This window comes from Anguilla rostrata, chromosome 14 (assembly GCF_018555375.3).
Source record: "Anguilla rostrata isolate EN2019 chromosome 14, ASM1855537v3, whole genome shotgun sequence".
Lineage (NCBI taxonomy): Eukaryota > Metazoa > Chordata > Actinopteri > Anguilliformes > Anguillidae > Anguilla > Anguilla rostrata.
Genome location: NC_057946.1, coordinates 11,796,147 through 11,925,635, shown reverse-complemented (window position 1 = coordinate 11,925,635; position 129,489 = coordinate 11,796,147). Strand labels below are relative to the sequence as shown.

The window sequence follows — 129,489 nt, the reverse complement described above, 5'->3', positions numbered from 1 at the left end:
CCCCCAGAGGCCTGACCATTTATCTCTGCGTTAATCTGATCCGAGAAGACCAGAAGCAGCTCTGACGATCGCCGCATGAGTTTTATGGGGGTCATGAGGAGCCAGAATCTACAGGAACCTTTTGTGTGTGTAACAGTGATGATGTCCTGAGCCCAAACCTGGCCCTTTAATTTCCTCTGTGATGAGTACAATGAGGATTCTTTTTAAAACAAGTACTTTAGGATGTGCCAGCTTTTCCTTCTGGAAGTTCCTTCGATATATTCATTCTACTTTTTTGCATCCTTATTACATTTGGAAATTAATACAAACTTATGTTTTGATGCACACACACACACATGCACACACACACACACACACACACACACACACACACACACACGTCAGCATGTGATCCATCAGCATAGTAAACTGTTCTTTCAAGGTCAACTCAGGGTAACTTGACCATAGTAGGTAGGGAGTCAGTTTGCTTAGCACTGCAGAGTGTTTTCCCTGACTGTATTAGTTCAGAGAGAAAGAGAGAGTCGCTTTATGCCATGAATCACAATACATTTTTAATGAATCATCTCAGCAACAGCGCCAAGTATATGAAGTTGCAAGTATACGAACTGCACAGTCTCAGGAGCAGTGGCTCCCCTTGCGTTCTGCAACTCACTCTGGGTCCTGCAGTCATATAACACAGCTGAGTGTTCAGTGTGGCTGTTTAGTCACAGTGCAGTGCACAGCAACACAACAATGTCTCACCAGTGATCCTCGGGTCATACACCCCATCTCCCCACTGTCTCCTCACATTGCTTTCCATTTCATTTCAGATTTAATTGGCTTACATTTAATAGTGAACTATGGGATATTATTTCATAAATAAAGGCAGCGGTTGGTTAAAAGAAGAGCATTTATTTGTGTGTTTTTATCTCGCTCATATCGTGCAGCCACCTCTGACTTTATTAGAAGAGATTAAGACATTTGTGCTTTAATTGGACCACCCGTAAAATGGAAATGCCTGTTTTTTTCTTTCTGAAATGGTTTAGCAGAGCTGGTGAAATGCCAGGATTTTGCCCGAGCACAAAGCTTTGTTTTCATGCATCAGCTAATTCTGGATTAAAGCAAGGGAGGAAGGATATGACTGAAAAAACACACCAACCACAGCGAAGAGTGCACGCAGACATTGCATGACATTTTCATGCCATTTGTTTCATTATGTCTGTTTTTTTTTTAATGATCAGATTATATCTTATAGCTGCAAGGAGAGCATTCTATGGTGGAAAACATCGAGTGCTGCCAGTTTTATGCATCTGAATAACAAAAGAGCTGATAATTAAAAGATACCTTTATGCCTATGTTTAACGTGGTGTTACTAACCCAAGCATCAAACAGAGCTCCTGAACTCGAGTGCAATGCCTAAGAGGATCCTACACCACATTTGGCTGAGAGATTGTTTGCATTTACTTCGTTCATTTGTTTTCCTACACATCCCAAATGCCCTGCAACCCTCCATGTTACCAAATTAAAAAAAAAAAAAACAGTTCTCAGTAAAATGTTACTTGTCAATTAAACAAAGCTGCATTTTTCATTTTTCTGTCGACCATTTTGGTGAGCAAATACATAGACTATATAACAGTAGTAAAAGGTGAAGGATGGGGTCATTTATCACACGGAAGGACAGCAAAAAGCTGTTGACAATAAAGATTAAAAAGGCTGCTTCCTCCCTCTCTGTTTCCATGTAAAAGAAACTACCCACAGTGGAATATATCCTGTCAGTTAATGGTGAACAATCTTTTTTCCACAGCAAAAACACCTGGGAGTGCAGGATGTTTGCTAGCTCCCAAACCTCAGATAAGAGACATTCATTTTCCATAATTCCACTGGACAGTGTGTCAGAAAGAGGAGTATGCCACATACCACTGAGCAGAATGTTCCATTTGACCTTGGCCAGTACCACTTATACCCCATGTTCCTTCAAAACAACTGAAAGGGATTTCAAGCAAATGTTGTTTATTTCTAGTCAAGTCTATAAGACAGTGTTTGAGCATTTAGGGTACATTTACTGAGAAAGTGTGTGTGCACGACTGCACACTGCAAGTTATTTCATAATATACTGTACAGTAGCTGGTCCTCTTTTTTGTCCTTTGTCAAGTCCCCTTTACTGAATTAGATCACTTTTATGAGCATACATTTATAGCATCACACCTAAATTTCACAATGCAACCAACCTCAATTAGCCTTTTAAAAAGACCTCAGAACCATTCACCTAAATGTGCAGTTCCACAATAACTAAAGAATAACTCTGAGAGGTTTAATATAATGTCGATATAATGTCAATAAATCAAACGGGTAAAATTTTAAGATTTTAAGATTAAGATTTGATGAACACATGGAAATGGCCGTGGTTCCATTAAAATTCCAAAATTCTGAAAGAAACTAAAGGATAAGTACCAATAGCTCAATTCAGCGATGTTCACATTACCAGCTGTCCCATAGGCAAGTTTCATTCAGAGCTCAAGCATCACTTAGTGCTCAGCTGCAAAAATATATGGCAAGAATATTGGACAAATACAATACTTCCAGTCCATCTGGTCCATGTCTTTGTAATATCCTAACATTTTCTTAGCGTACAGTTACCAATGGGATTCCGACAACACGCAACAGTGAACAAAAGCTTGCATTCAATATTGTACATTTTGCAGTGACATTATTTACCTCTGCATGATTAGGCCTACATTTTGCAGAATCGCTCAAGTATAGAGTTCACTGAGGACAATCACTTGACAAAGACACTTGTGGAAAATACCAAATAATCTGTGGTATAGTGATCTTACTCCATAATTATGCGCCCTTGCGTTTAATAAAAAGTGCAAGATTATTTTTCACTGCATGTAAAATACTTTGTAAACCTCTTAGACCAAGTCTCTTTCTTTTTTTTTTGCTTTGATCATTGCAATGTGCGGTTCTTTAGAAGTACCCTCCAGTCTGTATATATTTACATTCATAATCAAGCTAAGATATCATTTCCTAAAGAATGACAATAATTCTTAACAACAAAAAAAACACCACACAAATCCCCTACATATTTCATTCATAATGCACATCACTTTATATTATTAAGCTGTCTTAGCCCAATGCCTTCTGCTCAATTATCAGTCATGAGAGATGCTGATTCCATGTGTTAGCCTCAAGCCATAGCAAGAGAGAAAACCCAAAGGTAGAAAAACAAAACAAATGCAGTTTGAGTGTAAATTAATGTAGTGTTGAGCACTGAACCTGCGCCTGACAAATAGTTTAATTAATTAATGACAACGATGATTTATTAATTAGCCATTCCAAATTGGGGAGAAAAAGAGGGGGAATAAATCTTTTTAAAAGATTAGAATCAAAACAAATGTAGTTACCCATGAGCCTAATTTTGCATTTTAGAAATTCAGTTCTTGTCTGTATTTGGTCAGATCAAATTATGCTTGGTCCCCTATCCTTAATGTTTAATCGATATAAGTTTCTTTTAATTTGCACCTCTGTTCAGTATAACGACAACACTCTTAATCTAAAACTTTAAGAGATGCATTGAATCAAATGTTTTCTTTACCTCCACAATATCACACCTTCTGTACTCACTGAAATTAATGAGAATTATTGGGCAAGACCAGACAAAGACTTGCTTTAACATGATAAGGACAAAGCACATTGTGGCTAGATTGAACAGAGGCTACTCCTGACCAGCACTTCCACTGTCTTTGGGGTTAGGTACTAATTTCAGGAAAATGTCAAGGTGTCTTGCTTCACATTATGGGGTCACTAACATGTGCACATGTGCACGTATGTGACCGTATGTGTGCGTTAATGCATGCACGTGCACGTATGCCTGTGTACTTGTGCGTATGTGTTTGCAGAAGCAAAGTCTTTCTCTCTGCCCTCCTCTCTCTGTTCCCAGGATGCCTTCTGGCTGAGATTTGTGAGGAAATTAATCTCCCAGAGACTGGGGCAAGCCGCTGCTCTGACCCCACAGGAAATGGCCCACCAAGAACCCGAGCCCAGACCCAAAGACATGAGAGAAGAGCCAGGGGAAAGGGAAGTGCTGAGGAGAGTCACCAAAAGGCTGCCATCTCACTGTCAGTGCTAAGAAGGACCAGATGCTATTTTACTGAAGCTTAGATGCAGTGCATTTGCGTAAAGTCATTCGGTTCTTGAGAAGGCCAAGAACACAAGTTTTTATAAATGGCCACACTGATAATTGCCATAAAGCTAGTAAACTCAACAAAAAATGATTAAAATCAAGACTTAAAGGCAAGGAGGATATTTGCACAGTATGTATCCAGTGAACTATTCCATTGTCTAACAAAAGAAAATAACTTAGCTAATATAAAACTACAGAATTCTGAAAAATCTCATACACTACCATACAGAACTATGCGAGAAACCATAATACAGATTAAAGTTGACAACACAAGATCTCCCAAAAAGGTTCCTGAAACAAAAAAAAGAGCAGGGAATTCCAATACCAGTGCTTCTCACTAACCCTCCAACCACAATTAATACTATCAACAACTGAATAGACCAGCCCCAGTTCAGTTTAGTGACTATGTGTGTTTGCACTCAGAAGGTTTGTAATGATGGTGCACAAAGTACTTGGCAAAAAACTCTTTTATGAAGTATGCTACTGTCACAATATTTCACTTACTAAGACGATTCCACATTCTGATTACGGAATCCATATTAAGAATGTTCGCATATACTACTGCAGTCAGGGTTTTCTCAATCTGCATTGGGCAAGCACCAGCCTAAATTACACACTATTTATTTTTGGCAAAAACAAGGAGAATGCTCCCCCCCCCCCTTTTATTTTCTTGTCAAGCAGACTGCCAGCATTTTGTTTCCTATTATGTTCAGGGAAAATATCATATTTCTAAAGCTTGTGATGACACAGGTGCGAAAGGAAGCAGCATTCAGTTTGCTTTAAACAAGTGTAGCTGTCACTGACCAAAGAATAATGCCAAATGTACCAACCCATAGGAAAATAAAATGTGTGTGTGCGCGTGTGCGTGCATTTGTGGAAGAGAGAATGGAGAGAAACCGCTTAAATAAAAAATACTGAAAAAGTAAATAAGTTACTACAAGCTATAGCTTCACTTTTAAAAATGAGGACACTATTGAACTTTAACAATGATTCAATGGGAACAAAAATAACACTTTTCTCATATTATAAATGCATTTCCCTAAAAAATAAGTTGCAAGCATTCACACCCATTTTGTTAATTTTCGCACCCTCCTTTTGCAGGGATAACACCAGAGATTTGTCTTCTACAGTGTTTTATGAGATTGGTGAACATATTGGTGGAGATTTCTGACTCCACAAACATTCCTTCAGATCCCGCTGTCTGTGCTGGTGAACTGCCTACTTTGACTCAAACCAAGTCTAGAGACTGAGCTGGCCAATGCACAACAGTGATTTTGTGGTCAGTTAGCCATTTCATGGTTGAATTTTAGGTATGCCTGGGACCACTGTCTTGCAGAAAGATTTATTTACAACCATGTTTAAGCTTCTTGGCAAAGGGAACCAGGTTCTTGGAGAGAATTTCTTGCTGGTACTTGCTGGAGATTGTGATTTAATTAACTTTTCCCCTGGACCAGTAGAAGCAAAAAAAGGTGTGACATTCTTTTCAATATCTTTCTTTCAAACCCACCACTGGTCTACCTGGACAAAAAAAACAAAATTTTTGTTAAAAAAAAGGAGGAGTGCTATTCAGATAAAGGACTACATAAGATTGCAAAAGCCGCTACTGTGTCTTCTTCAGAGTCATATAAAAGTCATGAAGACGCAACAGCATCAAAACACCTCAGTTTTATTTTTGCACCATTAAAGGGCTTATTTTTCACATGTGTGCTTGAGACTTTCTCCTTTTGCGATCTCAGTTTTGGCCTCATTTGACCATAACTCAGTTCCAATTAAAGTTCCAATGCAATTTAGCATATATACATACACTCCCAAACACGCCCTATGCACACACACAAACACACGCGCGCACACATGCACACAACACCCTTGTTATCTATGGTTAGTCTTTTGGTTCAGTTTGCACTCAATTTTAAGTAGTAGACTTAGGAGCTGTTATTCTAATAGCAATTACAGAGAAGCTCTCCTGTGTGGTTTTCATGAATATTCCGACTGAAGAGAAGAGATCAGCTGTTACCACCTGTTCATTCAGTCATCAATTATGTACACATCTCATACTCCGTTAAAAAAATAAGCTTTGGGGCTACTGCCACTGCAGCTGCAAGATTGGCATGTTTGTGTGAGCGGTGCTTTTATAATAAAATTAAAACCCTGGAGCTGCCCGTCAACTTGAAACACAACACCTACTCTGCTTTTACAGGCTTCTGATGAATAATGGCAAAACCTCAGTTCCCACACCACACAAAAAAGCTTTTATTTGTCCAGCTGTGAAGCAAGCCACCGCTGCAGGAGAATATTAAAATAAGAAAACAAAACCATCTTGAGATGGGGAGGTTTTAAAAAAAAAATTTGAGTTACATATTTTTTTCCTGGCTTTGAGTTTCACAACATAAGTGGGTCAAGAGAGACTTGAATGAAAAGGTCAAGGTTCCCGAGCGCTATTTTAATGAACTGAAATCTTCAAAACTCGAGAGCCCTGCTCTTGCACAGAGAGCAGAAAAGAAAAAAGGACAGGGATAATTGTCGCAGCAATGAGATTAAGCATATCTTTAAGCCCTTTTTGAAATACTGCATCTGTCCTTTGGATTATTGAAGAATCCGTACGACAAGACAATTAATGAGTGGCATTCACATCCAACTCACTCTCAGCACAGTGCCTAGTAAATAATGAGCTTGTCCATGGCAAAGTGAGTGTTGGTGCCTCTGTCCCCTCCTACCTTTGTGTTCCACTGGCCATGATCGCAATCAAGAATACCTGTGGCTCAGCATGCTGCCTCAGTAACTGAATTATTACTAGATTATTATGCTCAAAAATAAACATTTAAGTGACCTCTTCATGAAGGCTATAGGAAACCAGACATTGTATATGTGTGTGTGTGTCTGTGCATGTGTGTCTTGTTTTCAATCATTTTCCTTGAGTAACAACACAGCGATTAAGTCACAAAATACTTGATGCCATCACATATAGCCAGTACTCAGTCAGGTTAGGTGAGAAATAAAATTATTTGTGGCAAAAGATGTGCAATATGCAGATTTTGTCATTTAAACAATGCTGAAGCGCAGGTTTTGTTAGCCCTTATTGCAAGCTGTGCTGAAAGCTAACGCAATAGCGAAGTGTATTTATTGAATAAAACTGACTTTTATAAATTTAATTTATTTAACCTCCCTAACATGACGTGAAGGAAGAAGTAAGCAAATTAATTTTGTCAAGTGAGCATGGTGCTCCCTTTATTTTAACTGGATCATCAGGCACCAATAGACCATCTCTGGGTCGAGGTCTCCTCACACACCAATAGTGACTGACTGTACACCCCCAATACCCTACTTTTTACTCTGACCCTCATTCATAACAATGAGCCATTTGGATATAGCAGTCCCAGAGAAGGAAAGTAAAACCACGCCGCTAAATTTAACCATCATGCCATCAATGATGCTACTTATAATGAAGAACCGCTTTGTAACCTGAAGGATGCTATCAGCTAGCTGCAACAATCCCTTCACACATTTAATGCTTTGTGTCAACAAGTATGATTAGAAGTCACTTTTCCTCGTCACTGATTTGGATTCAACATCCCCCCCTCCCCCAACAAAATCTGCAGCTAATTAATGAGGACATTTTGGCTTCTTGTGAAGATCAAATGGAGGTTAAAGCCGGAGCCCAGGCCTCTGCCGCTCTTTCCTGCTCATTTCTGCATTGAGATACCCTCTAGTGTCGGAATGATCTCTGTTGCTGGAGTGCTTTGTTCCCCTGTTTGGCTGCCTTTGTCTACCTCTCTGATGGCTGCAAATCACCTCGTGGCCGGCAAAGTTTACTGCAGGGGGGGAAAGAGGGCCCCTTTTCAAAGCCCCCTTTTGTGTGCTCCTTTCTTTCTCCTCCACGCCTAACCCACACCCCCCCCCCCCTCCCCCTCCCCCCTTTTTTTCTTCTGGCTTTCTCTGACACACAAATCACAAAAAATGGCAGCTTTAGGTCAGGTCATGTAAAACGAGCGTACATCAGATTCTGCTTTGTCCTGTTAGAGAATGCAGAAAGGCTGGGGTACAGCTGCATTTGTGAGATAATTACCCTTAAGATTGCCAGAGGGTGCCCATTTTAAAAAATAGTGACTGGTGCTGTCAACTGTATTTCTATGCAACCTTTTGAAGCTGGTAGAGAAATGAGTACATTCAACCTGCAGGCTGGGGCAGCCAAATGGGGGATGTTTATTTGGGTTTATTTTTGAACTTTTTCCTCCCTACAACACTCCCTCTCCACTATTGTACCTTAAATCCCTCTCTCTCTGTCTCTCTCCACACTACACTTTAGCCACAGGAACTGCACACTATGGGGTACATGTGGAAAAATGCCTGGAGTTGTGGATTTATGTATCCTTTCTCAGAATGTTGCATCTGGCTTGGCTTTTATTTTTAGTAATAGCTTGACCTTGCATGCGTCTATACCACTTTCTATGGGCCGATGGTACACAGCCAAAGAAAAGTGCGATTTGTTAATAAAGTCTTATGCATACACATTATTTATGTATTTATTTTTACCATTCAAAATATGCAATGTATTACACTATTTGTAATCATAGTGAGAACATGTTTTCAAAGCAATTTTATGGGAGCTCAATGGGACAGATCCATACAATAGTCATTCTCTGATATCCTGCTCTTCATTTAAGATTCCAAAACATATTTATTTGTTTAAATGCTAAATGCTTTGGTCCGGTTAAATGTGCTCCTAAATGTAACACATGGACACTGGGGATTTCTGAAAATAAACGCAACTGAATCTCTGAATGTAACGCATTGCTCTAAGGATACAGCCAATACCAAAATCTGTTCATGGGCTGACTTGGCTAGACTAACAAGTAAATGAAATGTTACACTTTTTCATTATGTCAAAATAAAGACAGACATTAATCCCAGGGCATGTCTGTACGAAGCAGTTGTTAAACTGGATTATTACAGCCATCTGAACTCCTGTTGAACAATGTCAGGATCAAAGATGGAGGTTATTCACAATCGCAACTCCAAACACCCCACCCTACCCCCACTCCGCAATCACAAACCCCCCAGTCTGCAATCTTAATTCTCACCCTCCAGACTGTGATGGCAATCAGTTTCACTAGTTGAATACAGTATGTGTGCAACACTATGGAGGCAAACCTAAAACACAAGCATAAGACTTTGACCTGGTTTGAGCTGTGAGATAACCAGCTTTTGTAAAGATTCTCTTAAACATGCCATTCAGAACAAGAACTGTTTTTTAGGAAAGAGAATCTCATTTCATTTTCATTTCAAAACACCTAAATAATGTTTTTAAAGTTCATTAAATGAACTTAAACTTAAAAACCCACCACATCAAGTTTTAAAATATCCTGCAGGCACCAGTTACTGAACAGAAGTGTGTTTTTAATGGGGGGCGGGAGGTGGGAGTAAGGGTGGGTTGTGGGGTGGTTGTGCACAAAAATGCAGTACCCCTCAATTAAAAAAAGATTCCAACAGTCAACCAATTAAGGGGGAACAAGTGCACAGGTGAGCGGCCTGGTGGCAGGGGATTAAAGGCCCCCGAGAGGAACAGAGCGAGGGAACAAAGGAACACAAGAAGCGCTCCCTTGATTGGTTTGCCGAGCGGAGCTTTCGGGACTGGCCAAATCTCCAGTAATTCCATTAACATGAACCTCGGCCGTGTCTCTGGCTGAATTAACAAAGTGGAGGGAGGGAAGGGGCTGCCAGGGGTGCAGAGAGCTCCGGGGGAGGGCCGACCAAGGAATTCACAGGCCTGTGGAGTGCCGCCTTCCCATGGGACTTAATAACCCCCCACCCCCACCCCCACCCAACCCCGGCCACAGCCAAAACACTCACTGAACAAAGTCACATAAAACGCCATTACTCAAAAGCACTTAGAAAAAGAAGGTTTGGTTACAATGATTTAGTAACGTATACCTTTCCCTTGGATTAATATACTATAGCTGTTTAAAATAAACCACACCATGAATTAAATATATACCTCTAACCTAAATTTCTTGATACAGGAGATATATAATCCACATAACTCATAAAACCACACACTACATGGCCATTTAATTTATTTTGAGTTATGCTATGCTAATTTTGGAGGCATTTACTTTATTCAAAAGATTTAAAGTTGCGCAAAATACAACACCTTTGAGTGATTAAATTGTTACTAATTCCTATGAATAAGAATTTAAGAAAATGAGAGATTTTTAAATATGTTTAGCGTTTTGTTAACAATGAATTATATGGCACTAACTTCCAAGCAAAGGCCAGTGGGTCAGACCCTGCCTGACAAGAGGATATTCTCTTTGATATGTGGAACACCACTGGTCCTGCTGTGCACGATCACAGAGACATATCAGACCTGGGGAAGCACCTCTCTACAGCAGTGTGTGGCTCTGTGAGCCCTCCCTTTGTCCCACTGCCACTGCTGCTGTTTTTGGTACGATGATAATGATGATGATAATTATTATTATTTTGATTGTTGGTGTTTTTATTGGTATGATGATGATTATGATGACGATGATGTTATTGTTGCTGTCGTTATGTCACTGCAGGGTTTACTGCAGGATTGAACAGCGTGTGCATCCTAACCTGGGGGCGTGAGGAGGAGCTGCTGACATGGATCGAGAGGGACAGGTGTTCCCTAAAGCTACCCAAACAATAATATTATTTATTTAAAGTGAAAACATCGTCCAGACACTGGCCCCAGTTCAAGGTGATTCAGAGGTTTGAGGACTAATGAAACCGGGGTTGCAGAGGTTCTGAAAGCAGGGCTTGGGTTTTCCTGGGAAATCGCACACAGGACTCAATGCAACACCCCATTACTTTTCGGTCTGATTTTCAAAAACACACTTTCTCAAGATATTCCTGCTTCCTCCCTAAAGGCCTGAGAAATTGTGTGTCCAGAGTTTACACTGCATGCCCCCCCTTTGGCCAAATATTTTAAATTTTGGCTCCACAACTCAGAACTGAGGTTAGAGAGATGGCCCGGGCACAAAGTTGGAATGAGAAGTGAACCACAGAAAGCCCATAATGGTGTTTTGTGGAGGTGAGCTACAGTCAAGAAGTGTTATAGCAGGGCGTTAAGGCTGTGTGAGAGACTGTTGAGCAAACAATGTGGAATAATATTGTGTAACTTCTGTCTCTCTCTCTCGGTTGCTCTGTCTGTCTCAGCACTTGGTGCAAACTTGCCTTATTCAACCTCCTTTGAGGAATTCCCCAGAGCTCAAGCAATACGCCTACAAAATCATCGTTTCCTGTTTCCCCTTCACTCCATCCATCAACACATTACCCCACGCGTCACGCCCTCTCATGCCCACAACATCTTTGGCCATGCATTTTCACCATGACAGAAAAGCGTAACAGACATGAGTAGGCGCAGGGAAGCTGGTCGACCGGGGAAAATAAACCAAACAACGACGGTCCTGTTCTGACGGCGAGACTACCAGCATGTGGGCTGAGTCTGCTCAGAGTGTGAGAAGTAGGAGGTTTGCGGTTACAGGGTATTCTGAGTGGGGGGGGGGGGGTGGGCGGAATGGGAAGACATCTTGTGTGTGGGGGGGAGGGGGTGGTGTTTGCAGGTTTACCCCGCCCTCCTCCCCCTCTCCCCTCCCTCCTCCCCCCATGGCACACCTAGGCCGTCTGGGCCTGCAAGACAGACGTCTCCCACACAACTGACTTTCCAGTTTAAAATTCCAAGGCACAAAAGAGGCTGCCCACAGGGTAGCGCAGACAAACAGCCGGCCTACAGTGTTTCGGTGGGACGAAGGCCCTTGGCAGACAGCCACCGACTGTTGAAAAAAAGAAATAGCTCCATTTTAGCTCTTCTTAAAAAAAGAGGCCGGCATCCACCCCCACCTCTTCAATGGAATGTGTTAATAATTCACTTCATGGAGATGAAAGGGCCTTTGATAAAAATTGCATAAACACATCTCTGCAGCTCAAAGGTCTCCCTCTCACAATGGAGACTACAGTCTCTCAAATATTAGCAGTTGGAGGAAACGGACAGCAGCTAGACTCACTTTTGTTTTACGCTGGTCTCTGAAGGGGCCTGGGTCACTCCACAGAGGATCCTAAAAGGTGGGTCCAGTCATGAGGCGGGTCAGTGGGAGACCTGGAACCAGGCAAACCCTCACACTGTAACCTGCAGAAGGGCATACCGATGCCCTCTTCACATACAATTACACCCAAAAAAAGGCCATTAGTACAACATACACAGCAAAATGTTCAGTGTTAAATCAACTCTTACAGAGTACATATGGTCCCTATTGAACTCGCATGTACTCTGTTAGAGTTGAATTAACACTGGACATTTTACTGTGTACTGCAGGTTAAAGTATAAAAATGCCAATACAACCATAAGGCATTGGACTGCATGGCAAGAGAAAAGGGGCAATGTTTTTCACACAGAGTACTGACAGTGTGAGAATGTTATACACTGGCTCCAGAGGCACTACTGGCAATTCATTTGGGCAGAAATCTGAATTAATCAGTTTTATATTCACCTCCATTTTAATAGGTATAGTACAGTAAAATTCCTACAAATATCTTATGTTTATAACACAACCAAAATAAGGATGAATTTGATCATATTGGGTAAATATCATAGTTCAGTAAACATAAATGCTAATTAATGTAGATTTAGATGTAGATCTAATCAAGTAGATTTACTGGTTATTGACATCAAAATGTAAAGTACATGTTTTGGTGAAGTTTTGTGAAGAAAATTACAACAGAAACATCACATTTGTAAGGACACAGTTGATAATGCAATTGTTTGGGTTCAACAATCGTAGTTAATGTTACCTTGGTATTACACCACAATAAAGCCAATTAAATCTATGTTAGCTTTAAATGTTAAATTCAACCTGAAACCCCATTACTCTGACAATGTTTATTGTAGTCAGTGACCTTTAGTTACACAGGGGCTAATGCTAACTATGACAAAATGATCAGTCCATTATAGCACAGTGGTACTCTAAAGACATGCTTTTCAGCTGGTGGAGGTCATGTACATACTGTATGTACGAGTGGGTGGAGGTTCTTTCTATTGCCAGAGTGAGGTAAATTACAGGCATGCTATTGCATATGTACATTCATGGTTCCAAAGATAAATGTGGGTTTAAATTAAGTTCTAATCTGCACTCCAGAGACTTCTGTAGCCTCTGTAACACATCTGATTTATTTGTTTTTGCATTTACATTTTGACATTTAGCAAACACATTTCCAGAGGAAAAAGCTTACATTTTTTAATACATACAAACCATGTGTACAGCTGGATATTAACTGGGGCAATTCAGGTTATGTTCCTTGCTCAAGGGTACAGTGGCAGGCCCCAAAAGGGAAGTGAATCCACAAATTTTGAGTTACATGCCCTGTTCCCCATCCATTGTAGTACACTGTCATCCAGTGCGTTCTATGTTTTATTTAGTACAAAAATCAGGTCTCACCCAGGACTGAAACCCCATTGGACCTGACTCCAGGGTGCAGTTATATGCAGGAGTTCATTAGTAGCAACACCATAGCACAGAACACAAGAAACTATTCACACTGGCACAGCTGCTGCCAGAACCGTTACTGCCACTCCACACTGCAGTTCCCATGCTTTCATGCTGGGTTATGTCATTCATTTCCCGAGAAAAAAAAGTGTATCTGCAGTGCTGGGGAGAGGGCATTTTAGGAGAGCACATTAAATATTTAGCAACCCCCCAAATCTGGCTGTTTCCAACAAAATGCTAAAAAAATGCAGCACAGCATAAAGAAAGCGCATTCCGTTTCACTGCCACTGACCGCTCAATCAGTCAATCAGTCAATCAGTCTTCCCAGTTCAAGGTTGTGTTAATTATTACTTCACAACCGTTGTGCCTTACGCCCCAGGCCTCATGAAATATTCAATGCAAACATAAATCATTTAGCCTTCTTTTTCTACTTCTGCAATAAATATAAATAAAATCATTGAGGTTCTGTGACCAAGGGAGTATAAATCAGGTTAGGAGAAACCACTAAAGCCAGAGGGCATTTCAGTCTATATTCAAATAGATTTGCACCTTTCAAATTCATTTCTATTCAGAACAACATAAAACATACATACAAAAACATATGAAAAAGCAAGGCAGTTGCACTATATTTACACAATATCATATATGTAGTATAGAAGCATTTATTACTCAAATAAATAATTTTCAAATCACCTCTACACAGGTGGTTTTCTTTTTTTAACAGTCTTTGAGCAGTCCTACACTGTCCACAGTAAGGTGCTGAAGAAGCATGCTCACATGCAGATCATTATGTACTCTTCACTGTGAACTTCCACAGTCCAATGAGAACACGACAGCCAGAGAGCGAGAGATGCATTGCTAATTATTCATAATTAGGAACACAATCCATTACTTATTTTTAACACAGTAACAATTCATTCGATACATTAATTAACAGAGTCAGTTACACAGCGGGTTGGATATAAGTTTTAAAGCTGAGGAGCTCAGCTGAGCAGCTTTATTTTCCACATAACTCTGGTCCTGCTGCACAGTATGCACACATGCGAGAGAGAGCCGTGGGGCTCTGTGTTTACACAAAGGGAAGCATGTTGGCGAATCCAAATGAATTTTAAATCCCACTCTGGCTTAAATTGCAAATAGTAAAATTATCTGCCCTCCGTCCGATTCTCGCGACCCTCCTTTCATCTCGGCCAGTGCCGGTTTTAACCTTCCCGCGTAAGTCACTGCTCCCTTCACGCACCGGCTTGTCTTTCCGCCATAAGCGCGGGATGAATATGGATCGCCGCGATGCAAACTCTCAGCTGTACACTGATTCAGATTCGACTGTGGGAGCAACGTCTGGGTCAGGCTGACGGGAAGCAGGACCCGGTTGACTTGAGCTCTCTGAGCTGCGCGGCGTATTTGTTTTGCCGCATATTCACACAGTTCCCGATGAACTGAACCCCCCAACCGCTGCTCCTTTATTACTGCCTGCCTTTTCATCTCAAAGCGTGGAAACCGCGCTCGGCGAAAGCCTCTCACCATTGGCCGTCGCACCACACAGCTGGACAAAGCAGGTTCTCACTTCACTTCACTGTGCAAGCAAACACCAAGCTCAGGTAGCAATATTTCTAATAAAAAAACATCTAAATGTGCTTGAGTAATCTGAATATTATTACAAAATACACTGTAGTGCCCGCTAGAGGACTCTGTTCTTGAATCCGAACATGCGCACACACTCAAAAAAAAACATCACCTGTAAGATCTTCCATCCCTAGTTGGCAAATCAATCAACACGTTGGCTGAAATTGTTTAGTGCGGTCAACAGCGCGCTTTATTGGTTTTATAAGAGGACCATCATTGCAACTGAGATTTTTAGCTTAGATTTCCATGCATAAGATGCGGCTGAAAACGAAGTGTAGGCTGCTCTACCTCTGGAACTGGACACTGACGACAGAGTCACTGTCAATACACGGACGACAGGACACCAACTCGGAGAAGAGAACTAAAGGAAGGCACGTGACTCCAGCTTCATGAGCAAACATTCTGGCCAGTCAGAGGCGATCCTTTGCAAATTATCACAAACGATTACTATCACATAAGGCTTTGCTTTAGCCCATGTGTAAGAAACGGGCGACCAGTGAACGTTTCCGTGCAGAAGAGTCAGTGAAACCCTGCAAAGGGAATTTTTTTTTTCATATATCCGGGTAAAACCTGAGTTATATTGGGGCAAACCCAGTCTGTTTATGTCAAAACATCTCTCAACCTAGATTTCCACGCTCTAGACGTCTAGATTCTGGGTATATACAACTTTGTAACTTTATCAAGGAGCATTCCAGACATTTCAGAAAAAAACTGAAACAAAATGGCATCTACAGAAGAAGCAAACTATTGTTAACGTGACAAAGAATAATGTGCAATCAAGGAGATAAACGTGGTCTTCAGCAGCTTGGAGTAGTTGGTTTAGAAAAAAGAGGCACAATGCTTTAAGGATGTGCACAGCTGATTCTTATTTTTTTAACTTTATATAGTAAGAATTTAAGAAGATTCATGCTGACAAAGTGCACCTCACTAAGTACTTCCACAGAAAACAATGACACATTTCCTGCTATCTTAAATCCAGCCATTATTTTAAACTTTATCCCACTCTAAGGCAGCAAATCCTCACTGTGACTAGTTTGGTGGTCTCCTTCTGTTTTGATATGTTCACTCATCCACAATGAGATATCCTGCCCAGGAACACACAAGATGTCTGTGAAAAGATAGGATTTTCCCATCACGGAAACAAAAAGACCTGACATGTGATAATTATGTCCCATACACATACACTTATTCAAACAAGAGGGAAGTTAAAATCACGTTGCATGTAAACACCCTGTTTTAGCTGATCATTATTGTCCTTAGCAGTGAGCAAGATCTCAATTTAAATACACTTAAGTGAGACTTTGGCTATATTATCTCTGCTTTTTGTTTTTATTTTGCTTCCCAGGTAGATTTTTTTTAAACTGGCAGAGGGGAAAGCAATGCAGTTGTATATTGTCCAAGGATTCCCTTTGTTTATGGGTGCAGTTGTTCTTGTCTGTTTGCCTGAGGCTTGTTTATCCCCCCATAATTACACACAAACCCTGTCTGTCTAGACATGCCAAATCTCCTCGCTTTGAGTTTGAGAATGCCAATGAGGCTGAAAGAGGGTATTCTGCAGTGGCTGAACAGAGGTGAACTGATGCTCGCAGTTCTGCTGTTTCTATGTTCTGCTACAGTGTATAGAGTCCTGAATATTAATCAATCAGTATGCCCCAACTAAGGGTGACTTTGTGCTATGCAAAAAAGTGCTTCAAAAGCCCTTTTTTTGGATAAACACTATATATGCATGTTACTGAACTGGGAAACACAGCTATAATTGTGCTTTTAAAAAAATGTACAAAACTCACGACATCACTATCAGTTACAAGATAGGCAAGGTTTTTGCCACACATTTGCGATATGTGACGTACCAGGGATCATTCATCATGAAATGACTGGAAATTCAAATGCATTTAATAAAGAATGATGGATTGCATCAGAATACAATATCATACAAAAAAATCTGAATAAATCGATCAGCAACAGGTTGAAAATTGGACATGTTAAAATCAATGGTTATATGAACACATGCGTCAAAGACTACCATAAAGAGAAGGCTACCCCAGCATAATCTCAGTGGGTTCAAAGCCTCAAGAACAGAAAGGCCAGGTTAAAGTTTGCTAAAAAAGTACAGTACAATAAAAAATACAAAGTTGGAACAAAGTCATAATAATAGATGAGACTAATATGTACCAAAATACATATACACATACATGTTCCAAAGCGATAGAAAACGGAAAGTGTGGAGAAAGAAAGGAGAGGAACTGCTCATACTGACATCTGAGTACTGGGTAGAGAGGACATATTATGTGACCCGTTCTAGCTATCCTAATCAGTCGGAAGTCTCTACGTCAATGTCAATTTCATATAAATCGATGTTTGCTAAAAATGTTCATTTTTGGCTGTTCTGTGGTTTCATCTTATTTCATCAGAACAATATCTTGGCTTTTAAAAATTTGATGACAGAGGGATCATCACTTGGAAGCTAACTAATTTTAGCCAGCTTATTGTCACTGATCACGTCGCTCTGGATAAGAGCGTCTGCTAAATGCCTGTAATGTAATGTAATGTAATCACATCAGCTGCTTTTGCAGCTGCTAGTAACTGGGTTTCATCTGATTTTACTTAACAATGTCTTGGCTTTCGTGATCTGTATGTCTTCAAGTCAAATTAAGTGCAAAATATAGTTTTAAAGGTTTTAAACGTGAGATGACAAGGTAGTACCGGAGTTTTGCGTCATTTGGAGGTCTAGATTTAGCACTAGCTATCTGCAGTAACGCTACCTCTGCTTCGCACGGTGAGTGGCTGATTTCAGAGCCTGGGGCAGTCAGAGAGGCCTTTTAATTTATCGATCGAAATGAGAAGGAAATTTTAACAAATATTAAAAGTGTTCTACAACAAACTGGCATACTGCACCTTTAGGATAATGTGAATTTGTCCAATTACTTTTGGTCCCCGAAAATGGGAAACTATGTACAAAAAGGGCTTCAATTCCTACACGGTTCACCCAATATGGATGTTAATTCCCACCATAGGCGTAGATTTCGGGGTGCAGGGGATACATCCCCCTCAATATTTAGAACATGTGCATTTGTCCCCCCCGAATAAAAACATGAAATATATTTTGAATTGTCACCTGGTGCCTGAATTTTGTGTTTTCCTTGACATAAAGACATTTTCACCATAAATTGATGCAGAAAAGGCACAAATTGGTTCCTAAAAATTCACCAGAATGCAGGAAATGAAGTGTTCGACTTTAAAAATTCCCCGGGGGACGACCCCCAGACCCTCCGCTTAATGTGTCCCCCTCAATGTTCAAACTAAACCTACGCCACTGATACCCACAAATTAAATCTGAGAGAGTGCACTTTAACCTCATTGTTTAATTTCAAATCCACTGTGCTGGAGTACAGACCCAAAGCACAAAAATTGCATCATGGTCCATTAATTATGGACTCCACTACATATGTAACATAGTCTACTTCACAGTCTACGTATAATCACCAAAGGTTATTTACAAGGAGAACAGTGCATTTCTTGTGCACACAGCAATACTGGTGATTCAGAGTGAGCCTCAAACATTTTCATCTTGTTGAATAGTGCCACCTGATGGACAAAATCAGCACCATCCACAGAGGAACCTCCATTAACTAAATAAAATATTAAGATGGTGACATGAAAAAATTGAGGTGCAAATAATAAATCACTATCTTCTTGAGCCACTTATGATTACCAGCATCACGTGTCAGACAGAGGAGCTCTCCTTAGAGCTATCATTCGTGAATTCACATACTGCTTGCAAACAAGAATTCTTTTAACAATCATCCGGTGAATAGAAAGTGAATAAATTGGTCAGTGTGGTTAAAAAAAGATAACAAACTTTTGTAATGGAAACGCTGGCTTTCTTCAATGACAGCACCTTTATCATGAGATTTTGAAAATAAAATTACCGCAGAATTAAACCTTCAACGCGGTCTTGACTTTCCAAAAAGGGTGTGCGGTAAACTTTCCGCCTCCCTGAATCACCTATCATCTCCACGTACCTGTAGCCTTCTGCTTTGTTTTCTTTCACATTTTTCTTTGTCTTAACTTGCCTGCCAGGTTTTCTTTTACCATCAGCCTCACCACACAAAGTCATTCTCCCAGCACTGCAACGTTCCAGAGCGGTGGAGAGACAGGAGCCCTGAGTGAGAGGGAGAGCACAGAGACCAGATCTCAGGCCAGAGCCCTCACACATGCTAACTATTAGCAACGTCATACCATGATTTATCAAGGATTTCTGTGGGTTTGGAACCTGCTACAAGAGGCAGGAAGCACTGGGATTGAAGAATCACCAACATTACACTGATTGCATCATAGCTTTGAGGCACTGAGCCTAATTTGTAAGGAGGAAAACCAGTACAGATGCCAAAAAATAAACAGCAATGAGCAATTGACAATAATATACAAGTATTTAGATCATTTTTCTTTTCAAAAGACATTTGACATGTGCACCACACATGCACACACACACAAAACGGTCTCTGAGGTGTGCGTGTTTGTTTGTGCACTTGTGAGTGTGGCACACTTTCTCAAAGTCAAACTTCAAACAAATGTGGAATGGTTAATGGATACACTGTGGCATGTTACATTTAAATGATTTCCTAATCATAATTACTCCAATCAATAAATGTGTCAAAATTTTGAAATGTCAAATTTTGAATATGTTTAACTTTATTCTGTAAACTAATGACATCCAATGAACACACAAATCACTCTTTCACAGTCTTTCTTACATTGAAGTATAGGAAATGGAAAAAGGTACGAGGGACAGGGCTATGCGTCGATGGTAGTGTTCTCGTGTTTCAAAGCAATCATTCTACAGTGGATCTACAGTGATTATTTTTCATAATAAAGTGAGGTCCTCCAGGGTTCCCATAGCAACAGGCAACACAATAAATATGAATGTAGTGGAAAAAGTGTCCTGAAAGAGCAGTATGTCGTTTGTTTTCTGCTTGTTTTTTCTACAGCAGCCTTCTGCCTCCCTGTGCTATACACTGCCGTTAGACCGTGACATCATCATCCCATTAAATAATAATGCCTGCTTTTTGAATTCTCCTCACTGGAGACATATTCAAAATGTCCAACTTTTTCCTGGAGCAGAAGGAAGCACGTTAAATACACGGTTATGTGTCTAGCTCTCCTCACACCACCCTCCAGGTGTGCCTTGTGTGGACAGATGGCGGTAAGCGATGCCGTTGACAGAGGCGCAGCTACGGTCAAAAAGAAGGGACCGGGAGTTTTGATTAACAACATCAGCCCCTGTGTGAATAGGAACCTTAAAATAGACTGTTCAGGAGCCAAGTGGTTAAAGGTGCATACTAATGCACGACTCGTATCCCACAGCCCCCCCCCCCCCACCTCCACCTCTTCACAATGAAAACAACAGCCCCCAGGCTATATTGTGGGGCTGCACATGCTCAGTGGAGCCACGGGTTTCCATTCATATATATCACACAAGCAGCGCTGCTCCACTGTGAGGATCTGCAGCTTCCCTTCCGCTGGCTCGGGGAATGAGTACCTGCTCCGGGCACCGGGCAGCTGGGGGAACCGCCGTCTGATCGCACAGCTGGCAGCAAACCTCCGCCGTTTACGGCAGGGGGCCGCGCTTCCATTACAGCCTTCTGCTTTCGCAGGAGGAGGAATGTAAAAAAGATGGATGTCCTGCGTACGGGTTTTCCCAGCTCCGATCTCTTTTTCCGTTCCTCCTTTTTTCTTTTTTTCTACGCGATCCTCTCAATGGAGAGGAACAGCAAATAAAACGCAAGCGTGTCTGCGGTGGGAGGGGCACACAGGTAGGGGCGGACGGCGCTCTGTCTACGGCTACGGCATTCCATCTATGGCAAAGGATGCGTTAGTCCACCATGGAGTTCAGCTCATCCTCGGTTTTTGATCAGCATAAAGGTATGGCGTCGTGCATGTGAAAAATCACTATACTAAGGAGGCAGCGGGGGAAGCAGGGAGAGAGAGAGAGAGAGAGAGAGAGAGAGAGAGAGAGAGAATGAGAGAGAGAGAGAATGAAAGAGAATGAAAGAGAAAGAGAGAGAGAGAGAGAGAGAGACAGAGAGAGAGAGAAGGATGTCGCTGCTGCTGTTGCCATGGAAATGCTCTGTTCTCAACCCTGGGCTCCGGAACACACCATTATCATTCTAACGTTGCCGTGAGAGACTGACTGCGCCCGGATGCTTCAGAAACGGGTCAGAATTGAGCACCGCGGAACTGGCCATTAACCCTTTGAGAGGGCCAGGTGGCGGGGGGCTTAAAATGTATGGCTTGTGGAGAACCCCTCCTCCTTAGAAGGGGAATACTAGGTACATTCATTTAAATCACACCAGACTCATGGTCAACCAGTTCAGGTTTTCAGAATATGCAGATTAAAGACAGAATGAACCTCATATAGTTCCAGTGCATGGCCTGAATGATGTGTCAGGATTATGAATAAGCCTTGTCAATCACGGCTATTCCCGCAGAATATCTACGGACAGTATAGCAGAATCTCAGTGGTTCCTAAACCTTGGGCTCTAAGAGGGGCTGAGGATACATCATCTGTGCCTCCCTGTGACTCAAAAAAACAAAAAAAAAAACCCACAAATTGAGTAGGAGTATGTACACATGTGTGACTAAAGAGACTGTCATTGTGGGCACTTTTATGAGTGTCCACTTGAGTGTGCGTGTACGTTCGTGTGCATGCATGTGTATGTATGTGTAGTCACCATGTCTAAAAAATCATGATTTCATGCCTAGGTTTATGTGAATACAGCTGTTTGGTGTCACATAGTTATAATAGCCATTTAGAAAATGGCGCAAATGTCATACCAATTTTTGAAACATCTCAGGTAGAACTGAATGACAATGGAAGATACCTTGCCAGACAACGATATGTGATTTATGTCTCAGCTGTAACTCAAACTAGCTGAGTAGTATCCATATTAGCAGAGCATTTTTTCCCTCCTTTACTGTAATCTCCAAGATAAAATTACAACATAAATCTCCAACATAAAATAATTTTTGTCATGTTTCAGCTTTAGAAACTATAGGCATCAGCTGAAAACCTGGCACTACTGTTTCATGTGTTAGAAGTACAGAAGGCGAACATGTTCTGTTCTGTCATTTTAAAAATCTCTGGCCAAAGACGGCCGTTGTACCCTTGAGTAAGGGGCTTAATCACCGTTAAAAACTGCTGTGCATGTCCACACTTCTCAAAGCATAAAACATGTACCTGTCCACACCGCTCAAAGAATTAACCTGATTTTGTTGACGACAACGTGCAGTCCCCAGTCTTACCGGCGGCCAAGTAGTGATGCCAAACCTTGAGAGAAGAGCAGTTTGTTCGAGTAAGCGAAGTTATGGTATAGTAGGTTGGTTATTACGGGTTATTACGTTGTTTTCAGCATCGTCAACGGGCTTTTCTTACCTTCTTGTAAGCACATTTGCGAATTTGCTCTAAATAGGTAGGATACGTCTGTTGATAAATTGACCAAGCTAGCTAATATAAACGAATTACTGTTCCACACTTACCAAACGTGACCTGCAGCCAGTACTATTTGAATTTACCGACAATGTGCGTTTTTTCCATTCAAGATTCTGCTGAGGAAGTCGACCTTAATGTCGTATACCTGGCAGCAGCCAATGGAGATGTCAATACTCTGACAGCGGTCATCCGCGAGGACCCATCCATTTTGGAATGTTGCGATGGCGAAGGTAGGTATTGGCATTTGGGGAATTGGGGAAAGTGCTAATCGTATTTTATAAATAAGTAAGTAAATAAATAAATACCAGTGTATGCAAACAGGTTTAAAAAAAATCCAAGTTCTCCCATCACGATCTGGTATTTAAAGGAGTAGAATAAATTAATATACAATTTTTTTTTCTATAAACCAGTACCTTCGATGCCAATTAGACTGCCCAATAAAGAGTCTTAACGATTTCTAAATGTACTATTGATATTTAAAAAAATGGGTGGGTGCAGAATGTGCTTGTTGTAGGTCTTAGGCAGTGTGGATGAGTGCATCTGCCAAATGAGAGTAATGTGGCATAAATGTAAATGTTTGTTTGTGCTGGCATATCATAAGTTGTCTCGCGGCAGGGTCCACCCCTCTGATGCACGCAGTGTCGGGTAGACAGGTGGACACTGTGAAGCTGCTGCTGAAAATGGGGGCGTCCATAAACACTCAGGATGCGTGTGGACGAACGTCTCTTTCCTTGGCAACGTACCTGGTACCGAGAGTCCCAATGCACCTATCATCTATCACTCCGCTTGTTAAGCAAACCATTAATTTATTTATTTTGGACGTTCTGCATTTCATTAACACATGTAGTCATATCTCGTGTTGTCATTTGTTAAACATGTTTTGTTTAATCTTGAATGTACTGGCCTTTGTCCAAAGGATAGTTCATTTCCAGGCACAAATTATATTTACGATAAACTGTTAGTTTTAGTATTTTTAAAAGCCCCAAAGAATTCTCTGAAATAATTTTAGCAAGCAAATGCTGTTGTTATTTCGCCTGTAAAACTCTGCAGGCTATTTGCTCAGAGATTGGTGACAGGGAGTGTTCCCATCACAAACAAAGTTACAGTTTGCATCTTTCAAAGGGCTGGCTTGAAGGCTGTGTGTGTTTACTCCGAAATGGTGCCAAGCAAAACATCCCAGACAAAAATGGACGTCTGCCACTTCATGCTGCCACTGCTGAGACTGACTTAAGGTATGTGGGGGGGACTTGCGATGCACCCAAGGTTTCTTTCTACTTCCTTAGGTTTTTCCTTCCACTGCTTCCCTTGGCTTGCCTGAGGTCTGGACCCAAAAGGTCTGCAAAGTGCTTCAAGGCATTGCTCCTTTGTGAAAAGCTATAGAAATAAAACTGAATCAAAATGAAATTCATTAATACCATATCTCATGCTGTCTGTATCGGCAAACCTGCTTGGAGAGAGCAAGCTCAGAGGCACATGCGTGGTTCCACCTAAGCGTCAGTCACTCGGGATGTAGACTATATAGGTTTATATTTCTGCTCTGCTCACAGAGTGACAGGTGTGAACCCAAAGTAGGCCAGGCAGCAGCGCCAGCACAGCCTCCACAGAGGAGGACAGCGTGCTCATGCTGCGTGTGCTAACGAGTGCTGACGGTGCACACACTGGGGCCACGTGTTCGGCTGATGGTGTGCTCTGGCAGGAAGGCCTAGAATCCTGGGGGGAAGGGAGGGGGTGGTACAGCGGCGGGTACGGCCAGTCAGCATAGAAACCACAGACCTTTGCTCTTCAAATGAACGGCAACTACTGTTTCCTGTCCTTGGCTTAGAGTGCAGGAAGGCACACCCCTCCCCTCTTCGTAGAGGCCTGCATGGCTGTGGTCCACAGCAAGAGCTGCTTGCAGCTGTGCAGGGCTGCTAACAGCTCCTAGTGTCCATTATCCAAAATGTTGCACTAAAGGACATTGACATGCCGGGTTCACTGGGAAACGGGAATAGAGTTCATCGCTAGGCTGTACAGAGATTGGAAGTCTCAGAGTTCATTCGGTAGATAGAATGTTACATTATGCGTCAAGCTTTCTGTCTAATGAGCAGGAAGTAAGCTTGAATGGTTTGATACATTTTGCAACACATTTTGGGATGATGTTTTGTGGGCATGTCCTGATGGTGGTATTGGCTGTGCTTGGTTGGGGATTGGGGTTAGGGTTCTTTTACAGATTAAGATATATATGTGTATGTAATTGGCCATAGTATAAAGGCCGTAAGCAATCTCCCTCTCGGTTGCCATACCTGCAGAATTTTACAACTGTATGTTCAGTTTAATCTTGTTTCTGTTCTGAAGCACTCATGTAATACATTGGTACTCTTGACCATGCCCTCAGCTTTTAGGTTACCCCCTCAGGCCTGTCAAAGGGAAATTAAATGAGAACACCATAACTTGGTTTCAGGCTCTCCTTCATACTGCGTGTGTGCGTGTGTGTGTGTGTGTGTGTGTACGTGTGCGTGCATGTGTGCGTGTGTGTGTGTGTTTGTGTCCACAGGGAGGGGGGCTGCTGCATATTGATGATGTAAGTTAGGATGAAGCTGTTAATCTTTACCCTGACGACAGCAGCAATCTCAGCGTGTGTGTTTTCAGGCTCATGGCCGTGCTGCTGCAGCAGTCCACACTGTGTGAAATCAACCACCAAGACAACGAGGTGAGAAACCTGCCACCGTGTCGCACTGTGCGCACCACCGCCTCCCAGTGCTGTCACATGTCCACTTTTTCCACACAACGACGCAGTCTAACCAAAACCGTCAGTCTGTCAGCTGGTATGTACAAACTGATGAGTGTTCCACCATCCAAGCTGTCCCACTTACAAAGGGATAACAAGCCTGGCATGAATACACAGGTTTCTCACTGTCTGTGGATGCGGACATATAAAAGGAAAGAGATATGAAAGCATTTCTATTGCATAAAAACACTTGAGAGTAAAGAACAGCATTTGAGACTATTCAGGCTGGGGGGTTGGATTCAAAAACAGACCAGGATGTACGGATGAAAATATAAGGCGATTTATTCTGCAGTGCAGGGGTACAGAATCAGCAAACAGTCAAAATCCAGGCAAGGGTCAAAGTCCAAAAAAACCAAAAGGGCAAAAGTACAACAACAGTAGCAAAAACAGAGTCGGGTAAACAGGCAGAAGTCGTAACCGGTAGCAGGAATTCAGAGACGGCAGGCAAAAATCGTAAAACAGAAAACAGACCGAGTTCGAAACCAGGAATCAGAAATAACACAGAAAACCGCTGGAACGGCACTGGTAAACAGACGCACGATCTGGCAAAGAACGCAAAAACTGGCAGGGTATAAGTAACCGACTAAATTAGGGGATAACGAGCCGCAGGTGATGGAAGTGGCTGGGGCTGATTGAATAATAGTCTCAGGAGCGGGGTGTGGCGGAAGAGTTGACCGGAGCTAAAGGCGGAGAGTGGGCGGGACCAAGGAAACACATGGGCTCTGAAAACAAAAACAAAACCATGCGCTCACAACTCAAACATGCCCACCGACAGACAGAAAAAACAGACAAGAAAGGGGGCGCACAGGCAGCCATCCTGACAGAGACAGAACAGGATGCTGCATAATCGCCATTTACATAACCACTGAAATACAGAAAAGGCCACTCTTGTCTCCATCTCCCCCACTGATTCAGTAACCGTAGTGTTTATGCTGTTTTAAGTTTCATCAACAGCGCTTTACAGTACATGCCACTTGGAATGTGACAGTTAAGCAGGATGAGCAAGTGCATTGTTTTCTTACGTCTTGTGGTGAGATAATTATCTGATTAGTATTTCTCAGGAGTGTCATTTTGCCCCAGATTAAATGGGATGTCATGTGACTGAGATGTGTGATTTGTCATTGGCAGGGCATGACAGCTCTTCATTGGGCGTCTTTCCACAACAGGCCGCAGCACGTCCAAGCCCTTCTGCAGAAGGGAGCAGACCCCACTCTGGTGGACAAAGACTTCAAAACTGCCCTTCACTGGGCTGTGCAGGTGAGGTCACAGGTACTTATAAGTAAACAGAACTATAGTTACTCAGATGAAGTGTACCCACACTGGCTCTCCAAGACCTGAATCTCTCACTAGGGTATACTTTACAGCACACAAGATGAGGTGTGCAGTCCCTCTCCCCCCCAACGGGCCACAGCACAGCTTTAATTAAAAGATTCCACCTCACAGAAGTCATTAGTCGTAGAAGTAATTCCCTCTCAAGGTGACTTGGCAATTTTTCTTTCTTTTTGCATCAGAGGATGTTTCTCAATACCAAAAACATCAAGTTCGGCCTTGAGTTCTCGTGAATTGCATTCTCATCCGGTTTCCTTGGGCAACTGCGCTTCCAAGAACACAATGACCAAGAACGCTGCTATTAGGCCTGTGTATTTGAGATAAAATGTGTGCTTGTGATGTGTGGTTACGGTACCACCCCCAAACAGGCAGTAGTAGCCTTTCCTGGCATTGTAACACATATTAGTCACCTCATTTTCCTTTTTTGGAAAATTTTTGGTCACCTTTATTGGTGACTCGTTTGAAGTGTATGACAGTTGTATTTGCCTGTTTGTATTGTTTGTGTTTATTGTTGTAACAATGTTTATGCTGCTTTCTTGGCCAGGTCACTCTTGAAAAAGAGATTTTAATCTCAATGAGACTTTTACCTGGTTAAATAAAGGATATATATAAATGAGAAAACTAAAAACATTATGTTTGTGACATTGTCCCATCTCGTCTCGTCCACCATTGCGCAATGAATGATGGAATAGTCAATCCTTTCTCATTGGGTGAGGATCGATCGGATGCATCCTTGAGATTTTAGGGGTGGGGGGAGGAATCCAGACCACTTCTGGGAACTTTAAGAGTTCTCGTTTCTTTGCATTCATGCTTTTGGAACGGAACTCGAGCGGTAAAATAGGAGGTCCCTCAAGTTCACAAGAACAGATATTGAGAAACACCCACAGTGTGCAGCATAATTTTGGTAATGGAATCAACCCATGCTCCATATTAGTGACATGCATTAAATTCATTAACCCTTCCCCAAATGTTGTTTGAAGGTTCATTTTTCACTGCCTGGCCAAAAAAAAATTGCACACTCTAATATTTCGTTGGACCGCCTTTAGCTTTGATTACGGCGTGCATTCATCGTTCCATTGTTTTGACAACCTTATGCAACGTCACAACATTTATTTCCGTCCAGAATTGCATTATCTTGTATTGACGACGGGAGAATTGAACCACTACGTAAAGTCTTCTTCAGCACATCCCAAAGGCTTTCAATTGGGTTAAGGTCAGGACTCTGTGGTGGCCAATTCAATGATTCCTCATGCTCCCAGAACCACTCTTTCACAATTTGAGCCCGATGAATCTTTTCAGGCATTGTCGTCCTGGAATATGCCCGTGGCATCAGGGAAGAAAAAATCCATTGATGGGATAACCTGGTCATTTAGTACATTCAGGTACTCAGCTGACTTCATTTTATTGTTGCTTTAATGTTGCTGAGCCTAGACCTGACCAATTGATGCAACCCCAGATCATAACACTGCCTCCAGAGGCTTGTACAGTGGGCACTGTCCAAAAAAATCGAAACGGTGACTTTTTTTGGCCAGGCAGTGTGCATTGTATGGAGCAAAATCCAGTCCAGCTTTCCAGTTGGGTGAATGCTCAATGTTAAATAGTTCTGCCTTTTTATATTACTAATAATGTTATTAATAATATATTTAACAAATGTCATGACAAACTCAGTTCCACAAAATGGAACTGTTTGTTTTGGTGTTATTCAAAATCATTAACCTCTTGCACAGACATTTATTGTTAAAAAGGAAAATTTAATTTTCCAGCTTTGCTTGGCCTGAAAAGGATGCTTTGTGTTATGTTCGATATGTAGACGTTGACATTTTGTATTTATTTTGTGGAAACAAAAGATCAAATTAACTGTCATTTTTATCTTATTTTGTTTCCCCATCTTCATTTTATATTGCATAGCTGAAAACTGATGCAAGATACAGTCAGGGTTTTCTTCTGTTCAGACAGATATTTAAAACTGAAGGCTGGTGAGACTTTACATCTCTTTCATGTGTTCTGGTTTCTCCAAAAAACTGAACCCTGAGAAACGTCCTGTGGTGTCAAAGGGGAACCATTCACCTTCCTGCTTCCTGTTCTTCTGTTTCATTCTGACCTTCTGCTCAAGTAAAAAGTACCTTTCTGACAGTTAAGCTTAGTGTTGCAGCAAGATTTTTTTCTTAGTAGTTAGTAGTTGTTTTAGCATATTTATTTTGTTTTAATTATGAAAGGAGAAATACAAAAGAAGCTGCCCCTATAGATAGCTCTCTGACAACATGAATCAGAGAAAAGACTTCCTGTGGCTGTGTTAGTTTGCAGTCTGTTCTTTGGGGGGTTATTAAAAAAAGCTACGGTTATAAAATAAAACCAAAGCACAGAAAAGATAGAGACAGTGCTCTCAGCTGTATTCACTGCAGGATGTCTTGAAAAAAGAGTTTGAAAAAAGTGTTACATTTCACACAGGAAGTGTGTGGTTCGTCTAGTGGAATGTTTCATGCAAAGCCTTTTTTTTGTTACTGCCAATAACTACTGAACTCATTATTTGGTGTGAATAAGGTGTCAACTGAACAGAAAGAACACTTGCTTAAACAACATGGGGTCCCATCAGGGGAATAGGCATACAGTAGTTCAAATGTAGTTTTAATACAGCTTTGGATTGCAACGCCTATAATCATCGCTAGTGAAGCAGACAATCATTTGGTTGTCCTCATCACTGTTAGCTTGTTAGTGATACAGAATTTTCTGATGTCTGAGATGTGCATTTGAACAAATGCTTTGTATGCGATAATACCTGCATGGTTTTTTTTTTTTTTTTTGGTCACAGGGTCACCACCTTCCTGTGTTTTACCCATTACGAGCACCCAGAACACATTTCTAGAGAAGTTACATTTCTCCAAAGACATTTCTCCATTTACGGTTAATTCTCCTAAGTAGAGTTTGTCAATTCTCACTTTACTTTAGTCATACAATGTAGCACTATATAGTTGGACATTGTAGTATATTGTTTTAATTACTATAATCAAATTACTGGCTTAATATTTTACATTATATTACTGAATTTGATTCATACTGTATTTCATTTTGAATCAAAATGAAAAATATGTCAGTCAGATACACTCCAGTGACTTTACAGTGTCTATTACAGTATCTTACATTATCTAATTCAGTTATTACAGTAATGTGTTCATTGATGTTTTCTTGAGACAAACAAATACTGCATATGAAAACTGTTCAGAATATGAAGAGCATCACTGTGGTTTTTCAACAATGAATGGAAATAGGCTTGTAACAGCCCTGCATGGTAAATTGATTGCCAAGTGAATTGATTGCATACAACACGATGAAGTGTATGGAGAGGAAGAAATGGACGCCCACAGGGCACCACATGCACAGTAGACGAGGGTCCACGAAACAGAAAATAATGTTTTACTCTGAAGAGTAACCCAGTGAGCCGAGGAAGAAGTATTCTATGGTACAGTATGTGTGCTCTGAAACTGCACTAAATGTACTAAATTTCTTATAAGGATTTCTTGGAATGTAATTTCTTTGATACAGGTAAATTTTATATCAGGATATTTGATCATATTAGCCAATATATTGAAAGGGTGAAGTGCAAATTGACAGCATTAAGCCAGCGGTCACATGCAGAGCCACTGCCCTTGTCTGGGAAGCAGCAAGCTCTGCTCTTCTTCTTCTCTCTCTCCAGAGTGGCAGCAGATTCATGTGCTCACTCATCCTGGACCACCACTTGGGTTCATCCGTCATCAACTATGACGATGAAAATGGGAAGACATGCGTGCACATCGCTGCCGCTGCCGGCTACAGCGACATCATCTACGAGCTGGCGCGCGTCCCCGAGACCAACCTGCAGGCGCTCGATGTAGACGAGAGGTGAGCGAACTTGTTGTAATGCTGCGGAATGAGAAGCATTCAGGTGCAGAGAGGTTTTGAACTGATCAAAATCTCAGGATGTGGTGATCCTCAAGCTTTATTTTGTATTAGAAAAACCTGTGACCACAAACCTGAGAACGAACGGTAGACTCCACCCACTGCATGATCATGAGTGCGCAGGCCTAACAGAACTGGGGAGTGAGCTGTTTGTCTCCTCCATTCCTATTTCTCCACACAGCTGCTGCAGTGTTCTCTCTTCAAAACTTCATTATGCAAGAGGGCTTTTTTTTTGGAATGATGATTCATTTATACTCCAGACACTCGCGCAAAACAACTTTAAATGAGAACATAGTGTGAAAGGTGGAATACACATCACAGGTGCAGCAAGAACACCAATAAGATGGGTGCACTGCAGCCTGAGCTACCTGAGGTGCCTAGCTGAAAAAAAAACGTTGCCTAATAGTCATTCTTATTGAGCAACATAGGTAAATAGTACAGGGCTATTATTCAGAGGGATTCTCCAGTTAATTGTACACTCTTCATACACTGGTGTGCGATATCATTCACACAAGAATGTCTTACAGCTTTACTGGCCTAGATTTATGTGCCTGTCACTATACAGCAATATAATAAAGGTAACTAGTAGCAGCTAGCCTATGTGCAGGGAATTTGAAAAAAACACGGCAGGGGAACGGTTATGATACGTCCTATCGATGTTTGCACATTATGTTATTTTTGGTTTAACAGGCAGTACAAGGCACATGAATAAGTTAGCAATGCTAGCACTACTTCTACTGACTAATTAGAGAACACAAGGACATTTCTTACACAATATTAAAGTTTTTTGGTCTTCTTTGCTGCTGCTGCTGCTCTTGTTGTTGTTATTATTGTTGTTTTGGGCAGAATTGGGGGTAAATATATTATAACTTTTTGAAATATATTCAGTTGGTTGAAATTTGATTTGATTAAAGCCTGAATTATTTCAAAATATTCAATCAAGGTTAGCTGCCTAATTCTGTCATCTGCTTCATTAAATAGCCCCCAGGAGGGTACATATATAGCCAATAGAGCCCATGAAAACAGCGTGGTCACGGACTCAAGCATAACTCAGGTTAGCAGCACTGCTAGTGTATGCTTTCTTTTTTCCATGCTCCGGATGGACGTGCGTAAATATGGGGGACTCCAAGGACCCCCCTCCACTGGGCCGCTGCCGCAGGGAAGGCTGACTGTGTCCAGGCCCTGTTACAGCTGGGCGTGGAGACGGGCCCACGGGACATCAACGAAAACACGCCCCTCACATATGCAATGTATTGCGGCCACACTGCTTGCATCAAACTCCTCTCCATAGAGAGCAGGTCAGGCAGCGTGCTCCACACCAACTTTCATTCTTCTGGAGCTTCTTTGTTTTAATTGTCATGAAATGAAAGTAAATAGGTTTTTATATACAGACATCTGTTTTGCAGCTGGGCCTGATCAGGGTCTCAAAGCAAAATAAATATTTAAAAAAACCAGTATGACTTCTGATTCAGTTGCTCTGTAGCAGCATATTACTCATTTGGTAATCGCCATGTTTGTGACCCTGTTCATTTCCCATTTGGAAAAGCAACCTGTGATGTAAAACATTACTGTAGACCTGTGCAATAGTTTATTAAGGATACTTGAGTCAGTTTAGTAATTCTGTCTTAAAATATTACATTTTAGTGATTATATTTGGAAAAGGTTGTGTGAAACAGGGGTGACTGGGTTTTCTTGTGTTTGTCTGCTGTTTCTCCACAGATCCACAGAATCAGATAGGCAGCTGCACTCCCAGAACAGTGACCACAGTCTCAGAAAGGAAGGCAAATTCAGCGTGCTCAACCAGATCTTCTCCTGCAAGAAGAGGAAAGAGCATCAAATGTCAAGACAGAAGGACAAGGTCAGAGACCGGGACCGCCACATGAAGGAGGAGACATCTGAGGTTGATGACATCATCACCATGTTTGACTGCATCGTGGAGTCCTCCCCCAAGGACCAAACTGAGGACAGTCCAGACACTCGAAAGCATCCCAGCGAAACTCAGAAACACCACCTTAAAGAGAATCACGCTATGGCAAAGGAATACAAGGGGCTCCCACCCATAAGGACGCAAAGTCTTCCCCCCATCACACTGGGAAACTCTTTGTTGGCCAGCTCCCAAAATGCATCGCAAGCGGGTGCCCAGGGGCAGATGGCCCACCATTTTGCCCGCAGGTCTCAGAAAAGCCGGAGTGAGCATGACCTGTTTGACAATCGACCCAAAGGCCAGGCCGTGCTCAGCAACACGTGGAGGTCGGAATCCAATCAGGTACTCTCACACAAAGCGTGGACGACCCCTGATTCTGACAGGCTGCTGGATGAGCTGCTGGATGAGAAGTCCAACACCCTGGATGTACTTTACCCTCACCACATTCCTTACATGCAGAAAAATGAAGGTAAGACAGGTTTGTTCTTCATAGGTTAGGACTAAACATATTGGTGCATAGACCAAGGATCTGAAACAAAACTGCTGCGGTTATGCAGGGCCACATTTTCTGTAGGTTCTCATTTGGTTTATCACATAAGAGGTAATACAATTTGAATTTTAATTTCAATTCAACTTAACAAATTTTTCATTATTTTAATAGAGTCCAGATAAATTATTACTGAGGCATAACTTGCTGCAAAGCAGTTAGTATGTCTCCAGATATCATACTGACGACATAGACACTTGGTTTAGGCTATAGCTAATTGTAAGCATCTGTTGTAGTTATGCCCTACTTGCATAATTATTTATTGTTTGTGGTAGAGATTCAAATCCAGAATCTAATGCTTAACCTGAGATGAATCTGCATTCATCTAACACATAATGTAATGATTTAGAGTATTTTTCGCTATCTGATGATGCCAGATAATAAATAATTATTAGGTATTAGATGTCTTAGGCTTTTTGTTTTCTATGCTCTTCATGTCGCAGGTAAAGTTGCAGTATCCAAGCAAGAACACATTTAGTCTGGGCAAGGCTTCTTACCAAGTAGCCCAACTGGGCATGTGTGAAAAAACGTTAAACCTGAACCCCGGTACTGTACGGGGCGTGATTTCAGACAAAATATGCTCACCTCTCCATTGGCTAAGGTTCCCGTCAAACAACTGATCTGAAATGATTCCTGATCCTTCTCACACTCTGTTGGATGTTTGCAGAGAAGTTTGTTGAATTAAATGAAATGCTGAGAAATAATTCCAAACAAATGCACTAAGTGAAAGCCCCCACTATTCCTTGGGTTATTCCATTCTCAAAAATGATGTCATAATTTACAACCCTGGCCCTTGGGAACCGCTGGGTGTGCTGGTATTGATTTCAACTGAGGTCTCAATTCATTAGATTTGATGGAGCTGCTTGAGGAATGCTAATCTACATATGCTATAAATTCTTTGTGAAAACACACTGTTGTTTATTAAAGTCATGTTCTTGTCTGTAACCAAGAGCAAGTACTTGTTAAATACCTCAGACTGATATCAGTATTATTATCAGTATATTAACAGCTCTGTCATAAAGTATCCAGTCTGTGTATTGTGTGCATGGCTGACATAGATGCAAATTTGTGAATTCAATGTGGTATATTTCTGGGGTTTTTTTTGTGTTTTTTTGTTATTTTTTCCAAATTTCACCCGATTACTGTAGTTGTTTCATAGTTATAGCACTTTTTAAAAAACATTTATTTTAACCCGAGACAAGGTGATAGGTAACCTTTTTACATAATTAACATCAAACACCGTCTCTCAGCTATCACACCATTACAGCTTTTGATGGCTGGGAACGGTCAAGTAAACATCATCAAAGTGCACTGTGTGTGCTGTGTACTTAGTGGCAGTTTTCTCTGTGATGCTAGCATGGAAACCACAGTAGGTGTATGGGTGGGTGTGCTGAGTGGACGTTCACAGTAAATATTTAACTGAATACCCAACAGCAGTTTAACAGAACAGCTCCCACAAACCCAAAGTGCTGAAAATCCATTCTGTTGCAAAAATTAAACTACCAAATATACTGCTGCTGGATATTTGCATATTTGCAATATATAACAGACAAGGTTGCCTAATATTACATTTCTATCATTTTAATCTGATTACACAATTTGAGATGTGTATACAAAATAAAGCTTGACTTAATGAATTGAATCTGTGTCATATTAAATCACATTTTATTTTTGGTTTTTCAGAACATTTATTGACATGTGGGATTATAGCTAGCATTCAGGGGTGAGGGTGGATTTTATTCTCTTTTATTTTTTAAAATCAGTTGTTGCTTGAGGGCAAAATAGAATTGGCCTGATCAAATTGGCCTGATCAAATTGCCCTTGATGTAGTTCTTGAAACATATGTGCTGGTTGTTTTATGATTGTAACATGGAAATTCAACATTGGGGCCAAGTACCAGTGAATATGCATAAGTCAGATCCTGACCACACTTTTTTCTTTGAATAACACAAGTCAGCATACCTTGAGTTGGGTTAAAGTTGAAAATAATTTAACCTGTTGTACTCTGCAAAATGGAAATTCTCTAAAAATCTATTTTTCAATCTTACCAGAATAAATTGCTTTTGTCCTTTCTCCCACATTGAACACAAGTGACAGGTTGAAGAAGTAACTCCAGTCAATTACCCTGAAGTAGTGTGAAAATGGATGAAAGCTGTCCATTGTGCCATGCATTGTTCAGAACTGCCTGCCTTCTTGTCTCTTGTTCTCAGCTCCGAATTCACACCTGCTTCCACTGGACAGGTTGAAGATCAGGGAGACTGCCCTCACACGCAACAGCTTGGCCCCCATTCGTGACCACTGCACTCACAGGTGTAAGTCTCCCCTAAACTCCCGTGTGGTGAGCTTTGTAAACCCTTTGTAAACCCCTCCCCCACATTTTCTTCCTATTTTCTTGTGAATCCCTTCTCTTCCACATTGTGCCAGTTCAACACAGGGATATTTCATGTGGTTTCAGGGTTTCTCTGTCTGGTCTGTTCCTTACTGAACCACTCAGTCAAACCATTATTGTTGCAATGAGTCACATTTAGCTATGCCCTCCTGAGGTTATGTTGTGGTCAGCGGTTCAGAAGTTTGCCAGACCTCACTTTTATAAGTACCAGTATTACTGACGCTGAACATCCTGCATTCCTGTATTTGGCAGCTAAACCCTGTATTTGCACCCTTCCGCAGTCTCCTTGCCACCTGACCAAGTATCTCAGGGAGTGAAGAAATCCAAATCTCTCCCTCTGGGTTCCCTGGGACGGGCCCGACCGGGCCTCCCTCCACCAGTGACCTCCAGGACCCACAGGATTGCAATGCCCCAGAGCCAGTCCCTCTGTTCATTCTTGCCCATCCAAACAGGGGACCCCCTGCGGAACATCCACGTCCTCCCTGCCATCCCATCCCATAAGAAACGCAGCATGTCCCCACCCGAACCCCAGAGGACCACTCACAGTGACCTTGACAACAGAACCTGATGTGTCTTTGCATCTCCCCGGGTGACACGGGGCACGATGTACTGTATAAATGACTGAACCGTCTCCTGTGAGCTATCAATGCAGTTCAGCTTGGTGACTTTAAATTGGCTTGAAGAGAATGGCACAGCAAGAATGCAGTATGGCAAATTACCTGTTGCTCAGTCATCATTCGCCCTTGGGGGTCCATGTGTACCCTTTGTACAGTTGCTTCTAGAATTTTCCTGGAATTGACAAGGAAACAATGATTTTTTTTTTTTCGGATTGCTGAAAATATTTGCAAAATTTAAGAATGACAGCCTATTTTTACACATTTTTACATGGTGATACACACTCCATGTCTCAAGGCATGTACTGTTTATTGTTCGGGTTCTCTTGCACCCTTGTACTTGAATTTCATTGTTTAGGTTTGTGTGTGGATATTTTGCAGATTCAATAAAGAGTATGACCTATTTAGATTCATTATTTTTGCACCTTGGTGCATGCATATTGGGCAATAAAATTGTAGTTAACCAAGTATTTCTCTGCTCATTTGGAGAATGTATTTTCATAAAATGAGCTCCATAATGTTTGGGACAAAGACATTTTTTCTTGCCTTTGCTCTGTTTTCCACAATTTTAGACAATTCACAGTCGGTTAAATTCCACATTATCAGCTTTTATTAAAGGGTATTTGTCATACATTTTGGTTTCACCGAGTAGAAATTACAGCTCTTTTCATACATTGCCCCCTCATTTCAGGGCACCATGTTTGGGACGAATGACTTCACATGTGTTTCTGATTAGCTAGGTGTGTTCACTTGCTTCCTTAGTGCAGGTATAAGACAGCTTTCAGTGTCTAGTCTTGATTCAAGGCTTTTGATTGACTTCAGAATCTGTTATTGGTGTTTGTCAACATGAGTCCCAGAATTCTCTGAAATTCACCCATGAAAGTCAAGGAAATAAAATTTAAAAATAGGTCAGAGACATAGGCTGAACCTAAGGCTTACCAAAATCAACTTTGGAACATCATTAAGAAGAGAGACAGCACTTGGGAGCTCAGTAATCGCAAAGGGTCTGGTAGGCCAAAGAACTCTGTAGTTGATGACTGAAGAATTCTCATCATAATGAAGAAAAAAACCCAAACATCTGTCCAATAGATCAGAAACACTTGTCAGGATGCAGGTGTGGATGTGTCAGTGACTACTGACCGCAGAAGACTTCACAAACAGAACTACAGAGGCTACACTGCAAGATGCAAACCACTAGATAACCACAAAAACAGGATGGTCAGGTTACAGTTTTCTAAGAAGCACCTAAATCAGCCTGCCGAGTTCTGGAAAAGGATCTTGCGTACAGATGAGACCGGGATTTAATAGTATCAGAGTAATGGCAAGAGCAAAGTGTGGAGGCCAAAAAATTGCCCACGATGCAAATCACCCCCTTCCCCTTCATCTGTAAAACATGGTGGTGGGGGTCTAATGGTTTGGGCATGTATGACTGCCACTGGTACTGGCTGACTTGGTTTCACTGATGATGTAACTACTGATAGAAGCAGCTGAATGAATTCTGATGTGTACAGAAGCATCTTATTTGCTTGAGTTCAAGCAAATGCCTCCAAACTCATTGGATGGTGCTTCAACCTACAGCAAGACAATGATCCCCAACATACTACTAAAGCAATAAAGGAGTTTTTCAAAGCCAACAACTGGAAAATTCTTGACTGGCCAAGTCATTCACCTGCTCTAAATCAAATTGAACATGCATTTCATACGCTGAAGAGAAAACTTAAGGCAATATCCCTCTAAGCAAGTAGCCCCAAACCAAAGTGTTCAAAAATGCTCTTAAATATAAGCTGAGAATCTGCACTTTAACCACATGTGAATTGTTTGATTACAAATATAAAATTGTGACGTACAGAGCCAAAAAAGAAAAGTGTGTGTGTGTATATATATATGTATATACAGTGAGCACCATAATTCATTGGACAGTGACACAGTTTTTTGTTATTATGGTTCTGTACTCTAGCACTTTGAGTTTGAAAGGAGACACTGACAATGAGGTTGACTGTCAGCTTTAATTTGAGGGTATTTTCATACATATCGGATGAACCGTTTAGAAATTATAGAACCTTTTGTACATAGCCTCCCCCATTTTTGGGCATCAAAAAATATTGGACAGTTTAACATAATGTAGAATAAAGTAATCATTTTCAATATTTGGTCGCATATCCTTTGCATGCAATGACTGCTTGAAGTCTGCGATGTATAGACATCACCAGACGCTGGGTATTTTCCCTGGTGATGCTCTGTCAGGCCTGTACTGCAGCCATCTTCAGTTCCTGCTTGTTTCGGGGACTTTTTGCCTTCAGTCTCCTCTTCATCATGTAAAATGCATGTTCAATTGGATTCAGATCTGGTGATTGACTCAGCCAGTCAAGGATTTTCCACTTTTTGGCCGTCAAAAACCCTTTCGTTGCTCTAGCAGTATGTTTCAGGTCATTATCTTGCTGCATGATGAAGTGCCGTCCAATGAGTTTGGAGGCATTTGGTTTTATCTGAGCAGATAAAATATTTCTGTAGACCTCAGAATTCATTGTTCTTCTTCTGTCTGCAGTCACATCATCGATGAAGACAAGTGAGCCCGTTCCACTGGCAGCCATACAGGCCCAAGCCATAACACCCCCAGCACATTACATTACATTACATTACATTACAGGCATTTGGCAGACGCTCTTATCCAGAGCGACGTACAACAAAGTGTATAACCATAACCAGGAACAAGTATGACGAAACCCCTAGAGAGAAGTACCGGTCCAAGTGCAGGGAACAACCGCATAGTTCAACTTGGACCCTGATGGTTAAACTGATTAACACTAACAACGAGAACGGCAACAACGCAATCTATGGAAAAATAAAAATAAATAAAAGTACAAGTAGTCATTAAGACAGGCGCATCAACTAACTAACCTATGAAACAGGTGCCTAGTTACAACCCTAAGTTTAGTCATTTACAGGGGGGAAGGGAGGGATGGAGAGAGGTGCAGCCTGAAGAGGTGGGTCTTCAGTCGTCGTTTGAAATTGTTCACAGTCTCAGCTGTTCTGACCTCCACAGGGAGGTCATTCCACCATCGTGGGACCAGAACAGACAGGAGACGTGTTCTGGAAGTGCAGGTGCGAAGAGGGGGAGGTGCTAGGCGTCCTGAGGTAGCAGAACGGAGGGATCTGGCTGGCATGTAGGGTTTGAATATCTTGTGAAGGTATGCTGGGGCTGATCCCTTGACTGCCTGGTATGCTAGGACCAATGTTTTGAATTTGATGCGAGCTATAACAGGCAGCCAGTGGAGGGTAGTGAGCAGGGGAGTTACGTGGGAGTGTCTGGGGAGGTTGAAGACCAGACGAGCCGCAGCATTCTGAATGAGCTGCAGGGGTCTGGTGGCAGATGCTGGTAGTCCAGCCAGAAGAGAGTTGCAGTAGTCCAGGCGGGATAGAACCATTGCTTGGACCAGGAGCTGGGTTGAGTAGGTGGTGAGAAAGGGGCGGATTCTGCGGATGTTGTACAGCACAGGTGGTATGCTTTGGATCATGGGCATTTCCTTTTTTTTCTCCACACTTTCCTCTTTCCATCACTCTGGTACATGTTAATCTTTGTCTCATCTGTCCGCAAGACTTTGTTCCAGAACTCTTGGAGCTCTTTTAGGTGCTTTTTAGCAAACTGTAATCTCTCCTTTCTGTTCTTCAGGCTTATCAGTGGTTTGCATCTTGTAGTGTACCCTCTGTAATCCTGCTGGTGTAGTCTTCTACGTATGGTAGACTTTGACACATCTACACCTGCATCCTGGAGAGTGTTTTTGATCTGTTGGGCTGTTGTCAGGTGGGTTTTCTTCACCATAGAGAGTATTCTCTGGTCATCCACTACAGTGGTCTTCCTCTGTCTACCGGGTCTTTTGACATAATTGAGTTCACCGGTTGTTTTTTTCTTGTTAATGATGAACCAAAATGTTGACTTGGGCATGCCCAGGGTTTTTTCAATGTTCCTGATTGATTGATTTTCATTTCTGAGCCTTATGACGGCCAGCTTAATTTGCATTGACACTGCTGTCTTCCTCATGTTGTCACACCCCAACAACAATCTCCAAAGGCAATTGCAAAGTCTAGAATCAAGACTAGACATCAACAGCTCTCTTCTGCATTCACTAATGACACAAATGAATACACCTGCCTAACGAAACACATCTGTGAAGCCAATTCAACAAATACTTGTAGTACCTTAAAATGGGGGGACCATGTACAAAAGGTGCTGTCATTTTTAAACAGTTCATCCGATATGGATGAAAATACCCTCAAATTAAAGCTGACAGTTTGCACTTCTACCTCATTGTCAGTGTATCCTTTTCAAACTCAAAGTGCTAGAGTACAGAACCAAAACAACAAAAAATGTGTGTATAAATTACTTTTTTGTTCCAAACATTAAGGAGCTCACTGTATATTTAAGTTTTATGTGATGTATCCCATCTGAGGCATTGGTCAAGTTATGTCAAGTACAGGCCACAAGTCTGAAACAGTACATTCAGTGTAACAACATTCACAATATGTTTAATTAAAATTAATGCAAACCATCTAATTGAAATCATGAGGTCTTATTAAAACTCGAATGAACAAATCATGAATGTCTGAATGAAATTGGTAATTGGCAGTCACAAATTTAAATTGTTCAGACAACTTCATTCCTTTCTCAGAATGAACCGAACTGCACACAAGGTTAGGTCACGTACGACACAAAAAAACCACCATGGAATGCTAATAATAAGGGCATATGTTTTTTTTAAAGAAACAATGTCGATATAGGCCACATGGCGTCTCCTCATTCGTTTTCAACTATTGCAACCAAACTGCCTAAGTGATTTGATATTTTATTTCTCAATTGAGGTTATATTCCACGTGCTACGCACACGTACAACATGTGTAGAAAATCAGTAGGATTAGAAATCATGGAAATTAAAAGATTTGTAGTGGAAATGTCCACAGGTTATCTCTTTCTTATTGAATCTACTAACATCCATAGGCTAATAAATGGATAGGTGCCTATTGCAATATAAGTGAAATGTTCATACAAAACATGAAAAAGCATCACGCCTAGTGGCTTTCAGGTTTACTGTCCAGCGTTGATCAAGGTGAAGCAGTGGGATTTCCCAGAAGCACTATTCCAGTTAAATGATTCATCTTCAAATTTCGCTTGGAGTCGAGTGTGTATACAAAAGGAGGATGGACTTCCTCCAATTCGCTCGCGCATTTCAATGCGTCGCTACTAGGAGGCTATTTTCCCGGGAGTTATCGTTGTACATATACATATATATATAGACATATATATGGTTGGGACGGGAAACGCGCGGCATTGTGCTATTGACAGCATGGTTGGTTTCTTCGCCGACAACTGACAACTAACTGCGGATCTGATCATTTGACGTTCACATAAAGACATTAACCTAAAATATTTAACTGTAGGCTACTCGTAGTAATCCGGATACAGCTATGAATGTGCATTTAATTATTTATTGTTAACTACATATTTCATTTTGAAAACGCAACACAAGTTTCAATTCATTGGGTTATACGTTAAATTTACTTATGAAGATAACATTTCAGGCGATCATAATATCCCATTCCGCACATACGCGCAAATTCTGTGTTTAGCCTATCGGTTCCCAGCACATTACGCAACAAGCACACTGAAAGGAATATTTCACGCTAATGGGAGGAGATTAACGGGAATTCTGGTCGAAAAAATGACGCGCATGTTTATGCAGAATGGCAGTCGTATCAACGAATCATGAGCTCGTCGTGTGTCACACTGCCCTGAACGGACTATTGTCGTCATCGGCTGTGCGATGAAAAATAGCAAATTTTTAGTCAGATAGGGTGTCGAGACTGAGATATTGACGTCGAGGCACAATATTAATAGGTGTAATGTTTTATGGTTGAGAAATGCTCGTTTAAACATGGTTATTTAAAACACTCATAAGAAGATATAACCACAACGTTCCAATGACTTAAAGGGTGAGTCTTAAGCGCGTATTCCTTTCTAACCTTTTAGATTGCTAGCTACAACACTAGCTAGCACGCTAATAGCTAACGTTAGCTGTGTGCGTTTGTGGGCAGGGGAAAGGGGCTGTGACGGATAATGCGTGCTAACGTGCTCTGTAGGCAACCAAAGGTAGCGCGAGCTGAGATATATGCAAGTTCAGTGGATATAATTGCCAGTTAGCCAATGATTGCATAAATTTAGAATTAGGTAAGTGTGTGGCTAATATAAGATTTAGCTATCTTAATTTTGATTAGCGATGTCTGTTTGATTACAGTTGGCTAATATGGATTGGGTGATTTTGTTTAGGCTACATTTTACTAGTCTAGTTAGCTAGCTAGCTGTTAGCTAATCTGAGTTGTTAGGCTAACGTTACACATTTTAAGAAGTTGCTAGCTTACAAACGTTAGTTGCCACGAACATTTATCAGATAATAGCCTGGCTAACTTAGCTAGCATGTTTTGTATAACGTTATATGAGTTTGCTAACGTTAGCTAATGTTGTAATGATAAATGTCGACACATAGTTTGCGAGATGGCTTGCAGGCGACCCCACTTAGCTACATAATAATCAAAATGGTTTAGCTATCGATCAGTGTTGCATTGATCAGCGAGCTAAAATAATGTTAGTTTACTAACATTATCTAACTGTTTATTTGTTGCAGAAAGTGTCAACAGAGACTCAAGCTAAATAAACGGTTTAGAGTTTTATCACGCCGCTTAATGTTAGTGCTATCTAAAGAATGAAGAGCATTCGCGGAGTATAATTGAGCGTACTACTAGGTCGGATACTAACGTTGTCATAAACTTTTTCCCGACCGTGAGAACTGCCTTGTTTACATTTTGGACAGTTGTGGCTAGTGGGTAAATCTATCGCTGTTTCTGTCGCAGCACTTTCGACACAAACAGTAGTAAGTAGCTAAGTAAGTACATTTTATTTATAAAGCACATTTAAAACAACTGGCGTTGACCAAAGTGCTGCACTCAAATAAAACGCAAATTTTAAAAAAGCGCTATACTAAAATTTCTTCTTACCGTGGAGAGTGCCTGACCCTCAACCGTAGTAATGTGTTAACACGGCGGCACAATTATATCGACAAATCCCGGAAAAAAGGCTATGTGCTATAACTGCATTTAGATCAAACCTACTAGACTATGCATCACAAAAAGAACGTAACGTATTGACACAATAGGCTAAGCATTACGACTTTATTATGATGGAAGAACGTGTGTATTGGTGTGCATTATTCCTGCATGCATTTAATTTAAAACCAGTGGTGCCGCCCAGCCAACATGCATTCTAAAAATAGATTCTTCCCCATGTAAGCAATCAATTTGGAATCTAGCACGTTAAGCAATCACTTTGTCTGTGAAATAATTGAAAATCACCATCCTTCTTACCAAATTCTCAAAAGCTTGTTTGCACAGTGCAACCTCTCACATTTTCTGGCATTATGACCTACATGGGAAAAATCTATTCTTTGGTATTGGGAAAATATTTGATTGAAATGAATTTCTTCAAGAAGAACCGAACCGAACCTCCCTGGACCGCTCAAATATGTCAACAACGTATTGTGGTAAAACGAGAAGTTCAGTTTAAAAATAGAAACGACTTCAGCTATTGTTACGCAAAATTTGTAATTGTGGTAAAATTGCTTTGCTTAGTTAACCTTGCAGCAACACTTCCTTTACATCTGTCGTGTTTAGGGAAGTGGTGTACAACTCGCCATTACTATATGGAACATTTTCTAGCCTTGAAGATAATCAGCCTACAGTAGTTAGCCTACTGATGAAATTTAAAAAAAATACATCGGTAAATCGAGTTGATCAAAATGTGCTGGAATAGTTCATATAAAAAATAAACTAATTCAGGAGAACAAAATGCACTTTCAGACCTACTGTGAAACTTGTAACCCACTGTCCTTATCCACTATTCCACTTTGAAACTGTTCCAGCAATTTGGAATAAAGGTTCAAACATTAGCTTCCTGAATATAATTGTTTCCTTGAACTTGAATAATACTGTATTACACAACTGAATTGGCACAGACTTTGGCTGTTTTGCTGAGTATGCCAAACCCCACCACCACCACCTGTAAACGGGGGAATGAGGGGAAGTTTTAAATCATTGTTCTGACATCTTATTGTAGACACATTGTTCAGAGAATACGGATATGGTCCTGACAGTTTTGATCTCTTTACTACCTTTTACATTTTGTCCCCGGACTCCCCATTACTGCTGTGGCCAGTGGCTATGGAGAGAATAAAAAAATTTTCAAGAAAATGTTGTTTCAATTATTGGCTTTTGGAGGAAAAAAAACACACTTTACCAGAATTGATGGGTTCCAGGGGTCTGCCTGGAACTCAGGAGGGTGGGGTTATAGAAACGTATTCCTGTAATTATTGTGTATTTACATGCGGCTTTGCAAAGCCAGAGTGGATTTTCATCCACTCTGTCTATTCCGTTTTCCTTTTGGCGGCTCAGCTAGTGTTCAAGACTTGACATGCATGCATGCATCTCCCCTCAGACAGTGACAGTGCCAGCAAGATGGACGTTTCCCATATAGCACTGCTGCTCCTGGTCCTGGTGTGCATGGTCTCTCACTCCGGTGAGTATGTTTTAAATGTCTGAAAGGGAAATATAAAGTGCTCATGCTAGCGGTATTTACCAAAAGCGTAGAATAGCGCCTTTAGTGGGAACGCAAACAAAATGGGCTGTTCTGGAAAAAATAACCAAATATTTAACATTGCATCCATCGAGAAAAAGTTAAAAGCAGCAGATTTCTGTTCTTTACTTCTGCAGCTCTTATTAACTTCTGCTGTGGGAAAACGTACCCCGAGTCCCCAGTGTTGGAACTGGGCCAGTCGTTCACCGCCACCTGCGTCTTGTCTGAGGACGGGATGAGAGAGACAGGAGCCACCGCCAAGGACATATTCTGGGTGTTTAGGAACACGCGGGTGCCCGAGGAGCTCTACACCAGAATCAATGACTCCGCCGTCAGCGTGACCGTCAACGTCACCAGGGAGCTGGAGAACCCTCTGAAGTGCAGCGTCTTAGCCCGCTTTCCCTCACACACGCGCGAAGTTAGGAATGTGCACGGCTTGTTTTTCGCTGTAGGGTGTAAGTATCACTGTCAAAGTTACCCCTCCCCAATGAAGTGCTGATGTGTGGTGTGCTCCGTGATGCTTTGTATAAGTTGTGGAACGTGCATAGAAATTCTACATGTTCCCTCGATTGGTTAGTTAAGAAATTAGTAATGGAAAGAAAATAATAATTGCCAGGATTATAATCATCTTGAAAAGCATTCATAACTATATGCATGTCAGGCATATATTATGAATGTTCTTATATCCATATTATTTTTGATATTATGGTTTTGTTGCTGTAAAAGCAATGGATTCTGTCGGGCAGTGACTACAGACATTATTTAGTGTGTATCAGGCAGTAGTCCTCTTGTTCTTTGATGGTAATTAAATTATTAAACTGTTCAGTATGTTTCATATTATTCTTAAAATGTGCTGCACTATGAATTTTTTTCAGATCCCCCTGAAAAGCCAGACAATTTGTCATGCGTTGTGCTTCAGTCTGGCAAGGGTCTTTCCCCCACCATGACCTGCTTTTGGAATCCTGGGGAGAGAGACCCCATTCTCAACACCACATACACACTGCTTGTCGAAACGTACGTTTTCCTTTAAAAATGCAATGCTTCCAAAAACTTTACACCAATGTGAAATTTTACCTCTACTGGTATTGTACAGTACGTGGGCAGGAGTGTAGCAGAATGGCTGGGGAACTGGGCTCTTTTCTTAAAAGTTAACAGGCTTGATTCACCACTGATGTCCTGTCATTGTAGCCTTGAGGCATGTGTAGCAAACAAAAGGTATTGTCTAGACTTTCTCCTTGCACTTTACAACAAGGATACTCAAATTTGCCCGTGAATGCCAGATTCTCATGCTTCTCCTTGTAATCAGGGACTGGTGGGGCTTCAGGTGAGTGAATGGTCTGCCCAGTCTGTGACATCAATCAGTCAGTTAACCAATCAGGTAGAAAGATAGACCAACAGTACTGTTGGCCTTGAGGGTATTTGAACACCATGTATAAGGTGATCAAAAGACTGTCTCTGTCCTTATTCCTTAATGTTCACAGATGTCCAATGATTACATTTGAACAGATACAGATTAATATTCTTAACATGTTTCTTTAATATGAAAAAATAAATAATGTTTATTTGAATTGCACCTGAAGATATCTATTATCCTTTTCTGATTCCGATGATGTCTTCGTTTTTTTCCCCCCCTCACTAGTGTGAATGGAAAGGAATACAGAGCTGCAGCCAGGAGAGACAGGGGGTCTGTAGTCTTCAGTGTCTACCCTATGTTCACGGTGCTGAATATAAGCGTGGAGGTGGAGAACGCGCTGGGGAAGGTCCGATCGGATGCGCTGATCCTGGATTCAGAATACATCGGTACGCTGCGGTCGGCCCGGCTTTGGTTTTAGCATTATCTGTACCCACGCCGCTAATCACGCCTGTCCCGTCCTGCAGTGAAAACCGACCCCCCGAAGGTGAAAGTGGTCTCTGAGGTGGGGTTTCCCACATCTCTGATTGTGCGTTGGGAACACCCCATTGACGAGGTCTACATCACCCTCAAGTACAACATCCGCTACTGCCCAGCTGGGGCCCACATGTGGTCGCAGGTAGATATGCAGGAAATACACACTCGTGTTTCTCTTCCACAAATAATCGGATAGGTATTACTGCATACGTGCACACATACCGAAAGCAAAAGGCATATGTTAGCTTTTAACGAGAAACAAGTGGACTTTGAATACATGCACCTGCCTCGCAATTACTCAGCAAGTTTTCAGTATACATTACATTCAGCCTAAACTTTGTTAAACTTGTTCCAGCACATAGTAGGATTTTCCAGGGCAGTCTACAATACCATCAGCCAGCAGCAATTGACAGGTTGCTATTCATAAAATTGAGTGTGGCCTCCTTGGGTTATTGCAGATGCTATATCATGTGTACGTATGATCATTGCCCATCTCGCTGAAAATGTGTCCCATGTCATAAGTTACATTTTGTGATCGTTTTACCCAAAATATTTAGGAAAAATCTGCAAAAAGCTACAGTTCTGGGATGGCCCTGAATAATATGTGATTGTTTATATATAAATATAAAGGGTATTCCTATGAAACATGAAAATATTCTTGATTGTCATTAAATGCATTGATTTTCTGTCCTAGGTCCCTCCTAGTGATTTGGTAGGCGGCATAAAGTCTTTTAGACTGCAGTACCTGGAGCCCTACACAGACTACGTGGTGCAGGTGCGGTGCATGCAGGAGGAAGGCCACGGCTACTGGAGCGAGTGGAGCCGGAATGTCAGCACGCGCATGCCGGAATCCGGTACGTCCCCGCCAGCGCAGAGCGTGGCTCGCACGGCTCGGGCAGAGTGCCCGGCGCCTCGCTTCCCGACCGCGCGCTCCCAGCCGATCGCCGCTGCGCGACTGCGCTTGCTCTTAGCGTCGCCGTGCCTTTAGCGAGCGTTGAGACCCAGAGACTGTAAAATATATGGACAAAGCTACTGTGACGTCACCCGTTGACCCTCCGTGGGTCTCTAAAACACGTTTTGAAGCTCAGTGGCGGGCGCGGCCATGTTGTCGATTTGGAGCCAAAACCATAGAGTTGAACGGTTCTGTGATTTTTACAACCCAGAGACTGTAAAATATATGGACAAAGCTACTGTGACGTCACCCGTTGACCCTCCGTGGGTCTCTAAAACACGTTTTGAAGCTCAGTGGCGGGCGCGGCCATGTTGTCGATTTGGAGCCAAAACCATAGAGTTGAGCGGTTCTGTGATTTTTACAATGTGATTGACAGTCCGGTGCGGAAAAGCCCATCAGCCTGAACGAACGATTGCAGAACGAACTCGAGGCTAGCTGACTGTCTGCCGTTATGTTTTAAAAAGGGCAAGGCCACTTCGACCGTTGAGTTTGACGTGGGTGCGTCAGGGTCAGAAAAGCACGTCGTAAACGTACTTATGCCATTCACCCAATAAAAAGTTGCGAGAGCAAGGAGCATTGAACTGTACGTTTGTCATCCCAAAACCGTTTGCACCATAAAATGTGCACTTATCATGTCTGCTTCCTATTTCTTAAGAGAAACGTTTGCCGTTAGACGCTATAAATAGCTGCGGCCTGTGTGCGTTACTATGACTATGCGCTTATTCTCTTATCATTCTTATGTTACTCAGAACCCTCCAGTCCACCTGACTTATGGAGAATCATCACCTGGTCAGAAGGCAGCCCCGAGAGGCGTGTGAGGCTGATCTGGAAGGTGAGTATGGACATTCCCTATTTTAAGGGCTGGCAGCTGCCGTGTGGTACATAATGTTTATTTCAGTCATACTGATCTCATTTCCAGGTGACTAAAGAATAATTTAATATTTTGTACATTTTTTCTTTGGCACACAAAGGATAGTCATTAGTTTACTTTCCTTTAAACATGCCCTGGACATTCTGGTTTGTGCCCACAGCGCCCTGTTCATTCCAATGGCAGAATACTGGGGTATAACCTCACCATACGAACAGGAAACAGATCTGAACAAGTGGCACTCAGTTCCAGCGCTGCAGAGTATGTGCTTGAGAAAGTGAAGCATGCCATTCTCGTGGAGCTGACGGCGTATAATTCGAATGGATCATCCCCACGTGCCCAACTCAGAGTCCCTCGAGCAAATCAAGGTAGGCTGCCTTGATCGTTGACTTTCTGTGTTGCTTGGTGTTTGCCAGTGGTCCACGTGTGTTAATGTGCAATGCGGTGGGTGTTGTTCCAGAGCCTTCCTCGGTGAAGACGGTGACGAGGCAGCCCCTGGACGAGGGCCTCTGGGTGGGGTGGGAGTACGCGCCCCCTAGCCCCGCAGAGTTTGTGCTGGACTGGGTTTCAGTCAGCAACGGGACCGTTGACTGGAAGAGAGTGCCAGGGTCCAGCAATTACACCGTACTCACAGGTGAGAATTCTAGCTTTACCCAGACTGCATTGCGCCAGAACACCTCAACCTCTACAGACAGGCTCGAGCTTGAGACCTTAGGTGGCTATAACTTCATGCAGTACAGAATATTATGACTTTTTCCTCAACTGAATCATTTTTTACAGTTCTATATTTTTTGTTTATGAATTATACTCACACATTGTTCTTTTGTTATACAAATTTTACTGCAGGTATGTGCAGTCAGGATAATAATAATAAAATTCAGCAAAAATAAAACAGTTCATTTGTTTATGATTGTTCAGTAACCTTTAATAGCCATAGTGTTTGTGTTTTTTGGTCATATAAATACTGGTCACATGCAGTAATACATGTGCTTTGGGGCAGCTTTTGTCCTTAAAGGTGGAGAGGCCGTTTCTGTCGTTACACACACCGTCTGTGCGCTGAGCTGTGACCGTGAACGCAGCCACACCTTGTGGGGTGTGCCAGCCCGCCACACCCACCGTGCTGTTGGGTTTTTTTTTTTTGCACGCTGGTCTGCCGTTCCTGATCTCTGCTCTCTTCGTGCAGGCGCCTTGCAGCCGTTTGAGCGTTACAACATATCCGTGTCCCCAGTGTGGAAGGGGACGCCAGGGAGGACCGTGTCCACGCAGGCCTACCTCAGACAAGGACGTACGTTTCAGCCGAACGGGTGTGCGTGTGGGAGGGGTCTGCTTCCTGTGCAGCCTTGTGTAAATGCAAAAGTAGCTAGGTGCACTTACTCCAGGGCTTCTCAAACTTTTCTGATCCAAGCACATCCATCCAGGCTCAGAGGCATCCAGGGAACCCCCATCATGAGTTAAAAGGTTACATCTAAACAAAAAAATTTTTTTTTAAATTTTGAAATGTTTTCCTAGATCTGTATAGTCAGTAAATCAAGTCTGGCCAGTGCCCCCCTGACAGTACCTTCAAGTACCCCCAGGGGTGCATGGACCCCCTGTTATAAAAACCCAGGACTTGCTGCATGTACCAGAACCCGGCGTGCATGGCGTGTGTGGCATGCGCAGCAAGCGGTGCTTAAAGTAACGGTGTCTGCTCTCTTTCTGAAGGTCCGTCGGAGGGGCCCTCCGTGAAGCTGAAGCACAGCGGGAAGACCGAAGTGCAGCTGGTGTGGGAGGAGCCTCCTCTGGTCAGTCTGAACGGCTTCATCACCAACTACACCGTATTCTGCAGGACTGAAGATGTGGTAAAATGTAAGCATATCTTTGGCTTTTTAAGGTTGTTTTCATCATTTTGATAATCACATGTCTGGAATAAATGTATTGTAAATGACATGCAGCATGAACAACCCCCCAACGGTGAATGGAAATCCCCCATTCGATTAATATTTTGTGGCACTGTTTGTAATTGGTGCTTTATGTGGTTTTTGTTCTTAAATTGGTGGTTAGAAGTGCTCAAAATTGCTAAAACTATTTTGAAGAGCACATGAAGACAAACATTTTGGAAGAATAGACTTAATTTATGCCAGTAAGTTGTAAGTAGCCAATGTAGCTGGAGAACAGAATGTACTCTTGAAAAAATGGTTTTAAAGCTGCATAAATAAATCCCACAAGCTGTAAATCTCATCGGGGTTTTGGTTGTCATGACACAGAAACATGAAATGTCTCCCTTTTATTTTATTTTTCAGCGGTAGTTCTTCCTCCTTCTATCCGGTCATACACACTGAAAGGACTGTCCGGCAGCACTAAGTATGTGGTGCATGTGATGGTATCCACGGTGGCTGGGTCCAAGAGTGGCTTAGAGTTCACCTTCAGGACTCTCAAGTACGGTGAGCGTTCATTCTCATGTCCTGACTGCGGCATACACAGCTCTCAGTGCTGCTGGTTTGTAAGGCTGTGGAACTGTGAGGGCGGACCAGTGACGCGTCTAAATTCTGTGTATCCATGAGCTTGCTGTGTCTGGGCCAAGAGATGTGAAAAGGTGGTCCTTTTAGAAAAGGTAGTCCTTTTAGAGTTTTTAATTTGCATATATATGGTGTCATAAGCTCAAAAAATCAACAAAGTAAGCTCTAAATACCTAAACATTTCCCAAAATTAGTGCTTCATATTTGTAAAAAAAATTAAAATAAAATAAAATAAAATGATCATTGATGCAGGTACAGCCATTTAGTTACAATGTCTGTATGTGCTAAAATGTTTGTCTAGTTCTGCAAAAACAGGGCACACAATGCTTCAGGCTTCACTGCCTTTAAATAAATGTGTCTTTTGTCATTTTATATTTAGCATCGGGGGAAATTGAACTGATTGTGGTGCTCGTGTGCTTGGGTTTCCTGTTCTTCACTGTGCTGACAGTGCTGCTCGGCATTAACAAGAAGGAAATGTGAGTGCAATGAAAGCTTATCACTTCTTTAACAATGCTTTGACAATGCAGATGTGAGCATAAGCATTAGGATTGTTTTTTGTAATTATAAGGATTGTTCCTGAACATTGATTAAATAGCATCTTAAGTTTCATTTGCAGTTATCCCCATTGATTACCACATCTTCTTGCAATAAAAACTGACAACAGTGTTTCAATTATACCTCAGTCACTGAGCATAACAAGGTGTCAGTCACTTTTGCTTCTGCTTGAATTATAATTTGGGAGGTGCTGCTTCTTCAGCTCAGCTTAGCAGTATTGACTGGAGGTGACTTGCTGATTGGAAGGGAACCGCAGTACCTCTCCATAGCATTTTGAGCCGTTTCGGGTTTTACCAGAAGCTGTATATTGCACCACCAATAGGCTGCTTCCACAAGGTGCGCTAACCTTCTGGAAAAGCCCGGAACAGTCAAACTGCGACGCGGTGGGCATGCAGATGCTCAGCGGGTCACAGAAGATTGTATAAGAGGGTAGTTAACGCCTGACACGAGACTGTACCCTTCACATCCAGGATCAAGAAACACATCTGGCCCCAGGTTCCAGACCCCTCCAACAGCACCATCGCCAACTGGTCCCCCGACTATCCATCCAGGGTGAGTGGCCTGCTGCCCCCAGTGTAAAATGGCGGGAAGGAAGAGAGGCCGCCAGCTGATAACGAAACCGAAGGCTTTTTCCAGACTTCTGCTTTCCTGCAGGGTCCTCAGTGTGACCACGCGTGTCATCAGGATCGCCTTTATTGGATTTCTGACCCAGGACATTTTGAATAAGCTCAGATTGAATAATTCCCCCCCTACCCCCGCTGCCAATTAAAACCTCTGTTTAAAAATCATTTTGGTGTTTTCATTGGAATTTGAGCGTGCAAAAGCAAAGACATGGGCTCTTAATGTTTACCAGGCCTAAGTTTAATGATTAAATACGCAGTGACTTAAATAGAGTGATGAATGGCTCGCATTACACGCACAAACAAAACCAGAAGGAAAAGAACATGATCATTCACTCCCTCCCTCTCCCTCTCCTGCGTTCTGTTTTCCCGTAGCCTGAAACTCCCAAGGAGGGCAGCCTGACGGACGTGAGCGTGGTGGAGGTGGACGTGTTTGAGAAGAAGTCCCTGGGCGAGGAGGACAAGACGTCCCTGCCCCTGAAGAAGGACAAGTACCTGTCGGAGGAGCACAGCAGCGGCATCGGGGGCTCCTCCTGCATGTCCTCCCCCCGGCAGAGCGTGTCGGACAGCGACGAGGGCGACTCGGGCCAGACCACCGCCAGCACCGTGCAGTACTCCTCGGTGGTTGCCAGCGGCTACAAGGGCCAGACCCCCGGCCAGCCGCCCCCGCCCGTCTTCGCCCGCTCCGAGTCCACCCAGCCCCTCCTGGGCAGCGAGGAGCACCAGGACGAGCCCTGCCAGGCCCACAGCTATCCCAGAAACCCCTACTTCAAGAGGCCCCGCGCGGCGGACGAGGGCGGCACCCCGCCCCTGAACCTGCGCCAGATCGAGATCCCGGAGCACGGCTCCGGCTCTCTGGGCTTCTGCTCCGCGGAGGAGGGGTCTCAGCAGACCACGCCCACCGCAGAGGCGGGCCACGCTGAGGGACCCGCAGGCCCCGCCCCCTCCTACATGCCGCAGCGGACCGGGTACAGGCCGCAGCGAGGAGGCCCTCAAGCCGTGACCGCTGAGCAACTCTCTCGAGATTATTAGACTTCTTTGTCAATAATCCCACAGTGCCTATGTTTTGGGGGTGTCCCCCATTCACATGCCCCTGAATTGCAAATAATTCTGTGTCATTTCAGGAACAACGGTTAGCCCTCACCCTTTTGACAAAATACTGACAAATATAAAAACGGGTAGTTAAAGAATATCTACAAACCGTCCCCAAATGCACTTCTAATCTGTATAATCCGTAGATCAAGGTAACCTGTTGTTCAGAAATATTATTACGTAGTGTATATGTAATGTTTACGAACTGTATTAACAGATGTCGTGTGTATGTAATGTCCCGATATGTTTCAGCCTTAATGAAATGTGTGAACATGCGTGCGTGCATGGCCACTATGATGATAAATGTTTTTATGTAATAGTTACACTTATAATAACTTGTGTGTACACCTGAGTGTAACCGAAACTATAGTTCTTTAAGAGATAAGTCAGAGTAGTATTTCATTTGACAATGCCTATGTACAGTATTGTTTGGCTTGAATGAGCAGAGCTACGCTCATCATGTTGTTGTACTGAAGTGAACCCCATCTGGGCTCACTGGTTGTGGTCCTGTCAGTGTGCTTGAGGGGACGGGGGTCAGTAACAGTGCTTATAATCTGTAATTAATGTCCAGTAACTCATTTCATAATGGAATGTGAATGAGCTTGCAGCGTTTTTTTTGTTTGTTTTTTGGTCATCGCTGGGTTGTTGCTTTTGTCTGCTACACACCCACCCCGGTGGCTGTACGAGTGAAAGTGAGCTGAAGTGCGGTTGAGATTCACTCTTCCTCCTCTGGCTGTGCTCAAGTGGCTGACCCCTGTTTGCCGGCCAGCTGTGGGACCTCCAGGCTTTCTGCGAAGATGACGCGACGCTGCATATTAAATGTTTTAGTTGCTAAAAGGAACGATGTCAGTTACCAATATGCTAAAGTGACTGAGAAAAGTAAGCTCTCGTGAAAACAACCTAAGAATTTTATCTTCCGGTAAACACTAATGTTTTGGATTAAACGCAAGCTGTTGCATGTCGCCAATAAATAGTCAGCGCTGCATGCCTTATGTTACGTGTATAAATATATGTGAATTATACATTGTAAATACATGCATTTTTACAAGCGTCTTTAACTGTGCACAAATCTCCACATCCACATAAATAAAATGCAAGGCTGATGCACACCAGCTCGACTCTGGATCAGTAGGCAAGTGCAGTTTAAAGGGATAAAGTGTCATGCATCTGAAAATGTGTGTGTACGATCTTCTGTTGCAGAACTTAACTTACACAGCTAAATGATGGAATATGCATGACCCTTTGAGCCCTTCAATGTACACAAAACATGGCATCTTTGCGTGTGTTTGCCAACTTGTCTTTCTGGTACTTTTTGTTGAAACTGTGTTTAGTTAGTGTTGGCAAGCTGGACAGCTAAGCTGTTTGTACAGTGGATGCATTATAAGACGCAAATTTAAATGAGGATATTTGCATTCACATTCACATTCACATTTCGCTGACATTCTTAGCCAGAGCAACTTTCATAAGCGCATAGAGCTTGAGTACACATTACATTTATTTAGCAGACGCTTTTATCCAAAGCGATGTACAAAAAGTGCATATTATGGTCATTGGACAACTACAAAACAAAGGTTCAATAAGGTACAATACTAATTTCGTACAGCTACTTATAGCCAAGAACACAGTTCAGTTCACGCAGTGAACATTATTCTGACCTAACTTATGCCAAGCCAAACTACGGAGAAGAACAAGCTACAATATTGGGGCAAATACAAATTACAAAAAGTGCTGGAAGGTTTACTCATTCATTGGTGAAATTCAGGTGGTCCTTTGCATTGAACTCACAAATGAACACATACATACTGTGCTCTATGCCAGTGGTTCTCAATGCTGTTTTTTGTTACACCCAATCTTTTGCTCAAGGTTGCTGAACATGTGAAGTTCTAAAAAAAAAAAATCCTAAATACCTTTCAATACAGGTTTTGCTTATTTTTTCTTTGAATTCTTCATTATCTACAATTGGTTCATTTTAGTGTGTCCACACTATCTCCAGTTAGGAGCCTATCGATTCCCCTTCGTTTGATTTGATCAGTTGAAGATTTTGAACCACCCTTTATGTAATAATCATTTGTGATATAGCATAAGCAGCACAATGTAAATATGGGATTTCTGTTCTTCATGATTCACATCTCTGGATAAGATGAAGAAAGTTATTGAGAGATTATTTACATTTGTTGACTTTTTGGTAAAGGTAACCTACCTATGTTATTTCCTGTTTTGAACAGGATTCTGAAGGGATTGAAAAACAAACGGGAGAAGGGGTATAGCATTAAAAGGTAACAACTGGGTGGTCAAAAAAGATGTTGGCGCCATCTTCTGGTGGAATGGAATAAATGCTGATCTCACAAACTGCCATGAACAAATTATTTGGAGAATCACCATGGTTGCTTTCCTTAGCAGGGTTAAGACTGTGCTTGGCCTCAGTGTCATCAACGTTTGCTATTGTCAATTTGAATTTTCTGTAACAGAGGTTACAAAGTGTTCTACTACAGGTCTATGTGGGTAAGTTGTGACTGTGTTCATGTTAAATTAAATCCAGGGTTTGTGCTTGTTGATTGGTGGTAATGGCACAGAGGTATGATTTCCAGCTTAATATATGGTTTAAGCTTAATACATGGCAGATAACACTAGCTGCTTAGCGGACACAACAATGTCTGGTCTCACACATGCATCTGAGTGGCTTCCAAATCAAAACAATAGGGCAGCCCCACAGGGTTAAATAGCGTCATGCTTAGAACAAAAAGGTAAAGCAATTCTGTTTTAAAGATACATTTCAACATCAACTCTAATTAAAATATGTACTATTTGTGTTATTTTAAATGCAAATGATAGTGTTACATTACATTACATTACATTATAGGTTCTTAGCAGACGCTCTTATCCAGAGCGACTTACAACAAGTGCATTACAAAACTCAGAGACAAGCGCTTTACAACATTCCTGCAAGAGAGCTACAATAGGTATAACTTTGCTTAGGTATAAGTGTGAATTGTACACCCTATTTTTTTTTTTTTTTTTTTTTTTTTTTTTAGAAAAAAAAAAAATGTTAGAGGGTAGTGGGGGGTGATGAGGTGAGATGTAGCTTGAAGAGGTGAGTCTTCAGTCTACGTTTGAAGACGGCCAGGGTCTCTGCTGTTCTGACTTGCACAGGAAGGTCATTCCACCACCGTGGGGCTAGAACAGACAGGAGGCGTGACCGGGTGCTGGTGCGAGCCGGGGCAGGGACCAGGCGACATGTGGCAGCAGAACGGAGAGGTCTAGCTGGGGTGTAGGGTCTGATGAGTTGACGTAGATAGGGAGGGGCTGACCCCCTGGCTGCTTTGAAGGCAAGCACTAATGTTTTAAATTTGATGCGAGCCATCACGGGGAGCCAGTGGAGGGTGGTGAGCAGGGGGGTAACGTGGGAATGTCTGGGGAGGTTGAAGACCAGACGCGCTGCTGCGTTCTGGATGAGTTGCAGGGGTCTGATAGATGATGCTGGGAGGCCAGCAAGCAGGGAGTTACAGTAGTCCAGGCGGGACAGGACCACTGCCTGGACGAGGAGTTGGGTCGAGTAAGTTGTGAGGAAGGGGCGGATCCTCCGGATGTTATACAGGAAGAACCTGCATGAACGTGTCACTGCTGAAATGTGCTCGGTGAGGGACAGTCTGTTGTCCATCACCACGCCAAGGTTTCTAGTTGAGGGTGATGGTGTGAGGATGGTATTACCATCTTTGTTAATTTGTTCTTTGTTAATATTCAATAAACAATGTTTTTCATGACTTAGGTCTAAGTTAGTGTCTGGGTACTCAGGGAGATCCCCCATGACTCATTTGGGTATGGCACACCCACAACACTTTCACTTCTGATGGCAGCTTAATGTATTCATTTTGATGAATTTGCATCAAATTAAAACTTGAATTCCAACAAACGGAATTCAGGCAAATGAGTAATATCATTTATGTCTCAGTTTATTTTAAAATTTCTCTTAGTGGCCACTGAAACATGAAGTCACAGTCATAATGGAAAGCAAGAAAATGTACAAGGTTATAAGGAGAGCAAAACAGTGAAGAGCATATCCTATTCTTTGAATAACCATGGTTTCCTAACAGTGATTTATGACTTCCCCTTGTTCCTCTTGTTAAGGGCAATGTGTTTTTCCACACTTAACCAGTTATCCAAAGTATTATTTTCTTCAATTTGTTTGAGCAAATATTTTATTTGCTGGGTGGGCAGTCCATGTACTGAAGGTTGCTCCAATTACACTTTTTTCATAGTTTTGCCTTACAAACCAAACAGTCGTGCCAGGTTCTGCTTATTCTTGGCATAATTCCACTGCAATTGTATGACCTATGTGCTCACTTGACCCCTTTTATCCAGAGCAAATTAAACAGGTTATGTCCAACAGCTGGATATTTCTGCTGAAACAATTCAGTAAAAGCCAACTGATAAAAATGCTTCACGCTGAGGACATTCAGGGCTTTAAAAAAATGCAGCTAGTCTCGTGAAGGGGGGTTCATGACACAAGCAAGCTCTGGCATTTATGGAAGTGGATGCAAATCTGAATTTCATTTCTGCTTTCCTCCCATGCACAGAAAAGGCTCCAGATTGCTTCTTGAGAGGAAATTGCACAAAGCTGAGTGGTAAGATGTGCTGTGCTGAAGTAAACGCATGGCTTTTCCTGGCTCCTGAGAAGCATTTTGTTGTCTTGTGTGCATTAAGAATAAATGTAGGGGAATATTCTGTTACACCGTCCCTCTCTCACACACAGGTGGGGTTCACTTCATTACTGATCACAGATGCAGAAGACTAAAACAGTGTCGTAATCAAAGTAATTTAGTTTGGCCAGACTCCATGGTGAAGCATTGTTAGGAGAAAGGGTCACTTGACAGAATCACACAACTTCTCTTACACCCCAGATAAAAACATTTTGATTATTTCCTATTTTTGGATGATATAACCATTCAATTGTTTCATATGAATGACTTACCCAGTAAACACTGGTCTGATTTAGATTGATTATTCTGAATAGCAGATTCAAGTCTAAGAGCTGGAGTTTGAGAAGTTGCCTTTTGATTTGTGTTCATTTAAGATGGAGGTCTGGTTTATTTATCTAGAAAGTTCCATTGAGATAAACATCTATTTTTTGGGGTTCTTTCAAAAACACAGCAGCATCTGTTGTACTAATTTTGCCAATTCATCAGCATGGCTAAAGCAAATTCTCTGGGGAGTGGGTCAGAAGAGGTGGAAGCATGAAGTCTAGCCATGATACATATGAAGACTTGTGTGTTACTGCTTGTAACATTTCAATTATTTACCTTTATAATTAACAAAAATAATTTAATTTTTGGAGAGGTTTTTGAACCCCTAGATATCTTAGACCCCTATACTGATGAAAGGATCATAATTCCCACTTGAAAATGATGTAAAAGTGAGTCAAGAATTAATTTGTTGTGAAATACACGATTATGTTTTGATTTACAGAAATGCACACAATTTAGACATTTTGGATATATATGGAGACACTAAGGGACACTTTGAGCTTACTTTGATAGATCTTTAGTAGTTCTGTATGTCACTCAAATTTTGTTCACTTGTGAAGGACTTCATGATCCAGGACATTCACAGTTTTACCTGTTATACGTATATACAGGATCTCAGTGTTTTATTTCAAACTGAAGGAGAACTTCATTTTTGCATTTGAAGCATTTAATTTCTACCTAAGTTATGAATATAATCTAGTATTGTAAATGGCACAAGTGTCTTGCTTAATTTAAGCCAAGTGTCTGAGATGCTCACATCTGGAATTATATGTGCAAAGGGCTTAACATACTGTAACTTATACCTAGCCAGAGACCATGTTAACTCAGGGGAGCATAGTTTGTGGACGTTGTACTTTCAATGTCATTTTATTCACTTTGCCTTTACAAAAATTATACTAATTGTGTGATGCCTGTTGTCAGTTGGGTTGCTTACAAAAATGTGGAAATTACTAAGAGGAAACTGTCATCCAGTGTTTTTGCACTGATGAAAATGGAATATTTTTCAATGGATGATGATTATGCTGTTTGATACAATTATTTATGAAGGCTTGTGCAGTGTCTTAAGGCTTAGTATTCATTACATAGGGACTCTGCACGGAACGCCTTACAATTACACAAAAAATCCAATCTAAAAATTCTAATGATGAAAAACAGCATGAGAGAAACGAAGATGCTGCACAATTTATTTTTCCACAGTAAAACGTAACAAGGAAATAACAGCAAAACCATTCCCATAAAACATCACCAATTCCTTTGTCTAACAAATTGACTTTTGAAGACTTGATACAGCTCTGAGTAATCCATTGTAATGCTTCCAAATATCCGTAATAAGGAGGCCTCAAAATGGAAGTAGGTAGGCTACATTAAACGGCACATGATGGCAGTCATTTCACTTCATAGAGGTTACAATGATTATTATAGCAAAATAAATATTGTACGTAAAAGGGCATTCACAGGCCCTGACACTGCAAATAGTCAGTTTCCCCACCAGACCACACACAGCAACATTATCATGCCTCCCTTTTGTCAACAGTGGAATTCCTTTAAACAAGCCGTATGACAACTAGACTCGGGACTGTGAAAAAAGCAATGCATGTGGTTATATATACACGCCACAAAGAAAAACGCATTTTGACCGCTTGGATTATGGACATACAAAGGAATACTGTATTTATAATTACGACAGACATATATAATTGTGTGTACGTACACCAAATGAATAAGGTCTCCATTTTAGGACCCTGCTCGGTCTACTTCAAATACTCTTTCATGCCATGATAAGCTCCATTCCATTTCAACATTAGCATTTTTAGTTCCACAGAGCAGATTCATTTGTCATGGAGGTTCACCTACAACATGTGCATCATGTACAAAATGAGATCTCAAAAAAAAAATCAGCTAAGTACTAAAATGAGAAACAATTAACCTTCTCATTGTCTCTACAAGATTATGAGATATGAATCATTCATAAAACTCTGAACATGCTCAAAGGTAGTGATTGACATGGTAGATGCAGTATAATCTTGTTACAGCTGACCTGCTTATTCCATCACTTGTCAAAGCATCAGTGTATATTACATATGTATCTTTTACAAGATATTGGCTATAAAATGAAAGTCATGTCTCAGTCTAGAATGCTCAAGAGGATGTTGATATTTTGAATATTGAGGTACTGAGGTGAAAAGGTTTCATTTTGTACACCATTCCATAGCAGGGCCTTTAACCCAGCCTGATTCTGCTATGTGAGATATATATATTTATTTGCTTCTTTGACTTAAAAAAAAAAAAAAGTCGGGTAGACTACCAATACCATCACACCTCAAATCAGATGATTTTCAAATTTCTTTGGTTTCTTAATGTCTCAAGTTGGCATGTACACCCAGCATGCATTTGGGTGGCCTACCCAGTTAGCGTCCTTAAGTCCTTAATGCAGCGATACACCCTGAGCTCTGTAATGGAGCCCCGAGCGTGAGCAACTGAGCCCTGAGGGCTGGCACGCGACTGCCTGAGCAGGGAGGTTTCGGTCAGCTGAGCGACTCGTGAGCGCCCCCTCTGGTCCCATCAGGCACTCGCGCTCTCAGCAGCCGTACGAGAAGTACAGTGCAGCTCGAGGCTGCGCAGCTCAGCGGGCGGACTGCGCAGTTAACGGAAGGCAGAGGCTGGCTGCAGGCACTTGGCAGCATGTGTGTTTCAGAGAGCAGCTCGGCCAGACTGACCGAAGACACTATTAATGTGATGTGATGGGCTCACAGATGAAACTGAGCAAATAAAGATATCTACACAAGAACATAATGAGAACATCATCAGTAATAGGCAGTATTAATAAATCAGAGGTAATCCTAATAGAGTTTTTGTGCTGCATTGTTTTCTGCGTGATGCTATAATGCACATTTGGTTTCAGCAGCAGGGAGCTCTCACGAAATGCTATCTAGCTTAAAGGCAAAAGAATCCCAGCCTTTTTTTAAAATAACAAACCTGCATTAGTATAAAACGATAATTGTGTGACTCATGTTTTCAATGATGATGGATGGACCCTTGATGGATTTTTAAAAATATATCCTGTCCAATGATAGTAGTAACTGAGCTTTTTACATTAAAATGTCTGAGTCAGAGAACTTGTCTAACCATACGGCAACACTTTTCAGTCGATTATAAAAAACATATTTAAGAAAGTGTTTTTCCCCCAGGAACTTATTTAAAAAAAACACTCCATAAAATATCAAAATGTCACTATTTCAAAGCACACAAACCTTGGTAAAATGTTAAAAAGTTGAGAATAGGATTTATGCCTGTACTGTTTCAATATTAGTTGACATCGTTTGTGCACCTGTACCACACAAAAAAAAAAAAAAAAAAAAACTACGCTGCCTTCTCTAAACAACCTGAATAATTCCAATTAGAATGTGCCAAGTTTATCTACATCCGCCCTTACTTGATTTTATTTTTCGGTTTGGTTAATTTCAGGGGGGCCTTATTCCAGACCCCTACTGGGCATCTCACAATGAAGCAGAGCAGAGGTCAGTTCCATTTCAATTCAGGGAAATGGGCACATTTCAATTAACTGCATTTCACAGTTAATTTCCCTGAATTTACTGATCGGAAACAGAACCAACCCTGTGAAATAACACCAGGGTGAAACGGTGATAGCTCTGTAATTAAATACGGCTACAGCCAGAGGAATGTGGTACGTACAGCCGCCACTCGCACCGCCAGACAAGGTGGAGCCTGCACACTTCTCCGTCTCCCTGTCACACGGGGTGGAAGAGCCCTTTCTGGAATATGTCCACGGAGACGTAGGACTGCGTCGGCGGGGGGAACCGCTGTGGCTGGGGGTCCGGCAGAGTCCCGCCCTCCCTCCCCGAGGACGGGGCCGGCTTCTCGCCGCGCAGGTAGACCCTCCCATTGGCAGACAGGACGCAGTTCTTCAGGTAGGGGCTGGCAGGCCCCCTCCCCCTCGCGGTCTGGCTGTGCGGGCTGAAGGTCATCCCCCGATCCCAGGCCTCGGGGGCGGGGCAGTCCCATACGTACGGCGGGGACCGGCTGGGCTCCTCTGAGCCCGTCGTCCCGCGGGGGCCAATGCCAGGGGCGGGGTCTGGCTGCCCGTCAGGGGACACCAGCTGGGTGTTCTCCGTGGGGGCGGGGCTGGGGCTGGTGCCATTACACACGGAGATCCTCAGCTTCTCAGAGAAACTCTCTTCGATTGGCATCAGGATGGGCTGGAAATGCAAAGGTAATTCCATACCAAGATGAAGAATACATTCAAAGATGTTTTTAAAAAACCTGGCATGTTCTTTAGGCAAACCGCTCATTTTCGATGACGTTCCATAAAAAGAGAGTTCAATTTTAGAGTTGAATCAGCATTTGTCCTTAACTTTGACATACAATTTAATGCCAGTGTTCTTCATAAACACAAATCAGAAAATTCAGGAATGAAAAAAAAAAAGAACTGTCTATGCACTAGAAAAAATGAATTTATTTGTACATTAAAGTTAAGGATAAATGTTGACTGATCCAGGGCAAAGTCAGTGAAATAAAAAGCTACTTTTAGAAGAGAGCCTGAGAAGATGTCTTCAGGCTTTAAATAAATATGTGGTTGCCGATACAGTATCATAGGTCAATGTGCACTGAGCAGTTTTTCCACAAGCAAAAATCCATGACACTGATAATGTCAAAAATATTCAACAGTTTCACTTCTCTTCTAAAATACAAAAAACATACATGCCATAAGACCTTTGCAGAGGAGGGTTTATGGTAGTGATTGGAGGGGGACCTCATAACAGTTGGGGCTATAATCAATTGTCCTTCACGGACTTGAACCAATCAAAACAATTCTCTCCACAGCAAAACGGAACAATTGGTCCAAATTTGAGTCTGTGTCCCTCCCATTCTGGCATTCATAAAGCCTCACTGTGCCATCACTGGGTTTAGGAAAAGCTTTTGACGAATATCCAAGGAAGCAGTGACACACATACCCTTCGACAGTAGTGAGGCGGCCATGACACAGCCTCACTGTCCCCAGGGTTTGGCACAGACTTGAGGTTACGCTTCTTCTCTCTGGGGAGGAAGTAATGAAACAGAAACAGAAATGAAGTCCCCTCGTCACACAACGGTGGAGCACCAAGGCAGATTCACTGGCTGTTTTTAGTAACCCACCTTTTCAGCCTATACTGCAAGGCTTCCTTGAGGAAAGAAAACCCAAAAACACACCTCTCTCATTCTACTTGAGGCAAGTACCTTGATGGTTCCACTTATTTGACTATAACTCTGCCTAGCAGCATTCAGCTACCACGTTAAATACACTTATGCTAGTCTTTTGCTAAAACCATTTTCCAGGAGTACAATACAACTAAGCTACATCTTTAGCAAGGCACACTAAGGCCAGTATTGAATCAACATTTGCCCTCGACTGTGACTCATAAGACACAGGCATTACATATTTTTTTCACAAACTCAGTTTGCCGATTTAGTTTTAGTGATTGCTGAACTCGCCAAAGTGCTTTTTTGAAGGGAAAAAAAGCTTTTAATTGTTTGTGAAAGTTAAGGACAAAAGTTAATTGAGTCTTTTTGTCTCTTCCCAAAGGCTCTGGTAAAGTATACCAGAAAAATGACAACTATGAAAATGGAAAACTACAATTAATAGATTTCGTTTAAAGCACTAAAAAAACAAGTTCTACAAAGATATGACTGCAGTGGTTTTTTTTTTTTTAACTTGCATTGGCAGGGGATCTATAATTGGAATTATAATGCAACAGAATGATATTGCCACAGCAAATGATATTAGTGAAGACCACTTAGTGAAAGCCTGGGAGCCAAGACGTCTTAGCGCAGTGAAGACACTCAAGACCCATTTTCAGCAATGATCAGGAAACAAAATGAGAGGCTTACATTACGAAACAACAGAGGCCAATCATCAGGAACAGGATTATACCGAGGCCACCGAAGAGCCCAAGCATGGTCATGAAGCTGAGACCTGCAGAGGATCAGAGAGCATGTTGAGAAAAGAAAAGAGTTTTTTCAGCCTATTGGAATCTCCCCGCTCTCCTTTTTCCTCTAAATCTGGAACGCTCAATCGCACTTGTAGACCCGTCCCATTTCTGGATCAATCCGAGAGGTAATGGACTAACAGGAGTCTCCCCCAAAAAGTGCATCCCTGTCAGATACTGGTGCTTTTCACAGTGCGGTCAAAGAGCCGAGCTGCGCAGCCACAGTACAGCAGGGCCCTGCTGCCTGCGCAGCCGAAGCACACAGGCCACACCGGCCAGCTCCTCCCGGCTTTACCGTGGCGGAGCGTCTTGAAGACGGTGTTGCTGCTGTTGGTTCCCCCGGCGACGGAGCTGGCCATGACGTGCACCCTGTAGGTGGTGGCGGACCGCAGGAGCCCCAGCCGCACCTCCTGGAGCGCGCCGTCCACCGTGACGCCTGCGGGAGAGAGAGAACGGGCCGGCTCATTGGGCGCTCGGTGCCGCGCCGGGCCGGCGGTAGGGAAGCGGCGCACGCAGGCTCCGCCCACACTCACCCTGCTCGGGCCAGCCGGCCGCCGCGTAGAACACCGTGTAGTTGACGGCGAAGCCGCAGCATTCGCCGCGCGGCACCGCCGCCCACCTGACGAGGGCCCTCGTGGTCTCCACCTCCGACACGCGGACCCACGAAACCGCCCCCGGCGCTGCCACGGCAACACACAACAAATCAAGATCAGAGAGCCGAAGGAGACCACCGCGCTGCCCTGTGGCCGGGGCCGTGGAGAAAGGCAGGGACGGCGGGGTTCACACCTCCTTCCTCCGAGTAGGCCAGCAGGGTGGCTTCCTGCCCGGGACTTCTGCCGTACAGTGGAGTCACTGTAATGTTGTACAGTTTCAATGGCTGGCCTACAGGAATAGGAGATAAAAAAATTTTTTTAAAAAAGAATGCATCAATTTCAGGCAGATTTCATCTTTCATTTTTGTTGTTAAATTTTCCATTTCAATTTTTTAAAGAAGTTACAAAGTTTCCTTATTTAAAAGAAAGACTACTCAAACAACAGTGACAAAACTCAAACAGCAGCTGATGGAACATTTCAACATCTCCAGTCAAGACCTCCCAAAGCAGAAGCTATCACTGCTGGGTATGTCCCTTACCAGAACACATCACAAGACACGGGTTTTAAATGCACCATTTCTACCCCCCTGAAAGTAGGCAAACAAATGAACTTCTCCATCTGTAATCCCCTGTACTTTGCCCGTCTGAATAAAGTGGGCAAAAAATAAGTAGGCCAGATATACATATAATCACTCATGGACGCACACCGTATTTACAAATTACATGTGCATTAATATAATAAATAGGTAAGGCATACCACTGAAAGCAATGCTAGTGTTTTGAGTTTCCTGCCAGCTGTAATCATCACCAGCAGACCAGTCCACCATGTAAGCTCTGGGAGATTGAGAGGGCTCTTTCCAGCTGATGTGGATTTGACCATCATGGGAGAACACCCGGGCTGCCTCCACCGGTAAAAATACTGAAACTTAAATATATACAAAAACAAATGAGAAATAAACTGTAGGTTTATCTTTGTCTTTTTACAGTATTTATGCAGTTATTAGTGATGGTCTGGGTTTTTTTTTTTTCATAATTTTCTTGATTAGTTTCAACAAACAACATTAAGCCCTCAAATAAGACTCAAATAATCACATGCTCTGTTTTTAAACAGAATTCAAGCCATAAGCAGAAACAGTATGGGTTTTCACCAGTGACTTACTGCAGAATCAACAGAAGAGCACAGTACCTTCTCTGCCAGCTGGTATGGTGGTTGTATCTTCAAAGAAAACCTTTTCTTGTCTGTAAGCAACAATCCTGACTGTGTACGCCTCCTCGTCAACAGTTATGGATGCCTGTGTGTCAGCTGGGTTAAACAGCATGTCTTGGGTATGGTTGTTTTCAGCCCTGAGAGTAACTCTATAGCCTTCAATGGCTTCACAGGATGCTGAGACCCCCTGGAAGAGGAGAACGACACCATTTGCACAAAAGGATCTGGGTGGCATCTACATGAATGCTGTGCAGCAGTCACTTGGCCCCTATACACTCGCAACACATCAGATAAGGAAGAGGAAACTGCACAACACCCTGCTCTTTATGATAAGTAGGGTCTTTAATGACCACAGAAATCTTCAGCACTACAGACTCCTACTTGCTGCTCGGGGGAATTGTTTTCTGCTAGGGAGAGTGACCCCTACTGGTCCATCAGCAACACGTCTTGCAGTAATCTAGGATACCCAGAAGGTCTCCTATCCTAGTAATAACCCATTTAAGCCAGCGGGCAACTAAAGTTGCCGAAGTCTCTACCATTTTTTTACCATATTTTTCCATCTGTGAATATTTTTTGGATGACTACAAATGCTTTAAAAAATAATAATAATAATTGGCGCATACAGGTAGACAACCTTGGAAGAGCTTTAAACAACTATAGTCATCCTAAAAGTATTCACAGACGAAAAAAGGGTGGTAGCGACATCGGCAACTTTAGTTGCCTGCAGGCTTAAATAGGTTTTAACCAAGCCCACACCTGCTTAGCCTTAGCCTTAGTCACCAGGCAGGATAAAGCCTCAGGCCACAGGTCTCACCTTCCACATAAGCTGGACCGTTCGGTTCCCACTCTCATCAGGCCAAAGGATTTTTCTCCAAAGTAGTAAACGTATGCTGTGCACTGTTAACAGATGTGATCAGAAAAATCCCACCAAATTACAGCAGAATCAGAATCTAATGACACACACAGGAATTCACATCGCAGGATCTGTTAAAACAAATCACATTTTTCGTGCTACTTGTTCAGGTTACACGTTCTGACGTGTAATTTAATTACAGACTTGCAGGTAAAATCAGTGGGGTCCTAACTGGGGTTTTAGGTGTGAACACCTGATCACTAAAACTATACCATGCATGGGAAATTTCAAGGACAATGGAAACGTAAGGTGCCAAACATGCATGGCGTTAAACGAAAATTGAAAAAATGTAATGGCTTATTGAACACAGTGGTTCATTGAACCATGTTAAGTAAATATTTTATGTTACAATCTATAATTCAGTCTTTTGGCCAGTGGAGTCAAAACAGATGTTTTTGTTTTAACACACACGCGTAAACGGATAATAAAGTACCATCTTATCTTACGTGCAGGGAACATAAGGTTACACTAATCTTTCAGTATTAATGGGCTCATTAAAAAAGTATCATTTCCTCACTGAGAGATTATGTAATCAGTCAAAGGTTGTAATATTGAAGGTCCTAATAACAGGCACTTAACAAGATAAAAGATTGCAGAACATCCCACTGACAGCCAAGAGTGAAAGAGAATAATAATAATAACAACACTATTCCGTATTAATAATTTTACACTTTTCCTGCTTGCCCACTTCCCGCCCTACGCACAGCTGCCCTCATCAGAAGGGTGTGGGTGCAGGACCCCCGGTACAGCCCAGCCGCCCTCACCATCCAGAGGGGAGATGACCCGGACGTCCGGGCTCCAGTCGCTCCACACGGGGGTCCAGTCGTCCCTCAGCGCGCCCCGCACGGAGATGGTGTACTGGGTGCACTCTCCCTCCACACTGATGTAGAGCTCCGGCCTGGTGGACTCTCTCACACGCTATATAAAAAATAAGCATTAAAAAAAAAACAACAAATTACATTTCAGCAATCTACACAGATCACATTTTAACATCCGCTTATACAGCTGGATATTTTACTGAAGCCGTTTGAAAGTAGGCTTGTTAATGTTTAATTCTAGTTACCGTCTCACAATGTATATAGGGCCAGTTACATACTGTAGCTTAAACAAAATTTCAATGATACCTATTGTTGTCAACATTTTTTTTTATTAAAACACACATTAAAAGGACAGACAGAAAGGCAAGGACTCATTCCAATTCTTTGGTACAACACAACTGTACTGCATAATTTCCATAAAAAGCTCACATAGAAGAGTCTACAAATGAGTAAAGAAAGACACTAACTCTTTTTGCATTTTACATGTACAAAATAAGGAAGGGAGTAGTAGGATAGATGTACTTGATCCTATTACACAAGAAAATGGTTTCCTAAGTAACATCGGACCAATTGCTGGTTCAAAATAAATAAAACCAACGTTCCCCATATTATCAAAGCAAATTAGATCTGTAAGCACATAAAAACACATCCCAACAACATTAGCTGGTTGGAGGGGGAGGGTTCCTTCCTTTCTCTCTTTTTTAAAATAAATCAATACATAAATACAAGTAAATACAAGTAAAAGGTTACAATAAGACCCCTCAACCGAATAACCAGAAACAAATACATCTCCTTTCCAGAGGTTTTCCCTAATGGCTGAGGCAATGCCTGCCTATGCCTGCACTGCTGTTGCCTTGACCTTGTTCAGTCTAGCAGTTGTACATTCTAATGAGACAACATACAGGGTAAAACGTTATCCAGTATTTATTTATAAAAATTGTCAGTCTGAAACCAAAGCTTCTAAATAGCTGTCGGTGCTGTGACAGTGGCCAAATTAAGTCGATTCGATGTGTTGATTCAATGTTAAGGACAAGGCTGAGTCGTCATTGCGCAGAAAAGGGCAGGGATTTGGTATTATGTTAACCCCTAAGAGTACTGACAGTACTGACACTACAAGGTCCTAATAATCACACATTCCCAGAGCATATGCAATGTGGTACTCAGAGCATGGCCTTGGTAGAATTTACAGTTAGGGCGTGTAACTCATTTTATTTTAAAGCATTTATAACATGCAGCGTATGCTCAATGAAGACATCTATTGCAAAAAAGTATGTCTATGACTAGGCTTAATCCATGTCTGGGAAAACAGCCCATAATGTCGGCATGTTTGAAATTAACACCACAGGCAGTGAAATACTAGTTCAAGTTCAAAACACTTAATTTGGCCTAAACATCAAAAGACAGAATTGTGGCACAGGGGAGCTGTGGGAAACTGCTCTTTGCAGGCTGCTAGGTTTACCTTATGGCTTGAGCCTCCTTGCTGGTACGAGTACCGCACTTCATAGAGCACAGGATAGATGAAACTGTCCTCTGGTTTTTCCCAAGTCACTTTCAATTCCACACTGTTAAACAGAGGCTCTGCCGCGACCGTCTGAGGCGGGCCGATTTTCACTAGAGCCAGAATGAAAACATCATCACTGCCTCAGATTATCAACATAATCAAAATGGAAACAGACAGAAGCGACTGATGTAAAAGGGACACTGCATACATCTATCTGGTGGAAAACCTGGACAGCAACACTCATTCACACATCATACATGCATGCACACAAACTCTGCATCTTCCTTATGCAACCAATTAAACCCCCCCCCCTATTCATAAGAATTTTTAAATGCTCTCGGAACGTTTTGTTGTTTTCGTTGGTACAAATGTTTTTCAAAAAAAAGGAACAAGATGAGGACAACTCTTACATTCCTGAATTCAGTGACGTGTAGACAGCTAGCATGTGCAGGCCAGACAGTTGGCACAAAGTTTGTAACTGGAAGCGTTGCACGGAGTTTGCAGAGGACTTGCCTGTTGAGTAAATGTTGTTAATCGTCAGAACATCCGAATCGACTGCACCCTGAGAACTTCGGGCAGTCACCCATATTTCAGCGGAATGCAGTATGTCCTTTTCTTTAAATGAGCAAGGGCTGCTTTTCGACATGCAGGTCTTTATGCTGCCACCTCTGAAAACAAATAAGGACAATGCGGAGGTAAGGGGAAAAAGCCCGAAGAACCATCCGGAGGAGACAGTACATTCACATCACCCAGAGGGTATAATCTGAAATAAAATTTGAAAATCGGAGACAGTTCACAGGTCTGATCTTTAATCTGATTGGTTATCGCACCATGCTGTCGCTTCCATCCGGTCGCTTCGCCGGTTTGCCTTGCATCACCAGCTATCCCAGCATGTTTTGTGAAACCAGAAAACACAAAGAAACCCTGGGTATGTCAATCTTGCTCCGTAGTACACCCCCCTGTGAATGATCCTACCAATGTCAGTGTCAGATATGGCCACTGGTAGTCCCATTGATCAACAGTGGTTAAAAAAGGGGCTAAGATGACCATGATATCATCGTCTTACTCATAGAAAACCCAGGGCAGCACCGCCAGCCATGAAGTACATTGGAAACACCGAAGAGAGCAATGCCAATGGTGAGTGACCAATCCCCATTTTATTAGGCCTACCCCTGCCACTACAGTGTCATTTAGGTTGAGAGGATGTACAAAAGTAACCAGTATCCAATGCAGTGCCTGTAGTCTGCCTGCAACAGTAGCAGTCCGAGTGCAGTTGTCCAACAGTATGAAATGCACGACTCAACTGGTAGAACTAAGTGGGAAGAGTAGCAGCAGACGGCAGCTCATGCTTCGGGGAACGTGCTAGTCTGCTATTTCCAGAATCAGAAGAGCTGGTTACCACTCCAGAACAAGCCTAGCGAATACAAAGAGCCATTCCACACAAAGGGCTGTTTTTTTGTTGCCATCTCTCTTCCATTTTCTCCCCAATTTAGTTGTTATACCAATTCCCCGCGTGAATCACGGTCCTGGTCGACGCACTAGACTACCACATGCCTCCTCCGATACATGTGGAGTCGCCAGACGCTTCTTTTCACCTGACAGTGAGGAGTTTCACTGGGAGAGCGTAACGCGTGCAGGGGTTCACGCTATCTAACCCAGATCCCCTCCCTGCTGAACAGGCACCCCGACCAACCAGAGTCGCTAATGCAACAATCAGGACTCATACCCTCACCAGCTTCCCACCCGCGAACACTACCAATTTTTTTCGTAGGAACGTTTGACCAAGCCAGAAGTACTGCTGCTGGGGATTGAATCTGGGTCTCTGCGGTGGTAGGCGAGTGCTTATACCTCTACACTACCCAGTGGTTTGTAATACCACTGAGTTTTCGACAAAGCTGGGGGACAGGTTGGCCAACAACGCAAAGATACTAGGCTGCATAGCCGTCACAGTATATCCGGAATACTTACACTTTACTTGAAACGGTGTAGATGGTGTCCCACAAAGTGTCTTCGCCACTATCCCAATAGCATGTGAAACTTTTGAACAAAACAGTTACACAGGATAAATTTGTTGGTTTCACTGGTGGAACTGTTCGGGAAAATAAAAAAAATAAAGAATTATTTCTTTGACAAGATCCTTGACAAGAATTGTTGCCACCATATATTTCAGGCAGGGGTAGATACATTATAAACACTTTTCTGATACATGTGTTACCTCTGCTAGCTGGAATTCAACAAGTTCTGATATTTACAATGCTTTCACAAGACTGGGTAAAACAAGTCATCAATATAATCTTTTTTTTTTTTTTGGATAAGATTAACATTTTAGCATAATGTAAACACTGTTATACAAAACGGCTGGATGTTGAGGCTAAGTACCTCAAATGTATGATAGCAGCACCCCTGTAGGGGATCAAGCCCACGACCTTTCAGGTACTAGTCCAACTGTACAACCATCATACTATGCTGTCACCGACGCTTTACAACATACATAGGATCAAAGTAACAAAAGCGACTAGGAAACAGCTAGAGATAAACGCCACTGCTCTGCGCAGCCACATGGCCAATACTCACAAAGCACTTTTATGTTTGTTCCGCCCAGAACGAAGATCTTTCTTCCCACAGTGATGTGACACGTCACCATTCCACTTCGGAGGGTGAAATTCTGAATGACCACAGAAGGAATGGTCGAATTGACCATGGTGTACTGGCTTTCATCAATCTTCTCATCATTCAGCTTCCAGAACAGCTTCTCAGGGTCGTACGAGGGAACGTTACTGCAGAGGCTATTGTCGGGGGCCTTGAACATGACTTGGATGTCGTCACCCATAGAAATGACCGGATCTTTTGGGTAAACATCACACTTTTCATTTTGACCTGTTAATGAAACAATGAGCATTACCATGATGTTAGAGGATGCAGGCAGTGTTGACAATGCGGTCTTTTTTCCATTACTGATAAGCTGCAAATAATAGGTCTTGTGCTCCGAGGTGTGCACTGTTGGATCCATAATGTGTTACGGTGTGTGTTGACATAACCACAGGTGAGTGTGTTTGGTCAGATTCACCGCTGCACCACACAAACAAATTCATGATGAACGCCTAAGGCAAGTTTCATTACCACCTTGTTCCCTGTACTTCTGTATCAAAAAATTAGGTTAAAACCAACACCCTATTCAAGTGTTCCAGTAGACTGCATAAATATAACTATGTCAGTATTAGGCAAGAGTCCACAATAGAAGTGTCAATAAAGTACACAAAAGGCAAACCAGCTCTATCTGCACTGACCATTCGATAAAATCTAACAAAGGGATGTGTGGAAACCAACACCAATCTTGGCTGTACATTTAGCTCTGCAATTTGCACAGTGCAGTTTCACTTAAACACAGCAAAATGTCCGACTACACTGTATGAAAAAATGCAAATTAAAAATGTATTAAACCTGAATGCACAAGACCTTAGGGTGGTAACAGAATTATATAAATAGCACTATTATAGTGCCTGCTGCAGGTAGTTTCCATGCTAAAGCCAATTATGCTGCAGGCTATGATGAATAATAAAACAGGAACCCATCCAGTGAAAGAATAGCCTAACTGTTGTGGTGTGCGCAACATCCCACTAGCGCATCTGAAAACATTGCTTAGAGCACAGCTTCTGGACTTATTTTCCTGATGAAACTTGACACCAGTGTACAATATTTTCTGAAGGGGATCAGCAACTCGACACACTCCAGATCCAACACCCTTTTTGTCTGCGTTCAAGATTCCCTGCTCACCAAGCCTAAGACTGTCGATTCTGCTATCATTTGGATCCTCAAACACATTATCCTCCCACAAACCCTGAGAGAGACTAGTACATAACTGTTCTTCCAAGAACACACCCTGTTCTAATTGCAGGTCAAATTTGGTTAATTATTTGACAGAAATGACTATAAATATTTTATACAATGCATTAACTTACCTCCGCGTACCATGACAGCGATGAAAAGCAGCGGGTATGTCGATGCAAACATCCTGCCTTTAGCTCCTTAAATTAACATATGAAAATGCATATTTATTGAAATTTGGCAATACAATACGTACATGACTGATAATGTTCTTGTTCTTAACAATGAATGAGCATCTTCACATTTCTCTAATTAGGCAGACAACCGTTTCTATGAACCAAAATAATCTGTTTCAGAATAAATAAAAAATAGGGATTAACATTAATTCTTCTTTACAGACTTCCTTTTTTATGTAGTAACAACTCTTTTATTAAGTAACAACTCCATGTTGTTCAGCTGTAGCTCTGTCCAACAAAGGGCTATTCATTCTAAAAGCCACGACAGATATCAGCAACAACCACAACAGAAATTCTGTTAAAAAAATTAGCCTACCTGTCCAGATTAAATATAGAAGTATAATCAGTGCAAGCTACAGGTGATTCACTGAGATCAAGATCTGGGTAAAATGAGAAATGTGGTTGAGGTATCAGCATCCCAAAGGACATGCAGTCCAAATCAATGTTCATAAAATAAAGACCAAAGTCCACTAAATTTCAAATAAATGCATGAGACGTAGCCTATAGGCCAACAGTAAACTATTAGTTGACTACCTAGGCACGCGGTGTTGGAATGACTTAACTGGAGCATAAAGCGACCAACAATTATAAGAAAGCTCCAGTCTTTCAAAAGTAGCGAATGCTCGCAAAGCAATTGTTCCAAAATTAACGGGGATAAAAGAATGTCGAGGTTCTACTTCTGAAAACTCTGCACTTAGCAAGTCTAACGAATGCATAAATATCTAAATAGTAATCATATAAGGGCTACCTATTAAACAAGCATAACTTAGCGTTGGAAATTTAACCTCAATTTGTCAAGATAGTCGAGACCACTGATAGCAGCAGTCAACAACCGCCACTGGACCAAAACAGATATGATCCGATTTGTGCGCGGGGGACCATTGCGGCTGCATTACATTCTAATAGTCTAAATCAAAACACGAACAAGCCGAAACATGTCATGCGACTATGGTTTTAACCACATGTGGAATATTTTGTCGGCAGGGTAAGAACGCCTCAACGCGAAAAAATTACCAAAACACTTCTCATTCTGGACGTTCAGCCAAAATAGCGTATGGCATTTTGGAAAGGGATTAACTCGTTGCTGTATTCAGCAGTGTATCCAAGTAGATTACCTTCTTTGCATAAAAACAAATTTTTGAGAAATTGACTATTCATTAGCTACATATTGTAATGCTTAGCATAGAGCAATGGATCGAATCACTGAAAAATTCAAAAACTAACCAGTCGCACTGTATTTCTTAGCTAGTCTAATTAATACAAATAAGAAATGCAACATGAAATACGTCAAGACAGTAAAACGGCAAACGAATATTTATCTTAGAGAACTCGTTAAGAATTAGCCAAGTGGTCAGCAAAAATTTATGTCAATTGAATTCGGTCAGTGTAATGATATCGGAAAATAGGATCATTTCTTGACGCCGTTTAAGTGAAACTAGCCTATTTTACGGAACTATTAAACATCAGACGTCACATTGTAAATTACAATTCAACACTAGTCAATCTTGTGTGAACGTAAGGAAACTATATACAGCATGTTAACATACTGTACGTATAATTTATATTAACATAGGCTCATCGTGCAATTAGTATAAGTTCTGATAAGAACTTCCCCTGGGCTTATTAAAACCTCGAATTGTGTATTCTGGTAAAGTATATACTTACCAGCTGTTAAACATCCAAGTGGAAAAGAGATCCATTTCATAATCGCTGTACAGTATCAATTAGGCAATGCCATCAGTAGGCTACTTGAAAGAGCGAAGTGAAGCGACATCTGGCATTTGCTATGAAAGAGTCAGCAGTGTTAACCAACGCATTTTGAGAACCCAGGAAGTGTTGAAATCGTAACTTTTCCTCCGACTTTCATGGGAAGTAGTACACTCAACCTGCAAAAATTAATAGGATGTAAGCATGTACACTGACATGTTTCTGCAATACGAGGACTATTTTGGGTGTCAACCTTTTTCGTATTTGACTTCGATGGAAACGAGCAGCGTGCGTTGTGTAACAGTCCTCGAAATACTTCACGAGATACGCAAACGTAATTAAAAAGGGAAATGAAAACTTCTCTGCCTTCTGGGATTAAACTACTTTGGGAAGCAGGTACTGAAGTTATGGATGCCCATTTTACAAGTGCCCGTTTATTTAGCACGAAATAAAAAGATAATTGGTGAACGTTGTTTAAAGGTTCTTGAATCGACACAGCGCATCAACCCAGATGCAAAAGATTCCTGATATGGTTTGAACCGCTACTGTACTGGCGAGTTTTATGAGGAAAAAGCACCTTCAGGTCAGCACAACGGATGTAATTCAGATTTCAAATGATTTCATTGCCCTCTCTTGGTTTGTATAAAAATGCCCATAAATCTTCTAGCAAGGTTGAATACACAATGAGCGAAAAAAATACAATTAACGACCAGTAAATGTAACAACTAGTTTATTCACTAGTTCAGTTCGGCACATTTCTCAAAAGTATGCCAAACATCCATATTTCCTAAGTCTTCAACTCAGGCATTCACAAAATATTTTGCTTAAGCAACATAACCTGCAAACATAAGGTCAATCTTGAATGCTTGAAGCGAACATAACTATTCATCTTGAAGGCAGCAGGCTACATTTTTGTAGCATTTCAAAATCAAACGTATCCCGGGTATTACAAATGGTAACGGGTAAATTCAGCACGCAACTACTTTAAAGCCTATTATAGTGTCAAATCACACTAACTAACCTCACTGAAAACTATTTTTGTGACCTAATCTGCAAAAAGGAGTGCGCCAGTGATGGCTCATGCGATTTAAAGACGATGAAAGAAAACCACAAGTGCCCAATACTTGATTAACACCCATTACAACATTGATTTGTGAAACTAGCTTCCAGTTTGGCCAAATCCTTCACGAGTTGGTGACACTGTAGAACCCAGGTTGAGGCATAGTAATTGCCATACAACAATTGCAAGAAAATATATCAGTTACTGATGTGCAAATTTTGCCCACTCAGTCATCCAAAACATAAATAAAAATGGAAAACGGGTATCAAAATCTAACAACCCAATTTCAAAAACTCAATACTACATATAGCAAGGTTTATAAAAAAATTAATTAAAAAAATAAACAAAAAGGAAAAGGGGAAATGACAATTCATTCCCATTCGTCCTCATCTGCCGGCTGGCTCTGGACAGCTGGCTGCCTGCCATTCTCCCTCTGGAAGGCTCCACCCTAAACAACACACAGTGCTGTCAGTTACAATACTTGGCAGGGACAGGGTGTCATTACTTAACAGAATTATCATCTCAAAAGGAAACTACAGACTATTATGTCATATCAATGAAGGCCCAACCGCTTGCCTGATAAAGAAAATGACTTCACGATTTGTTAGAGCTTGCCTTTTGAAATTGGGAAATTCAGTAATGTTAATTTCGTAAAGGTGGGAAGATAAAACACACTCAAGTGCTTACTTTGCGAGTGTCGGTAGAGGCGAACACCTTCCCGCGAGGATTGAACCCCATGGTGCCATGAGCACCACTGGCTATTTCTTCCAGCCATGACGGTACTTCCTGCTGAGCCTATAAAAAACAAAAGATAATTTTAATGAAAATCAAACCAGTCGCTAACGTTCATTTACACTTCGTGCTTTATTTTGCCGCCTTGTTTTTTCCCCCAACACGCTTTGGCACCAAGCTTGTCGGTTTACCCCTGCGAGGACTTTAACCAGAGAGCGGGCCAGCGGGGTGTCGGCCTCAGGGTCAAAGAAGGACATCGCTCTCCCCGTGTTCCCACATCGTCCTGTCCTCCCGATGCGATGCACATACTCGTCGATGTTGGAGGGCAGGTCAAAGTTCACCACGTGCTGCACATGCTCAATGTCCAGCCCTCTGGCTGCGACCGAGGTGGCCACCAGGACAGGGCACTTCCCGGTGCGGAAATCTGCCAGAGCCTGCTCCCTCTCCCGCTGTTCTCGGTCGCTGTGGAAACAAAATACAGGCTTCACTTTCCCTCTGGCCAGTTTAAACATTTGATAAGGGTGTTGTCACAACTGTAAGCAAGCAAAGGATCATGAGCATATTTCAAATACTTGAGATAAGCCTTCATGTGAAATTCTCTTTTGACCAAAACAGTTTGGTTATGATTTTGTATATTACAGCAGGGAACATCACATAATTCAGTTACCATTCCCAGCTACCTTTATGAAATAAACATATTCCAAGCATCTCAAACTGCCCTATGAACGAACATTTTAACCCACATCTACGTTATGTTAAAATGCTTCACTTCCTTGAGAAACCTCAAGATGACAGCTAACTGTTAAAGTCAGGATGGAACCTTTTACATGAAAAGGAAGCGCTCACCCATGTATACTTGTGGTAGGTACATTCTCCTGGCACAAAAAAGTTGCAATAAAATCTGCTTTTCTTTTTGTTTCCACAAAAACCATTGTGCGTTCTGAGCCTAAAACAAGGGGGAGGGGCAAACCAGAGAATTAGAATATCATGGAATCAAATCTGAATGCACTGACAGAATTGCACAGAACAACCATAGGCAGGGCTCCTACTTTTCAAGGACCTTAGACAACCAGTGTTACAAGTAGCTTATGTAGTAATGTACAACCTTCACAAAATTCCTTACATCAATGTAGTTGTGATGCATAGCTTGAGAACAGCACTGATGTCAATTAACAGCACTTTTTACTGTGCAGAATGATAGCTGTGTAATAAAAACCACTTACAAAAAGGATACAATTTCAAATAAAAACAAGAATCTTCCGTCATGGTGCACACAATCAAAGCACTTAAACCACCCTGAAGTTTCTACTTTACCATGGGAGCGAAACAATGACTACACCCAAATGCCTGAAAGTGGCAGTTCAGATGCATTTGCCAATGTTTTACCACTTAACTACGCGAGGTCTGTTTCAAACCACGTTTCCACCCAAGTCATCTTCGGCACGATCGCACCGCTAGTGATCACTGATCTTATCTGCGGACTTCCTTCCAGTGACCTATATACCAGCCACGTTATCAGGACAGCCGATCGAGGACTGAAGAGCCGAGGGAGGAAACGCAAAGCAAGCGGCAGGAGAGCGGCGCACGCACCCGTGGTTTTCAGGAACTCCATCAGCGAGTCTCTCTTGGAGAACTGGGTCACCTGGATCACGTTCTGCTCCACATCACTGCAGGCCCCGCCCACTTGCCCCACCGCCAGGAACAGGTAGTCCTTCTTCAGGAAATCCGCAGCCATCCTGCCACATCGCGGGCCAGACATAAGTGAGACACAGTACTACCAGCCCCAACCCACAGGCTTCGTAAATGGCAACTAGTAGTTTAAAAAAAAAAAAAACAGTCGCATAAACCTTCACCTTTAAATTATTTCAGCGAACACACCACTTTTATATTTGATAGTAAACATTTCTGTATACAAACTGAAATGCGCCAGAGGTGTAACAGGATACTCTGGGGAACCCCCAGGTACCGGTGGTGCAGTGACGCTCACCTCTGGATGTCTTCGGGGTAGGTGGCGCTGAACATCAGCGTCTGGCGCTCCTCTTTGGAGGGCATGCCGGGGGACCCCACCAGCCGGCGCATGTCCGGCTCAAAGCCCATGTCCAGCATGCGGTCGGCCTCGTCCAGCACCAGGTAGCGAAGCTTGCTCAGTCCCACCTGGGGGAGGGTCAGCCACGCACGTTCCCAACGTGAGAACCACACACCACAGCCACAACCGACTCCCATCTCTGCAACAAGCCTAAGCGAGCGAACAGCCCGTCATATACTAGTCACTTCAAACCGGTGGGCTTGAGGAAGTGGCAAAGCCCTGGGACTTCATTATTAACCACAGCTACCCGTAGAGTCCCTTGCAGCTTAAATATTACTGTTATAACCCATCCTTCACTCATCAGCCTGTACAGCTAGAGCCTAGGACCCAGAGCACATTCTTTAGAATCAGGAGACTGCACCGATTTCCAGCTTAAATGCAAGATCCTTGTGTCACCTTTCCTCGTCCAATAATGTCCAGCAGCCTTCCGGGAGTCCCGCACAGCACGTTGCAGCCCTTCAGCACCTCCCGGATTGTGTACCCCGTGCTCACGCCTCCGTACACCACCACCGTGCGCACGCACGTCCTGCACGAGATGAGCAAGCTCCGTCACAGGCTGCTAAAGATCACCGTCTCGACAATTCAAGAACGATTCTATGCTCTTTCGCGGTTGCGATTTACGGTCGAGAGATCACAAACCCAAAGGCAAACTTCCGGGACTCCAGGAAGATCTGGTTGATGAGCTCCCGGGTCGGGGCCACGATGATGGCCTCGGGCTCCTGGACCTCGCTGAAGCGGCTGGCCGCCACGCCGTCCGCCATCAGCTGCTGCAGGATGGGAAGCAGGAACGCCGCCTGCAGGAGGGACGGCAGGGCGGGTCACCCCGTCACTCTCACCCACCATCCACACCACAACACCGGGGGCCACCATGACACGGCACATCACCGCACAGCGCTCATTCTGGAGACCTGCTCAACCGCAGAGCACCAATATCAAACAGACATAGAGCAGAAGTCAAACCCATCGCAGAAACGGCAACGCTGGCCATCCTGCAGCACGTTTTTAAAGAGTAAGCGATTAACAATACTGTCCAAATGAGTACATTTCTTATTCTGAACCATCCTAGTTTAATGAACTTCTGCTAGAAATATTCATTGAACTCCAATGGTTCCTAATGAAACAAAAAACTAATTTGCCAAAAAGATGCTATAAATTAATCTAGGGCTATGCACCAACTGGTAATATTATATAAGCATTTTGATGTGCACCCGACATAGCTTGGCTACATAGCTCACATGAAATATTTTATTTTATTTATTAACCTTTATTTAAAACAGGAAAAGTCTCATTGAGATTAAATATCTTTTACAAGAGCGTCCTGGCCAAGACAGGCAGCAGCACAATTAACAGGGTTGCAGACATAACATATAACAAATACCCATTAGAAAAAGGAAATGTGTCATTTACTGTAGCAACACGTTTAACTGTGCATCTTCCAGACTGAACAGAAAGTATTAACACAACTGGCTCTTAGTCATACAGCAGGCGCTCGTATTAATACAAATCAGAGCTATCAGCCCCCATCTCTTCCATCCACTGCAGCCGCGGCAGGCCTACACAGCACTTACTCATGCATTAAACATCACAGACCGCCAGACACTCAAGCAGTCAGCAGTACATTAAGACCATGTAATTGTGGTGTCACTTAGCATTCTGGGAGCCAGCGGGGATGGGGTGGGGGGGGGGGGGTGGTGACTGACCGTCTTCCCAGAACCGGTCTGCGCGCAGGCCATCAGGTCCCGCCCTGCGGTGATGATGGGGATGCCGTGCTTCTGCACGGGCGTGGGCTTCACGTAGCCCGACTTGCCAACGTTCCGGCTCAAGGTCTCACACAGGCCTGCCTCTTCAAATTTCTACAGGGGAGAGGGAGAGGGATGGAGATCCAGTGTCCCTCGCTCAGAGAGGCAGGGGGGCGCCCCAGACCGATGGCAGTGCCACTCACCATTATGGCGGGAGGTGGGTTGTCCCCACTGACGTCCACCAGGATGTTGTCGTACTTATCAAAGTTGATCCCGGACGCGTAGTGAGCAAATATGGAGTTCTCCTCCTCAGGGGGAGGCGGAGGCACGTAGATCACTTTGGGACCTGAGGGGCAGAAAGTGGAAGGCTGTGTTGAGCACAAGCAGATGCCACAATTCATCTCCAGCTAGTGATGACACCCATCAGACTGCTAATAAAACTGGAAATGCCCTATCTGCCAATTAAAGATGCCCTCCACAATCCACACGCCAAGGTCCATTTTCCAGTTCACTGTGCCTTGGTTCTGCCCTCCTCACCACTATCGTTTCATCCACATTAAATCACGGCTGTGAAACGGCAGTTCAATTCTCACCTGCATTTTCTCCGCCATCTCTACCTTCCTCGGTCGAATCTACACAATGAGAAATCACAGCTGAAATGGTTTCTACAAGCAAATCTTTAAGGTCAGTGGGGTGGAACAGGTATGTAGATCCTTTATAATGCACATTTCAAGGTCAATCTTAGGTCCTTGCAATTGGTTCATTGTCCCAATGGATTTTAGTCCTCAAAAGATCTCCTGTATATATGCCTGTGCTCAACAGATTTTACCAAAGGTAAATAAACCTAACTGAAAACACCCACAAATTAAATGGTTTGCCATTCTTTGGAAAAGCAGAACTGATGATGAATTTCCCATTTGGGACATGCTTGGCTATATTTAAAAGGCATACAAGAGAAAACAGCACTTTCTTGCCGTCAGACACACTTAATCATTTGGCACAGCTATGAATTTTCCGCTGAAAACCACACGATTCCCAGTTTTTCCCCAAAGAACAGCGGCTATGTTGGTATAGCTGGCCAAAGACTTTTGTCTGAAGACAGAAGTGTTTCCCAGATAATCACGGAAAGCATAAAAAAAAAAAAGGATTCACTTCAAGTATTCATGGTATTTTACAGTGAAATTCGTGGTAATTATGTTTCCTTCACCATAGGATTTGAAATAAAAGCAGCACTGAGCAAGTGCATACAACTGAATGTCAACATGCAACACAAATCTGGCGCCATCGGGTGGAAGGGAGTTGAATTTCAGCAGAATCACTGCCTTGGACTGGTTAAACCCCTGGAAGCTAGGTGTAAACCATCACTGACTTTTACTGTCCGCCATCAGCTGCTCTTGGATAGCTACCTTGACGGAAGCCTCCCCGGCCCCCTCTCCCTCCAGAGTCGCTTCTGAATCCTCCTGGTGAAAAAAATAAAATAAAAAATGAATCAATGCAACAGCATTATTAACCATGAGCACATTCCCAAACCAAAAACCTGTGCTTTGCTAGAGAGCAGCATTATGGGTCAATTAGAGATCCTAGTCCAAGCTGCATTTTGATCAGCAGGACCAGCTCATCAGGTTAAAGGCTTCAAAGGCAGCTTAAGTATTTGTTGTGTTGCTGCCATTGTCGGCCAGCACCCTTAGGACCCTGGATACTTCTCTTGTCAAGAGGTGCAAGCCAAGCAGGCGTGTGATGGTTAGTACTAGGATGAGAGACTTGGGAAAAGGAAATTGCTGCTGGAAGTCAGGGATTGGTAAACTGGCCTGCCTGTTAAATAAAGGAGGAATAAAACATCTAGTTTCTCCTACAAACAGTGCCAGGTACACATGACAGCAAGACAGTGAAGAGGTTCTGGCCAAGTTAACATTGTTATTGTTAGCCAGCAGTACAGCTCCAAATTATTTTCATCCAAATAAGTTATACTCTGAATAACTCATTTTCCAGATCCAGGAATGTAACACTCGTGGTTGGCTACAGACTACAGCATTTGCGTTCTCAGATTTATGTAATGTTGTATGTTTTTATTTCAATCAACACTGACCAATCAGATGCAAACCACTGGTTTGTGACCAATTTAGTGAGATTATTTGTTAGCAAATTAAGGCTGCCGAGAGGAAATGTACATCAAATAAATACCTTCATCGTAGTCATCAACCCCTGCAGAAGACAAAACAGATACATTTAAATGACTAACTGCGTTTGAAAACACAGTGCAAGGGTTAGCCAATTCTTAAATGTCTGAACAATACCTTCCCGTATAGATGAGTCACACTCAAAAAATTCCAGTAGAAACTGAACATGAGCTCAGCCCAAACTGGTCAATGATACAATGTATACAATGTAGACAAAAAAATATAAGAAAATAAGACCTGAATTGGAGTCCCCAAATCCTCCACCTCGTCTGGCTCCCCCTGTGGGAGATCACAAACTACGTTATTTACATGACAGGGTGTGGGTGTTATTCTGAATAATTCAGACATCTATGAACCAGCATTGCTCTTCAGCTTTCCCTCAGTTTCTAGAGCCCGATTTGTTGGCCTACAAAGGCCCGTGCATTAAAGACTCTTTGAAGGAAGCCGAAAGCAAGAAATTCAGGGAAGGGAACTTGCCTCGGCCCCTGCCTCTGCCACCAAATCTCGGGGCGTCCCCACCATTCCAAGAGTTTCCTTCAGCTGGAAAGCAATGAAACATGAAGGGCAACCTTACTGAAGCTTTGCACAGTGCACAAGAGTTAAGCCAGAGACAGAGTTAAAGCCAGAATTAGACAGTCATCTGTCCAAATGAAAAATAGTTTCAAATTCTGTCATTCAATTAAGCATGTCATTTTAAAAGAACACATCTATTAAAGAAAGATGGGCATGTAGTCCCACAAAACAAGCACTGTATGCATTTATTTAATGCATCTTAAAAAAGATGAATGTAAGATTAATGTATTTAAGTAGATAGCTAAAGTTGCCACGTCACTGCCCTGGGTGCAGATCGTCGTTTCCATAACATTACTACCCAACACCACAACTATCCAGTTAGTGAAAGCAATCCAAAACTTGCAACTATTCAAGAAAAGGTAAAAAAAAAAAAAGCCCACTGTCATCCCAAATGAGCACAGGTGAGAAAAACGAATTAAACTTGCACAGCAAGCGGTACCACTCTGGCTTTAAAACAGTTTTAACATTACCATTGGTGACATTTTCTTTTAGTTAGCAAGTGGTTGTAATGCCTAAGGTTAGCAGATCACGTCTGTCTAAGCAAGCTAACGTTAGCCAGTAAGAGTTACAGTAAGTCAGTAATCTGAGTAAATATATGCAAAGAAAGTTGTGTAACGTTAACTCAGACAAATGGACAGAAAATGCAGCTGATCTGGCCAGTTATGAGTATTGTTTCTCTGGCATAATGATGTGAGAGAAGGTGGACACAGCAAGAGCGGGTCTAAAATTACACTTCACTGATTTAATTTAATGCTGCCAGGTGCGGCAGAGGAGAAACAAATTACGACAGGATGTTCATGTTCAATCAATCATTCTGCACTGTATCCTGACATACTGTAGGTCCTGAATAAAATCACCGAACAGGCATTAAGTATTAAAGCTCCTACATTGAGCAGATACAATATCCCTACACGGCATGTAGACCACTTTCAAAATCAATAATGCACGTAGCTTAGCGTCGTCATGATCAATTTCTCTCAAATGTAAATGTAATTTATTTAGGCAAAACAAACAGGTTATTGACACTGCCAGCACTGCTAGCCAGCCTTACATTTAAAGGCAAGGGCGGTGACGTATTACAATACATTTATTTGGCAGACGCTTTTATCCAAAGCGACGTGAAATAATGCATACCGAAGGTCATTGGAACGACTACAAAACACAGATAAGGTACAATACTCATTTTGTAACAGTTATTCATATCCATGAACACATTAAGTCCAGTTCACACAGTAAACATTACTCTCTGATGGGAGTAGAGGGATGTAGTGTTAAAAGTATGGAAAGTGAAGATTTAAAGAGAAACAATGAAATTATTCACCCGGCAAAACACACCTTCTATATTAATAGTTCATAGGCCTACGTACATAATTGAGCTATCTAATGCATCTTACTCTTGGAAATTTTATAACCAGCTTGAACGTGTATTTCTGTGTCCAGAATTGTTCTTCATAAAATGACTATTGATGTAAAGAAAATAGTTTTTTCTTACTTTTTTTGCTTTGTAGGCTATACTTCATTTCAAATTACCAATGGAATAGGCCACCACTCGTGGTCAAGAAGTTAAGTTTCAAATACATTTTTACCAACAAAAATGGCTCAGAGAAACGACAGCAGAGGAAAGGTCACAGCGAAGTTAAGAGTAGGCCAACTAAACTTCTTTAAGAGGTTTAAGAGGTCCAGACCAGGCTAGCCATGCAGAATAAGTTACCATAGCGATATATCCTCATTTATAGTGAGTCAGTTTTGTGATACCTCGTTATCTCGCTTCACAGTACACCCCCGGTAACTTGAGCCCCCAGATTTGCACCACAATAAACAAAAGCTGTTGGAATAAATATTTAAAGAGACTTTTGTGGTTCAAAACTTTGCCTTGACCTTAAATCTCATACGGTCAAGGCAAACCTTGTAGTTTACACTGCAAGAAACTTAAAGTATTACCCACCATCATTGTTGCCAGAGTCCTCATTTCCTGTAGTGTGGGGGAAACAAACATTATCACTAATTTTCAGTCAGCTCAGAACGGAGGCACATAAACTATATCCACATTTTGATGTTACAAGACAACTTCAGACTAAAAGAGGAGAAATAAAAACCTGATGCGTTCCTGAATCCTCCCCCTCCCCTGGACCCCCGGCCTGTTGGGAGACAGAACAATGCCACTGAAAATGGAGTACGGTTGGTCTGTTCATGAAGGACAGCGCCACTGAAAATGCAGGCTTCATCATTAAAATCTGTCATTTTTGATAAATTACTCAAAAGTAATTTATCAAAGTGCAACAAAAACATACTTAGAAGATCAAACTGAGTGAAACTCTTACTTCACAAGCAATATTTTCAAAATATATTGCGCCTGCACAAATACACATGCAAGATTTCCAAACAGCAAACTTTACCCCTAAGTGCAGTTTGCTAATTAGAATTCAGAAAATTCTGAACTTCTGGGACTCAGCAAACAGAGGTCCTTGCAAATTAGAGATGCATGTCAAGAACTGAACAGAAAGCTATTCATTTATGAAAGTGAATCAGGCTGGTTATTCCCAGAGATTGTGGGAACCCAATATTTAGGCTACAAAAAGGAGGTGTGTGAAAGGGAATAACACATTGGCAGGATTTTAATTTGATTTCTGTAATCATTACGGATGTGTGATAAAAATGAACTCACCTCTACCTCTCCCTCCAAAACCACCTCTCCCACCCCAGGAACCACCTTCAGCATTGTCTGAACACAACGGCATATAGATCACAAATTTACACAAAAAACTAATCTGCAAGACTAAAAAGCTTCACATTTCATAAAAGTGTTCCAAATGAGAGCAGCAGGCTAAGTTTGCATTACGTAGAGTTTGCTACTGTTTATGAACTGAAACAAAAAGCTTCAAAGCTAGGCTTATTTCTTACCCAACTGCACTTTGGGCAGAGAGCAGCCTGGCTGTCTGTGACGTACTACATATGTGAGTGCAGCATAACACACCCTGTAACGTTTCGGAGAAGGTGCAGCGGGTGCAATGAGCAATGACACCTTGTTGCCCCACAAGAAAAGCCACCGACAAGAGTCATGTCTCCTACCCTCTTGACTTCCGAAGCCTTTGCTCTGATAGCCACCACCATTCCATGAGCTCACTCCATTTGCTGAGGGATAATAAAAGGCTCTTTCAGACTTGCCTCCAATAGCAACACTTAAGTAGCTGTCAGCATTTTCCCAACTAAAAGACTAAGTAGCTGTCATCATTTTCCCAACTCAAAGACTTATTACAAGGCTTGAGATGCACTGGTTAGAGCCAAAGTGAAGCATTTTATACTTGCAGCACATCTCAAGTAGAAGACCTTGCACATTCTACAGGACACATGCTGAGCCAGGAACACAAATTGCAAAAAGTTCATCATGTTCTTCATGAATTTTTTTATGAAATGAATTCCAGTTTAATTCAGGAAATTGTAATTGACCCAAACCAAAGCTACATGGATATTCATTCAAGTGCACAACTGAATACTGCACTCAGCAACTGAAAACTAAACCACAGGTCTGTATCAAAGTGAGCAAAGTTTGCATCACTATGCATGGAAAATATGAAAGAGTTTAAATATAGACATCAGCTCAGCTGTATTACTGGCAATGTCATGATGCCACGCTGTTAATTGTTGGTGAACTTACAGTTATTTGATTGGTAACTCCCTGTAGTTCCAGTGCCCTGCAAATAAATGGACTCAGGTTACGGCACAATAAGACCCACTGTAAAGCAGCAAATAGCTGTGCTTTCTACTATTTTTTAAAACATATTTATTAAAAAATCTTTACCATGTGAACTAGTAGTAAATACTCATGTCCTTGTGATTGGCAGTAATTTCGCAATCAGCTAACGTAGACTTATGGCAGGGCGGTTTTCATAACGCTCGTCATACAGGAGCAGTTAGCAGTTATCCAATAGATCTCTACCTACCTCTTCTTCCCAATCATCCATGGTTTCTGTATGTGTGGAGAAGAGCAAACATTATTCAACCAGACAAAAGTTTTTTAAAATATATATACTGTAACTCATGGCAAATGTTACAGTGTTGTGTCATACGGAAAATTCAATTCCACCAAATGCATTTTAATTGCATTTCAACCGCATAGTAAGAATCTGCGGGTCATAGCCAAGCACATGGTAAGATTTTTCTGCACGGCTAGCTAACCAAGCAAGAATTCTGCTGTGCTACTAAACGTGGATAGTTGTAAAATCACAACGGATTTTTCCTGTTTCTTTTGCAATTACAGACTTAATTGGTGGCTACCACGCTAGCAAGAACGTATCCATGTAAACTCCGAGCTGCACAGAGGAAGCCAAACCTGGTTTTAAATTTAAAGCATATTTAACAATAGGCATCTGGACTAAGCTCACGGCACCTTGCAAACGAGTCAATTAAAAAGCGCTAGCGCCATCGGCTTACCCTCTTTTGCTTGACCGCATCGGTAGACTTGGTTAACTAAATAAGATACTGTTCGTGTTAGCCAGCTTGGCAACGAGTCTCAAGTTGACCATTGGACTACTATGAAACTGTAATGTTACCAAATTATGAAATTGTTTACTTACTCAAGTTGCCTTAACTGCTAATATTAGTTTCATAAATGGCCCATACCTAACAAGTTACGGCCTATGCTATGAGAAGGCCTACACAACCTAGCTAGTTCAACCAGTTAGCTTATTATACTATTTTATCATTTTAATATACCTAGGACGGTGTTGTACTCACCATTTACACTTTACAAATTCTATAGACTGTAAAAGTTCAAATGTGTAGCATGTAAAAAAAACGACGTCGTTATCTTAACTAGCTACCACTAGCTATAGCTATTATACCGTATAGGAAGGGTCAAAATGCAAGGATGGAACTAGTCTGAGATGGTGTGCACATTTTTTCTATGTTTTTAAGAGAATGAAACGGTGAGAAATAGTTAATAGAAACGGCCAAAAAACGTATGAACTAGTGTTACCTCCCGAAATATCCGAGGAAGCTCAACCGCGTGGCGTGTTTCCAACTGACGGCTACCCGAGTAGTTACTGCTCCAAATTGTGGACTGAGAGCGGGAAGAAAACGAGCACAATCATTGGAGGAAATGGCGGGAATTTTTTTCTCCCACAAACCTCGTCCCTTTCTACCAATCGAACTGAGTAGCAAGGCTGTCCTGGAAACAGAATGACGTTGAAAACAATTTGCTGTAAAATTATGCGACATTAGTCAGCTTTACAGGTAGCCTATTATTTTTGACCAGGAACGGAGCATGAGAAATAATTTCCACATAGATTGTGGTTTCTACGGCCCAATTTTTGAGCCTGAAATTCAGACTCTAGCATCAAGCTGCTGATGCACCATCCTCATCTGTTAAGCAATCATTAACATTTTAAAATAATACCCCGATGTTACCTGCAACATCTCAATTAGTCAACACTGTGTAGTGCTGCGTCTGATGGTTATTCAAACACCCATTTCGCAAGTTTCTTCGGCCGTAGTGTTATCTAGAAAAGGCTACAGAGTTCGAGAGCTGATGGTCCCATACACGCCTTGCAGGTCACACCAATTTGCTGCACCACTTAGAATAGGTATTTCATTCTATCAATTATCTTGGTTTTATTATATCGTTCGCGTTGTCATGTGTTTTTAACTTTTTTTAAGTAGCCTACAGTCGTTCACAAACTCGATCCTGGGGTTCACCTGTAGGCTTTGCTGGTTATTTTTCCAAAAATAATTGCAACAGCCAGAATTGTAACAAGATGTTTCTCATGTATTGAGGAATTATTTACCCTATTGAACCCACATCATGACCAAATAGCTATGCATGCCACGAATAAGTCCCATATTCACATTGTGCCATATTGCAGAAAAATTACATAATGGATAAATGTATTTCACTGACCAAATTAAGAGTGAGAACAATCAGTAGGCCCCTAATTGGTGAACTGGCCACTGTTAAATGACATAGCAGGTGATAACGAGCCAAACCTGCATTGCGTTAATGAGTTTATAGGGGGAAATTATGAAACGACTTAAACACGTGTTCAACAATCGAATTAGGAGGCTATTGATTCACCAGTCTTGTGACCAAGGAATTGCGTGGAAAAGCGCTTCTTGTCACATACCGCTGTTTCAACTTGTCGCTACACAAAACACTGCACAAAAATTTTATTGCCAGTCATTTCGGTGTCAGCCCCCTCCGATGGTGTCACCCGGTGCTGTATTGCACCCTAGTGACGCCTCTGCTTTATAAAATCTTTGCGACTCATTCGGATCTCGCTGTCTCAGAAGTTACACTGAACAATCTAGTCAGTAAAATAAATTACTGCTCGCCTGCCAGTCAGCATATTAGAATCTACTTGCATTGTGAGGGCGGAAATGAACCGACATTTCCTTCGATATGCAAAGCGTAGCCCGCAGAACGAAAGGTTTTTCAAGCCAAACACTAAACAGTCAGTTTTCAGTGAATATTTATTGACAGGCGACTTGTTGATTAACACAGGAAAATAAGTCTGATCCAACGGCAGTCATGAAATTAATTATAATACATAATGGTCACTCACTACAAACACATAATGATTAGTTGATCTGCGCAGCGCCTTCTCTACATGGATGCCCGTGGGCGCGCATCTGCACGTGTAGATCTGATGCGGGTGCATGTATTCTCTCTTTCTTTTTTCAGCCCAATGTGTCATGTGACCTACATTATTAAAGATCAGCAAATCTGACGAACACAAGACACAGTATTTCTATATGTACGCTGGGTATTGTAGTACTTTTCATATTCAAATTCGCAACAGGGACCATTCACTCACTTCAGGTCCCACAATACACAGCGGTTAGGAAGCGTGTGCGGTTCACGTTCGAATTGTTCCATTTCCAAAACATTGCTTGCCGTTTGTGAATTGCAAGTTTACTGGCCTGAGACTGTAGCTATCCGGTAGGTAATTTAAACTACTTCACACACTCCGTTTCAGAGTAAGTACTGTTTAGTTCCTCAGAACAAGTAGGTGAAATATGATTTAAGACTCCATAACAATGTCTCGGATCGAAAAAAAGAAACATTTTAGTCTGCTGTTTTGCTAATCCATCATACCCACCGGTAGCGTACTGTTAGCTACCTATGTAGCTCGTAAGCTAACAACACAAGTAGCGCTAGTTGACGAGCCCCACTTGCTAGAAAATTGTGGGGGAAATTAATCAAGTTAGCCTGGAAATCGAATTTGATTGGTCATTATACGAACCTACAATTAGGTGTCTTCTTTAACATTTGTCTTCCAGATAGCAGTCAAACTGATTACACAGAGTTTGATTATTTAGCTAGCCAAACATTTGTGCGCACGGTGAAGGTAAATGTTTCCCTACGCACTGAACTTTTTAGGCTAACCACCTGTGTTCGTGATCATAATTCCTAATTTGGCCGTACATTTCGCAGGTGACATCTGACGAGTGGATAGTTGGCTAATCATGCTACCTAATGTTAGCTAGTAGCTAATTACGTTGATCAATTTTCTTTGCGGCGTTACTGCTTTTGCGTCATTAAAACTTTTGGGGTGCATCAACAAATTAAATAGCTAAATGTGCTACGAATGTTCAAGTTGAATAGTTAATTTTAAATGTGTGTTAAAGTGTTACCTACCGTTAATTCGTGCATATGGAATGGACCACCGAAAGCGTAGCCGGGAACATGACTTGAGTAGCTCGTCGTTAGTTTGCCACTTACCACTTTTGAAAAGTCATTTCTTATCACTGGCGTACAATATAATTCTTTTATTTGTGTATTTATACATTTACCAACACTCTACTGTAGTGTCTTTGTTTTGTTTATGTATTATTCGAATTGTTCAAATGTTAATAAAGCGGTCATTGATACCTGCTTCTGTAGTTCTTGACGTTTAAAATAGCTTACGATTTTTTTGTTCAAAAAACCAACACATGAGCTCTAAGGGTTTTTTGGTGGGACGTTTACATATGTTTTATTACATCCAAAACCAAAATTAGGCAATGGCACAGATTACGAGATAACATCTGCAACCATACTTTGTTGAGTACGATCGTGACGTCACTCCATAAAATTGAATGTGTTGAATGTGACTGTCAATGTCACGGCTTGCTTCTCCCACTCGGGGAATTCAGGGAGGTGCTGTGAATTCTAGCAGTCATTTCTTGGAAGTGGCGAGTAGGTTCCACACGTTTTCCTACTGCTGTTTTCCAAGAGCATGTCCACACTGTCCTTAGATGATTTTTAAAACACGTGATATTTAAGCTGGAGTTGAGTTTGTGCAGTAACGATAAGAGAAAATTAATAGATGAAAAGTACAGACCATATTTCAATTTATTTTGCATTTTATTATCAGAAGTTACTTTGTATTAAATAATTTATTATTTAGTTTATTGTAGGAAAGGGCTGGAAATGAAGAATTCCTCAAAATCATTGATCACATTGTTAATTTTGCAGTGGACTGTGCCCTTGCAGCTGGTTCTGGATTGGGTAGTGTTGCTTTATTTAATCATGAGTGATGGGTCACTACAGCAGATCATGGTGGTGTTTGACCCCAGTCATCTTTTGTCTTTAACAGCTGGAACTCTTCACTATTCCAATATTATTTTTTAAAAATGCATTACAGATGTGACTGGCTGTATTCTATTGAACACAAGGTTTTTCAGACCCATGTAATGAAATTGACTGCATGTATAATCAAAAGGTATGGACATGCTGCTCATTTTAAACTGCATGTCTGCTGTTAGCCTAATTGTTTGGCCACATTTCCCCAAGCTTGGTCTAAATACAAGCATTTTAATCCACTTACATGGTGTGCAACAAAGACTTCCTTTGAATCTTTTTTCTTTTCTTTTTTCTTGAGTCAAACCTTTTCTGTTCCCCTTTTATAGGGTGACGTTTGGAGTGGACACAGTACACAAAAGGTAATGAATTGCCTTTCTTAGTTATGCTTATTGTTACGTTTAGTAAATCACCATTACATATTAATAAAAATATCACTACTCTGGGTGCATAATGGATTTCTGTGACTGATTCTGTGACTTACGTTTTTTATGTTTTATTTTATTTTTTTCAATAAAGGAGTACTTGAGTTGGCGTGGAAAGATGCATTAGGTTATTTTTATGTCTCAATGTTCTTGTTTCACAACTCACAAGAGAAGGATTTTCAGATACCCACATACCTGCAGATCTAGGAAATTTGGCTTGTTTTAAATGGGTATTTCTGAGGGATTCCTAAAGTATTCTGGCTGTTTCCTAAGGACAGTAGAGGCAGTGACTGGCTCATCAGTCTTTGGAAAAGAATCTTGCCACTGTTGTTTTTCCCTCTGCTAAGGTCAGGTCACTGTTAGAACACTGGTGTGAGCTGACCTTTGACCCTTTCCTCAGTAAGTCAGCTTTTTGATCAATGATGGATCATCTCTCTGATAGAAACCATTTGTTTGTGTGTTGCCCTGGAAAGACAGTGGCATTTTATGTCCTGATGTGGTCAAGCAGTGATGATAACACAACACTTGCAGGTTTTTCTTTGGGTAAGACTCACCAAGTCTTTGTCCTCGTTGTTGGACTTTTTGAATACTGTTTGTTAACACATCTATATCTCTCTTTCAGATAGCCTTTTTATCGGTGGTATTTTGTGAGAGAGTATCTTCCTTTGCACACAGGTAATGATTTGTAAATAAAGTACTGACCCAGCCAATCAAGAATCATGGAGGATGACTGGAAACCACTGCTGGCCTCAGAAAGAGCTGGAGAGGGCTACACAGATCGCGGTGTCATGGACTCTCTAGACCCAAAGTCGAAAAGGTAACGCACTATTTTCAAGAATTCTTCAGACGCATCAGTGACTACCCGCATTGTTCATTTTTTCTGCTGCACTAACTGTATCTGAGAAGCATTGTACTTTATGCTTGTTTTTTTCCTCAGTGATGTTCAGTTTTATGCGTTGTGAAATGCCTATACTTCAAGGTGATAGTGGTGTGTTGAAATAGCCTCAGCTTGAGCCTGTTTTGGTTTTCAGGTATTTGGTGTATTGCTCCTAGCATTGACATCGTTTACATATGTAGTGCACAGAATGTTCTAATGGCAGTGTGAAGTAAATTTCCAATATATCTGAAGAATGGTTCAGTTTTACATTGGTAAGGAAAAGTTCTTAACAGGGACAAATAAAGTTCTATTTGTTTTCGCCATGTCTTCATTTTTATGGCAATAAAAGTTAATCTCCGACAATTCTTGTGAGCAGTATTGAACCGTGATAATTTATGAGTGGTTTATATTGATCCATCAGTGCCATTCAGCAGGTTTTTGTGTTCATCTGATCATTATGTGCATCAAAATGATGCTTGTGCACTAACTGGAGAGACCACCTGATCTAGAACTGCTTGAGTGGGGACAGTGCATTTTACACTGATAAATGTCAGATTTATTTGGATGAAAAATGGGTTTAACTGACAGCACAAGGTGAGGAGGCTGGCTCTCAGTACTGTCATAAACTGAACAAAGTTCTTTACCTGACACCCGTGAACCTTGATGATTTAAAGGCGCCTATTAAAACTCAGCCTTTGTAACAAAGTGCTATTCGTGCAGTTTTAAACCATGGGTGAGGTTGTAGACAAAATTAATGTTTCATAGAAATACGTGGATTAGCCTGTGTTTTAGACATCTTGCTCATCTTCGGGTCCTTAGACCTGTGATGGAAGTGCTGAATTTGAATGAGGTTGTTGGCTGCGTGCGTGCCACTGCTACACGGGTTTGAGTCCCGGCCGGCCGGATCCTCTCTGCATGGCGTTTGCATGCTCTCCCCGTGTTCGTGTGGGTTTTCATTGAATACTCCAGTTTTCTCCCACAGTCTAAAGACATGTAGGTTCGAGGGCTCCCTTACAAAAGAGGTGTCAATCTCAATGTAACTACCCTCGTTAAATAAAGGAGATATGTAATTAATGAAAAGCATGGGAAACGGCTGTCAAGATCTTTCTATACACAGACTGTTTACCGGTTATGTTTTGGAGCCATCCTTCTCTCTGTTGCTAATGTCATTGGTCTTCAGAAGAAAAATAATTATCAGCTGCTGTAGAGGGTCACAGCCTTTGAAGTCCCCTGAGTTCTCCACCAACATTGTTAGAAGCCTCATCAGTAACAAGTCGCTATGAATTAATCCCGTCTGGCATTTCACAAATACTAAGCAGAAGGCAAGATTATTAGAAGAAGCACTTGGGGTCTACTTATCCCTAAACAATTACTTCCCCACCCATGGCCTCTTTTTTTTTTTTTAAGCAGGAAATCGGAGGGCTATTTTTAGCTTGGGAAATTTCTGGAGCCCTACGGGCCCTATGGCAGTGGTTGGACCAAGCGTGGGATGCGCTGGCCTTGCAGAAATGTTTTCGGATCCGCCAATACTTGCTGTCGGGAGGCTCGTTCACGTGAATAGATGATGTGGGCCTTCGTTCAGGCCTTTTACACTGCTTTATGAAAATGCTTTCAAGGGGCTGAGGCACTTGAACAGAGTGGTTGTGTAACGAATCCAGCCCCTTCCAATGCCATCAGTTGCTGGGTGTTTTTGGGGTGGGGGTGGAGGTTTGCGTTTTTTGTTTTCGGAAGTGGTTTTTGTCACCGCTTGAGAAATTTTGAAGTGTGTCAGACATCATCATTCCAGCACTTCCAGGTGCACTGCTCTAGAATCCAGTGTCATATAACAATGTCGACAGCCAGCGTTGCTCATGCCTGCCAAAGATAATTCCTCCGCTGTTTTGGGATAACTTGTGATCAAAGCCTTTTAAGGTGGGCCTGCCTTCTTGGAGTGTTGCTGCAGTCCAGGTTGTGCCCCACTGTCCTTGCTGAGGTCACTTGAGAGACCACTCCCCCATATTGGCAGGACAAGGCAATGTTGCTAATTAGGTTTTGTTCAGTTATTTAACCGTTTTCTTGGTATTTCTGCTTTTAAAATGGTTTGACAATCACTGACCAGCCACATTTCTGTCTGTGCACACCAACAGACTCACAGCGGAAGAAAGTCGAAGGGCCAGAAAGTAAAAGTCCTGCCACGTGTTTCTTCCACCCATGAATTCAGCCAGATGATTTTACTTATTAATTCTACTTCCTGAACGAAGAGTTGTGCTAATGAGCAAATCCAGCTGATCCAGCGGATTTTCCCCATCTGCGGACCAGTAAGTTCCACAGTGAGCAGTGAGTCATTTTAAAGGCCTCTCTCCTTTCTCTCAGGCCTTTCCACGTGGAGCCGCGGAACATCGTGGAGGACGACGTTCCAGAGAGGGTGTCGGCCGAGGCCTCGGTCATGAGCAGCAGAGTGCACTACTACGGCCGCCTCACCGGCTCCTCTGACAGATTACTGGTGCGCTTCACTGTTCACTTAATTGTCCATATGGTCCACTTGTATAGGGAGCTATTGCATTTGCTGAAGCAGTGCAAGGTTATTTTGTTGTGCCGTGGCAGTAATGTCTACACCAGGATGTGGGCTCCCTTCTGGTTGGCTTTCTGTGCCCACAGTACCATGTGACATAGTTGGGTACAACTTCGTATTGCAGGTTCCTTGCCTCTTCACTTTAGTAAGGGATGTAGGTGCTTACAGTAGGAAATGACTTGCACTCAGGGGCTCCTAGGTTTTGGTCAGCCTGGAGCCTGGGTTTGTGGGATGGCTGGAGTATTGCAGCCAGTCAGCTAGATGGAGCAGAGCTGTCATCACAGGGCCCTTGCATCTCATGGACATGATTTTGATTTGCCTCATTTCATAGTCGTTTGGTGAGTTTGTGTCCAACAGTAAATTCTTTTGATGGCTGTTTTCTGTTCTTTATGATCATTATGCGCTTCATTAAACCATCTCACTGTCAGTGCTACTGCCCGCGCCTTTTAGTCACAGATGCAGACAACATTCATCAGTTTTCATTCTGCCTTTGAACTATCTTAACCGTGATATACGTAAACTCAAAAGTGTGATGCTTGCAAATCTGCAGGAATTGATTCCTCAGTGAGTTGGTTTGCATTCAGAAGCATTCTGATCAAGGATTGGGCCACTGCTGTCATCCTTTACCTTTAGCACCTCTTCCCTGTTGTGCACGGGGATAGTGTAATGGGTACTTGGTGCCTGTGATAACACATTGACTTGTATTTAAAAAATAAATAAAAAACACACACAGGAGCTCCGATCATGGAGTACATTGATGACAACCAATAGAACAAAACGAATCAATGGCAGCAATTGCTGGATACTTCCTGGCTGCTAACCAGTAATTCCCGTAGAGGTCCCTGGAGTACAAGAAAGAATCCCCCAGTCAGCAATCTTCTGTTTGTTAACAATGAGCTCTATGTTCTATTAGTATGCTGATATCACAGTTGTCATACCCCTATAATGTTATCCCTGGTTTTGGCTCTCCATTGCAGTGTACTCATGGTGACGGTGTTCATTCTGGAACATTCTTTCATTCGGATTGGGTCTCTTTGCCAGGTTCCTCCAGATCACGTGATCCCTGCTCCAGGGGAGATCTATGTTTACAGTCCACTGGGAACTGCGTTCAAAGTGCAGGGAGGTGAAGGGACAACCAAAAACCCCAGCATTGTTACCATGTAGGTATCCTTCTCCCCCACGTTTATACACAGAGAAGGAATCCATACTCAGCACAGTCTGCCACTGTTATTCACAAACATATGATAACTGAGTTCCCAGTTTACCTGATAAAATTCAGGAAAAGCGATTGTAGCATCGTGGAGGTTACACTGAACACTGCCCTTTATGTCTGAGGCGTTGATGAATTAAACATTAATCTGTGAATTTTCCCATCTAGTTTTGCCATATGGAACACAATGATGGGTACTGCTATACTGAGCATGCCTTGGAGCATAAAGCAGGTAAAATGCCTAAACCTGATGTGTGTGTGTAATATCGTATATCGTTCAGAATAACACAGAATGGACAGGGCTTGGCTGCCTCATCCCTCAGTAATTTCTTATCTCTTTCAGGCAGGGTTCACCTTAGGCATAATCATCCTGATTTCTATGGGCTTATTGACACTGTACTGCTGCTACAGAGTACTGAAGTCTCCCAAGTCAATACGTAAGAGAACATCATACGTCTTTCCCGCTCATTTCACTATGTTTTCTTTTTCATTTCTCATGTCATTGGATTTTCAGCCCGGTGCAAGTTATTCTCTTTTCTAAAAGTAAAAATGTAGTTAATTTCAGCAGTAGTGTGAGTACTCTTTAGTCACATTAAAATGCACATTTAAAAAAATGTAAAGAACACTAAGGTATTTCTTTTAATAAACTCGCATGCGAGCAATGTTACTGTTTTTAGGGGTGGTCGGGGTTTATCTATCGTATAAATTTGTCGTGACGGTGAGAAGGCGGACGGTGAGATGACGTTGCGTGTTGGGTAGCTCACTGTGGGGTTTGGCTGCATGTGTCCGGAGGGTCACATGCGAGTGCCACTCCGGACCGAGCAGCGCCTCGCTCTCCATGTCTGTGATTTGTGGCCACGAGCAGTGGAGCAACTTTTTTGGAGCAGTAGGAGTGGGAGATAATGGGAGATAACGGCCTGAACAAACTAGATTTAAATGTTAAATTTTCATTCAGACATTCAGAGAGGAAGGAAGTGCTAAAGATTAAGTCAACATTTGATAAAGTTGGCCAAGTTGAGTGGCAAAGCAAACAATTACATCACGATCAATCCTCTTCTCTCAGTTCCACGTCCAAATGAAAAGATTTATTTAAACTACACCTCACAGATTCTTTAGTTTCTTGCAAACCGCAAACCATTTCTTTGAGCAGCGGTTTAGCTGAACTGAGCTATTCTGAGCTGTATTGCATCAATATAAAGTGATGTCTTTATGGGCCTTGGTTGAACATTAAAGATGAGCATTAAATGGAAGACTCTGCAGAACGTCAAATGCACTGAACCTTGGTCTCGCACTGTTTGAACTTGTTTGCAGAATGTTAACCTAAGCAAGCACATAGCAGCTATTTAACCGAGCAAAATGAATAACATTTTAACAACCAGAAGAAAATGTTTCTTTTTAACTCTGGACCCATTTCACACTTGTGGAAATGAAGGCTTGTGTGACTTGTGCTGTCCTTCCCCTTCCTCTATTGTCTTCTGCAGCCTCTCCAGGCTGTGGTGTGGGCCACGTCCCACGAACATATGTAACTAGTGTAACAGGTCAGCATATTAACCCTGTAAGATGTAAGAAGATCACAAGTATGTTATTAGAATGTTCTTCATTGAACATTTTAATTCTAATGTAACAATCACTGCTGGCAGTTGAATGTAATGGAGTTCCGGTACACTGACTTAGAATTTTGAAAGAAAATAATTCCAGGAACTTACTCTTCAAAGGGTTAAAGGCCTGGATCAGGCATTCTGACCTTTGTTTTTTCCTGTTTGTTCTCTGTTTGTGCTCTGTTTGTTCTCCAGAATACGCAGATACCTCAGACTGGGAGTTCCCTGATGTGTGTAAATATTACTTTGGGGCCGTTGGCCAGTGGTCCAGCCTGCTGTTCTCCATGGTGTCCCTTATCGGTGCCATGGTGGTCTACTGGGTCCTCATGTCCAACTTCCTGTTCAACACGGGGAAATTCATATACAGTAAGTTATGGTCCATTACAGTGGTGATCGTTTGTGCGGTTGCATTCGAAGATCCACATTTAATTTTGGCTACACGTTATTGAAACTGCATTGAAAGTGTACTTATTTTGCCTTATTTGTTAGCAGCGCAGGTCTTTTTTGTAGAATCTTAACGATAGTTTGCTTCTTTCCAGACTACGCTCACAATGTCAGCATGGCAGATTCGGAGTTTGGGACCAACGGAACGGAACGAGGTGAGAGCATGTTTAATAAAAGGCCTGATTAAACGAAATCACATACACACCTCCAGTCAGTCACATTTTATTTAGAGATAATTGTCAAAATGTGTCAGTCAGGTTAGCATAAACTCTGATTGGGACAGAGAACTAGGTGTGTAGGACAGTGGCATCAAAACTGATGACCACACTGTATCAATATTTAATTACAGACCATTTAATTATGTCCATACAATTTGTACATTTGTGTAGTTCAACAGTGCACTGCAGTTTAATATAGTGCAATACTAAACTGGTTTGATTCCAGATGTGACCTGACGAGGTCACAGTGGTTTCGGTATATGTCAAATTCCTGTTTCATTTGTTAGTCATCTTGTGGTGATGCAAATGAATGAGAAACCATTGTTCTCAGTATGGAGGGTTTCCAGTTCTTGGAGCAGAAGCAGTTCTGCAATCCCAAGAGAACTTTCCGAACTGTGGGCCTGAAAGACCTTTTATATGATTTGAAGTAAACAAGTGAAAACCGTCTGGTATCAATGAAAGTATGTATGACCAGTGTTTTTTCATCAGAGACCAAGCAAAGCTCTTTACTGTCACAGCAACTTGATGTAAATTTATAAAGCAACTGGTGGAGGTCGTGTGACAAGCAGGTGTAGGAAGTGTGATAGGCTGGAGGACAGGTGGGTGAAGGCAGTTTGATTGGCAGGTGGAAGTCATGTGACATGCCGTGTAGGTGTCGGGACAGGCAGGGAGAGGCGGTTTGATTGGCATGTGGAAGTCATGTGACAGTCTATGAGGGTGTTGGGACAGGCAGGTGAAGGCAGTTTGTCAGTGATACGACATTCAGGCAGAGAATGTTATATATATTATTGGAGAGAAGATGGTAGAGCGCCAGGCACAGGAGTTGGTCATGAGGCGAGAGAGGGAGGTACTGCCGCTGGGGGGCGGAGCTACACCGGAGGCGCTAGCTGTTCGTAGCGCAGTGCAGCCAGGTGGCTGTGACGAGGCCCCGCTCTGTCTGAACCTGGTGGCCCGGGTTGTGCTCTTCCTCCAGTGATCTGCCCTTTCCCCAACGAGGACCACGGGAACAACTGCAGCGTGAGCCTGTTCCACCTGAGCAGCAACGGCACGGGGGCGCCCCTGTTCGACCGCTGGTGGAGCAAGACCAACACCGTGCCCTTCTACCTCATCATCCTGCTCCTCCCCCTCCTCAACTTCCGCTCCGCCTCCTTCTTCGCCCGCTTCACCTTCCTCGGTACGTGGCGGTCCCACTCTCCCAGCATCCTTTGCATCCGTTTAGTGTTTGCCACGCTGTAAGGAGTTCAGGACAATCATTCTGCTCTGGTTTAGTCCTTTTGGGATAATTAGGAAAGGATTTTATCGAGTTTAGTGCTATGCATATAGACATTGGCTACATGCTTTGATAGCCTTTGCATTTAAAAAAAAAAAAAACGTCTTGAACTGAAAGCAATTGAGAATTTTTCACTACAATTCTTAATGTGTAAAAATTGCAATGTATTACTTTCATTTTTGCTATGATGGAGGAGCTCCTGAATGTGAAGTTTTATCCCCTAAAGTTTCTCCGCTCGTGCCTCTCTTCAGGTACGATATCGGTGGTCTACCTGATCTTCCTGGTCACGCTGAAGGCTTTTCGCCTGGGCTTCCACCTGGAGTTCCACTGGTTCGACTCGTCCAAGTTCTTCGTGCCAGGTACCCCAGTCAGAGCGATGACTCGCCGTCAGCTGCTGGGGAGATGCCTCAGCACTCTCAGTTCTGCATCTGAGGAGGCTTGCAGTCACGCTCATAAACCTCGTCTCTCACTGCAAAATGTGTCACCTCCCCCTCACCCTGGAGGGACCTCGGTTGGTTGCTGAGATTATTATGATTGTGAGGATAATGTTCCAGTACTTCTGAAGACATTCCCCAAGCGTAATGACCCTGCCCAGTGAAAATGTGTCATTTTGTCCCACTGATGTTTGTACTGAAATAAGGGGTAAGCAATGAAAGGGAGGAACATATAAACATTAGATTCACTGTGAATAATCATAATCAATGATGGGTTATCATTGTAATAAGAATAGGAATGATGTTGGTATTAGTATGTAAATCAGAGGAGTACAGTCAGTATGATCAGTGGCTGTGATGCACTCAGAGCCAGCTAGTGAAAAGACACAGAATGGCCAGAAGTATAGATGTAAGAGTGGTCTTATTTCCATATTTTCCCTTCATGCTGCTATGCCTCCCTGGGGTGTGTTAATGACCTGTTCTCACGTCTCTTTTGAACGCGCACGCCAGAGTTCAGGCTGCTCTTCCCGCAGCTGACTGGAGTCCTCACTCTGGCGTTCTTCATCCACAACTGCATCATCACCCTGATGAAGAACAACAAACACCAAGAGAACAATGTGAGTACAGGCACACCTGCTGCTTTACTCCTCCCATTCTAGTACAGCCGTGCCAACGCTGAGACTGAGTAACAGAACACACTGAGTATGGTCACAACCGCTGGTTTACTCTTCCCATTCTAATACAGCTGTACCATCACTGAAACAGAGAAACGGACACCAGATCAGCTGAGTATAGACATGCCCATTGGTTTACTTTTTACTTTACCGTTTGCTGTTTTCATTCTAACATTGTAATACAGCTCTACCCTACCCTATCTATGACCAAGAGTCAAAATGTCAATTTAGACCACATTCTTGAGATTCCACTGAAAGTTGACCAACTTATGAATTTCATGGAATGCAGGAAAGTCGTTACTCATCAGGTGTGCCTTCCTGGCGTTCTCCATAGTTGGATACAGCATGATGAACAATTTTGCCTCATGCAATTAAAATGGGAGTTATTAATATGAAATTAAAATGGGCCCTTGACTGAGGTGTCTTTAACGATAGACTTATTTGCTGAAGAAAAGGAAAATCCGCTTATGCTGGTGAAGCTGTAAATAGCGGTGTGATTTCTTCTGCTGACAAAACAGTTTCCTCCTCTCCACTGTGGATTGTGGAGTGAGCATGATCCTGTCAGCCCTATCACTTCCCCTTATGTAACCGTTTTGGCAGCTGAGTCACCACCAGTCACAGCACAGCACACTAGACATGTACTGAAAACTCAGCAGATTCCAGCAGTGGAATAATCCAATGCAGAAATATTTGTGTTTTTGTTAAACCTGGTGACCTGTTGACCTTATGTTTAGTACACGGTGTTGTCATGTGCAGTGTGCCAGTTTTTATTTTCCTGTTCATTGTTCACTCATCGACAGGAAGGTCCTCGTAAAGAATTTGCCAGCCGAGCGGATAGTTAGGAGGTCCAGGAAATGTGTGGGGAATGGCGGTAGTTCTGCGAGGCCAGGTGAAGAACTCAGAACGTGAATGTGATTTCAGGTGCGGGACCTGTCGGTGGCCTACCTGCTGGTGGGCCTGACCTACCTGTATGTGGGCGTCCTGATCTTCGGCTCGTTCCCGTCCCCGCCGCTCTCCAAGGACTGCATCGAGCCGGTAACGCGCCGTTTCCCATCGCCTCAGTGTAGCGCGTAGCGCGCGGCGGCTCCTCCTCGCTTCCACGCTCTCCAGTAAACTGACACCGGAGAAGTAGCAGCTGCGCCGCGGCGCTGCTTATTGCTGTCTGCTTTTGCATGCTTAACCAATTACGTGTTGAGACGCGCAGTGCCGGGAACGGGGCGCCTAAATGAGGCGAAGCGAGCCCTGATGGCCTTTTCCTGGAAGAGGGAGGCGGGTGTTTCTGCAGCAGCAGCAGCAGCAGCAGCGCAGCTGACTCCCGGCTCTCCTCTTGGCCTGCAGAACTTCCTGGACAACTTTCCCAGCAGCGATGTCCTGGTCTTCGTGGCTCGGGCGTTCTTGCTGTTCCAGATGACCACGGTCTACCCGCTGCTTGGCTACCTGGTCCGGGTGCAGATGATGGGCCAGATCTTTGGCAAACATTACCCTGGGTATGGGCACCGGCTATAGTACAGGAGGGTTATTAGGGCAACATACCTGGTGGGCACAGGCTATAGGACAGGAGGGTTTATGTAGGGCAAACATTACCCTGGGTATGGGCACAGGCTATAGGACAGGAGGGTTTATATAGGGCAAACATTACCCTGGGTATGGGCACAGGCTATAGTACAGGAGGGTTTATATAGGGCAAACATTACCCTGGGTATGGGCACAGGCTGTAGTACAGGAGGGTTTATGTAGGGCAAACACTACCCTGGGTATGGGCACAGGCTATAGTACAGGAGGGTTTATGTAGGGCAAACACTACCCTGGGTATGGGCACAGGCTATAGTACAGGAGGGTTTATATAAGGCAAACAATACCCTGGGTATGGGCACAGGCTATAGTACAGGAGGGTTTATGTAGGGCAAACACTACCCTGGGTATGGGCACAGGCTATAGTACAGGAGGGTTTTATAGGCAACTACCTGGTAGGTAAATGGTAATGACTGCATTTATAGCGCTTTATCAGCGCTTTAGTTGATCTCTCATTGCAGAGCGTAGGTTGTGTCTTTCAAGGACACTTTGACACCCAGCGGGTTTGACGACTCCAATGCAGCATGTCTTACCTCTGAGCTATGTGCCATGGCGACATGGAGCTATGTACAGGAGGTTATATAGGGCAAACATACCCTGGGTATGGGCACAGGCTGTAGTACAGGAGGGTTTATATAGGGCAAACATTACCCTGGGTATGGGCACAGGGCACAGAACACTTTTTAGACACTAAACATGCATAGTGATGATCTCTGCATCTAAACACTGCCACACGGTGGTTGGTTTTTGAATTTCATTGGCTTTAGATTGTAAACTCATGCTGGCTCATGACTGCACCCCCGTCTCCCGCCCCCCCCCCAGGTTCTTCCATGTCTTCACCCTGAACGTGATCATTGTGGCTGCAGGAGTCCTCATGGCCAAGTTTTACCCCAACATCGGCTCCATTATCAGGTCAGACTGCGCTGTGATGGCCCTCAAAGCCATTACTCACCACTCATGTAGTGCAGGATGCTCTTTGGGATGCTCCTCCATATAAATACTGTTAAATAAAATTCAAAAGGGATTTTCCTGCCCTCCCTCTAAAAAAACAAAAAAAAAGGAAAAATTGAAAATAGAAGTGTAAGCTAATTAAGAACAGAATAACACTGCCGTTGTACAATAATCTGGTACTTATTTTGGCATTATGAGAGTTAATATAGATGCTGTGGTCGTGTTGCTAAGAGCAGCTGATGGGACTTGTTTGTGAAGGAGGGCCTGTTTGTGTGCGCAGGTACTCGGGGGCGTTGTGCGGTCTCGCCCTGGTCTTCGTGCTCCCCTCGCTCATACACATGATATCCCTCCACCGCCTCGGGGAGCTCCGCTGGCCCTCCGCCCTCTTCCACAGCTTCCTCATCCTCCTGGGGGTGGCCAATCTGATCGGGCAGTTCTTCATGTAGCTCCGCCTTCTCGCAGCCTCAGCTGCCAACTGACCAATCGGACAGCTCCTTCGTCAGCTCCACCTTCCTATCACTCCCTGGGGCATTCTGCGGAGAAAATGGCAGTTTCCAGCAGATTATGTAATACTCTTTTGAAAAGGCACATTCTGAAGGAAATCAGGTGTCTTTTTTTTGTAGACAGATGGCTTTTTTGTACATTTATATGAACGGTTTCCAACTCAAATACAACTAGAGCTCTATTTTTTTGTTTTGAGACAAAAATTGTTCAGTTGATTCTGTCACAGCTGGAAGCAGCGACGGAATTGGAAGAATTCCCATGAATCAAAGAACGCGTTGTAAAATAATTTTCGACATTTTGACGCCTCCATCAGATGGACCTTTTCTGCAGTGTGGATTCCTTCATCAGGCGGGAGGAATGGAGGAAGATGATGCTCAAGCACCCTGATGCTCATATTGGCTTTTGTCTACTCTCAGCCGAATGCAGCGTGTGTGTTCTCAAGTCGTAGATGCTATACTTTAGGTCTTAAAAGTAATAGTTCAGCCTCAAAAACAGGGGCTTTTATTTTTTTAAGAATCTATTGGGGGACCTAAGCCGTGGAATATTTCAGCTGGCTGTGAATTCAGTTCAGAATCAGAGCTAAGAAAGAACTGCAATGGAACGGACACACAGATTCATGGGTCCTGTCAGTGCCTCGTAGTGTGTTCAGGATATCACAAGCAATCCGCTCTTGTTAAAACGTGTGTGTCTGTGTGTGTCTGTGTGTGTGTGTGTTTGTAAAAGATGCAGTGATTCCACATTATAGTCTACGGTTATGGAAACTGATTTCCCCAGGGAGTGTTCCATAGTTTTCTCCAGCTGGGAGGTAGCAGTCAGCAGTCGGCTTGACCTGCACCCTCTCTGTATCCTCATACACTCACCTAGATTGGGAGAAGATATTTAGGCCCCTCGGCCTAATCGTGTCCTCTTAACCTTGCCCTCTTTTTCAGTCTAATAATCGTATTTGCCTGGGGTAATGTAGTGGCTAGCCAGTTGCGCTGGCCGGTGCATTAGTGCTTATCGTTTTGTCAGTCTCTTTTCCTTGGGGGGTGCAAATTTGGCCAGCTGGTTTAATGTCCGATGTATTCAGTGACAGACTACAGGGAGGAGCCGGCCGGACCTCAACATGTAGCCCCTCCCACTTCTTCTGCCAGCGGTTTTCTTGGAAGAGCCTGTGTGTGTTGCCTGGCAACTTGTGGGATATGCATTATTGTTCAGACCTGTACAAGAAGGGAAAAACTGCCTATACCATATATATATATATATATATATATATATTCCATCTTTATCTTTAAGCGGCAAGTGCAATTGAAACCAATGTAAAGCCATGTTGATTTGAAAGGAGACAAGCGCCATGCATTTAAAGCATGCATGAGCAGTCAGCTATGTATAAACTATGGGTGAAACTTGTATGGGAGACTACAGTGAGTCTCCAGTGCTATCTTACCCTTTTCTATACGGTAATCATTTGTTCTTAAAGACACCAGAAATGCAATTGGAGGAGATGATGCACCTTAGTACGAATATGATTGGATTAAAGGGAGTTTTTGATTGCCTGAAAATGTGTACAAGTTACCATGTGATGACTGACATTAGCTTGCATCGTGCCATTTTTTTAAACTGATTTCCATCATTTAAATTCTACTCGAGATCAGTTAAGTTCTCCAGAATTTGTCTTAAGCTATTTGGTAGTTTGACTGTTCTTGTTTGAGCACAAAATATGTGCAAAAATGTTTAGAATGTGTTGGCAGCCAACAGCAGATGGCGCTAAATGATGTCGGCCTGTTCGCTGAGCTACAGATGTGCATATGCAGTATGGAATGCAAAAGTCTTAATATTTGCAGGAACGTGTACACATTGGCTTGCCCTGTCTGAAAAGCACCTATGGATCCTCCCATATCTCAGCGTATCTCAGATCGGTTCAAGTACTGTACATGTTTTTGCTGTGCAAGCAGTGTATTTTACCTTGGAATGTTTGCTTTTAGAATATATCACCTAAAATCTACCTTTGTGTTTGTACTTTCTTAACCATTTCCAGTTGGGAAAAGGGGAGGCTTTGTTCCATGTCACAATAGAAATATTGCTGTATTTAGCAACAAAGGACATTTTTTTTCTAGTTCCTTCTTCTGTTTATGACTTGATTTGTGATCATATAATGAAAGCATTTAATCTTAGGGTTTTATTAGTTGTATTTTGATAATGGAAATGGAATGGAAAGAGAGAATTTATCTTTATAATGGGCATTGCCCTCTTGTAGTTCTCTAATGTTTTGCATTATTAATTGCAATATTGGTTACCTGAATAATTATATTCCCTTTGGCACTTTTGTTCCCCATGGTGGCACGTAAGTCTGGTCACGTACACAGACTTTGAGTTCTGATGACAAGCAAAACTCAATTCAGGAAGTTTCTACTTCATCAAGATGCTCTGGTTGTGGGCACAGAGAATAAGTCTCTCCTCATGTTCGAATAATCGATGCAATGTAATTAAGAGAAGGGGAATTAGCTGCTGACTGGTGCAAATTATTCAGCCAAAGTGATCAATCTCTGGATTGTTAATCAAAGCAAAGTGTCTCTACGAGAGGAACAATCTTTTAAAAGGTAGCATTTCTGCCGTCTGTGTTGTTCATGAGTTCATGAGCTTCTGCTGGTTCCAGCATACCATGCAAGGTTTGACTGAAGCTGGTTAAACTTTCAGGACAAACGCATCAGCGTCTGCCTGATCTGTTGAAGAGCAATATCAAAGCTTTCGTTAACACTGAACACAGGGGTAGTTAAGGAGCAATTCCATTTAATACTTTACGTAGGCTATTGTATTCGGCTTTTACAATGCAGGATGCAATAAGAAAATATGTTTTAATCCATATTTTTGAAAAAGATGATACTTTAGGGCACTCTATACAATAAGCTGATGAACTGACCTCATTAAAAGACAGTACGGTAAAAGTTTTTACGGAATATCAAGACTTATGCTGTGAACAGCAGTGTGATTTTCCCAAAAGGTTCCAGGTTATGTGCAACAGACTATATTCAACACTGACCTACCAATAATGGAATTAATCGTACACAACATATCAGATATCTTTTAGGCGTTTAATCAGTGGCATATATATTGGTCTATATAAAGCAAAAAAAGTAAACTCCTTACATTAATAGTGGCAAAACCCAAGGTTGAACATCAGCCTTTCTCCATTCCCACAACTGATTCTAACTAGCCGGGTTTCCCCCGTAGTCATTCAAGTAATTAGTCACGTGACTTGCACATGCAGGTGAATAAAAAAACAGAGCAGTTCAACGTTTGTTAAAACAAACCCTATTCAGTTACTTTTTCCAAATATGTTAATTATTCAGTGTTGATAGCAATATAACTACTGCAGTTCATGTCATAAAAATAAATACTGCAGTCGGCCACAGGAGGACAGGCTGTACTGGAAAATCCCCGCGGATGCTTAGTAGATTTGGCCTTCCAAGATAGTTCCGCTTCCTGATGCTGAGGAGTTCCCATTAATGACACACAGCCATTGATTGGGAGAAAAGCCTTTTCTCTGGTGTTTCCTGGTTGTGAATGACTCCCGCTCAGGTAAAAAGGGCGGAGTAATCCACGTGACCTTGCTTCTGCCCGCAAGGCTTCAACAGCTGCTCCCCTCCTGACATGGTGATGGGCTCCCCCTGGTGACAAGAAGTGGAAGTACAAAAATGATTTTGCATTCGGGTCCACTTTAACACATTCCTTTCCCTTTCTCTCTTCCCTCGAGTGAGCTATTTTGTGAAGAAATTTGTGACGTTTAACAGGTGCTCTGCAAGGGAGGACACAAAAGTAACAAACCAAAATGGAACTGAACACCCCTTGCCGCCTATATAGAAAGTGATTTTTGAATAATTCATACCCTAGCTTCTCGAGTGATTAAAAACACACCAGCCAGTCTTATGAAAAATGCTATCACTGGTCTTTGCGGCGCCTTTAGTGACGATTTATCGTGAGCGAACCTCATTCAAAAACATGTCTACTAAAGTTCAATTCTCAGTTCTTATTCCCCCCTCCCATCTCTCAACATGAATTACTCATGAACCTTCCAAACATCCTACGAAAGAAAAACATTCCTGCTCTGCTTGACAGGGCACTGACTCATCCTCTCTGCTTCACGTGAGGAGCGTTACATAGTGGAATTCCCCGCCTGCTGGAAGCTTGGCTTCTATACGCTTGGCAGGAGGGAGGAAAAAGGAGGGGTCGAGGGAATGCAATTGCTCCCTCCCCTTTCATAAATCGGAATCGACTGCCACTTGGGCGCAGCTGCCATATTTCATCCTGGCATTTTGGGGATTCAACCCCTGAAGGAAGGGAACGTCAGGGAGAAAGCACAAAACTCAGATCCTAACGCAGCCAAGGATTGTGGCTGAAAGTTGAAGCAAGGAATGTGTACTTGGAAATGAACTGGCAGCATGTTTTCAATGTAAATACATTTGGGGCGGAAAAGAAATGGGCTACACTCATTTTAGGCGTGCTCAGAATGTGGAGTTGCGTACACATTGAGTAGGATTAAAAATTGGGAGAGTTCACTGCTACTGTGAGAGCTACTATGATACTTCACCAGGTCTACAATACTATCATGGTACACCACTAGGTCCATGAAATTTCATCTCATGATACTACATGGTACTACACATTTACAGTATTATTAAATCATCGTAGCACATTGTAGTCAATCAAGTTTATTAAGCCCAGTCAATATTATTATTCCTTGTGGTACTATATAAGATCTAAAATATTACCATACCTCATGGTACTCCACCAGGTCTAGCAGAGTAGGAAACTTGATCTGGTCACCAAGCAGCATATAGCAGTTCTCTGTGGCGTCAATGAGGAAATGCTTCATTTCCTCCCGGCATCGATAGGAGAGAACATATCCCTTTATCCTCTCGCTGACCCGGATGAGGAAGTACCCAGGTGCACATGGGCTGAGTAGGGCCTCCGCTTCCTGTCTCGTGATTATTCCTGCAGGAAATGCACATCATCAACACTGTGTCCTGGCAAACGCTGCTGTTGTAAAATGGGATTTTGTTAAAATACCAAAATTCTCAGTATCTCCAACTAGAGACATCCTCTTTCAGTGTGGTTAGCCTTGCTGTAGGAATGTAATGAATCCAGAGAAACACTGCACATTTTCACATTCAAACATTCTTTCTCACCTTTCCTCTTTTTTTGATGCAAATGACAAAATCCACTGATGTATTAAGACAAGTACTACACACGGAGGCACATTTTACAAAGCATAAGTCTGTGCTAGAGCACAAGGATAGATGGTATATGCATTTTAATTAATGTATATAAACATGCAGACATGCAAATGAGCTTTATGAAAGGGCAGGGCCCTGCCTTTTTATTTTTAAACCAGTAGTTCTGTCTTGAAACACCAAGGGGTAATTGCACAAGAGGTACTTATGTTAAGTATTCAACATAGCGCAGTACCTTAATCATCAAAATGAATGATTAAGGTATAATATAGAGGTGTGATACTATCAGAGAAGGGCTAATGTTGGCTAAAAAACCTACTTCTGTAAAGCCTAGGTGTGTACAGTGAATAATTGGCCTCCAGAGGGCAGCAGTGTGTAATTGAAATGAGCTAGCATGGGGTGGATCCAGGATATACTGACAGTTAAAGTACAGTTCACTTTCTTGCATTCTTTCAATTTCAATGTATGTCTTTGACTGCCAGTAGTAAGTATTTGTGTGATGGATACAAAAACAGGGCTTTAAACTTGTTATGCCATATTTAAGTATAATTAATATTTTAGATAATTTTACATAAACATTTTACACCCTCAACTGTAAACTTTGGCAGTGGTGGTAAATGGTAAATGGACTGCATTTATATAGCAACAACTGCACAAAGCGCTTTACAATGAATGCCTCTCATTCACCTATTCACACACACACACACACACACACACACACACCAACGGCGATCAAGGCAGCCATGTAAGGTGCCAACCATCTCCCTGGAAGCAATGGGGGTTAGGGGTCTTGCTCAAGGGCACTTAAACACACCCAGAAAACCGGAGATAAAACCGACAACCCTCCAGTTTCGGGTCACTATTTAAGCTGGTCACTGTTGGCCACTCACCGTGGAACCAGGGTGCAATCCGGCTGTGGTCCCTCACGAACCCAGCGTGAAGGGGCAGCTGTTCCTCCCGGAACCACTGGACAATTTGCTCCCTGCTGGAGGTGGACAGAGTCCTGCGCACGCCTGGCCTCCTGTCATTCACAGGGAGAGGGAGGGGGAAGGGAAAGAGGGGGCGGAGCATCCCGGTGACCAAACGCACCAACATAGCAGTCATGCATTCAAGCAGCCAGGGTTGATGTACAGTCATTAGTTTTGCCTAGCAGCAAAGCCCCAGGATTAAACTGCAAAAACAACCGGACAGCAGGAGCAGCTGAGCGTGATGTGAAGGAGACGGTGCTGTGGTTGTAGTCTGTCAGAGGCTCGGGCCCAGAGGAGAGAGAAATTAAAGCTGCACTAGCACAAAGCAGCCCACAACTTAAACCCTCTTTGACACAGCAGCTCTGTAAAAAGCACTACAAGTCAAACTGAATTTAAATGAACTCATAAAAATGTACACTTCATATGAAGGTTCAGAAGATTTGTGAAATGTACATGGTTGTGATCAATAACATCTCAACTGAAGTGAATTTAAATGGAGGGAAACTGCACTGGTCCCTACCCTACTTCAAGCTTTCATTTAATATTGTTTTAACAACACATTTTATCGCCCAACTTTGCTTCCATATTTGAAATGGCCAATCATAGTTTCAGGCCTGTTCCATAGCTAGCCAGGCACACAGCAGACAAATGATACATTGGAGTTCCTACTGAGTGATGATGTACCTTACCACTTTAGACCTCCCTCACTGGCACAAAGAAACAATCACGCACAGTCCCGCAAGATTCAACCTGAATCGAGCACACAGTTTTTATGTGAATTTATCTCAAAATCGGGAGCTGAAAATAAGTGAATGAAATCTCAGAGAGGCGGGCATGAGCGTATAAATCCTTGGAGTAAAGACAGCAGTGGCTCACCGGCTCAGAGCGTCAGTATTCACAGCCACGGTCCTCTGTTTGGGTTTTGGCGGGAGGGCCGGTCTGGTGGCTCCGAAGGCCTTGGACACGGCGGCCACACGGCCCTGCTCCAGCGCCCTCACAGACCGCCTCCTGTGGTCCTCACGCGTCTGCTTGGCCAGCGAGCGTCTGCGCAGGTCTGCCGCTTTGGACTTGCGCACTGATAGAGCACACGCACACGCACGGTCAGTTACAAATTACAGCAATCAAACATCTGTAAAACAGATGGGCCCTCAATATGACTTTGTTGATGGAATCCATAGTTGGAATCCATAATCGTCGTGACACCCCTTTATGAAGATTCTGCACTATATACTGTAGCTTATGAAAGGAGAAATGACAGTTAAAAGGTTCAAAATATTATAGGCCAAATGATGACAAGAGAGTTCCATACTGAGAATGAAAGATCACTACCCACCTTCCTTGGGTGAAGCTCTGGCCAATTACAAGCTACCTCACAAAAATAATACTTTTTGTTATACAGTATTTTTCTTACAATGGCACAAACTGGCAGAATAAAAGAGAACAAATACAAGTTCTGGCACAAGCTTGGGGCCACAGTCAGCACCGGCAGGCTCTGGGTTTGATCCAGACTGCAGAACACATCACCGCATTAACAGCGCGCGTCTCAAGGGAACACACCGTCCCGGGAGGCCACAGTGTGATATGTACCAAAAACATACAGCGCTCGAGCAGCCAAATGGCCCCTGTGAAGCCAGAGAAAATTCAGCTATCAAATGAACGTATTTGCACATAGCTGTGCTATTTGCATGCAGCAGCTCGGTGGGTCACCGCTCCTCAAAGAGGTCCCGCCCAGTGTCACTGACTGAGATCCAGCATAATTCAGTTCTCAGGGCCGACTCCACGGGCTACAGCAAAGGCTTCAGTTTCAAAATCATAACCCGTGTGATCATGTGACCTTCTGATCAATTCTTCATTTGGCATCCCTATGAGAGACCTTTCTAGAGTGATTAGAGTGAACTGTTTTCTATGAGAAAACTGTTTTCTATGAGAAAACAAATTATTTTCATTTAGTAAATACAGCAATGCTTATATTTTTTCAGATAGTGACCCCAGATGCCCTTTCAAACAAATGTGTTTGTGTATTGCTGCACACTGGTGTGCACAGGCAGGCGTATGAATTGAAATGCTTTTGAAGGTCTCAGAATGTTACAGTGTGTAGATGGACTACAGCTGAAGGTCAGTTATAATCTCTGAAAAACACCGCAGTTAAATATTAACCAGGCATTTGATCCTGAATTCTGTGAGGTAGCACAGAAAGCTGGATCAAAGAAATGAAGTGCTTTACATAATACGACTTCTCTGCCTAATTACCTGGAACAAGGACGTTGTACTGAATCTATTGTGACTGATTGTACAGCAAGACCTATACGCCCCATTCTGAACACACTCCAATGTTTCGGGCACTATTCACTCCATTTACAGAAGTGATCAGATCAGTATGTCAGAGCAGAACTGATCAAAGTCTGTTGTATCAACTGTGTACGGGAATTTTCCTGCTTCTAGTTAATGTGTCGTTCCTGGCACACTCAAACTTTGATATGGGGGTTACCATTTCCTGCTTAATGAAAAATCGCATGGGTTCTTGAAGTTAGTGTAAATCATTACAGCAACAGAGGGAAGTTTCTTCATCTCAGACCAGCATCACCTCAGATAAGAAGATGGCTCAGCCGATTGGAAGGGGTCAGTCAGAATCGATGAGAAGCTCAAGGCCATCAGGACTTGGCTCGGGTGGTGACACTGACCAGCTGACGCCAGTGGCTCTTGTGTTAGGCTGCGTAACGTTGCAGTAATGGCCAGTATTTGAATCTCCTCATGGGGTCAGGAGGAGCAGGAGGTGACAAGGATGCCATCTGGGTAGAACACTTACAGGTCTCCTGCCACTCTGGGTCCTCCTTCTCCTGGCCCAACACACTGCGCTGCACCTCCTTCAGGTCCATGTAGATCTGCTGGGCCCTCTCCTCCTCCAGCCTCCTCACCTCCTCCTCCGCCTTGCGCCGTTCCTCCTCCTCTCTCCTCTGAGGAATGGGGGGTGGGGGGGGGGGAGAGAAGGGAGAGGGGGGAGATCCTTCAAGGTTGACCAAAGCAGTTACCACACTACTGGAAATCTAAATTGGGAACAAAGTTAAGACGTGTTAAAAATTAAATAATCATCTCTGTCACGTGTACAAACTGGTTTGACTTGAGTGAGTAGAGCACAAGCTAAACCACCAATGTGCCAAGGCATCGTACCAAATCAGCAATGACAGAGCGCCATTCATCCAAATTATTCATATTAGAATCTAGTTGCACAGCCAGTATTCATTATACAGGAACCGGTTCCCATACTTTGCATAGAAAGAAAGTCTGACACATTTTGAGTGAACCTTGTTTCTCTGTGAGTTTCTTGTGAAACATCAATAATAAATCAACATTTAACCTTTTTCAAGGAAGGAACACCTACTGCTGTGAAGGTCACTCACCTCTTTAGCACAGAAGTAATTAACTTGTACTGCAGGCAGAGGGTTTTTAAAACACTGATGAATATGGAAGCTGTCGAAGGGACTGAAAATGTGGTGACCTTGTACTTTATTCTTTGTGTAAGAGGGAAATATAAGCATTTCACTAAATATATGCGTTGCTCCTCGTGTTTGCATGTATGTCGAAGAGATTCATGATACTGAGAATCATACGTATTTTAATATCTTCATATTACAAACATTTGTGGATGAATGTCACTTTAAATTCCTAAAGCCTTCTGACAACCCTCTTGATTAGTCCAGATTGTGTGTGGGAGGAGCCGAGTGTACCTTTAGCTCCTCCTCCCTCCTGCTCTGCTCCTCAGCGGCTGCCTGCCTAACTTGAGCCTGCCTGGCCTCCTCCTCCCTCCAGGAATCCTGCTCCCCATCCAGGTGTATATTAGAGAGCCTCTTCACAAGTTCCTCCTCTTTCTTAGCCCTGCACGCACAGACACAATCCCACTCTCAGACGTGTGATCACGGCGTCCACATGAAGGATGAGTTAGCTGTAATTCAGTTTTTCAGGCAAATTACCCTATAACAGTTACGTTCTTCTCATTCATATACACATACTGGGAATCATAGTTCAGACAGGACAATTACCCCATGCACCGCAATAGCAGGTAATAATAATTCCTTGTTTAGGTAATTATGAGGATAAAACAAACTTGCTTCCTTCAGTCAGCTGTTAACCAGTTAGAATTTGGTTTCAGAGAACCAGAACTGGCCAGTTAAATCCAAGACAAAGTTTTTTGCTATCGCTTAGTCATAGATAAGCTTCTGTTTTCATCTATGACTAATATACAGGTCAAAAGCAGACACAGATACCACACCTTAGCATGCCTGTAGGAGTAGCAAAGGCTCTAAATGTTAAGGTACAGTTTGAGGGGAAATTCCCCCAAATCTCTATAATCTAATGTATGATGTGAATCCCACTAGAAAACCCCGCTCTTCCAAACAGTTACGTTTTTGCAGTTTCCTTGGATACAAAGTCTTTAGTGATTTAGAATAAGCTCTAAGTAAACGGCTCCCTCGCTGTTTGGGTTAAAACAGTATACAGAGCCCACAGTCACTCTTCAAGAAAATAATGCTTACTATTCCTGACGCATTGTATTTTTAACTATTATATATATGTGTGTATATGTATATATACAAACAATTATTGTGGATTTAAATACAATCTTTTAAAAAAATATTAAATAAAAGCTAAATTTTTTAAGCAATATGTTCAAGAAATGGCACTGAGATAGGACTTGGGGCAAGGCTTGAACAATGTGGCAGGTAAGGATACCCACCCCCGCTCCCCCCCCAAAAAAGTGCCACTCCTTGCCGATTGAAGTAATCGTGACCATAAAATGTTGTCGAAAATTATATCTGCGACAGGGAGTGCCTGGCACAGATAGCACAAGCAGCAGCCAAAATAAATATTTAACCAGAGCACTTCCTGCTCGTCAGAGCAACGTGCAAATAAGCTGTGACCTCAGGGAATGACGAAAAGTCTGAGACGGTGAGAAGGAAACCCACCGCACCGGTTGGAAAAGTCCGTCGCCTGACACAATACGCGCTGAGTCTATTATTAGCAAGAGAACTATTTACCGTGCATTCCTTTGTTCACTCAGCGGATGCTAGCCTTCGCTAGCCCACCTGGGTCCAAAGTCCAGAGCCCTCTGCACTGAGGGAGCCCACCCCCCCACCATAACCCCCTTTCCTGTTCAGCAAAGCAGCCATCACTCCATAAAGACCTGATAACAATTATCAACCTGGTTGTTTTTAAAAATGACCAAATACATTCCCACCAAAAATGACAACATTAACAGCTGCTGAATGGGACATACAGGAGAGCTTAGGTGGAAACAAATTTAAACTTAGATTAAAGGCTGCTCTATGAATAGATTGATTACATGGAATATTTGATTAACTTCATGATACAAAAATATCCACAGGCACTCTTCAATACTGTATGATTAAAATGCTTTTAATTTGCATATCCGACCACAAGGACTATTTCATACCATAATTTTGTACAGTAGAGAGTAGGGCTATGAATGATATTTTTTCTCCTCAATTTTGAACCACTAATTCTGCTTCAGGAGTCACCACTGTATCACCAACACAACGGGCCCTCCTCTGAGGCATTTTCCACACTACAGGCCACACATCACTACAGGAGAGCAAGTGGTGATCGTAGGAGAGGCGGATCTTTCACTGATGAATACAATGGCAGTGACTCTGAGGCTATTGCTACACTTCACTAGACTGGGACAAGATATTATCAATGACATAAGTGAGCAGTCTGTCCTTAATGCGTCATCGCAGTAACATGGCATACATGTCAGGATATAGTTTAAGATGTTATCAATCTTGATATTATTATATCATACTACACAGTTAGGATGACATGGAATGCTGGCCAGATTACCTTTAAAGTGTATACAGGGCATAATTGTCACTGGATTAGCTTCATGCAATTTGTGTGTGAAAAAAACTGACATCTACTGCTCCATGCATAGTAATCACTCCATTTTAGGTGTACACATTGATGTTTTTGTCCCTGGGACTTTGTTTAGATTTTTTTATTATGGGGTAGTGCACTGTTTTAAAAACATTCAGGCAAGCTGTTAAACCATACGTCTTACTTTTACTTTTTCATGTGGGACACAAAATTCCACCTAAACCTTTTTCTAAAAGTTTGGAAAACATCCCAAGAGTTCTCTGGGCGCAGCCTAAAATTTATGCTTGGCCTCCAGCACAACCTCATGAACAAAAAAGGGGCACAGATGTTCTCTGTTGCAGATCTCTAGGTAGAGCCTAAATAGACCTGCAAACGGGGAATAGGTCTATGTTATTTACTCTAGCAGCCATTGAGGTGTGGTCAAACTATGTTCTTAATGCATTTTGGAAACTCCTCAGTAGACAGGACATTGAATGCAGACACTCAAGGTAAAGCAGCATTCCAACAGAACAACTTCCATGCCATAGCATGTGGTCACACCCTCTAGAATTTTATGTTACATACTGTGTAACCACATGCCTTATTATTAGTGTACATTGACAATGTTCATTATTTATGCACATTATAAAGAAGGCACTTTTCTCTCTGACTGTCCATTGCAAAGCCTTGACATTTAACATACATTTTTGTGACACCACTGTAGTATGTAAATTACAGCTAGATGAATACACATGGATCCCCAACAGTAATGGGCATGAGAAACGTGTTTTGTTGTTGGAAGCTCCTGATCTACCAGACACTTCTAACTGTCAATCTTTCACATAGATTAATAATGTAAGCAGCCTTTCTTATGTACATTCAATAACCTGGCTGGCGCACATAGTGAACACACTGTTGGTGCATGCCAGCCATTTCTCATGATCTGGGAATACCCTTCAATTACTGCATGTACTGCAGGTTCAAGGGTACACACTGCATATGTGAGCACTGTAAGTGATTGGGTCACCTGGTATGGTGGCATTATTGCTTATGGCAATTGGCAAAGATATGTGCCTGGAAGACTTGCCTATATCATATATCATTGCCAGCCTGCAATCTGTAAAATGCTCCAAATTGTTCATAGTTCCATCATAATTCATAATAGTCTTATAGCGCATAATCATATTTTTTAAACACACACCAATTCAGTCATAGTAAAGCTTGTCTGCACATGAGTCTTGGAAGGTGGTTACAAATATTGCAACCAGCCATGCGATGCGAAATAATACTTTTGGCGCTTCAGGGCAAATATGAATTTCTATTTCCCAGAAAGAAAGCACTTCTATTTCTTTAGTCTCTGTTTCCTGTGATGTTCTGTATAAAGAGAGGGTTATCTGCCTCCTTGGAAAATGAACTTATTTTACTCTATACATCACCAATAGCAACTCAGTTAAGGAAAAATGACTGGCATATTCATTTTACACCCAAAACCATGCATTTCTAATATAATCTACAAAAAATAATAAATGTGATAAGCCAACACCCCAATTATATGAAATATATTTTCCTACACAGTGCATTACTTTATTCTAGATTATATATGTATGATTGTAATATGATAATAATATATAATATTAAAAAATATAACAATAAGTGTTTTAATATCAACCAATAGCACAGGTAGATCATGCAAAAAAATGCAATTTGGAGTCGTTTTGTAATAAAACAAACCTTTATACAGAGAGCCTAGCGTCTCATATTAAAAGAAAATAATATATTCCTAATAGAGAGGGCATCATAGTTATCTACTGAACCATAATTAGGAGTTTGTGATGATGTCACATCCTGTACCTGAGCTCTTCGGCCTCCTTCTGGGCCTGCAGCGCTGCCCTCTCAGCCATGACCTCATCACAGATCTGCTCGTAGGGCGTGTCCGTGGGGTGCTCCCCCATCACCCAGACCCACACGTCACTGTCCGACCCCTGCAGCCAGGAGATGCACTTCCCCGTAGCTGTGGAACACCAAAAAACCACTGAAACTAACACCAGGACCATTCAAACAAGAGGTTTTCCAAAACCAACCGGACACTCCCATCACTGTGAAACCCGCTGAACCCTCGAAGAGGCTGCAGAATGCCCCTGTCTCCTCCAATCACATGCTGCCAGCCGCCACTCATTTTCAGCCTTCAGTAAACCTGTTAATTTACACAATTGTTGCATCAGAGGTGCACACCTCATGTGCAGCTGGATCAAGCAGAGCCAACCAGACTGAAACCCTCCCTCCCTGGGCAATTCAGCCAATAAATGCACTGCCCTGAGCAGCTCCGGGCCACACAAGGCACTGGCGCCATCAGCATTGGACAGCAATTGGCCCTTCTTTCTGATGTATTTCAATAAATAGCCCATGAACCTTGAACTTGTACACAAAATTAAATACTAGCAAGCACAGCAGCTACCATTGGAACAGAAGCTCCAAAAGCAAATTCCAATAATACTAATTCCCGCTGCTTTCCCCAGTGCGTTTGAGCCAGTAACACACACACGGCTGAGAACAGCTGAAATGATTTCATTAATATGGCTCCTCTCTGTCCCTCTGTTGCACTGAAAACATGCCTTGCACATGTGATGCTGCATATAAAATCAACCCCAGCTGCGCATCTCAAGGCTCTTGGGAAGGCGCTGGGAGGCCCGGGGAGACGCGGCGGCGCGGTACCTTTCTTGGGCCTCTGCGTCACGGCCTCCTCCTTCTCGAGCCGAGCCTCCCTCTCCTTCCACCTCCGCACCTGCTCCTCCCTCATCTTGATGAAGAGGGTCTGCTTCTGCTCCTCGTTGAGCTCGGCCAGGAGCTCGGGTTCGATGAACATGTCCGTCAGGATCTGCTGCAGCATGGCGCTCCCCGGGATCAGGCAGAGTCAAAATGAAAAGGAATCCTGCAGGGGCAGCGGCTCGCCGGTTCTCCACTGCCAACCGAGTCACCGAGACGAGGGAACAGCTCCACGGCAGTGACCACAACACGCGCCAGTTACAATCCTTATGAAGGCTGACCCAGCGCAGGGCCTCCACACCACCTGAAAACAAAAAAGACCAGTTTTAATATCAATCATGAAACCTAAAAGCTATTACTATGGAACAGAAAGTACCATACTGGCTGGTTCTGAATTCTGTTTTAAACCAGATTATGTTTTCATGTTTTCATACATGCAGTATAATACAAGTACGTTAATTGTGTTTATGCACTCCGTGGTTTGGATGCTACTTGCTATTGTCACTCCACTTCACTTGCAATCTGGAAAAATGATCAGTTCCTGATTTATGTCATAATTTTGCTGGAGGGAAACGTAAAACAAAAGCGCAGAAGAAGAAAAAGGAAGTCAGTTCAGCATTGAAACTGTGCATGTCTGTTATTCTATTATGAACAGCATTGTGAGTTTCTTTTTTGAATAGTCAGGTAAATAAACATACATTCACCCTCTGAAGGAACCTTAGGAGGAGAAACATCACTGTACAAGCTGCTCTGGTGTTTCCTGAAGTGCATTTTAATACTTTAGACCAGAAACCCCATAATGCCCTATAGACTAATGCCTTAAAAAATCCAGTAAAAAATGGCTGCAATGTTGCCACTGAAAAGCAATTTAATATGAGAAAAACTGTAGTTTTTATTTCCACATCCTGTTATTTTATGGGATGGCCATATGAATTATTGTCATTATTTGACATGACTTTGACAGTGTTTCAAAAACAGTGAAATCCTGTAAATTTCTACAAAAGTAGGTCATGAAATATTTCTATAAATATCTCAAATAAGAGGGCAGCACAGTAGCACTGTCGCCTCACAGCAAGAAGGTCATGGGTTCGAATCTTGGCTTGGGCCTTTCTGTGTAGAGTTTGCATGTTCTCCCTGTGTCTGCCTGTGGGTTTCCTCCGGGTACTCTGGTTACCTCCCACAGTCCAAAGACATGCAGATTGGCTAATTGGCCAATAGGTATGAGTGTGTGATTAAATGATGTGTGTGCCCTGGGATAGACTGGCGGCCTGTCCAGGGTGTATTCCTGCCTCTCGCCCAATGCACGCTAGGATAGACTCAAGCACCCCCCGCGACCCTACCCAGGATAAGCAGGTGTAGATAATGGATGGATGGATGTATATCTCAGATATTCTTCATCACACACAAAAAAAATTGAGTTTAACCAAAAACAAACAATCCAAATGAAATAATATCAAACAATCTATAAAGTGAAGTATCCATTTAACTCTGGGAAAGTGTCCGCTTGGACACCAAACAAGTAAGTAAACGGAAGATTTTTAAGTGCTTGGCACATCCTGTCCAGTGCCTTCCCTGAGTGTTCATTTACACTGTAGAATTTTTCCTGAAAACCTGAAGCTTATCACAAGCTTCATACAGATAAACGCTCCCTACTGATGATTTTTCAGAGAGCAGCCCTCACTGCCTTATAACTTAGATTTGCACTTTGCTAAAGAAGTCATTAAAACCAGTTTGAAAGGGTCGCATTAACATTTTTACAGTGTAACAAGTTATTAATAACAAGGATAACTGAAGGCAAGTTTTCTTTACGCAAAAGCAAATATGAATTTCTATATTAAAAACAACAGCTAACTGGCCAAAAGAGAATGCACACAGTGCAACACACTCTCAATAATGCAGCAGAGATAGCTGAATGCAATGTTTTCTTCATGCCTAAGCAAATACGATTTTCCATATTGAAGACAAGAGCTACTATAATAGGCCAAAAGAGACTGCACACAGGTTCTATAGCACAAACCACCACCCCACTCTTGGACTGCCACATGCCCATGCTTCATACAGGCTGTCCTGAAATGGTGAAACGGACTGAAAATGGACTTGTTTTGTGTCGCGCCCCCCCTTGAGCCAGCCAACATGGGCTCCCCCTGTTTAGTCTGGTTCCTCCCAACACTTCTTCCTACTACCGCTCAGCACTGCCAGGGTGTTGTGATGAATTCTTTGCAAAATCTGTCATTATTATTATTATTATTATTTAAAATGTATATAATTGCTTCTGTAAACAAAAAACAACAAAATGTTGGACTAAACTGCCTTTCTGGGAAGCATCCTACTCCCAATGTCATCTGTTCAGAAATGTGATGTACCGTGAGCTACGATTTGATATACTCGTGATAATACACTGATATACAACAAATTAAATAAAAACACAACACTATTCACTGGAACTGGTTTATCTGTGGCCAGTGCGGACTTTATCAATTGAACACTCGTGTATTTACACAACATAACAAAATGACTAAAATTAATAACATTTTTCAGGGAACAACTAGCCTACTGTTCCTAAAGAATAACACAACAAGCACTGTAATGACCAATATATTGCAGTGCTGTGAATGGGCGTCGGCACAAAGCTCCAGTAGTAGCAATTAAAAACCCCCAAAGAAAACATTTTGTTTTATCACCTAACACAGACACGGTTCAGGTTGTCGTTCAAACGTGCCTAGTTAAAAGGTCAACGAATACTGTATTATCTGCAGCATACACTTAAACATTCCACACAATAAAACTTTGCCTACCCGTTTTGATCCACGAAGTAACCGGACGAAGAAAGAGCAAGGCTAGCGAACTACAACTTTAATGGAATTGACTCACTACCGAAAACTAATTCGGCAGCATTTAGTGGATAACTACTTGCAGTTTCTTCGCTCTCGGCCGGCGATTTTGAACTCAGTTAGAACGGACACTGTAAATAAGTGTTTATGATTACAAAAGGTTATCACTGATGACGTTTATATACTTCGCAATGCGTTTACCTCGGTGTTCCCGTCAGTCTAAGTTGCATGTAGGACATACCTGTATGAGTCACGGTTTATTTAGTCAGTTTAGCTGTCGCTCCTCCCTTACACGTGATCTTCCAATGCAATTATCCAGTATTGATCATGTAACCGACGTGTTTTTAATTTTTTGATACGGTACTTTCAGGCAATGCACTAACAACAAATTGCGAAGGCACGGTTTTGACACTCCCTCCCCCACAAATCCCACCCTTCACAGCTGGATCTTTCGTTACTCACTCGCTGGCATTCTGGCTCGTTTTGGCATAACATAGGCCTTCTGTAAATTGTGATTGTCTCATTTTACATCTAGCCTATTATATACAGTTAACAACTCAAACTTTCTCGCAAACGCTAATTGAAGCCGAGATGAAAATCATTCTTGCAGCAGCAAGCTCAAGGCAATGTTTGGATTTACGTGCCTATGTTGAACAGGAAAGGTTTGCATGTACTAATGCAGATGGAAAACCGTCTACCTTTGGGACCGAAGCGGTAGAAAACAATGCCTCCTTCGGGGTTCACATGTTGGGACAGTGCTGGTGCAACACGTGTAAGATAGCCTAAAGCAGTGGTTCCCAACCTCGACCCCAACGTGTGAAGTAACTTTTTGTTATCTCTAACCACTGCTTTATGTGATTGTGTGCAATACAGCATAATAAGAGCATCATGAACATCAGACTGTTATTCTTCATGGAATGCTTTTTGACATAATGTGGCTGCATAGACTATTGTGACTCTCTGACAAGCATGTTTTGTCTCTTTATGAACTCTAGATGGCGCTTTTATCACAGGTTACTTGATGGTTTTTATCATTTCAGTAAGGAGAAAATTCTGTGCTGCTTTATAATGAATGTACGAAATAGCTGTGAAGTCATATATTCTTTGGGAGAGTAGCTCTATGGTTTCTGCGTGAAGTATTGTTTGATGTATTTTTTCCCATTCAAAAAATATGACCTGTAATTTTATTTAGCTGGTTTACATGACCTAAATACGTACTTGAATTTAGGCAACAGGGTATATATATATATATATATATATATCCTACAAAGTTTTTAAATTGAGGTGCTTTCATTTCACCTTACTCTTCAGATTGTGTTATGCTTACAGTCTGCTTGGATCTCTCTGTATCGCTGTGGCATTTCAGGCTGATTTTATGAGCTCTGGCAGGTTCCGTATATAGTTACATCTTTTCGGCACGAATCGGTGCTCAGTACATCACCACCACTCTAAACAATTACTCATAAATTAACTCTGCTTGCTCCACGAGTTACTGTTGGCAGGAGGCAAGGAGATGTCAGCAATAAATGACAGCTTTGGGCTGTAGAATTTACCCTGTGATGAATGGCGGAATGGCGCAGCTATCCGGACAAATCCATAGAAAGGAATTGTGGGTGGAGAATTTATGCTTTGGCATTCCTGCCTTGCAAAGAAAACCTACAAACTTGAAATCCAGCTGGAAACACGAATGGAAAGCACTGATATTGGTAAGGGGACACCTGAATGCAAATTTTCTGATGTTTTCTAGACATCAGAAATGGGTACTATTGCACAATGTGTCATGATTAAATATTTTGTTTTTAGTCCTTGTTTCTCCTGTGCAACCGTGACAAATAATATTGCAGGTGTGTGTATTTTTTCTGCCTGGTATGAGAAATAAAAAATAAGTTTTTTGCAGTTTTTTCCCCCCTTTGTTTATATCAATCATTTTTGTTTATATATGAAACAGCATTACTTTTTTGTTTGAAAGTTTCAGTATGCTGAAAACCAGCATTGGCCCCTTTTATATTCAAACAATATTACATGGTTTGAATGTTTGGTTTTTGGCAAACCATTGTGAGTTAGGGGATGAGAGCCTTATGAACTTAATGTTCTGGCCACACACATTATGATGTGCTGTATATGAAGTCTTTTCTATACTGGTAATGGGGTGTTACGTTTAAAGACAACAAAACACATTATTATACAATCTTCTCGGCAGACTTTAAAAACGTGTTTTATATTTTAAAGTCATAATCATCTACATCGTGTTCATTTAAGTTGCTGTGGGTATTCACTAAAGCAAAAGCAGTATAATAGCCTTGCCTCCTCCACAGTACGATACAGTATTGCTTTATTTGTCCCTTTCTAGACAATTGCATTTTGGGCTAGGAGAGACCACAATTACATCCACAGTTTCCAATAAAAATTTCAATACATACACACAGCACACATTTATCATATTTTGCAATGCCAGCAGATGAAGGTGAAAGTGAGAATGCAATCAATTCATGTTTTTTTAAATTGTGAAAATATACTGTGGGGCCCCTTCCTGTGTTTGCTCTTACATTGAAAAGTGTGTGGCCTTACACCTACTTTTGGACTCAACCACAGGGTCAAATTCTGAAACCACTCCCCACGTTTCACCCCCCCCAACACATACAAAAAAATATATCCTGTAGGAAATGGCAATTTGTACTATTGTATCCTGTAGTGAATTGGCCTGTCATATAGGATATTTTTGCAAAGGAAAAATCCAACAGGGCAATGTGAGAAATGATCTTTGTGTTGTTAATGATTGTTTAAAAATATTTTTATGATAATTGGCCTGTGTTACAAGTCCTAGATCTCACATTGTGTATGAATATAGCAGCAGGTTACAGAACCACTTTTTATCCCCAGTATAGTTGTTACAGTATCACACTTCATTCTTTAGGATGTGACTTGGCTGTAATGTATAAAGAGCAATATGATTATTGAGAGAAAGAGGAAGAGGGAGAGAACATGTGAGAAAATGAATTCAGGGAGGGATAGACAGAGAGGTGGGGGGCAAAGACATGACAGGAATTTAACACTAACCTAAAATCTATCCAGAATAATACAAGTTCATACTTATGCCTACTAACACATTAGCATACAGCAAGTTTCATAAGAGAAAGTCCCTTTGATTTTCCAAATTTTTGTTTTGGGTTCTTTCCACCTTATCGGTTATTATTTTATTTGGCCTGTCATTCTACATGTATGCATTTTTTTATCCTCTCTCCCAGGCCATGAAATATTGAAAACAGATAGGGCTATATATATATATAAATGAATAACATTCATAACCATCAGGACTACAAAAACCTTAAAAATACTCAGTATATTTACATCAGCTGCCAAATTCAGAGCAAGTGGCACTAGACTGCTGGTGATGGGGAGCAAAACAGAGCTGACATTGTCAAACCACCAGTTTCTTAACACATAACACATGTCCCTTTCTGGGAGGACACAGTATCAAATTGCTGCACAGTTTGCTTTTGATTTGCAGTTTGGTGTGCTAAGCTGACCTTTACATTTGTGAAGGACTCGTAGTGCATCTGCTCACAGAGTAGGAATTTTTGCGCCTTCTTATTCGTCCATTTTCTTTTAGTCTAGAAAAAGCACTGGGCATTAGCTCAAAGGCATAAACCATTTCTTGTCTGTCTTTGCAAGGAACTTTATCATTTTTTCATTGTTTATACAACCTCTGATCCTATCTTTTCAGTGCCTATGTCAGAGCTGGTATCACAGCGTAATCAGAAGTAACCCCCATCGCTGTTTGAGCCTCAACGCCCCTTTGATGTGACCAACTTTGCGACATTGTGCGAACGTTGCACGGACGTTGAAGAGACATCCCGTCCGCGATGCCCCAGAGAGGGATGATTTAGCCATCAGATGGGTAGCGCAGATGCATTTGGCCACTAGGGAGAGCGAAGGCTCATTACCGCAAATGAGCCTCTCTGTGGAGAGCCGCGGGAGACGGCGGAGACGTGCCCGAACACAGAGGCAGAACCATTAAAGAGCGCTCGGCGGCCCGCGGGGATGTGCAGCCGTAGCGTCCCCGTTTTTAAACTTTTGGTGCTCACAAATGTGTACAAATTATGTCTCATAACAGACAAAACTACACAACAACAAAACAGAGAAACACGCAAAATGAGAATTTAAGCACAGGGTAATATAATCTTTTGTCAAAATTTTGACTGTACAGCAATTGTAAAAAAAAAAACATCTCTGACCTTTTGTGATCATAATTCAGAAGTGCCCACTAAAAATTCAGAAGTGCTCACTGACCCTGGGACAATACAAATAACTTTCATGCCTGTGTATCTTCAAATTTGTGTAATCAGTAAAATAGTCAAGTCAAGTCAAGTTTATTTGTATAGCACATATTCATACAATTGAATGAAATTAAAAGTGCTTTACAGAAAAATGAAAAAATAGAACAATAGATTTGACAGTACATTAAAAATACATAAAATAAATTAAAAAAGTAAAAAAAGTAAATAAGCATTCAAATTGCTAGGAGCTCTTCTCTGGCTGCAGACATAAATGAAAAAAGAACAGAAAAAGTGCAATTTAAGAAAAGTGAAACTTAAGAACTAAAAACCGTTTAAAATCAGTTTTAAAATGTGTGAAATTACACAAGAATGTCTTTGTTTCCGGTCTTTTTTCCCACTGGGAGTTGATTTACACAATTATTTGGGGAAAAAGAAAACTGAGAACAAGCTGTTGTTTTTCATGAAATTGAATCACATCTGTCTTCTCTGTCTTCCCTTGACCTTAATAAAAGAGATTTGAAACCAGGGCCTGTGGGACAGGTTCATGACAGGACATCACATACCGTGGCACAATATGGAGCCTAGCATGGGACTGCAGTGCATTCTGGGAGTTATTTATGGTTCAGCTCCAAGGGTGAGCCATCTGTGTCACCTCAGAGTGAAGCACTGTTTGTGTCTTGGCAAGGAGCGATGGGCAAGAATGCTACATATAGGAACTGAAAGCAATGTTGCTGTGGGTGCTATATATGAAAACAAATACAGGTATTGAAATTTTTCAAAGGTGATTGGTGGAACCCCCCCAGGCCCTCTAACAAAAGCAAAAGGCGTGGCGTTTGAAGTCGCAGGATGGAAGAGAATTATACCACCGCAATCAGTGTCCATCAGGAAATAATTGCTGACAGGAAATGTGGACCTGGTGCTGGGTGGGACTCTAGGTCAGAACCTTGGGTTTGGATCCCTGTCATCCTTGCTGACAGAGACATGTCAACAAAAAGGGAGCACAGATGCCAACCCAGAGAGTGAGAAGCGAAAGAAAAGGATTAACAAATAATTACAACACATTAGGATGATTTGTGAGCTGAACATACAATACCATCAATGTAGCTCCTGATGTGGCTGTACTTTCATTTTTAAAAGTACAGAATATAAATGGACAGATTTCATTTGATTACCCATCTTCTGTTGGTGGACCTGTAAAATTCAGCATGGGGTCTGTAGTGATCAGAGTTGAAATGACGCTACTTTGTCTCTGTAAGCCTTTTATTGAGCAAGACATTCTGATGCCTTGATGATCTTGGACACTAGCACTAACAATTTTCATTTCAACCGTGTATAAATTTAATCACCTATCTCAGCATTGTTACAGATTTATGAAAGTAAATGATAGTTTTTATGATTTGATCTATTGTGTGCAGTCTTAACTGAATGCCTTTGGATGTTCACATAGGTATCTTCAGCTTTGAAATTGCAACTGAATCAAGGAAGTCACCCTTGATTATGAGAAACATAAAAACAGTGTGTGTATACATGCCACGTCATCAGTGGCTGCCATGTTATGACCCATCAGGCATCATGCCTGTACATCATTTTATCCAGCCTAGTAGCTGATGATAGAGCCCCCTGATTCCTGCTCATTTCAATGCAGCATCAGGAGTACCAGTTTAACAGATGTTTCAGGCCATGAAATGCTCATATCCATCCCCAGAGTAGGCAAAGTAAATAGAAAAAGTTCGTTCCACGTTTGTACGTACCTCTGTAGAGCACTAGTGGATATACGGTCAGCAGGATCTGGCTGAAAGCCAAGTTCAAAAAAGCATATTTATCACATGAAATGTGCAGAAGTCATGCTTGTGTGAATGGCAAAATATTTAAATGATGTGCAAAGGAGGCCTGGTACATTGGAACAGTAATTCCTTCCAAAAGTTCAATCAGTATGGGCGGCCTGACCTACTTATCATGCCTTTGAAGGGGAAAAATGGCTGCCTGACCAAGGAGTTATTATTTTTTTGTTTGTTTTTGTTTTGTGTGCGGATATTTCTGTAAAATAGGAGCCATTCGGACTGATTCACAGCATGGCGTCTGCATAGATATGCCGTAAGAGGTGTGTGTGGCCCCATTTGACTCCAGGCCACACATGAGCTGCATTCGGGAAGTAATACATCGCATTTTTACAGCGCCTCTCATCTCAGAATGCCGCAGGGCCTAACAGTGAAGGTGGGGGAAACTCACTGCACTCCCTGCCAATGTATAACACCCACCTGGGGATGCATGGAAACGATTTGCACCAGAATGCTCACTATACAATAATAACTGCAGTAGAGAGGAGAGGGAGCCGTTCATAAAACACAATGGGCTGGGAACCGCTGACCTGAAGGCCCCTGCAGTGCAGGGAACAGCTCCTAGATGAAATCCTGCTGTTTCAACTGCTAATTGCAAGCTACAGGTGTACTGCCAATTCTTTTACAATCTGCTTGCTTCTGAAGTAATGTGACTCAGATGTTTCTCATAACTTTCCAAAGGAAAAGCATAACTCACAAACTGGAACTTTAGTGTTGCCTCTAAGTATTGAATTTAATTAAATATTTCTCTGTTAAAAACATTGTCACTGTTTGCAATATCACATTCTCCAATAAAATGGTTTATGAATTCATGGGATCATTGTTGCTATGTGCAAAAACGAGAAGCGCTTTTTCATTTT

At 42.3% G+C, this 129,489-nt stretch overlaps 7 protein-coding genes and 1 long non-coding RNA gene across 23 annotated transcripts; 3 read left to right on the top strand and 5 right to left on the bottom strand.

The window, feature by feature from the left end:
- The first annotated feature begins 20,724 nt into the window (after positions 1-20,724).
- Positions 20,725-36,744, top strand: ankrd55 (ankyrin repeat domain 55). Of its 2 annotated transcripts, none has more exons than XM_064308552.1 (11): positions 20,725-21,207; positions 22,885-23,004; positions 23,390-23,520; positions 23,897-24,006; positions 25,403-25,463; positions 26,670-26,798; positions 30,562-30,746; positions 31,934-32,101; positions 32,523-33,196; positions 35,485-35,586; positions 35,945-36,744. In XM_064308552.1, exons 1-11 carry the CDS (start codon positions 21,168-21,170, stop codon positions 36,229-36,231), a joined length of 2,007 nt encoding a protein of 668 aa, XP_064164622.1. In that variant the 5' UTR covers positions 20,725-21,167; the 3' UTR covers positions 36,232-36,744. The 2 variants fall into 2 exon arrangements, with proteins under 2 accessions (XP_064164622.1, XP_064164623.1); XM_064308553.1 differs by lacking the exon at positions 20,725-21,207 and adding an exon at positions 21,220-22,637.
- Positions 32,480-43,523, bottom strand: LOC135239688 (uncharacterized). The gene is made up of 3 exons (XR_010325457.1): positions 43,322-43,523; positions 36,383-36,452; positions 32,480-32,615 (listed from the first exon to the last, which is right to left on the bottom strand). It is a non-coding gene; the product is annotated as an uncharacterized LOC135239688 (long non-coding RNA).
- On the top strand, positions 42,056-54,533 carry LOC135239686 (interleukin-6 receptor subunit beta-like). Of its 2 annotated transcripts, none has more exons than XM_064308550.1 (16): positions 42,056-42,262; positions 44,814-44,894; positions 45,089-45,406; positions 45,827-45,965; positions 46,591-46,751; positions 46,830-46,981; positions 47,534-47,693; positions 48,541-48,623; positions 48,823-49,027; positions 49,120-49,293; positions 49,843-49,944; positions 50,361-50,504; positions 50,939-51,079; positions 51,534-51,630; positions 52,180-52,261; positions 52,705-54,533. In XM_064308550.1, exons 2-16 carry the CDS (start codon positions 44,834-44,836, stop codon positions 53,359-53,361), a joined length of 2,676 nt encoding a protein of 891 aa, XP_064164620.1. In that variant the 5' UTR covers positions 42,056-42,262; positions 44,814-44,833; the 3' UTR covers positions 53,362-54,533. The 2 variants fall into 2 exon arrangements, with proteins under 2 accessions (XP_064164620.1, XP_064164621.1); XM_064308551.1 differs by lacking the exon at positions 42,056-42,262 and adding an exon at positions 42,350-42,497.
- A 5,076-nt stretch (positions 54,534-59,609) lies between these two features.
- Positions 59,610-75,793, bottom strand: LOC135239682 (interleukin-6 receptor subunit beta-like). Of its 2 annotated transcripts, XM_064308532.1 has the most exons (17): positions 75,184-75,793; positions 73,835-73,898; positions 73,417-73,482; positions 72,032-72,334; positions 71,426-71,546; positions 69,971-70,125; positions 69,416-69,567; positions 67,903-68,056; positions 67,040-67,122; positions 66,205-66,412; positions 65,776-65,943; positions 65,213-65,308; positions 64,960-65,106; positions 64,722-64,862; positions 64,329-64,413; positions 63,416-63,497; positions 59,610-62,659 (listed from the first exon to the last, which is right to left on the bottom strand). In XM_064308532.1, the coding sequence occupies exons 3-17, from the start codon at positions 73,466-73,468 to the stop codon at positions 62,192-62,194; spliced, it is 2,415 nt and encodes an 804-aa protein (XP_064164602.1). In that variant the 5' UTR covers positions 73,469-73,482; positions 73,835-73,898; positions 75,184-75,793; the 3' UTR covers positions 59,610-62,191. The 2 variants fall into 2 exon arrangements, with proteins under 2 accessions (XP_064164602.1, XP_064164601.1); XM_064308531.1 differs by lacking the exon at positions 73,835-73,898.
- Positions 75,794-75,938: 145 nt separating this feature from the next.
- ddx4 (DEAD (Asp-Glu-Ala-Asp) box polypeptide 4) lies at positions 75,939-83,381 on the bottom strand. The gene is made up of 15 exons (XM_064308875.1): positions 83,366-83,381; positions 83,257-83,298; positions 83,024-83,044; positions 82,249-82,302; positions 81,436-81,474; positions 81,046-81,188; positions 80,804-80,956; positions 79,743-79,897; positions 79,500-79,629; positions 79,005-79,171; positions 78,608-78,753; positions 77,864-77,963; positions 77,209-77,479; positions 76,973-77,080; positions 75,939-76,733 (listed from the first exon to the last, which is right to left on the bottom strand). The coding sequence occupies exons 1-15, from the start codon at positions 83,379-83,381 to the stop codon at positions 76,656-76,658; spliced, it is 1,623 nt and encodes a 540-aa protein (XP_064164945.1). The 3' UTR covers positions 75,939-76,655.
- A 29-nt stretch (positions 83,382-83,410) lies between these two features.
- LOC135239685 (uncharacterized) lies at positions 83,411-90,948 on the bottom strand. Of its 7 annotated transcripts, none has more exons than XM_064308544.1 (9): positions 90,831-90,946; positions 88,568-88,651; positions 87,534-87,559; positions 87,248-87,284; positions 86,662-86,724; positions 86,258-86,314; positions 85,689-85,730; positions 85,538-85,564; positions 83,411-83,559 (listed from the first exon to the last, which is right to left on the bottom strand). In XM_064308544.1, exons 3-9 carry the CDS (start codon positions 87,552-87,554, stop codon positions 83,426-83,428), a joined length of 381 nt encoding a protein of 126 aa, XP_064164614.1. In that variant the 5' UTR covers positions 87,555-87,559; positions 88,568-88,651; positions 90,831-90,946; the 3' UTR covers positions 83,411-83,425. The 7 variants fall into 7 exon arrangements, with proteins under 7 accessions (XP_064164614.1, XP_064164613.1, XP_064164612.1 ...); XM_064308543.1 differs by lacking the exon at positions 90,831-90,946 and adding an exon at positions 89,376-89,513; XM_064308542.1 differs by lacking the exon at positions 90,831-90,946 and adding an exon at positions 88,999-89,298.
- slc38a9 (solute carrier family 38 member 9) lies at positions 90,321-106,861 on the top strand. Of its 5 annotated transcripts, none has more exons than XM_064308536.1 (17): positions 90,321-90,341; positions 92,479-92,511; positions 93,250-93,391; positions 95,804-95,933; positions 97,044-97,162; positions 97,381-97,444; positions 97,556-97,649; positions 98,694-98,750; positions 99,006-99,176; positions 99,350-99,409; positions 100,446-100,646; positions 100,994-101,101; positions 101,687-101,793; positions 102,772-102,885; positions 103,189-103,337; positions 104,245-104,334; positions 104,654-106,861. In XM_064308536.1, the coding sequence occupies exons 3-17, from the start codon at positions 93,294-93,296 to the stop codon at positions 104,817-104,819; spliced, it is 1,728 nt and encodes a 575-aa protein (XP_064164606.1). In that variant the 5' UTR covers positions 90,321-90,341; positions 92,479-92,511; positions 93,250-93,293; the 3' UTR covers positions 104,820-106,861. The 5 variants fall into 5 exon arrangements, with proteins under 5 accessions (XP_064164606.1, XP_064164607.1, XP_064164603.1 ...); XM_064308537.1 differs by lacking the exon at positions 90,321-90,341 and adding an exon at positions 90,348-90,526 and having other exon boundaries at positions 92,479-92,508; positions 93,249-93,391; XM_064308533.1 differs by lacking the exon at positions 90,321-90,341 and adding an exon at positions 90,348-90,526.
- Positions 106,862-107,934: 1,073 nt separating this feature from the next.
- On the bottom strand, positions 107,935-122,939 carry sh2d4a (SH2 domain containing 4A). Of its 3 annotated transcripts, none has more exons than XM_064308540.1 (9): positions 122,756-122,939; positions 119,633-119,987; positions 118,772-118,931; positions 114,781-114,928; positions 113,862-114,009; positions 111,932-112,130; positions 110,978-111,108; positions 109,631-109,848; positions 107,935-108,524 (listed from the first exon to the last, which is right to left on the bottom strand). In XM_064308540.1, exons 2-9 carry the CDS (start codon positions 119,805-119,807, stop codon positions 108,432-108,434), a joined length of 1,272 nt encoding a protein of 423 aa, XP_064164610.1. In that variant the 5' UTR covers positions 119,808-119,987; positions 122,756-122,939; the 3' UTR covers positions 107,935-108,431. The 3 variants fall into 3 exon arrangements, with proteins under 3 accessions (XP_064164610.1, XP_064164611.1, XP_064164609.1); XM_064308541.1 differs by having other exon boundaries at positions 122,716-122,764; XM_064308539.1 differs by lacking the exon at positions 122,756-122,939 and adding an exon at positions 122,479-122,749.
- Positions 122,940-129,489: the final 6,550 nt, after the last annotated feature.

What these genes read in the sequence shown, in the direction of transcription:
- ankrd55 (XM_064308552.1), top strand. Translation starts at nt 21,168, where the DNA reads ATGGAGTTCAGCTCATCCTCGGTTTTTGATCAGCATAAAG. An exon ending in TTTCCTTGGCAACGTACCTG is followed by an intron (nt 23,521 to 23,896) that starts GTACCGAGAGTC and finishes CATCTTTCAAAG; the next exon opens with GGCTGGCTTGAAGGCTGTGT. An exon ending in TTACATGCAGAAAAATGAAG is followed by an intron (nt 33,197 to 35,484) that starts GTAAGACAGGTT and finishes TCTTGTTCTCAG; the next exon opens with CTCCGAATTCACACCTGCTT.
- LOC135239686 (XM_064308550.1), top strand. Translation starts at nt 44,834, where the DNA reads ATGGACGTTTCCCATATAGCACTGCTGCTCCTGGTCCTGGTGTGCATG. An exon ending in CACGCGCATGCCGGAATCCG is followed by an intron (nt 47,694 to 48,540) that starts GTACGTCCCCGC and finishes TATGTTACTCAG; the next exon opens with AACCCTCCAGTCCACCTGAC. An exon ending in GGCCTACCTCAGACAAGGAC is followed by an intron (nt 49,945 to 50,360) that starts GTACGTTTCAGC and finishes CTCTTTCTGAAG; the next exon opens with GTCCGTCGGAGGGGCCCTCC.
- LOC135239682 (XM_064308531.1), bottom strand. Translation starts at nt 75,223, where the DNA reads ATGAAATGGATCTCTTTTCCACTTGGATGTTTAACAGCTG. An exon ending in ACTTGGATGTTTAACAGCTG is followed by an intron (nt 73,483 to 75,183) that starts GTAAGTATATAC and finishes TGTTAATTTAAG; the next exon opens with GAGCTAAAGGCAGGATGTTT. An exon ending in GGTCATCTCCCCTCTGGATG is followed by an intron (nt 67,123 to 67,902) that starts GTGAGGGCGGCT and finishes ATCTGTTAACAG; the next exon opens with TGCACAGCATACGTTTACTA.
- ddx4 (XM_064308875.1), bottom strand. An exon ending in ATTTGGGGACTCCAATTCAG is followed by an intron (nt 83,045 to 83,256) that starts GTCTTATTTTCT and finishes TGTCTTCTGCAG; the next exon opens with GGGTTGATGACTACGATGAA. An exon ending in TGGTTAAAGTCCTCGCAGGG is followed by an intron (nt 77,081 to 77,208) that starts GTAAACCGACAA and finishes TGTTTTTTATAG; the next exon opens with GCTCAGCAGGAAGTACCGTC.
- LOC135239685 (XM_064308548.1), bottom strand. Translation starts at nt 87,554, where the DNA reads ATGGATGATTGGGAAGAAGAG. An exon ending in TGGATGATTGGGAAGAAGAG is followed by an intron (nt 87,285 to 87,533) that starts GTAGGTAGAGAT and finishes ATTTATTTGCAG; the next exon opens with GGCACTGGAACTACAGGGAG. An exon ending in TTTTGGAGGGAGAGGTAGAG is followed by an intron (nt 85,731 to 86,257) that starts GTGAGTTCATTT and finishes GTCTCCCAACAG; the next exon opens with GCCGGGGGTCCAGGGGAGGG.
- slc38a9 (XM_064308536.1), top strand. Translation starts at nt 93,294, where the DNA reads ATGGAGGATGACTGGAAACCACTGCTGGCCTCAGAAAGAGCTGGAGAG. An exon ending in CGCCCGCTTCACCTTCCTCG is followed by an intron (nt 100,647 to 100,993) that starts GTACGTGGCGGT and finishes GCCTCTCTTCAG; the next exon opens with GTACGATATCGGTGGTCTAC. An exon ending in AACATCGGCTCCATTATCAG is followed by an intron (nt 104,335 to 104,653) that starts GTCAGACTGCGC and finishes TTGTGTGCGCAG; the next exon opens with GTACTCGGGGGCGTTGTGCG.
- sh2d4a (XM_064308540.1), bottom strand. Translation starts at nt 119,807, where the DNA reads ATGCTGCAGCAGATCCTGACGGACATGTTCATCGAACCCGAGCTCCTG. An exon ending in GGAGGGAGGAGGAGCTAAAG is followed by an intron (nt 114,010 to 114,780) that starts GTACACTCGGCT and finishes CCCATTCCTCAG; the next exon opens with AGGAGAGAGGAGGAGGAACG. An exon ending in ACCTGGTGGAGTACCATGAG is followed by an intron (nt 108,525 to 109,630) that starts GTATGGTAATAT and finishes TCTTGTCACCAG; the next exon opens with GGGGAGCCCATCACCATGTC.